Source organism: Euprymna scolopes, chromosome 20 (assembly GCF_053919585.1).
Source record: "Euprymna scolopes isolate OS-2025 chromosome 20, ASM5391958v1, whole genome shotgun sequence".
In the NCBI taxonomy this organism is placed as follows: Eukaryota; Metazoa; Mollusca; class Cephalopoda; order Sepiida; family Sepiolidae; genus Euprymna; species Euprymna scolopes.
Window position 1 is genome coordinate 86004257 of NC_136501.1, and position 113844 is coordinate 86118100.

Below are 113844 nucleotides of genomic sequence, written 5' to 3' on the forward strand. Positions count from 1 at the left end.
AGTCAGGGACCCGAACCTTGGAATAACCACTAAGGAGGCTGTCCTATCAGCAGGTGCAAAGTACTGGGGCTGCTGTATTGCCATTTGGTGAATGGATTCTGGACCATGCAGTAGTCTCTGGTGGGGCCTCTCGATGCCATACTAGTGGGTAATTGTTACGGCTTTACCTTATCATGTGCTACAAAAGAAAAAAAAAAGATTTCCTATCTTTCCTCTCTTACTTTCCCTCTCTGCTCTGCTCTGCTCTGCTCTAACCTATACTGTATACTGACCTGTTCCACAAACCCCAAAATCCTCAACATGAAATATCTCAAAAAAGGAAACCCGAATAAACCTAGAACCCCATCCTCCAACGTAGACCCCTACTACCACGTCTCCTTCTCCAACATCAGGGGTCTACGTTCTAACCTTCTAGAGGTTGAAACCCAATTACAGGAGACGAAACCTGACATATTCTTCTTAAACGAAACTGGAATAGGACCGACCACCTCCCCAGATGAGTTCATAATTAAAGGATACTCTAACCTAACATCTAAATCTGACTCCCAAGATCATCACGGGCATGGAATATGTGACTACATTAAAGATGGCTTCCCATGTGGCAGGGATATCTCCAGAGAAGACCCTAATGTACCTTATATGTGCTTCCGTGTTGCACTTGCTTACACCACCGCATTTATATTTGCCCTCTATCGACCCCACAACAGTGGAGTTACTGTCTTTAAGAGTATATCAGAAAAAATTGACCACATCCTGTCTGCTCATCCCTCAGCTAACATTGACATTTGTGGTGACTTCAATGTCCATAATGTGGAATGGCTGACCCACTCAAATAAGACTGATGATGAGGGGAGGTTCTGTCATGATTTTGCCATTGCCTATGACCTCACTCAGATTGTCCGCGAGCCCACCCGTGTGCCCGATAGTACCGGTCAGTTCGCAAGCCTCCTAGACCTTTTTCTATCCACATCCCCTGAGCTATGCTCGTATTCTGTTCTATCCCCTCTGGGATCCTCCGACCACTGCATCGTATCAGTTAAGATAAAAATGAAATATAATAAATCTACAGACGTACCTCTCCACCGTACTGTATACCGATACTCTATGGCAGACTGGGATAGCTTCCGTACATTCATACCTGATCTCCCTCTCCATTCCATGTTTAAAAAGGATGTGTCCTCTATAGTATCAGACCTGACCGAATGGTTACTTGTAGGCATAGACCAATTCATACCATCCAAAAAATTCCAACAAAAACCTAACAGCTAGCTATGGTTCTCCCCCGAATGTGCTGCTGCCATCGCACACAGAAATCACTTTTTCCATAGCTACCAACGTAATAGATGCACTGAAACTAAAGCTGCTTTCAGGACTGCCAGCAACCACTGTAAAAGAGTAATAAAAAATGCAAGAGAACTATGTGCAATCCGTTAAGTCCAAAGTAGCTGAGCACCGGCTTGGTTCCCACCAGTTCTGGCAAATAGCAAATAGGATCCTGAACAGAAACGTGCGTTCTATCCCAACCATTATCAATGGACTAGAGGTCATCTCGACAGCATCCGACAAGGCCAAACTATTTGCCAAAAACTTTGCAGCAAATTCTACCCTGTGTGACGAATGCCATCAACTCCTCATATTCCCTCCTATAACAGACAACACGCTATGCAACATACAAATATCTGTGCGTGAGGTCGCCAAGCTAATCAAGAACCTTGACTCCAGTAAAGTAATTTGTCCCGACGGTATTCCAATTATAGTGTTAAAAAAATTACAACCAGAACTTGCCCCATACTTTCCAAACTGTTTAAGCGTTGCCTTAAGGAGAAGTGCTTCCCAACACCCTGGAAAACCTCATCAGTGTGCCCTGTATTTAAGAATTCAGGAGATAAGTCATCCCCCTCTCAGTACAGACCAATAAGTCTCCTGTGTGTCATGAGTAAGTTGCTGGAATCCACAATAAATAGAGAAGTAGTCAACCACCTCAGCAGAAATAACCTTCTTAGTGATATGCAATATGGTTTCCACTCTGCTAGATCTACAGCAGATGTACCAACGGTTATATCTCATAGGATTAGTGAATATCTCGACAAAGGCTTCATTTCTATGGCAATTGCTCTCGACATATCACAGGCCTTCAATAAGGTTTGGCATAAAAGATTTCCAGCTACGGTATAACTGGAAATGTTTTCTCTCCTGATCTACATCAATGATCTCCCAAAACACATACTAAAATCTTTCGTTGACATCTATGCTGATGACACGACCATCTATGGCAACATATCAAAGGCTGTAAATGATGTTCTCTCTGATTCACTCTCCTCTGATCTTGAGCGCGTGGTACAGTGGGGAAAGAGGTGGCTGGTTACCTTTTAATGCATCTAAGACCAAGCTCCTATCTCTACATCATAAATGCTCTGATCCCCATCTGGCATCAATTGAAATGGATGGCTCTCGTCTAAGGGAGGCCCCAGGCTTTGATAAGCTCCTGGGTTTGACCTTTACACCTGATCTTAAATGGAACACATACATCAAGCCTGTGGCCAAGGTTGCTGGGAAAATGGTGGGATCCTTCTACCGCTCCAGAAGATATCTCAATACTGATGCAATTCTCTATCTATATAAGAGCCAAGTACGTCCAAAGATGGAGTACTGCTGCCACATCTGGACGGGGGCTGCTAAAAACAGCCTATCCTGCCTTGACAGAGTACGAAATAGACTCCGTGGCTTGATGGGGGATGCCCTTTTCTCTACCCTGCAACCTCTTTCCCACAGAAGAGACGTAGCGAGCCTGTCATTGTTCTATCGTTATTTCCATGGCAGGTGCAAAAAACACCTGACTAGCTAAAACCACCGTCAATAATTTTCCCCACTCCCTATCTGTGCCTAAATCAAAACGTAGATACCATGAACAAAGCTTCTTTCTTAGAACTGCACGCCTGTGGAACTCTGTTCCGCTTGCCTGTTTCCCTCCCAACTTCAACCTGGATGTCTTCAAGTCCAACACAAACAATACACACAATAACCCTTATCCCCGAGTGGCCATTGGGCCTTGATAAGTGGTGAACTCCATGAACAAAAAAAAAAAAAAAAATGCCACGTTTAAAACTGCTCACAACCAATGCAAATGGTTATAGTGCTATGTCCACTCTGTTAAATTTAGAGTTGCTGAACAGAGGCTTGCTTCTTGAGTTTTGGAGTAATATAATAAACGACTAAAACTTCTGTTCCAATTATCAGTAATAAGCCAGAGGTGATTTCTACGGAATCCAACAAACCCAAAATTTTACAAATGATTTTGTTTTCAAAGTTTTTCCTATTTCCGGGATTTCTTCCAAGACTGTAAATGCTCCAAGTTATATATCCATATATCTGTCGAGGATGTTGCCAAACTTATCAAGATCAACTGCTCCTGACAACATCCCAGTCATTGTGCTTAAGAATTTGTTGCTAGAACTACAATCATTGCTTAAAGGAGGCGCTTCCCATCTTTTTGTTCGGTATATAAAAATGTTGAGTTGTTTATCAAAAGGAATTTGTTTGAGTCTATAACAAATTAGAGTTGTCAATCACTTCAGCAACAGCAATTTACTTAGTGACCAGCAATATGGATTCCATCCAAAAAAAATGAACAGCTGATGTGCTGACTGTAACCTCGCTTAAGATCCTTTTTTTTGTAGAATATCAAAGTGTTGTTTCACAAACTTACTAGCTATGAAATATATATTATTTAATTGGAATTCATTATTGAGATGAGTTTTATTTATTTCTTTATTGCGGACTATTATCCTCATCTTTTTTAGTTGTTGTTTCATGACTTTTCGGCCAACTATTCCTCTAGTCTTCGTCAGGTGGTAACTGCGACGGGATAGGAACTCCGAATCTCCTAACTGCATTCTCAGCAATTACTGTCATCCATAGTTGTTGTCTAAACACGTTTTGGCCAAATAAGCCTCTGGCCGGTTTGGATAGGATTGAAACCGCTATCTTCGGATAATTCTCACCTGGAACTGTAGCGATTCAATGTCTCTATTCACTGCGCCACAGGTCCTGAAGGGCGATCGAGGTTGGTTCCAGGTGAGGATTGTCTGAAGATAGCCATTTCAATCCTACCCAAAGCCAGAGGCTTACTTGGCCAAAACGTGGTGAGACAACAACAACTATGGATGGCAGTAATTGCTGAGAATGCAGTTAGGAGATTCAGAGTTTCTATCCCGTCGCGGTTACCACCTGATGAAGGCCAGAGGAATAGTTGGCTGAAACAACTAAGAAAGATGAGGATAATAGTTCGCAATAAATAAATTAATAGCTATGAAATATCTGGCAATGTCTTCAAATTGTCATATTTTTCTTTTTGATAGGTTTATAAAGGTATTATAGTTCATAATATTAATGACTGTATGTCTTGAGGATCTATTCTCAATCAAACCCTCTTTCTGATCTTCATTATAATCTTCCAAATAATATTTTGATATTATTTGTTGACATCACTGCAGACAAAAATAGCTGTCTATGGCAGCACTTTGAAGAGCATTGGTGATCAAGATCTTGCTGATTCTCTCTTTTCTGTTCTGGAGTATGTGATGCTATGGGAGAAAAAGTGTCTTGTTACTTTTAATATCTTTGAAACCAATTTTTTTGCCAATGAATGACCCTCACCTCAAGGAAGCCTTTGTCTTAATAAGCTTCTAAGACTGACTTTCACTTAAGATCAAAAATGAAAGACATAGCCAATCTTTTGTTAATATAACTGGAAAAATGTTTGCTTAATTCTACTACTCCAAAAAGTGCAAGACTCTTAATGCATTGCCATTCTTTACCTATATATCAGATACTTCCTAACATGGAATATTGTTATCGCATCTTGAAATGCGCCACTTAAAGTATTCTTTATTGCTTGACAAAACTGGCCTTGTGAATTCTGTTCACTATGGCACTTTCTCACTGAAGTGACATTGCTATTATTTCTCTACAGAAACAGAATTTCCATGAATAGTTGTTCCTTTATGTGGAACACATTATCGTGGGATTACTTCCCTGCAGACTACAGCATGATTATCTTCAAATTCAATGCCAACAAAGATTTATCGTAATCTGTCTTCATAAATAACCCATTTTTATTCATTCCACTAATCATTTGCAATCCTCTCAAATATTCTTCATTTTTAAAACTGGCAATCCATCTCATTAACCCTTATCCTCGAGTATTTTTTGCCTTGATATGTAGTGATCTATAAGTATGGAGATTCTGCTGAAGATGCAAAATTAAGAAAACTTTTACTCTTTTTATATATAATTTTTAAGTTACAATATAATTAACTGAATGAAATTGTTAGAAAAAATAAAATCATCTGTTGAGATAATGTCGTTTTAATCTATGTTCATAAAATTATTGAGTCTACTTATATCCAATAATTTTATGAATAAAACTGTCATCTTTTAATACATGAGGTTCTACTAAGAATTTTAACGCTAATTAAATTTACTTTAGAGCATGAGTTGTACAGTGGCGCATCTCTGATCTCGCTCGTTGAACATTGTGTCACTTTCAGACATGATAGAAGGCTCCTATTGCTCTTGCAATTTATACACAACTGGCCAACTAGTAGATGGTCTGCAATAAAAAAAGAAAATTGGTTTTCATCAAACAAAAATGGAATCATGTTTTTTTTTTTCTAGGGCGACAATTTTATCATTCCACCCTCGTGGAGTATCCAGCTTCGTGCTGCTATTTGATGTAACATCACAGAGAACGTGTAGCGTTCCTCATAAAAGCCTGTGTGGGTTGGCCATAGCAAGATATTATTTGCGCTGTGAATGCTATGTGATTTGGAATGTTTGGTTATGACTTACTTGTGGGTAAAAGTATCCTCATGCCAGGTTGTCCTGAAAAACATCTGTACAGAGAGATATAAGACACTCAAGGATAGTGTGTAGTAGGCACCACAATGTGGCAAGTGAAGACAAAGGATGAGTTCTATGAGAGACTTGTTGCAGTATCTGATGAAGTGGATGAGAGAAAAGTTTTTGTGTTGGAAGGAGATTTGAATTGTCATGTTAGAAAGCCCCTAGTGATTTTAAGGTTCATGGATAGAATGGATATGATGATAAAAATGTTGAAGGAAGAAGGATTTTGGAATTTGGTCTTGCCATGGATCTGTCGATAGTTAACACTCATTTTATTGATTAAGAAAATACATCGGGTGACAAAGACAAAAGCAAGAAAAGCAATATACGACACTAGCAAGATTGGTAAATTTTTACTTTGATTCCACCTCAACATTCATATTTGAATTGATGACTTTTGCAGATTTTCAGGTATGCTGAAAACGAATACTACATTTAAATTTTGCACAGACAAGTAGTTTTCTGAATAGTAACACTTTTTTACAATGTATTACTTAATAAATGTCAGTGGCATTCACCATTCTTAGCATGGGGAGGAGGGGGTGTCTTATAACATGCATGCACATTAGTACTTTTTAGTTGGGAAAAACATGGCCACTAGTGAAAACCATGGATTACATTGGATAATAATGGTCTTAATATCCAGAAAACTACTTGTCTGCACAAAATTTAAATGTGATATTCGTTTTCAGCATACCTAAAAACCATTTGTTTTGTTGTCATTTTAAAGGTGAGTATTGAGGTGGAAAGAAAGTAAAAAAAAAATAAAAAATAACGCTAGATTTTTTTTATTTTCTATGAATGAAGTATTCTATCCAAAGACAAATATGTTGAAGAGTAGTACATTCAAAATAACAGTATCAAAAACAAATAAACAAGAGGAATACATCAAAATGGCATCATGAAAGATTACTGAACACTGAGTTGTCATGGAGCCAAGAAAAATTAGAAGTTGCAGAAGCAGTATTAGGGTCAGCTATAAGAATAGAAACAAAAATGATATGGAAATCTGTGAAAAAAACTAAAGTGTAAGGTGTTGTAGCAGAAATGTTGATTGCAGAAAAAAATAGGCATTGGAATGATTACAAACTTGACAAATCAAATCATAAAAGAGGTTATTTCAAAAGCAACTTCAAATCAATCGTCAATGTTACAAAAGTAAAGGAGCAGCACTAGATAATCAACGAGACGTAAAATTGATGGATCGAGTTGTGGAAATGAGAAGGTAATTGAGCAGCAAATATAAATTCATACAAGCATAGATTAAATTCAGTTTCCTGATCAAAGTGTCGCTAGTGTTTTATTCATCCTGAGCTTTTAACAGAATACAAAGAAATGTCTTGTCGGCAATGTGTAAACTAGGGGCAAAAAAAATGGTTAGTGAAAGTTGTTTGTATAGAAATACTAAAAGCCGTGTGAGAATCAGTTGCAACTCAGTCAGCACATTTAGTGGAACTGTGATGATAGTGATAGAAATTTTCATATTACTATGGGCTCTTCAGAATTGAATAGCGTAATCTTCGGAAAGAGGAAAATACTCATGGTCAGTTTGTGATGAGGAAGTCGAGTGTAACTCCATTTTCTGTGGTACTTGTAAGCATTGGATACACAAGAATTACAGACAATCAGCTTGTGTACAACAAGTTTAACCGTTCGGCTCCAATGGTATTTTTAAACATATTGCCTACAATGGGTGTGAATTTTTTCACGTCGCATAAAATCAAGTCTAGGGTCTTTGAAAAAGAATTATTTTATCAAAATAAATTAAATAGTAAGTATAGAGTAATTAAGTTAATGAGATGATATATAAAAAAGATAAAGAAATTTTTGAAAAAATAAATATAGCTCACAATACGAAAATATTTATACCTAGCAAACCATAAAGAAGACTTTGACAGTAACCTTAAAATAAGGCCAGTATATCAGATGTAGCAAATATAAGTAAGATTTTGGATGGAATAATCCCAAAGATTAAAAAAAAAAATTTTTTTCACCAAGGACATCATTGAATGGTCTAGAAACATAAATAGGATTGGGGGGGGGGGGCGTAGAGTTGAACAATTTGATATTACTGCATACTACTCATCGATTACCCCATCAGTTTTGGATAAAGCTATACAAATGGCTAGACAACTTACAGACATTACTAACTTGGAAGTAGACATTGTGAAACTTGCTAGGAGGAATTTAATGATTATATGATGGAAACTATGAAGCTGTAAGGACAGTAACAGAAATTTTTTGCTGCAGATTCAGTATAGCATAATTGATTTAATTATGAAAAATCTACATAGTTTATTCAGTGAACTGGAATTAAAAATCACCATAAATAAAAATGAACTTTCTAATCATCACTTTTAACTTAAATGTCAATACATATAAACCTTATCATAAGCCAAATCAGAAACCATTCTATATTGAGAAACAATCTAACCACCTTAAACAAATAAAAAGAATACTTGTTAATAATGTTTCTAATAGAATCTCAAAATGTTCATCTAATAAAGATATATTTAATGAAAACAATTGTAATAATGGGTTTTGAAAATCAGGGAAGGTATGAAATACTAAGTGAACATAACTCTCACTATTATGAAAATAAAATCGATTAATTAATTGTAGGAAAAAAAAACTAGAAGAAAGACACTTTGGTTTAACCCTCCATTCAGTGAGCATGTAAAAACTGATATACTTAAGAAATATTATAAAATTATGAATGAAAATTTTAAAAGAAAATGTGATACTAAGTAAACTACTTAATAAAATTACAAAAAGGTATTTTATTCCATTATGATAAACATTAAGCATATAATAATATCATCAAATAAATCCAAACTTTGGAAACTAAAACTAAATAATTTGAACCAGAAGAATTTAAGACTGAAAATAAAAATTGTAATTGTGGGTGAAAAGAAGAATGTCCACTAAAAAAGTGAATGTCTGACAAAAAGTATTGTATATAAGTGTAACATTACAGTAGATGATAAGTCAACAGCATATATCTGTTCTACAGTGTCCGTTTAAGTCTCGATATAATAACCATATGGCAGCAATAAGGAAAACTCACCTCCTTACAAATTTTTACAACTTTGAACACCAGAAAATTCATCATAACTTTTTTTACTGAACAAAAATTGAAATGTTTTTTACTTTAGCTGAGAAGGTGATCTATAAACTGTAATAATTGTTTGAAATTTGGTTGAAAAATGAGTGAGCAGTAAAGCTTTAAAGCAGTTCTAAATGACTAAAACTGCCATTTAACCATATATTCAAACAATACCGTGTTTGAATGATATATGAAAAAATAGTACAAAAATATATCATAAATGCATTCAATACAAATGATGAGTCGTAAAATAAGAAAATAAAAATTATTGCAGCTTAAAAAAAATGTAATATTTCTCTTTTGATCTAAAGCTGAACAACTATTAAAAAAAAAAGATGAAGTGGATTAGTCTGATGCAAAAATTGCACAAGAGAATAAAAGTACCCAAACAAAAAAGTCTGGAAACTTATTGAAGGCACCTCGTACTGTTAGGTTTCCAAATAAAGAACCTCATAACATTAATGTAGCTCTTTTGAAGAGCAGAAGAATAATTAACCATATTTCAGCAACATCTGTATTTTTCTCAGAAATATCAATAATTAGCCATCAACTACCAAATGAATAATAATATAAAGTACGAGCAAGGAATGTTCCTTCTTTAATCAGATTTTTTTTTATTATTGATACTTATGAGAGGCATTCCGATACAAAACCTATCGAAGAACACCCCAAATGTATATTTGTGTGAAATTAAAAAAAAAAAAAAAACAAAAAGACCATTTTGGAGTCCATAAGGGACAATCTCACAAAGACAAAAAATAATTATTTGCATAAAATAATTCAATATCATAGTTCGTGTAAAAAAAAAGTTCTTTGGGCTTAAACTGAACAACTGTTTTCTGGATGCTGGAGTTATAACTCAAATCAAATTCTTTCAAATAGCTTCTTCCATTTGAGGATTTCAAAACTAACTCTGATTTCTCTGCTCACCGAATGGGAACCTGTATCTTTGATCGGTCAGAGGGGAAAAGGGCCAAGTCCTTAGATGATATGAAACTAGACTGTTGTTTCTCCTAGCCGGCAAATGAACAGAGAAAATACATTTTTATTTGCCAAGCTCTAATTTTATGAAAATCGCTCATCCTCCTTCCTTATCCTTTTCTTCTCTTTCCCTTCTTTCTTTCTCTCTCCTCAAAGAAATCGCCAAGCTGCTATTTGAGAGATCCCAGAGGTCAATTGTGATTTTTCTGCTTTCTAGAAATCTTTAATCAGAAAAAAAAAGTGTAACCCTCTAGGGTTTTTTTTGTACCCATGTGAACAAGAAGAAGAAAAAAAAAATATTTAAAATTCTTTTTCTGGTCTAGATATGACTTGCAATTGTCAATACTATTTATAAGTGATGGCCACTTTTTCCAATATCTCCAACAAGGGAAATAGTTTATCTTCTTCGGGGGCAGTCTGGGATTTTTTTTACAGTGTCAACATCTCATGATCACACCTGACCCACCATGCCTGCCCAGCAGGGCAATCTAGCATCACCCGGCACCAGGAAAATAAATATAGATTTATAAAACAAAAACTGATAACTTTTAAGATCACTTAAATTATTTTATGGATAATGATGAAAGAGTCCCTTAACCCTGCAGTATGACATGACAAAGAATACCTTTGCAGCCCCTATCTCTCTCCAGGCTTCTGAGCACATACAGTACTCTATATTACCAAAAGGTTACCCATTTTAGTAATATAACGAGGCTCAATGTTGTTTAGCTTTAGTGATCTAACAGGATTATCCCATATATTGCTTATTGTAGCATCGTTGAAATTCAGTGATTAACTTTCTTCCTAGTATGGTATGCACCCTGGGTAGTTTGAACTGGCTTCCTTTGAAGGAGGAAGTTTTTGAGGAATAATAAATACACAAACAGTCTACAGTTGCATATACACCCCGTGCCAGAATTATATGCAAATCGATATTTTTGTTCTAACTCCGATAGTTTTCAATGAAAATTTGTGAAATTTAGCACGTTATACGGCAACACTAACTAAAGCGCAGATCTAAAATTTTAAGCTAATCTGCACAGTAATAAACAATTGGCAGCCATTTTGGTGATTTGCATTTTTTTTTCAGCGTGCCAACGTTATATGCAAACCAATGCTTAAATATGGTGAAGTGCTAAAATATCATCGAAACATTGATTATTCTAGGAATTTGTAAATTGAGAACAACAATAATAAAGAACAAACAACTTCAATATGTTTTCACTGTACAATCAATATCTTACATAATTGCCATTTTTATTGACAAGAGCAAAATGCCTTTGATACATTGAAGATGTCAAACTTTCGATTTCATCTGATGAAATGTCTTTGCCAGCAGTCAGAATAGCATTCCAAAGGTCATCCTTGGAGTTGTACTGCCTTCCTCCGGAGTAAATATTTTGTTTCAAGATGCTCCACAGATTTTCGACAGGATTTAAATCTGGAGAACAGGCTGGCCATCGCATTATTTTCCCATGTCTGGCAAAAACTCTCTTCAAATATTCAGTGGCTATCCTTGCAGAATGAGACGGTGCATTATCATGCATGAATATCATCTTTTTCCAGAATGCTAAATTCTTCTTGTGCCAGGGTTCCAAGTGTTCCTTAATGAAGTCAATGTAGAGTTTGGCGGTAATTTTCACTCCATTTGCGACTCTGAATGGTCCATACCAGCTCATTGCCAATGATTGCAGCCCAGAACATCACACCACCACCTCCTTGTTGACGCCTGATCCTTTGGGGATGTAGACCCTCATTATGGTACCATCCTCCCCTCCATCCATCGGGTACATCAAGGGTCGCTCGACACTCATTGGTGAACAAAACAGTTTGAAAATTCACCTTCATGTGATCTCTTGCCCCCTCCATCCTCTTTTTCTCCTTTGATTGAGGGCGGACCTCTGGCTTTCCAAATTTTGTAATCGTCCTCAGAATACGGCAGCGAGTTGATTTGGGCACATCAGGAACGCCAGCTTTTTCAAAAACTAGTTTGCTAGTTTCAAGTGGGTTACAGCAAACTTCTCTCTTAGTCTTGCTCATTGTTCGATGTGACAGATATGATTTCTTATGAATTTTCCCTCTGTCAGAACGTCCGTTGCAAAGTTGAGGCTTAGTACAATATTTTTTCATTGTACGATAATCACGGTGTAATTCTTTGGCAATTTCTAAGGTTATGAAGCCTTTGAACAATTTTAGATTTCTCAGCTTGACTTAAAGCACCTTTACATCCCATCTTGCATATAATGTTGGCACGCTGAAGAAAACTGCAAGTCACCAAAATGGCTGCTGTTTGCTTGTTATCGCGCAGATCAGCTTACAATTTTATATCTGCGCACATGTTAGTGTTGCCGTATAACGTGCAAAGTTTCACAAATTTTCATTGAAAACTATCGGAGTTAGAACAAAAATATCGATTTGCATATAATTCTGGCACAGGGTGTATATCCTGCTCAGGTGAGAGGATTTTAATGACACCTTTGCAAATTGAACCTTGAAGATTTTTTTTTTTTTTTTTTTTTTTTAATACTGCTAGTAGACATTTAATTTTTTTATGGTTTAAATACAAAAAAACAACAAAAACAAAAATCTTTATTTTGCATCTCTAATGGTGGTCACTGACTTGACTATAGTATAAGATGTACTTCGAAGTAGGAGAGGATAAAGTGACCTATAAAAATATATATAGGTGCAAAATACAGCTCATCCAATGTGTGTGTGAAGAACCTCATCCCTCACAGATTTAGCCTGTTAAATGCTTGCGTATAAACAACATGGCAAATCCGTTTATTGTTTACGGATAATTGTAGTTTTTGTGGGGATCCTTAACAACCAGCTGCTTCATCCGAGATAACATCACAGAAGAGCATTCTTTCGCCATGGTTTTCTGTGATGTGCTCCACTCAGCATAAAACTTGTTAAAGTTTACGGGTTTGAGAAGTTCTATATTTATCCAGTCCTGCAAAATATTTTAGTGTAATCTTCTAAAGCACATGACGACGATGATAATAAAAAGAAAACAACTTCAAGCAGAATCTTATTCTCAAGCAGTTTTCTGATGTATAAACATAATACTCGTGCTTATAATTACATATAAAAAAAAAATTTTAAATACAGAAAAACCTTTGATATACACACTAATCACAGAACAAAGATGTCATATTCCAAAAATTATGTAAATTGATCCAGTAATTTTTTTTTTATTTAAAAAAATTAAAATTTATTTTTTTTTAGCGATTTTAATATTAAATATATTTATTACAAGGCTGGTTTTGATCTTGATAATTTGATTTTAATTACCCCCCTCCCCCTCCCCTTATTTATGCTGTATCAAAAAGCATGACTGACCAAAAATCCTATGTATTGCTTTGTCATTTGATTTGATTTTCTTAGTTAAAAATCTTGATCAATTGACATGCTTTTTAGAATATAACATCTTCGTTCGATGACGAGTACGTATACAATAAAGATTTGTCTGTATTTAGTCAAATTTTAAATAAGCACCAAAAATTTAACATTTTAAAACTTTAATCTAAAATGACTTCTCATTCTTACTGATTTTATTTGGTTATTTAAAAATGTTGCCTATGTCCAACCATTTTTATTAGACGAAATCATTTTAATATTGCCCATAAAAATAAATGAAAATTAGATAATCAGAAGAAAAGCTTGATTTGTCAGCTTAAATGCTATTTAAGTCTGACTTTGAAAATCCAACAAGATAAGTTCATATGCTAAATGTGCGATACAAACAAACTGAAAATAAACATTAGAAAATAATGGGGGGGGGGAGAAAAAAAAGAAACGTGTAAGATAAAGATTGACAGGTAATTTTATTTAATGCAGTGAAAGGTGTTTTTTTTTGTGTGTTTTACAGTTATCTGCCCTTGGTATAAGGCTAATCAAAAAAATTTACTGTGAAGAAAAATATTCTTTGGAAATCAAAATGGGCCCATAATCATATTAAGAATTCGTGTGGGTTGATCTGGGATAAATCTTCATTAAAATACCTGCCAATGAAGAGCATATTTAAACATTTGGTTTCATTAAATAGCAGACAGTTTTGTCTGGGTACAATAAGACATATTTCCTCCTTGAAATGAATGGGGAGGAGGGAGAAGAATAAGATTCTACTGGTTTTAGATCATTAGATATGAACAGCTAAAAAATGTGTGGTAAAAAGAAAAATATATATTTTAGATGAAAACTTAATGTAGTTTGCTTGAAGCATTGTTTAGTGTGTATATGAAAGTGAGTTAAATTTATAAAAGGCAAAACAATGCAGAGGTAAGGGATCAACACAAACTGAAGCAAATCTATAACATAAAAGGCAAAATGTGTGTTTGTATGTCACACAATGGATCCTCATGATATCGTTTTGAAGCTAGATGTCTTGGACGACAAACATTGAAAAATTGGCTAAAAACATTCAGTCTTCCACCCTCAACTGGCCAGTTTTCTATAAGGAGAGGTTGCATTTTTTTGTGGACATTTTTGCAAGTCATCATCTCCATTGGATTGACTACCCTTAATTCCAATGCTCGCGGCTTTTTAACCTTTTTCTCCTTCACGCTACTACCACTTTTTTGTTAAAACACCTCCCTCCACTTGGTCTGCCTTCTGTTATTTTAACCCCGCCCCCGGGCTACTACAACATTTTTTTTTTATAACATCTTGCAGGGTTCCTTGGTTCCTTATTACACCACTTCCACACACCCAGGCAATGCCGGGTACCCTCGCTAGTTATGTAATGGTGGAATTCACTTTTATTAACACAATATTCTTTTTTTATTTCCAACGTTGTATTCTGTTCTTACTCGCATCAGTATGATCGGATGGAAATTTCATATGATATTTCATGTTTCCATCAGACCATACTAACACAAGTAAGAACACAGTAGAATGTTAAAAGTATATATAAAAAAAAAAAAAAAGAAAAGAAAAGTGTTAATCAAAGGTGATTCTGCATAGTTTATTCCACTGTTATGTATTCATTTGTATTAGTTTGTGTCGATCCGGTACACCTCTGCATTGTATTGATTTCTATAAATAAGTTGTATAAATTTTAGATGTGGCAAATCACTTTCTCATGAAAATTTGATGCATTAAAATGTCATTAGTTTCCAAACATAGCATTTTAAAAACAAACAAATATTATATGGCAGCCTATTAATTTAAGTAACCTAAAATAAATTAAAATCTTTATTTTTTTGTAAATAAAAATTTTTTTTAAAAAATACTTTATATTAACATTCATTTAATAAATGCTGGAAATTTTAAATTAGGTAATTCTGATTTTTAGTGGATCCTTTTTTTTTTTTTTTTCAATCAGAAATGATTTTTAGTTGAAAGTTAACTTTGCTTTCATAACTCATTCCTAGGTATAAATTATGACAAAGAAGCAGATATTTTTCTGTAAAAAATTGTGCAACAAAGAAAATGTAATTAATGTTATGTGCTTGAAGTAGTTTGAAATGCAGCCATGGATCCTCTGTCCATTTACTTGTTGAAGCTTTGCTGACCCTTGCTTATAATGCATCCTGTTAATAATTTACATTTAGATACTTTTTAATAATAACATTCATATATTGTTTGGTTCTCAAAAAAAAAAACTTTATATTTTCATTTATTAATGAATCTCTTTTGAAGACCAGAAGGATAATAAAAATAATTTCAGCAATATCTGTATTTTTCCCAGAAATATCTATAGGACACAATTTGTTCAGTGGTAAAAAGTGCAACAAAATAATTAAATGAGAACAGAGTTATTCATTTACATATTATTTTCACACACTCACACTCACACACACACACACACACACACACACACACACACACACACACACAAAATAAAAAAAATATTTTTACTTAAGCTGACAAAGTCAGAACACCCAGTGCTAGGAAGATAAGTGCATTAGAAGGAGGTCAGAGTTCACCAATTAGTTTAATTATTTACATAAAGAAACTTTACATTTAGACAACTTTAATTTAATAAGATGTTGAATTATTTCAAAAGAAGTTACATTTTGCAGTCAGGAGGTTATAAAAAGATTCTTTCGGCTGAATTTATAACCCTGGAATCATGGCGGGGTAGAGATTGAACTCAACACGCAGAGACAAACCAACAACATGACAGACATAGACATAGAATGAAGAGTACATATGATTTAATTGGAATTCATTATTGAGATGAGTATTATTTATTAATTGGACTATTATCCTCATCTTTTTGTAGTTGTCGTTTCAGGACATGGTTACCACCTGATGAAGGTCAGAGGAATAGTTGGCCGAAACGTGAAACAACAACTAAGAAAGATGAGGATAACAGTCCGCAATAAATAAATTAATAGAATGAAGAGCGTCTTTCAAATATTACACCTACTGTCTGATGTCTATTGGAAACGTTGATGTCTCAGTTTTCAGTATGAAAATCTAGAGCAGAAGGATACAATCAGTTTAATTCAATCAAAATGTTTTTGAGTTGTAAAAAAAATCTACATTTATAATCTATAAATATAAAAGCAAAAATGTGTGTGTGTGTGTGTATGTATGTATGTGCACTTTTTGTGTATGTCCACAGAAGGCTTTTTTCCGAGAAGCGATCGGTCGGCTCGCTCCTTCTTAAAACGTTTTATATCACGTCTAAATCATAATATCTACGAGTTAACAACGGGGGTCGCCTGTCTATTTAATTTGCCCGACTTTGAAAAGCTAAATATTCCACATTTTTGGATCACCACATGTTGATTTGGCTTTTTCGTATAAAAACTAATTCGAAGCTTAAAACATCGTTCCCGGCACGATCAGCGGGAACGTCCAAAAGCAATCAGCTTTGATCAATGTGGAGTTTCTCCTTATATCAGACAATTGCTTTGGACAATCCCCTTTTTATGGGGAGCTGGTTTCCTCCCTCCAACATCTTGGGGAAACAAAAATAACTGCCCCACAGTAAATAAAAAAACTGCCCCGCAGTGAAAGTTGACCTCATTGAGTCAATTAAGTACAGGCACCTGCTAATTCTTAATACTTAAATAAATTCAACCATCTTTATGTTACTATTTCTTGCTGGCCGAGCGGTTAACGTTGCATGTTTTTTTTTTCACACTTTATTTTCCAACTTCGCCTCAAACGCTTCAGGTTCGATCCTTCCTACTTACCTACCAAAACTTTTTTTACCCCCCCCCACCCGACACAAACACCGGACAAGAAGTCTTCGCTTATTCTTTTGTTTTGATTTACCCAAAAGCACACCCACCCACCTCTAAACACCCGGGCAACGCTGGGTACCCCTGCTAGTAATCTTATGTTTGTTAGTGTGTGTGCATGTTTGTATGTCTCACTAAAACTCGACACACGCAACCAATACTGACAAAATTCGTATCATTTGAAAGCTCAGTCTCTCGGACGACAAATATCCCAAAATTGGCCAAAAACAGTAATTCTTTGACTGTCACCTAGGCCTTTTTTTTTTTTTTTTTAAGAAGAGGTCATTTTTTTTTGTCAACATTTTTGCAAAGTCATTATACGCCTTACAATGACTAAGCTTAATTTGATGTTGTTATGTCGTGGTGGGCGCTACAACTAAACCGTTTGCTTTTTTCCCTTCCTTTTCCTCTTAGCATTACAGGTTTGAGCTTGCCTGCTTACTACGCTTTTGCACTATTTTCATTTTTAGTTTTGAAACTTTTTTTTTTTTCTATAAAACAGTGGTGTGCTGCGAAGAGGTTATAGGTGGAAGTTAAAAGTTGGAAAAAAGTTTTCATATCATTATAACCATAGTTATTTGCCATAAGTACTAACATTGTTACTAACGTGATTTTGATGCTTGAAAGATAAGAGAAGACAAGACGTTATATAAATCGTTTTTTATTTTAAGATATTTTTTTAATTTTCCGATAATAAACATTCATAAGCGTTGATGTGCTTTATATCATTAATCTCGTTTACAATAGTAAATTCTTTTGTAGGTATTTCTTATCTAAATATATACGTGCTGTAAATCAAGGTTTTAATTGGGAAAATAAATAAAAACCTGCCCAAGACTGTGGACCTGGTTTTGGTATAGAATAGTCACTCCAGAGGCCGACTTAAAGAGGGAGTTTATTTTACTTTATTTTTTTTACGATATTGTAATAAAAAATATTTTACATATTTAGTATCAAATAAATTGTGTTTTCGAAAATTCCACTAAATTAAAAAATAAAATAATCTGAATGATGTACGTACCTGTGATAAAACAAAAATGTATTCCAAAAAATTACGTAAATTGATGAAATAGGTTTATTTTAGTAAAAAGAAAAAAAAATTAATGGGAATTCAAAGCTACTAGCGGCAGGTACCTGGCGTGGCCCAGGTGTTTGTAGGTGTGTGTGTTGGGGGGAGGGGATGATCAAAACAACCCTGTTTTAAAAAAAAACGTTAGCCGGGTGTTTAGAGGTGTAAAAGAAAAAAAAAAAGTTTTAGTAGGGAAGTAGGCTTGAACCCCGAACCTTTGACGTGGAGGTGGAAACGAAATGGAAAAAAATCCTGGGACTTAACCATCTCGGCCACGAGAGAAGAGGAATGAAAAGCATCTTAATTTAACGTTTATAAAATGAAATTAACAGGCGCGAGAACCTTAAGTCGCGTGATGTTTGACCTTGAAACATGACACGGCTGCAAGCCAGTTTTCGCTTGTTTTATACTGAAAAGCGAAAGATACACGGGACGCTCTAAAAGTCTGGAAAAAATAGCATGTGAAAGTCGAGCAAATTAAATAGACAGGCGATCCCCATTCGTAACTCAGAGATATTATCATTTAGACGTGATATAAAAAATTTTCAGAAGGAATGAGACGACTGAGAAGTCCAGCGAAAAAAGCCTTTTACAGACATACACAAAAAGCGAACACACATACATACATTTTCACTTTTATATATATAGATTACAACATAAATCTCGCAAGTTTGAATTTTTATCTTCCTTATTTCTTGAAACTATTTTTAAAATGGTGTCACAAAATTAAACCTACTCAACTAATTCATGTAATTTTTGGAATATATTTTCATGACGGGTGCATACATTTATAGTTTTATTTTTATTTACTTGTTTTAATATGTGAGAATTCTAGACAACCACAAATAAAATTTACAAAAGATTTTGGTAAATAAATTAAAAAAAAAAAAATATTTGGGAATTAATTTGGGTACTGAAAATTTTATTAAGGTCAGATAATTCTGATTTTTGGAGTTTTATTTTTGTTTTCCAATACAAAAGTTTTCATTTTGGATAAAAAAAAATTATTTTCAGTTTCACTGTATGTGCAGGTGCAGGAGGTGTGTCGATAATGTTAAATGTAATAATCATCGAATGGAAACAACCATTTCTTTTGTTGTTTTTTTGCTTAGGAAAGGCACGATCTGTAGTTGAAAAATCGGAAGTCATTTCATTCTAATATATTCTATATACATATAATCAATTTGTATTCCTCTTTCTTTAAAATAATTATATAGGGCAAAAGTTTCTTTAAAAATTATTTTCGAATTTAAAAAAATATAAATAAATAAAATAAAGACAAAAATAAAATTCAGCTAATACCATTTGGAAGTTTATAATAAATTCTTTTATTACGATTTTAAAGAGTCCATTCAATGAATATTCACACCCAGTGCATAGAAAAGAAATCCATATTTTCAAAGTATAAAGACATTTTTGAATAAATTCCTTAAATAAAAAATTAAAAATAAATAAAAGTGACTCCATTATTTAACGGAAGAGGTGCAAACATAATTCAAGGGAGATAAGTTATATATCAAGCTGCAAAGATTTATCTCCCTTACATTATTTTATTCTTCATTTAAAATGTTCAACATCATAACAATCTAGTTGCTTTTTCATCCTGAACATCTACAAAAGTAGGCAAATATTGAAATGTAGGTAAAACTAGAGCCCTGCATCCTATGAGAATTCACCTCAAACAAAAAGTACGATTTCTTTTTTTGAAAAACAAAAATCATGTAAAAAAAAATTAAAAAAAAAAAAACACCCCCAAAAACGTAAAAGACATATAGACTTTAGATTTTCAATCACATTCGCATATAAATTTAACCTAAAATGATCACCTTCTTCCAGACCAGATAGTATTTTATTAAGGCATTACTAAATATTATATATCCACCAGTTGAGCCAGAAAATTGACATTATGGATAGAAACAAACAAAAAAGTTATAGCCGTTAGAGCTAGCATAGAAAGGTGTCTGTGTGCAAAGCCCACAAAAGAATAAAGGAGCCAAACCAAGATGATTGGACTGGATTGACAGTAATTTTGATGAAGCGTTGAATATGGAGGGTAGAGGTACAGTCATTATGCATAATATATGGCTAGAAAATTATATTTTATTGTATTTTTTCAGCAGGAAAAACAAGTAGTTACCCCCTCCTAACACACTCCAAATTGTTTCTAAGAAAAAATGGTCACGATTACAAAAAAAAAAAAAAAAAAGAAAAAAAAAAGAAAAAGAAATTGGTTATATGTCCTTAAAAACACTATCTGATAAGTGGGTGATCATTTTATTATAAATTTATATCAAAATTTGATTCCTCACTCTAAAGTTTAAAATACATGTTTTTTTTTTTTTTTTGCTCCAAACAAGACATGAAACCATTTTATATAAGGAGCTAAAATAAAAAAAAATAAAAATACTTCAAGGTCAAAAAATAGCCAATGATAAGTATTAGACAGATTTCAACCCAGAAAACAGCAATTATTTCCATCATGGAATGTGAAGACTAAAGGACAAAATTTCTTTTCACTGCCAAGATTTTCGGATCGTTTCCATATAATTGCTTATAAAAATAAAATTTTAAGTTTTTAAGGGTGGGTAAAAGCAGCATAAGTTGCAGGGCTCGAATACCATTTTTTTTTTATTTTCTCTCTTTGACACAATCAACTGATTCCTTATTCATTACTGACCAGCTGTGGAACTCTTCACGAATCGTTGCCATTGACTCTGGTTCTGCACCATTCTGAGCAACTCAGTCATGCTAATGTCCACAATGTCTTCTTTTATTTTTTTTATTATCAAATTGAAAAAAAAAAAATTCTTTTTATTTAATATTCTCATCCAATGGATTGAATATTGAATCCATGTTTCCATCAAATTACAAAGATGGATTAAAAAAAAAAAACTTAAAAAATAATCCCATTATTTCGGATAGGAAGTACAAGTTAGATAATTTTGCTAAAGTCAATTTATGGCAAATATTATTCAATGTTTTAAAAGAAAAAACGCTATTTTGGCATTTTTTAGACGAAAATTGATAACCTGTATTAATAGTTTGGAGGTTACATTAGACGAAATGCCATGAGACTAACATCAAAAAAAGATAACAAGAAATCAGAATGATTCAAAACAAAACTTGTATTTCCAATGTTTAATGTTTAATCTAGTTCAATATTTTATTTTTGATCACATTTAGCGAAGATGGTGGTGCTATTTGGTGGTGGTGGTGGTGGTGGTGGTGGTGGTGGGAGATTTACTTGCACATTCAAATATCCCCACCCCCATTGTCACCCATTAAAAATACATCTGCTGACCTTCAAAAATCTATTTATTTCACTCCTTAATACATCAATACAGAATTAACAGAATTTGAATTGGAAACTCACAAAAAATTCCAGGCTCTTTTACGGTGACGTTTTTTATAATCTTTGTACAATTCCTCAATTGATGAATGTAAGACAATATTGATTGTGCACAAAAAAGATTTAAAAAAAAAAAAAAAAAAAAAAAAAAATCAGTCAGAACTTTCCAAAGAAACCAGGTGCATGCAGAGATGCAATATAGAATGGTTTAGTTACAGCATGATTTCTATTGTTTTAACAAAATAAATAAATAAATAATAAAAAAATATATTTCATAACAATGGATTGATGACTGTAAAAATCTTTATTTCTGAATTTTTGAGATAAGAATTGATTATTCATGTTATTTGAATTCTGTGGACTACAGTTCTCATTTCAAATATTATTTTCACAAATTTCCTGAGTTTGACAGAAAGATTCTCAGAGATAGGCAAGATACACCTAAAGGTCCGAACTTACATCAATCGAAACGTTGTAAAAATAACATTCAAGATGGGAACAGTAATCCAAAGAATAAAAAAAAAAGTTATAACAATCTTTCTCACTAGAATAATAGACTTGAGATTTGCCTTCTCATCAATCATTGCATGCCGAAAAAGTCTTAAATGTAGAAAAAATTTGTTAGAAACATTCACTCCAGAAAATAAGATTGTAATCATCCTCAAAATAATGAACATTGAATTTTACTGTTAATTTTGAGAAGGAATTAATTTTTTTTTATAACACAATCAACTGATTCCTTATAAACTTGCTTTTAACTGAAAACAATCCATTATACAAAATATTTAATAGAAATATTAAAGCTTAGGTATAGTTGTATTTACAATTATAAAATACGAAACAATAAGGAAAAAAATAGCATTAAGGAATGATTATTCTATTAAATAAAACCAAAATACAATTTTAGTTCTGGATTAAGTTTCAGATAGATCTATTATCTGAAACTATTTTGAACGAAGGAAATCATTTTAGTTTTTAATCTCTTGTTTGAAATTTTTTTTTAACTTAGTCATAAGAGAGACAACTCTCCTTGCTTATTTCGATTTTTCAGCAATTAACAAAAAGAGCTTTAATAATAAGTATGTGGTTAACTAAAGTAATGTTTTAAATAGACCAGAGCGAAGTACATTATATTGCCAATAACATGGCAGAACAATAGTAAGTGAAATTTTGCTAGTTAGAAACAAAATTTCATCTATCAGCTTAAATGTTATGTGGGCCAGACTTTAAAAATCCAACAAGATAATTTCAATCTATATTCATAAAATAAAGTTTGATAATTGTCAAGTTTGTTCAAATTTTTTATTCATGACAAGATGAAAATAATTTACTTGCAATATATTTTGGCTTGCAATCTATCAGAAAGATAATGTTGGACTTTGAAGTTTTATTTTCGGCATATGCTTCTCAGTGAAAAACTTTAGAAATACAAACTTAAAGAAAATGGTGCATTGTGATCTTTTAAACTGACACATTTCAGGTGAAAACATTACATTTATACTAACTTTTTCATGATACATAAGCGTCATGAAAAATAAGTATAAATTAAAAAAAAATTATGAAAAATGATTCAGTAAATGATGTAGTAGAAGTATTTAAGAAAGAAAAAAAAAAAAAAAAAAAAAAATCACCAATAATTCCCAGACCATCCATAGTCCCATGCTTAAAAATGGTGAACCTTTAATTTAAGTCAAAGATTATCTCCCTTTGTCATACTGAATTGGTCACACAACTCTTTCACATTAAAGCTTCCAATAAAACTTGATAATTCGATAAATTCTATTTTTATTTGTAATTATTTTTCTACTGGATCATTTTTGTGTTTTCACCTGAAATGCATTTGTTTAAAAGATCATAAATGTAAACAAACACACAAAAAAAAAAAAAAAAAAATCTTGAGTTTAATAAATAATTGTTTTACAATCAAAATAGTTTATAAATTTTTGTACTCATTAAGTTTTAAATAAATTTGAAAACATGAAAGCAGCCTTCAAAATACAGGATAATCTTCTTCCTAAATGCCACTCACGGAACCATTAATCCTTTACCAGCAAATTGTACTTCCAGGTTGCCTTTCAAACAAAGAATTTCTAACTCTTATGGCTTGTCAGCCCAACTGGCCTTCAAAGTACAGGTCTATGCATGGTTCAACAAGTGAATGAGGGTTTTTTTTTATGTTCGTGCGTCAGTTACATGTTAACTTCCGTCACATGTGGGTTTCATGATTCAAAATGTATTTATTGCAGAAAAAAATTCTGGCGGTAACGGGTTAATAAAATTCGCAATACTTTCTGAAATCCAACCATATTTGGTACAAATAAATTTCAATCTAGGCCTGACTTGCCCACCAAGTTTCAGTTATAAATGTCCAACAGTCCTTGTTTTATTACCGTTCAATATGGGGATAGGCCACTTTGGTGATTACCTAAAGAGGTGTTTACACTCACTGGATCTTAACCCTACCCCCCCCCCACCTTCATTATAAAGATAAAACATCTATCAAAGTCAGGCAAAGACTGGAGTTTATTTGTAGCAAATATTTGTTAGATTCAAGAAAAGACTGAGTGCTTTATTAATGATTCCATTTGTGCCATTTTTGAGTGTTTCTCCTATAGAAAAGAAAATTGCAGATTCAAGAAATGATTTTTTTTTTTTTAAAGTTAATTTTTTCTTCTGAAAAATTTTCTTCAAACTTAAAATCAGATCAATTTAGTGTCGAGTCGAAATTAATACATTTAACTTGTACGTAAAAAGAGTGTCATAGTTTGCTTGAAGTATTGTGCGTAGTGCATAGTTAAGTTTTAGAAGGCCATCACAATGTAAAGGTATAAGTACTGGGTGAATCGACACAATGAGTGAGAAATTAGGTGATGAAACGACACGAAAAAATAATTTTCTTTTTTATTTCTTAGGGTTTCATCTTTGATCGATATTGTTTTAGACACTAGTAATAGTAGTGATATTTATTCAAATTATTTTGGGTATAATTATAGTCTTTAATCTTATTAATATATGTATATGAATTTTATTAAAAAATGTCAAACTTTCAAGTTAGACCACTATAGCATTGCAAATTGATACTTGATCTTACTTAGCCAGTTAATATATGGAAATATTCATTCTGTGATCTAAGATAAAATTTATAAAAAAAAATGTTTTTAAAATAAATAAAAAAAACAAAACATCAATAGATTTTATCTAATCCCTATTTTATCTGGCCAGATACTTCCTTTAAAAGTGAAAATTCACAATAAACACTAATTTTCAGAAAATAATCATAACTGAAATTTGGTGAAAAAGTCAGAGATAACCTTAAGTTTATTTAAACTAAATATGATTGTATTACAAAAAGTATTGTAAATTAGCCAATAACATGACTGCATTTGTTACAAATAAGGAAAAAGCAAATAGCTGCACACATTTCATTGCTAATAAAGCAAAATCCTTTATGCATTATCAAACATTTCAGTTCTGGCTAGATTTAAATACAAAACTTTTTCCTTTGCTAGAATGGCTGATTGTTGCTGTTCAAAAATAAAATGAAAATTATTAGTCTTTATCATCTCGATCCTTGTGCATTCTTTTAGTTCAGCCAATGTTCATACTTTGCACCGTTAATTTGCCTTCTAAAACTGAGCTATATCTGTACATGTTTGCCATCTGATTGTTTTGAACAAAAACAGAAAAAAAAAAACATGGAAAGACGTGGGCTCTTGTGATCGACACAAAACAAATGTAGAAGGAAAATTATGTAAGTTTAAAAAAAAAAAAAAATGTAATAGAAACAACAATGCAACTTTAATGTTAATGAAATTTGGGAATTAATTTTCCCATATCCACAGCATATTATTCAATCTTTAATTTATTGTCGGATAATGTGTAATTCATTAATGATAGCACCAGCTGGTCTTTTAGAAAAGGTGCTAATGATCTGGTGAGATGTTTAAAAAAATAGGGGGGGGGGGAAGAAAAGAAAAAAGAAATAGAAAGAAAAAGAAATTTAAAAAAAAAGAAAAAAATATGGTTCTCATTTAAAATTTGAAAAAAAAAAAAAAAAAAAGAAGAATTCTTTATGATACTCGTCACGGAAATGAGACATTATATTCCGAAAATCACGTAAATTGATCAAGTAGTTATTTTAACTAAGAAAATCAAATCGAGGGAGTTAGGAACAGCCATGTTGCTTTAGAATGTCTTAAAATTCAAAAGCGACATCTCAATTTGAATACTGAGATTTTGTTTACATTCAAAATATCACAACTTTTTGTTTTGCTAAAAAATCGTAAAATTTGGATTTTCTTTGTTAAAAGATGAATAAAAAAATCCTTTATCAACTTTAATGATTTTTGGAATGTGATATCTTTGTTCCATGACCAGTACGTACACCAAAAAGATTTTTCTGTATTTTTTGTTTATTTAAATGAAATTGAATTCTAAATAAGAACAAAAAAAGGTATACAGGGTAATCAAGTGTGTCCTTTGTGGATGACCCTTTCGTGGGTAACAAATCTAGAACGTCTGTTGCTAGACTAAATTATGTTTGGTCACCATCGATAACCAAATTGAAGAAATACACAGGAAGCCAGTTTTCTCCTGCTCACAATTCAGTTTCCTAGAAAAAAAAGTAAATAAAAGTGATTTATTGGTTTTCTTTAACAATTTTTTAGATGAGGATCGACAATTTGGATCCTTGGCGAACAAGTTATGCAGGTTGTGAACAATTTTCAACTGCTCATTTTATCCATCTTAACATTAAAAAAAAAAAATTTCAATCGATTTCATCAAGTTCATACTTTATCTGAACAGATATTTTCAATAAGAAGAGAACCTTTCTAATAAACATTGCAAATTTTATTGTCAATTTTTGTCAATCCACATGAAAATATTTCTTTAGGATAAGTTTGGTTTGGTTTTGGTTAACGGCATATCAGTCCTTTTCAGGTTATTTAATGCCAAACCCAGAATTAAAATAAAAAAAATAAAAAAATTATGTCTTCAAGTATCTATCTATTCTGATTAGTTCAATAGTTTTGTTTGTTTTAATATCTAACGATCTCTTTTTTTTTAGTCTTTTATATCCTCAAATATTCATTCATAAGGTTTAGTTGGGTTGTTTCGGAGAGTAATTTATATTTTTGTAAAGATCCTTGTTACTCTTAAAAAGGATAATATTTCATCCAGACAGTTGTTTTCGAAAAGTTTCTTCATGTTGTGTTTGAGATATTGTTTTCTAGCATTATCTATAGCTCTACATTCCACAAAAAGATGTTTAATGGTGCAAGTTTTCTGGCAGAATGGGCATTGTGGTTGTTGTTCTTGTTTTAGAATGAAGGAGTGTGTGAGTTTTGTATGGCCAATATGGATTCTAGTTATAACGACTTGTTCTTTTCTGGATTTGGGGGGAGTTTGTCTCCATTTTTCCAGTATGTGTTTGATTTGGTATAATTTGTTATTTATGTTGTTATTCCATTGTCGTCATTTTGCATGAATTAATTGATTCATTTTGGGTTTGAAGTCAGTATATGGTACATCTATTGTATCTGGTTTCAAGTTTAGAGCTGATTTGGCTGCTAAGTCGGCTCTTTCATTTACTCTTATCCCGATTTGACTTGGGATCCAACATATAAATATTTCTTTGTGTTCAGATAATGAATCAATTCTATTTGTTAGTTTAGAGGGTTTTCAAGTTTTTTGTCATTCAGAGATGTTAAAACGGAAAGTGAATCTGAAAGAATTAGGAATTTTCTATGTTCATCTTTTTCTAGAATGCTGAGTGCGAGGTCGATGAGAGCTTTAAGAGTTTTTTCATTCGACACGGCAGCACATGCCACTCTATTATGGTCTTTAGAGCCATCGGTGAAAATAGATGGTCTGGATATTTCAGGAGAATATCATAGACCTTTTTCTTGGTAGATATTAGGGTAGGTTTTCGCTTTTGGGAGCTTATTTAAGTTTAAGATTACTTTCGTTTTTTTGTAGTATCCAGGGTGGGGTTTTAGGTAGTATGTGTTCTTGGATATTTTCTGTCATTTCTGATTCCTGCAGTATTGCTTTCATTCTAAGACTAAAGGGCTTTATAGCCTTTCTTTTTGCTTCAAATGCCTGAATTTAGCTTCGTATGCTGGATTATTTTGTTGTGCTTTTAATTTAGTGTAATATTGTGCACCCAGTTTTTGACTCCTTATATTTATAGGTATTTCGTTGGCCTCTGCATGGAGGCTTTCAACTGGGGACGTTCTAAAAGCACCGAGAGCTAATTTCAGTCCTCCATGGCAAATTGGATCTAAAATCTTTAGGTAGGATTTTCTGGTTGATTGGTATATAAAACTACCATAGTCAAGTTTTGATCTAACCAAAGTCCTGTATAATCTCATTAATGTTTCTTGATCGGCTCCCCATTCTGTATGGGCTATTACACGTAGTAGTTGCAGTCTTTTGTTGCAACTATTTCTTAGATTCTTCAGATGGGGGATGAATGACAGTTTTTTGTCAAATATTAGACCCAGGAATTTGTGTTCTTCTACGGTGGGGATTATTGTTCTTCCGAGCTTCAATATAGGGTCATTATGAAGTTTTCTCTTGTGGCAGAAATGAACGCATTGGGAAAGTTTATATCCATTTTCCATTGCCCATTTGTCTAATTTATTTAAGCAGTGTTGGAGTTTGCGTTCAATGGTGCATATATACTTTGATCTGCAAAACACCAGTAGATCATCTACATATAAAGATCCCTCTACACCAGGGTCCAAATATTTTACTATGCTGTTCATTTTAACATTGAACAGTGTCACAGATAAAATGCTACCTTGAGATATTCCTTCCTCTTGATTTGTGGTGTCTGAGTAAGTAGTTCCAATGCGGACTCTAGATTTTCGGTCAGATAAAAATCCTTTTATAAATTGTGGGAGTCTGCCTTTTAGTCCAAATTCATGCAAGTCTCTCATAATTCCATATTTCCACGTAGTATCATAGGCCTTCTCCAGATCAAAAATATTGCTGATAGGTGCTCATTTCTGATAAAGGCTTCCCTTATAGCTGTTTCCAATCTAACCAAGTGATCCGTTGTGCTTCTCTTATTACAGAATCCACATTGTAGGTTGGAGATAAGATTGTTGGCTTCTAGGCACCAAACCAATCTATCATTTATTATTCTCTCCATTATTTTGCACAAGCAGCTAGTCAATGAAATTGGTCTGTAGTTTTGTGGATTCGAATGGTCTTTTCCTGGTTTTGGTATTGCTATGATTGTGGGTTGCCTCCACAAGTCAGGAAATTCGCCTTCTGTCCATAATTTGTTGTAAATTTTTAGTAGCAACTTCAATGATTACAAAGATTGTCGCAGAAATTCGTAATGGATTTCATCAGGTTCTACGGCTGTGTTATGCGATCTTTTAATAGAATCTTCTAATTTGGTTTAGAAGTTTATTATAATCTTCTAGGTTTTTTGATTTAAAGTTTAGTTTGTATTGTTCGATATTTTGTTTAATCGTTATAAATTTTAAGTTTAGGCCAAATTCAAATTAATCTATTAATCTTTTCAGGTGATATAATTATTTTTACACCTTTTTTATATAATTTGGTTTAAAATTACGCACCAGTTTCTGCTATCACATCTTCATTAGAGCCAAATCTCTTTCCCTGAAGCAGTTTTTTTGAGGTTTGCAAACAGCAATTAATTGCAGAGGACCAGATCTGGTGCAGAAGAAATTTAAAATGCAAATTCACGTAGTTTTGCCAGCATTATGAATGACTTGTGAAAGACGGTTTTGGTGAAAGAGAACTTTTTTTTTCTTCATTTATGTCCATTTCTGACAATTTTTCCCTTTAGCGCACAAGTAATTGCTATATAATATTTGCTATTGATGGTTCCTTTCTGAAGGTAATTGATAAACAAAATGGAGGCCAAGGCCAACTGTTGAGGATTGCATCTGATTGCTTTGAATGGCTTTCACCTGCTGCTGTTGACTCCAGAGTGAAGTGGCAACTCCAGGTCTCATTTATGTTTCATCCAGGTTTCACACACATCAGTGTGGAGGTCACGACTGTGGTGATCAGGGTTACCCATTGTAGATAATATTAATGTATGTTCAAAAACTCCAACCTCAAAATTGAGACAACGAATACAGAGTATACAATATATACAAAGAATATTTTATTAAACGAACAAGATAAAAAGAATAAGAGCGTGTAAGTGTGGATGTAAGCATAAGTATGCTTTTTAACATGTAATGTGTTGTGTATCCAGTATATAAGTTTGTTAATGTATACACGAGTCGCCTTACCTTAAGAACAGATGTACCTTCGTTTTATCTTAAAACGAAGGTTACGCCTTCCGAGGTGTATGGAATTGTTCGTCTGTCTACATCGATGATTCAAGCAAATGATAGAGAATGGAAGTGGATAGAGAATGCGAAACAGGAAGTAGAGACACCATCTGTCAGACAAATCGGAAACCACGACAAGGCAAATAACCTGTGCGTATTGAGTAACGTTTGTGTGCATGACATACCTATTCGCATATCAGTCTGAAAAACATTGCATTGAAATTGGTGCAAATAATTCTCAGAGTAAACAGGTGTTTTTTTTTAATCGATTGTGAGCAAATGCAGTCCATATTTTTAACAGTTTTCTCATTGGTAAATTGTTCATGCAAAAATGTTGAATACACTGCCTTCTGATTTTTTTTTTTTTTTTTTTAACAAGGAAGTCACCACTTATCAAGGCCCGGAAGCTACTTGAAAATAAGTGTTAATAAATGTAAGATGGCAGTGTAGTAATCGTTAATGGTGTAGATTAGGTAGAATTTGGATTATTTAAGAGAACGGATCAAGAAGTTGTTTACATTAGACTTGAAGGCTACCATATTGTAATCGGACGGGAAGCAAGCCAGTGGAACAGTTTTTCACAGGTGAGAAGTTTTCGGAAAGAAGCTTTGTTTATGGAATCTGCGTTTAGATTTAGGCACAGATAGAGAGTGGGGGAAATTGTGATGTAAGATATCTCACGTTACTTTTATGATTGATTAAATGAGAGTGGACTTTTCTTATCCAAAACAACTGCTGAATTTGGACAACCCGGGTATTCAGCATCATTTGTGTCTGTATGACTGTATTAAAAGTTAGGATATTACTTATTAACCATTATTACCACAGAGAAGAGTTTGATTAACACTTACTAAGGCATTTTTTGCTTGAATAGTATTTTTCCCCATCAGAAAGCAATACTTTATCAACACACAAGATTTAGATTTTTCCGTTGTCTTGAAAATGTGCAATAGCAGCTTCACTTAAATAAGTGTAATTTATAGACAAATAATCCAAGTGAGCTCAAATTTTGATATGTACCACTTGAAGGAACGACAAGAAGGAAGGATTTCAGGCATCGCCAAATGAACAGGAGGATGATAAAAAAAGGTTGGAGGAATTAAAAATTTGAGGATTCAGCTACGAAGCAACATCAGAGAAAAAAAAAAAACACATGACAGAATATGATGCCGTCAGAACGCCGGAAGGTGACATCATAGCAACTCACTTCTTCCTTATGGACATAAGTCTACACACTAATGACTGCATCTGCATCCTGGCCAACATAGTGAAACTCTGGATCAATCAGGTAGATGCAGATAGCTGTCATACAAACTGTAAGACCCAGGCCTCTTTGTTACAAAACTATTCTTCACCTGAGATCTGGTCTCCTTCATCGACTGATTGCAACACTTGCTCTTTCCGTGTGAAGCACGATGGAGTGAGACAACAAATCTGACTGCAACTAAAAACGACATGCTAAAAAGATTGTCAAAAACCTTGGGGACATAAGTCGGAAGATATTAAAGACTTCTAATGCCTGTTTTGGGATTGTTTCAAAGCTACCATCAATGCTAGATTCAAATTAAATCAACTAAACAACTCGTGCCCATTTGGTACATAAATGAGAAAAAAAATAAAATTAAACTAATGTAATTTTTCTTACAAATAAATATTGTTCACACATATTTAAAAATATTTTTAAAATCCTTTTTATGTCAGTTAAAATATTTTCCCAACCCTTTTTATTTCGAGGATAAAATACGTTTCACTATAGTAAAAACTCAGTGACCACCTTTATAAAGGGAGAACACAGTGAGATACAAAAAAAAAAAAAATTCAAGATAGTATTTTATTGTATTTTATAGTATTTTATTGTATTTTATTGTATTTTATTGTATTTTATAGTATTTTATAGTATTTTATTGTATTTTATAGTATTTTATTGTATTTTATTGTATTTTATTGTATTTTATAGTATTTTATTGTATTTTATAGTATTTTATTGTATTTTATAGTATTTTATTGTATTTTATTGTATTTTATAGTATTTTATTGTATTTTATAGTATTTTATTGTATTTTATTGTATTTTATTGTATTTTATAGTATTTTATTGTATTTTATAGTATTTTATAGTATTAGGTTGGTGCAAAAACAATATCGTTTTCTCACATGTTACTTTTATATATGATTTCTGAATTAATTCATTGATATATATATATATATATATATATATATATATAGCCATGTTATATATCATTTTGAAACATGTTTTTCGCTCTATCGAATCGGGTTATTCGTTACCATCTCAATCTCTTCATTCATTTTTATTTTGCAAGGTTTTTGATAACATGGACAAAATTCAAATCTACACGATTTTCTTGTTCCAGTTCAAACTAAACAGAAAAGCTACTGAGACAGCTTGTGATATCCATGAGATGCGTTTGGCCCAGGAACCACTAACGAACATGTGGCACAACGGTGGTTAAAGAAATTTTGCAATAGTGACAAGAGCCTTGAAGATGAAGACGGTCGCGGACGGCCGACTACGGTTGATAACAAACATTTGAAAGCCTTAATTGAAGCTGATCCTCGCAAAACCACACGAGAAGTTGCTGTTGAACTCGAAGTTGACCACTCAACAGTTGTCTGCCATTGAAAGCAAATAGGGAAGTCAAAAAAGTTCGATAAATGGTGTCGCATAAATTGAATGATAATCAAAAAAAATCCTTCTGCGCAAATAAAACGACCGATTTCTCGAGCGGATTGTGACTTGTGGATCCTCTACGAAACCAAAAATGTTTGGCACAGTGGTTGGATGCCGGAGAAGCTCCACAACATTTCCTGAAGCCGAAATTGCACAAAAAAAAGAGTCATGATTGTTTGGTGGTCTGTGGCCGGTCTCATCCATCATAGCTTCTTGAATCTGGGCAAGAGAAGTACTGCCGACAAATTGATGAAATATACCAGAAGCTCCAACGTATTTGCCCAAGATTGGTCAAGATGAAGGGGCCAATTCTCCTCCATGACAACGCTCGCCCGTATGTTGCTCAACTGACCCTGTGGCAGCTAAACGAATTGAGCTACGAGAGACTGCCTCATCCGCCATATTCACTAGATCTCTTGCCTACAGATAATTTTTTTCAAGCATCTCGACAACTTCCTGCACGAAAAATGCTTTAAAAGCCGAGATGATACTGAATTAGTCTTCAATGACTTTATCGCTTCCGGAACTCTGTATTTCTATACTAATGGGATAAATAAACTGGTTTCTTGTTGGCAAAAATGTGTCGATTCTAATGGTTCTTATTTCAATTAAAAAAAACTTTATTATGAAAGGAGTTATGATCTTTTGAAGTTGAATGCCTAAAAAACATTATTTTTGCACCAACCTAATATTTTCTACTAAGAGTTGAAAAATTGGAAATATAAAAATGTCTTGAGAGCTTAAATATTTAAATTTAAGTGACCTAGAAATTTTTTTTTTTATATATATAATATAAATGTGTGTGTTTTTATATAAAAATACTTTAATATTCTTTCGCTTTATATAAAAAAATATTTTAACATTCATTTATTAATCAACTATTAATCACCCCCACCATCCCTTCCAGAACAGGTAATATTAATTCCTTGAACAAAACAGCTCTGCACCTCTTTTCAGTCCTCTTACCAAACTTATTCTAATTTTGGGGTCATAAGAAATTTAAATTCAGAGAATCTTATATAATTCATGTATAATTACTATGGATCAAATTTAATGCAAATCTGAAATATTTAAATTTTCAAATAGGAGCTTGTGCTTATATTATGCCCCTGAAAAACACCTTGAAAATGCCCAATAGAAACTGAGATTTGAGGAATATTAATTGATGTTTAAAAAAATATTTTTTTAAATTTTCACAAAAATAAGAAATATCTGAATTTTCATGAAGGGTTTCCACCTGTTTTTTTACCTCCTTCACATAAAACTAAATTCAACTAAATATAGCCGACATTATGCCCCTTACATCTAACAACTGTGTCCCAAAATGCATAATGATTGGTTTTATTAGTTTAGGAGTGAATCTTGTGAATACAAATAGATAAACATATGCACATAACTAATCTTATATAGATACGATATCAATAAATCTTATATAGATACGATATCAATAAATCTTATATAGATACGATATCAATAAATCTTATATAGATACGATATCAATAAATCTTATATAGATACGATATCAATAAATCTTATATAGATACGATATCAATAAATCTTATATAGATACGATATCAATAAATCTTATATAGATACGATATCAATAAATCTTATATAGATACGATATCAATAAATCTTATATAGATACGATATCAATAAATCTTATATAGATACGATATCAATAAATCTTATATAGATACGATATCAATAAATCTTATATAGATACGATATCAATAAATCTTATATAGATACGATATCAATAAATCTTATATAGATACGATATCAATAAATTTTATATAGATATGATATAAATAAGATATGAAACCAAAATGAGGAAGAAGACAAAAAAAAAGAATGGTCATATACTAACCTGCTCATTTGTTAAGCACGTTCGCTGTCATCTTGTTCTTGCGGAGGTTGCACATGTGTCCTTTCTCGAATCAATTCTTGTGCTTCGCGTACCGTCTGATCTACAATTTCCTGAGCCAATTGTTCGGTGCTATTCACCTTATTTTTTTTTATCATTTCCCGAATTGTTTCCTGAGCATCAGCTACAGTTCTTTTAACGATTCTGTCGGCAAGGTTTTTCTGTCTTTCAGTCGGACTAATATCTGGACTAAGTGTTTCTACACTCGTCTCGAGAGATTCTTCCTCAATCCGTTCAAGAATGGTCACCCCATTGCCCTCAAGCGAAGCGGATAATGAACGCCTTTCATTGTGACTCATAGAGTGGCCATTGGCATTTAGAGAAGGAGTAACTTCCAATGAAGTTTGGTAATAGACATCTTCCATTTGATTTCTGACTTTGTTGCACAGATCCGTCACGTCAGTTGACTTTAGACCTTTGGTGTAAATCGGTGGCAGGATGGAAATAATCACTTTCCCTTTAGGAAAAAATAGAAATGAAGACTTATTAGATTATACAGATATTTTGTTAGTTTATAAAATTAAAAATTGTAAACTATCAGTTTTCATCTATACAAATGATTTTGCAAACTTCAGATTGTAATCTGTTGGTGCAAAGTCAGGAGAATATTGTGGATGATACATAAAAAGAAAAAATAGTACACATTATGACAAGTAGTCGAAAAAAAAAAAAAATTTGCGTTTCTTGTGCATAATAATTAGAGATCAAACTAATGTATTTTAAGTAAAAACGCTATGACATACTTACATGTCATGTCAAAATTAATAAAAAGTCCAAAATTTATGAAAAATGATCAAGTAGAAGATCAGCTAAAAATTTATTTTTTTTTACAAAAATCATTGCTATTATCAAATATTTTCTCAATCCAACCTTTTCAAATTAGGAATAATCAAAGTTAACTGAAACCAAGGGAGATAAGTCAGTTTGTCACATGGAATTGGACACAATAGAAGAAACCAATAAAATTACATTTGATAAATTTTATTTTTTCTTATAATTATTTTTTTTACTTGATCATTTTACAGAATTTTTAGATATTTTACGAATTTAAAAATCGAGAATATACAATAATAGCAACGTTTTTTTCTTGTAAAATAGTTCCAGCAGATCTACGCAATCATTTTTCATAATTTTTGGATTTCTTTTACATGTAATTATGTAATAGCTATTGTGATTAAAATGCATTTTTATTAGCAAATATGACTAAATAATGCAGATTGCAAAATAAATAAATAGTGGTTATATGTGAAACAATACAAATAAAACAGATCAAAAGCTTCTTTCTTAACAAATGACCTTTGACCTCACCCATAAAAAATGTAATATCTAAAACCCAAATTAATGATTACATTAATAGGTGCTTGTTTACACTGCTGATCTTTTGAATACACACATTTCAGGTGAAAACATTATGTACTTATGTGTCATGGCGAAATTAGTATAACTTCAAAAAATTAAAAAAAAAATCATCCAATAGAAAAATAATTACAAGTAAAAATAGAATTCATCAAATTGAGTTTTGTAGTTTGTTTTAATGTAGAAGAGTTATGAGACCAATTTAGTTATGACAAATAAGGGAGATAACTCATGACTTAAATTAAGGGTCAGCCATCTTTAAACACAGTATCTGGAAACTTTATTGTGGCTGATTTTATTTTTAAATACTTTTAGCAAATCATTTACTGGATCATTTTTGTAATTTATACTAATTTTGCCATCACCCATACGTAAGGTTTTTACCTGAAATGTGTTGCTTTAAAAGATCTGGAATGTAAACAAGCACCCAATAATAATAAATGTAGCTTTTTAAAGTGATTCTTGTGGGAGTTAAACACTCTCAGCCTAACTCGATTGTCACTCTTTAACTCAGAAGAGCGACCTAGCTACGTCACTTCCTGTTTCTCTTAATTCACCCTCTTTTCCGCTGAACGCTCGACCAGTCAAGATGTGATAAACACCGCTCCGGTGGGGGCCATGAGCCACCGCCGTGTCCTGACTAGCCAGTCAACCGCAAGTAACGTTACTACTCTATCATGAACTCTTATTCTTTCTATACTTTCCTGTATATTTATGCAAATAAATTGCATTTGTTTCGTTGATATATAGCGGTATATTTTCGTCTTCATTATGCGACCTTTCGTCTTTTCAATTCCTATACCATCAAATAAATACAGTCACCATCATATACATGGGGACGAGATCGTCTAAAACACGGCAGACCGTCCTGTCCCCAACATTCTTTACTGCTTAAATCCATGGATTTCAAACAGGAAGGCAGATTATAGAAGATGGTCTGATCACAGCTTTTTGCAAAATTCAAAATTGATTTTCAAAATTTCAATAACTTTAGAAAACCTTTGAATTACTGACTATCAATCTTTGGGCCATATAGTATCATATAGTTGTAGAAATTCTAATTTTTTTTTTTTTTTTTTACTTAAAAAAAGGAATTGCAGCTAAAAAATGCTGAAAAGAATATCCAAGATAACATGAAGATTCCCCTTCCACTCCCAAAAGATTTTAGTTAAAATTCATCTTTATTTAAAAATGTTTTTTAAATTCTTCATTTTTAAAAGTATTAAATGTCATTTCCAACAAAACCTTAGCTGGTCTCAGATGAAATTGCAGTTAAGGTCAAATGAATAATTTTGTCCAATATCACCAAACAAAATATTTCAGCCTTAAAATCCCAGAATTTGCCCATTAAAAAGAATTTTTAATAGTAATAGCATTAAATTCAAATTTTAGCAAGCCTTCAACCAATCTCAGGTGAGAGTTTTTGGCTAAGACATTAATTTATTGTTCTTGTCAAAAATTCTCAAAATAAAGAAAAATCTGTATGGTGTATGTACCCATAACAGAAAGAAAATGTCATATTCCAAAAATCATATAAATTGATTACAAAGTTTTATTTTTATAACGAAAATCATTTTTAAGCAAATAATGTTGCTTGTCTCTCACTCCTAGATAGGTCCTGAACTGTCATCTAGGCTTCAGCCTCCGTCCCATCGACGAGATGTTGCATCCCTCTGCCTGTTTTACAAATACTTTAAGGGTGAATGCTCTGAGGAACTGCAAACACTTGTACCTCCTTGACGTAACTACACCCGACAAACTCAACAAGTAACTAAGTCCCACCCCTTTACAGTAGAGATCCCTAGGTGCAAGAAAACCTTTTACTCCAATAGTTTCTTCCCCAGAACTGCAAGTCTTTGGAACTCCCTTCCGGTATTCTGTTTTCACAACTGTACTGATATGCAGAAGTTCAAGTGTAATGTGAACAAACATCTTTCTACTCAACTCCCTTCATAATGCCCCCGCAAATTATGTTCTTGATAGTAGCCCCCTACTTCAAAGTGGCACTGCGCCTTGTTTGGGGTGAAAATTGAATTTAAAAAAATTCATAGGGAATACAACAAATCCTGCAAGTTTGAATTATTGTCGATTTTTGGAATATGATTTTCATTTCATCATGGGTATACACATAAGACAACTTTTTCTTTACTTTTGTATTAATATAGGGGGGGGGGGATTCTGGACAAACACCAAAGTCATAAATTTAAGAATAATAGAAATTGATCAAGAAATTTTACCAATAACCGAAGTGACAGTCTTGCATTTTCCTTTTAAAAACAATTTCAAGAAACAAAGGAATATAACTTCCCTTCAACCAGTTTCCATGAGTAAATTTTTTCATATTAACAGTTTTCTTGGGTCAAATAAGTATTTTTAGAAAAAAAAGCAAAACAAACATAGAAAGTGGTTATAGAATGCTATTAATATAGAGAAAGAAACAAGAAAAAAAAAATGCTCTCAAACAATGTAAAGGAGATAAGTCTTTACAGCTTAAAATGACTTATCTCCCCTTACATTATTTAAAATTGTCACCATTAAAACAATATTCATAACAGGATTTTTTTTTTATGGAATCTCCCAAACATTTTGATATTCTAAAGAATGTTTGGAGGAAAAAATTAAAATAGCTAGGCAGAATCAAATAGGTGCCAGATTCAATGCTATTCAGGTCTAAATTCTAAAATTGTATAAGGTAACTTTATATCTTAGACACATCAAACATCCACAAATTAGAAAAATATAAATACCTGTTTCTAATCTTTTATCACTTTTGTTGTAAAATTGTTGAAATGAAGAGAATATTACAGGAATAATTGGAACCTGAAAAAGCAAGAAAACATATTTTAACTGTAGTTAAATAATAATTACATATATTAACTTTCTGATCTAATATTGCCTGGGTAGTGTATATCCTCGCAATTTCGTTTGAGAAATTAAATTTTTTTTTTAATGTTATATCTTGGTCCCAACAAAACAGAAGTCTGTAATGAAGAAAGAGTAATGTATATTTATTTTTCAAATATTTTCTTTTTATTTAAAACAAGAACTAAATTTAATGAATGTAGGCAGAGACGTATCTTTATTCTTCAAAAATATTTTTCTATTCAAAATATCTGTATTAGACGAATACAGATTTATCTCCCTTAAAAAATATGATAGTTATATGGAAATAAATCTGAATGGAAGAATTAACTAATTACATTTTATCTTAGCATGAACAAATGTTCAAAATAAAATGTTATTCAGAATGAAATACTGCTTTTGTAGAATGGAAATTATTTATGGCAAAGTCAAGAATCAAACTGACTTAATTTTATATAGTAGATGTTAGATAATTGGGTTTTATGATATGCCAATCATCAATGGATCATTTTATTCCAAAACCATTAATTTGTTTTTGTGTATGATTGGTATGTAGATTAATTTGTTTTGTAGGTAGATATTTTGTCAATTATAGTTTCTATTCAGTTGCAAATCTGACTAATTAAATTCTATATATCAGATAAGTAATTATTGGATTTTATATTTTGAAAACAATTTCAAGAAACAAAGGGAGATAACTTCCCTTTAACCCATTTCCGTAAGGAGAGAAAATATTTTCATCTTAACAGTTTTCTTAGGTCAAATAAGTAGTTTTAGAAAAAACAAAAAAAATAACATAGAAAGTGGTTATAAAATGTTTTTAAAGTAGTTGGATCATTTTATGTGAAAACCATACATGTTTTTTATATGATTGGTTTGTAGGTGGATGCTTTGTATACGACAATTTCTATTGAAACTATAGTTCCCAACACATGTACGACCGCATTGAGTCAAAGTTTACTTACGAGTAGTGGTAACTAAGGAGCGATTCTATATCTCCAAAAGTTTAAAGTTGGGGACTGACCTCTGACCTTTGGATGCAAGAGTTTGACGGGGAGTGGGGATAAGGCTTGAACAACATTTAGGGCTGGGAGATACGATAGGCAGAAGTAAAAAGAGGCAAAGAAAGATGAATTTGGGGATGTTGACAACCATATAGGATATCTACTGCCTAAACAATATCCAAAAGACAGTTTAGGACCATCAGATCTAAGCCTATCTGTAGGACACATATTACACATTCATCATATCATTTTTAAAACATTTCTCTTCATGCAACACATATCCTCAACCTTCACAGGTTTTACTTTCATACATGACACACGTGTTTACGTGATAGACTCTACCCTTGGTTGGCAGTGGTAATGCTCTACTAATGAACAGCCGATTGAGATATTTATGTCGATGTATACTACTTCCACCAAAGGAAGTTATAGTGGCTGAAAAAAATAAAAATAAAAAAATAAAATAAACAGATACTACACTTCCTTCTCCCAGAATTGAGCATAGAAAGTACAATATCAATAGAATAGTATAGTTTCAGCTGAAGCCAGACAAATCTGCAGTAGATATAGATATAGATAAATCCTAATACTAAATCTAATAAGCTACCAAAGTCTATCAAATAATAATTGTTCATTTTTTTTTTTAATATGAAATACAGGGTCATCCCCCCTTACAAATACCACCTTATAGAATCTATAAAAGTGAAATTGTCTGTGTGTGTACATTTCCCTACCAAATTACTCCGTCAATTTTCAGTCTACAGACTCGAGATTTGACATAAGGGGTACTGAGATTTGAGAAAATCTTTTTAATCAGTTTTCGGCCAGAAATTTGGCTGTCAAGGAGTCAAAGTTCAATGATTTGACCTTTGAAAACTCTACCAAACTCCTCTGCCAATTTTTGAAATTTTAGATGTAGGTTTCCTTAGACATGGAGAGCAAACTTTTTAACTTGATTTCAGTCCAAAACAAATGTTAAGGAGTCAAAATTGGGGTCAAAGTTAAAAAAAAGAAATGTGACCTCTCAGCTAATTTTTGGTCTAAATATCTGAAATTTTACATAAAGTGTATTTAGACATACGGCAAGCTTTTTAATCGATTTTTGGCTGAAAATTTGGCTACCAAGAGGTCAAAGTTAAGATCTGACCTTTGCAGTCTAATTTTGCATCTAAACATTTGAAAATTTACATAAAGGGTATTCAGACATGCAGCAACCTTTTTAATCAGTTTTGGGGCAAAAATTTGGCTGCCAAGAGGTCAAAGTTGAAAGAGTTGACCTTTGCAGACTACCAAACTCCTTCACTAATCTTGATTCTAAACACTTGAAATTTTAGATGTAGGTTACCTGGACAGGAGTCAAACTTTTTAATATATATATATATATATATATATATATACATATACACATAAAATTATGAACAGTACATAAGGCCCGAGCAAAGCTGGGCTGAACTGCTAGTCATTAATAAAATTCAATCCTTTCTTCAATCAGCTGTATTTAGTACAAATGAAATTCAGTCTTGATCGGACAGGCTCAAATTTCAGTCACTTTGGTGAACGTCTCATAACAGATTCTTTTTATCTAATTGCTTATTTCAGGCTAAAACAAGAAAAAAAAAAAAAAAAAAAAAAAACCCCAGTGGGTGGTTTACAGTTGGATTAGGGTAAGTATTTTTATTTTGTATCTTTTAAACCCGAAATAAGCAATCATCTGAAAAATTTGACCTTTTTCTTAACGAAATTTGTAAAGCGAAAGTAACAAAAATTATGAAATAAAATTTTAAAATAGTTTTACACTTTCTGGAACTAACAGGTCGATAGAATTTTAAATTTTCTAGCATTTGATAACAGTTATTCATTGTTTTTGTTTTGTTCTTTTTTTACTCTTTTTCTCAATCGTCCAATATTGTTAAAAATAACATAAAAAATAAATAATACTTTGCTTGAAAACAAAAACAGTTTAAAAGAAATTATGAAAAAATAAAAATAAGTACAACTAATAATTAAAATGAAATAAAAAATAATAAAAATAAATTTTTATTTTTTTTAAATAAAACAATAAAAATAACAATCAAAATAGTTTATATAAGCAAAAATATTTTGGTTCACCTGTGATTGAACAGCTAAATGAAAAACGCCTTTTTTGAATGGTAACATGTGTCCATCCCGATTTCTGGTGCCTTCCGGAAATGTGTACAAACGAATCTAAAAAAAAAAAAAAAAAAGTAAAAAAAAATCCTTTATGAATAATTCAACGTCATAAGCGAAAAGAAAAAAAAAATTGTAGCAGACAGTCTTTTCTTACTATCATAAGTTTCCCTTCTCGGTGTGACTAACATCAACTGTGGCTTATAATATACAAGTCACCTTTAATTGTTAGACATTCCCAGCAAAAACTCGTCTTATTACCACAATTGAAAAAACCTTCCTTCATATGACTAACATCAAACAGAATTTCCATGAACAGAGTTTCTTTCCAAGAATTTCCTATCTGTTGAACCCTTTACCATGAGATTGTTTCCTTGTCAATAAATACTTGTCAAAAACCATCCTCAATCAAAGATGATATTAAATTTAATAAAGAAATCAATTCAAATTCAGTCTTGCCTAACAATATCCAAAAAGACAGTTTAAGGCCATGGCCTGAACTAATATTTAGTGGATAGATGAGATCCTGACAATTTTGAAAATGAGAATAATTTGTAGAATAGGAACTTCACTCTTATAAAAGGAGTGCAATCATTTTCGCACACATTTATTGGTTTTGGGGGAAAAAAATGCCTTAGTGTGCAAACGAGACCACCGAATGGTTCAAAACTGCAATCGAAGCGCATGTTCCCATGCGGAAATTTTATAGCAAGCCCCACTCTCCCCAATGGTTTACTTCGACTTGCGCTACTGCCATTGCTCAAAGGCAGCATGCATACCACAGATTTAACCAACATAAGTCCAGTTCAAACAGACAGAAGTATATAGAAGCTAGAAATAACGTTAAGAAAGAAATAGTGACAGCTAAGAGAGAATTTACGGAAACCACTAAAAAACGCATTGAAGCACAAAAACTAGGAACTCATGACTTCTGGAAAATCTACAACAGTGTAGTAAATAATGGGCAATCAACAATTCCCCCCCCCCACTAACCAAAAATCACGAGGTTGTTTGCTCAGCAACCGAGAAGGCTAACATGCTTGCCAGTTGGTTTGCCTCAAACTCCACACTGGACCATGCAACCACCCCCTACTTGAATTTCCTATGCGGACAGATGCCATGCTAGACGATCCGAAAATCACCCCTGCTCAGGTGCATGCTATCATAAAAAACCTTGACACTTCAAAAGCATGTGGACCCAATCTCATCCCAGCTGTGCTATTAAAAAAGTGCTCAGCCGAAGTAGCTCCAGTTCTCTCTTGCTTGAATCTTGCTTTCCGGGCTGTTGGAAAACTGCTTCTGTGGTACCAGTATTCAAGAATTCTGGTGAAAGAACTGACCCATTAAATTATCGCCCCATTAGCCTCCTCCCACTTTTTGCCAAAATATTTGAGACCTTAATTAACCATGCTCTAGTTCATCACCTTACAGATGCTAAACTTCTGACTGACCAACTATATGGATTTAGACAAGCCCGTTCCACAGCAGACATCCTAACTAATCTCTGAACGTATATACCATTCACTGGACAAAGCGGGGGAGGGCAGAGTGGTAGCTCTAAATATATCTAAGGCTTTTGACAGGGTATGGCATGAGGGTCTCCTCAGCAAAATTAGATTATACGGTATCACTGGTAGAATACTTAACATAATTAAATCCTTCTTAGATAAGAGAAAAATCCAGGTTGTCCTCGACGGTCGTACATCGAAACAATATGATATAAATGCGGGAGTTCCCCAGGGGTCTATCCTTGGACCTCTACTGTTCCTGATATTCATAAATGACCTCCCCGACAAAATTGCCTCTGAGATGGGTATATATGCTGATGACACCACACTCTATAACAGGCACGACAGGAAAACAAATGAACACATATCTAAAGAAATGGCAGAAACACTAGAGGAAGACCTCCAATCTGTAGTGGAATGGGGACAAAGATGGATGGTCACGTTCAAAGCCGCCAAGACTAAACTAGTTTCATTCAATAATTACAAGAAACCTTCTCTACCACCTATAGCAATGACCAACGACTCTTTATCTGACAGTACATCTTTTAAACTCCTTGGCCTAACGTTCACAGGAAACATGAGTTGGAACAATTACACTGAAGGCATCACCAGGGCCGCTGCAAGGAAGGTGGGCTCTCTCTACCGTGCTAGAAAACTACTAACACCCGAAAGTATCTTGTACCTCTATAAAGCCACCATTCGCCCATATATGGAGTATTGTTGTCATATTTGAGCTGGTGCATCTGCTACTAGTCTTTCGCTCCTTGACAAGGTTCAAAAGAGAGTCGCAAATCTGATAGGCCCTGAACTGTCATCTGAGCTTCAGCCTCTGTCCCATCGACGAAACGTTGCATCCCTCTGCTTGTTCTACAAGTATTTTAATGGTGAATGCTCTGACAAACTGCAAGCACTTGTGCCCCCATGACGTGAACACCCTCGACAAACCCGACAGGCTGCTAAATCCCACCCCCACACTGTAGAGATCCCTAGATGTAAAAGATCTTTCTACTCCAGTAGTTTCTTCCCCAGAACTGCTAGACTTTGGAATTCCATTCCAGGTCGCTGCTTCCCCAACTGTACTGACGTGCAGAAGTTCAAGTGCAACATGAACCAACATCTTGCTGCCCAAATCCCTACATAGTACCCCAGTAGTTGTTGCCCCTGATAGTAGCAATAATGCAGCACTCAACATAAAATGGCTATCTTATTGGAAAATGTGTAAAAACAAAGAATTATGAAAGAAAAGTACAATGAACCTTTAAATGTTTTTATTTTTTTTAAATAATTTTTAGTAAAAATTTGGAGGAATGCTTTGGAAAGTAAATGTTTGAGAGTGAATGTTATGAAGACCAAAATGGTGATCAGTATTTGTAGTGTTTGAAAGCTAACAGACAAGAAAGTTGAGAACAATTCCATTTTTTGTGATACTTGGAATTACTGGGTTCAAAAGTACACTGGAATAACAGAACGTTTGAAATGATAAGTTGTCTGCAAGAAATGAAAAGAAAGCAATGGAAACAGTAATATTGTATCAGGCCTTCATTTAAAGCAATTAATAAATCTGTAATGTTAATAAAAAAATTGTCAAAAACTTTTTGCAATTTAAAATGTAGATTCAAAGATAATGCTCACATTTTTTTCTTTAATAGTGTTGGCAGTATCCACCATCGTCTTGAGGGCTTTTTCATGATTGAGTCTATCAATGAAGACAGTGCCGCAGAGCCAAGCTGCAACCCCAAACACTCCGGCATAACGAAGTTCTTTCTTTGCTAAACTGGTACACCGGTCGGGCCAAATTTCCATCATACCTGATGATGTCACAAAAAAAAAAAGAAAAAACTTATGAAAAAGGTTTAGATTCAGTTAAAAAAAAAAAAAAAAAATTAAAAAAAAACATGTACATATGTATGTAAATATGAAAAAAATCATAGCAACTCAATTTTCTGTGGTATGTGTAGCATTGGGTACACGAGAAGTGCAGTGGAATTATACGTAGGTTGAAAGCAGACAATGAATTTGTATGAAAAAAAGCGTAAGACAGTGTAACCCCCTCGTCAGATCGCCGACTCCCAACGTTGTGTACCGTGGATTTTTCGTTTGTGGCCGGATCGTCATTTTCTCACTGGCGACTGTCGGTGGGGACACACGTGTGGTTTCACAAAAGTACAAATATGAACAAAGAAAGGAAAAACACAAACGCCAATGTTCACATATAAAGTGTGTGTGTGTGCGTGCGTGTTCTCCCCGTTCTCTTGATGTTACATTCGTCTATCTCTGTTTCACAGTCAACTCTAAAACTGTTCAACTGTAGTCGTTATCAACGTCCAGCGCATCTAGATGTCAACTGACTGTCCAACTTCCATCCGCCCTCACTGTTTTATCAGTAGGTTTCTATTGTTATTGTTTGCTATTTCCTATCTACTGTTGATTGTAGGATATTTCCGATTTCTTTGTTTATTCTAAGCTATTTCCTCTTCCTTTGTCAGCACTTAGTGGCTCAAATCCACCCCAGGCCACTTTATAGTATCACAGCAGAGACAAACTCAGATATGGAAAAGATGTGTGTAAATGGCAAAGTCATTGAGATTATTCAGAAGTTTTGTTACCGTGGTGATATTATTGCTGCATAGGGTGAAGCAGGTAATTGCAAAAGTTAAGAGTGGAGGGAGTTCAGGGCATTTTTACTATTACTGACCAACAGTGTTACCACCAAGGGAAGAGTTTACTAGGCATGTGTATGCAGTGTGATACATGGAAGTGAAACTTGGCCAGTGAGGGTTGAAGACATACAGTGCATGGAGAGGATGATATGTTGAATGTGTAATGCGAGTTTTGAAGACAAGCTCAGATCTGATGAACTCCTGAGGAAAATTAAATTTGGACAGTATAGGGAGATGCATGCAGAACAGGAGGCCCTGATTATATGGTCACATTAAAAGAATGGATGAGAATTCCTGGGTTAGTAAATGTAGAACAACTGAGGTAGTAGGATCAGCTCACAGAACATCAGAGGAAAATGTGGGAGGAAGTGATAATGATAGACTTGAAAGGATAAATAAAGACCTGGCCAGAGATAGGTTAGCTTGAAAGTCAATTTCTAAAAGCGATCAAACACACAAAAATGGACGTTACACTGAATATGATCAAATGATAACAGCAAAAATTATTACAGGTTAAATTAATTCAAATCCAACTGAGCAATATTGGATTTTAAATCTGTGCATACTCCAGAGCTCTTCATCACATACTGGAGAACAAAATACCTCAAGTCAAGAGTGAGAAATATTTAACCAAGGCAAGAGAAACCACACAAGAAATTGGAAATATGTCTGATTTGGAGTTTTAACCACCCAGAATTTTATTTAAAAAGGCAGTACATGAAGAAACTATCCAGCAATATACAGGACCTCCTGGGCAGTAGTTTTTTTTTTATGTCAATAAATAAAATTAAAGCTGAAAGCAACTTGATTATTTTTTCCACTGTTATTGACTTGAATACAATTTAGTCACCTTAAGTTTCTTTCTGATGATAATTAGTCCAGCCAGGAAGTTTATTAGTCTGGAGACATTTGTTGTATAAGACCTAAAGAAAACTATCCATTTACAACATTGATAAAATTTATTTTCTACATTTCGTTGTGTCCAACTTTAGATAAACAATATTATAGGAGAAGGAAAGATATTAGTCTATTCATCTGTTAAATTTAATTGTAGCTAAAATACCTTTTCTTCTAACGTAAACATGCACTAGATGGATGCAGGTTTAGTAGGTTGAATATGTATGCGAGTGAACAATATTTGACTAAGAGAAGAGGCCACACAAGAAATTGGAAATATCTCAGATTTTAAAGTACACCACTCAAAATTCGATTTGTCCATTTGAAAAAGTTAGTACCTCTTTATAAACAGCTGGGAGATGGACCCCCCCCCAAATAAAATGTTTCTGCAAATATTAGGTTCCCTGTTGCTGTTATGACTGGCACATAGTTTGCCAAGTTTGATGACTGTCCAGTTATAGAGACCCCTCCCATATATATATATATATATATATATAGACAAATATTATTGAATAGCACGGAATTATTCGGTTTCACAATTTTCCTTTTTATCTTCTCCAATCTCCGAATAGTTCTTTTTGTGTTCTTCTCAAAATTGTATATGTTGGATCCATAATCGCGAGCGCTTTTGACAGAAGTACTTCTATCATCCTCAGGCATATTGTAGAAATAAATGTAGATATTGTTTTTTAATTTACTTATATATACATTTTTTCCTAGTCACGTAGTAGCTTGTTACAAGTTAGGTGGGTGGACTTTTTTTTTTCTTTTTTTTTTTTACATATTAAACACATGTATAAAAAATGTATATATAAGTAAATTAAAAAACAATTTCTATATTTATTTCTACAATATGCCTGAGGATGATAGAAGTACTTCTGTCAAAAGCGCTCGCGATTATGGATCCAACATATACAATTTTGAGAACACAAAAAGGACTATTCGGAGATTGGAGAAGATAAAAAGGAAAATTGTAAAACAGAATAATTCCGTGCTATTGAGAAAATACTGCCTATATATATATATATATATATACATATATATATATATATATATATATATATATATATATAAATGACAAAAACTTTATATTTCAAAATACACAATGTTGACAATTTTGTATTTTATTCCTTTACATCAATTGATTTGTACAGTTCTTGACATTATCTGTTTCGTAGCGCAAAATCAAATAAAAAAACAAATAATATAAAAAAAAATATATAATAGAAAATAGAATAATCTAATAAATAAATGTTATTAATCAGAATATTAAAAATGTATTTAAAAGAGCTAGGCGCCAAGTATTGATCTAAAAATGTAATTGATGCAACAAGTTGATTAAAAATTGATTGATAAGTGTTTCTAAATATATAAGCCAAATACTTAATAGTTAGTATGTATGTTTAAAATAACATTATAGTTATAATAACATATCTATGTTAAATCCAATATGTCTAACCACACATTCTTTAATATATATACTAATTATGTTAACGTTCATAACTTCATTTCCAAAATATTAATTAAATTTTAATTAAAATATTAAATAAATAAATTAAATTAATTATAAATCGAAGCAGAACACTCGGCATCACCTGAGATCTAAAATAATTGGTTGATATATGTACTAGCCAAATACTCGGCGTTGCCCAGGCTTGTATTACATAGGTTGATATATGTACTAGCCGAATGCCCGGCGTTGTCTGGGATTTGATAAAATAGGTGTATATGTACTAGCAAAATATCCAGCGTCTCCTGGGATTGTATGACATGGCACTAGCATGAAATATGTACTAGCAGATTACGCGGCATGGCCCGGGATTTGATACAATTCCTGGAATATTTCCTAGCAGAACACTCGGCGTCGCCTGGGATCAGAAAAAATTGGTTTATATATCTACTAGCCAAATACCCGACGTCGCCCGGGATTGGATGACATAGGTTGATAAACAGGGTGATCAAAAAAAAACAAAAGCTAAATGGAGGGCATCTAGTGTTTTGATGTGATGCTTTGAATATAATAAACTAGTTATGACCAAAGTTTCATTTCATTCGGACAAAACACTAAGAAATGGGGCCTAACTAGAGTTGGGGCTCGTTATTTTTGTGTCAACCTGTATGTACTAACAAGATAACTGGTGTCCCCGGGATCGGATGACATAGGTCGATATTTGTACTATCATCATATCCGGCCTTGCTCACTATTGGAAGAAATTGGTGAATATTATATATATATATATATATATATATATATATATATAATATAAAATATATTTTAGTCATCGACATACAGACCTGTTTCGTTGTTTCACAACTCATCAGTGCCGCTAGACTAATACCCATCCCAAGCCGAGGATCGAACCTAGAACCGTCGTGATGACAGTCGGCAGTCCTACCCCCTGACTTCGGAATTGGTGGCCGAAATTAATCTGTCCGAATGTCTATTTAAATAAACATCCGTCCGCCACTCGTAGAGGGCTCAAACGTTTGTTTGTAAATAAACCGCGAGCTTCGCATTTTTTCAGCTAAATTAAGTAGCGAGTAAGATAATTTACGATAGTGCTCTACCCAAGAGGGGGGCTTTATAATAATATATATATATATACTAGCAGAATGCCCCGCGTCGGCCGGGATTGGATGACATAGGTGGGTATATGTATTAGCAGAATACCTTACTATGTCCAGGATTTGATAACATATGTGGATATATGTACTAGGAGAATCCTCGGTGGAGCCTGGGATTGGATGGAATAGGTGTATATATACTAGCAAAATACCTTGCGTCACCCGGGATTGGATGACCAAGGTTGATATACGTACTAGCAGATTACCCGGCAGGGCCTGTTATTGGATGAAATAGGTGGAAAATACCCGGCGTTGCCCAGGATTGGATGATAGGTGGAATGTTCTCTAGCAAAATACCTCGCGCTGCCCAGGATATAATGAGACAGCTATTAATACATACTAGCAGAATACCGAGACTCGCCCTTAAATGGATTAAATAGGTGGAAATATATAATAGAAGAGTACGCAGCATGGCCTTGGATTTAATATCCTTGCTGGAAACACATACTAGCTTTGTACCCACCATTGCCTGGCATGTAAAACGTTGCTGGAAATATATACTAGCAGAATGTATCAAAGTTCAAAATAGACTTTGTGGCCTGGTGGGAGATGTCCTTTTCTCTTCGCTGCAACCTCTGTCTCACAGAAGAGATGTTGCAAGTTTGTCTCTGCTTTATCGTTATTTTCATGGAAAGTGTTCAACTGAGCTTCAATCTATGGTCCCCCCCTCACCAAACTTTCACAAGAAACACTAGACTAGCTGAAAACATTATCAATAATTTTCCCCACTCTTTATCTGTACCTAAACCTAAGCATAGATTCCATGATCAAAGCTTCTTCCTTAGAACTGCACGACTGTGGAATTGTCTTCCGTTTTCCTGCTTTCCAGCTTTCTATAATATGGTTGTCTTCAAGTCCAACGTGAACAAATTTCTGATGAGCCGTTCCACTTAAGTTAACAAATTTACCGAACTTCCATTACTATCGATTACTATATTGTCCTTTTGACTACTCTACACTCTTTAACCCTTATCCTTGAGTGGCCTATCCGCCTTGATAAGTGGTGACATTTATGTAAAAAAAAAAAAAAAAAAAGTTAATTTTTCAATAAAGTGGGTCGATAATGTGGGTTAAATCATTGAAAATGATTGTCGAAATTAGTAACATATCCAAGTCTTTTAAAAACTGATGAAATGAGAGTTATTTTATTGGTGTGTTTGTAATGAAATAACCAGTCTAGACAATGTATTAAAGTTATTATTTTAGTAAGAGGGGGTGGGCGATAATGTGGGTTGAATCGTGAAAAATAATTGTCAAAATTACTAACATATCCAACAATTATGAACAATGATTAAATGTGAGTTATTTTAGTGTTGTGTTTTTAATGAAAAAAAAAAAAAACAAACAGCCCAAACAATATTTTAAATTATTATTTTAGTAATGGGGGGAGGGGGCGATCATGTTTGTTAAATCATGAAAAATGATTGTCGAAATTAGTAACATATCCAAGAATTATGAAAAATTATTAAATGTGAGTTATTTGATTAGTGTGTTTGCAATGAAATAAACAGCCAAGACAATGTATCAAAGTTATTATTTTAGTAAGGGGGGGGGCGATAATGTGGGTTAAATGATTTTCGAAATTAATAACATATCCAAGAATTATGGGATTCAATGAGATATGTAAAAATATATATTATATAGATTAGTCGGAGTCACTCGAGATTGAATGAGATACATGCAAATATATGCAAGCAGAATACACGGGCGCATGGGATCCAATGAGATAGATGCAAATATATACTAGCAGAATACCTGGCATTGCCTTGGATTGGAGGAGATTGATTGAAATATATACTAACAGAATACCTAGTGTCGCCCAGAATGTACTGGGATGTATTGAGATATATACTAGCCGAATACCCGGCATTTCCTGGGATTGAATGAAGTAGGTGAGAATATATACTAATAAAATTCCCAACGTCGCTTGGAATTGAATGAGAAGAGTGGAAATATATATTAGCAGAATACCCTTCATCACCCCGGATTGACTGATATAGGTGGAAATATATAGAAGCAGAATACCAGGCATTGCCCTGGATTCAATAATGCAGGTGCAAATAAATATTAACAGAATACCTGACGTCGCCTAGAGATGAATGAGATAGGTACAAATACAGAATAGACGAATAATTGGTGTCGCTGGGGATTGTATTAGATAACTGCACATATACACTAGCAGAATACCCAGCGTTGCTCAAGATTGAATGAGATAGGTGAGGAAATTTACTAGCAATATCCTCGGCTTCGCCCGGAATTGAAGGAAATTGACGAGAATATATATTAGCAAAATTCCTGGCGTTGCTCAGGATTGAATGAGACAGGGGCAAATATATACTAGCAAAATAATGAGCATCGCTCTGGATTAAATGAGGGTGGCAGTCTGTACCATAAATGGCTTAAACAGTTTACGATCTCAAAATTAGATTAATACATATATATTGTTGGTTTTCTATGAAAGTTTACTAGGACAGTTTCTTTAGAGAGTAATCTATATTTAAAAAAATTTTTTTATGTTATTGTCCGGGAATGATGTGATGGCTGTAGTGGTGGAAGACCCATGATTATGTTAATTTTAAACGTGCTCTTGCATTTTCTTTTGGGGTGGGGTTGGAGAGAGTAATGTCCGTTTTGAGGTAAAAACGCTTCTGAAATTGTTTCGTATATGTATTTAAATTACCCGTCTTAGTGTAGGTAAAATTATTTTAAGTATATGTTGTATATTACCCGTCCTTGCAAAGGTAAAATTATTTCATATACATGCTGTAAATTATTTACCCTAGATAAGATACAATTATTTCATACGTGTAATACCCGTCCTAGGTAGGTGAATATTCTTTTGCTCGAAATAGTAAATGATACATAGACATTAAAAATTCCTCTCTCCAAAAAATAACACGTATATTCAAAATCAAATTCAATTTTCTCATTGTTTATACGGTCCCGAGCAACGCCAGATAGCCCCACTAGTTTTTAATAAAGCGGTTTTTTTTTTCGCAGTTTAAATTAGTTTCATATATATATTAAAAGATAGGATAGTTTATAATGGGGTTAATATTATTTTCAAAATTATGTATACACAACTTAGAATTATTGAATTTACTAATTATTAAATATAACTTTTTGTAATGATGAGACCACAAATTAATTTGGTAATACAAAAAGTTGGCTTTCCTTTTTCCTTTTTTGTAGCTAAGTTTAGGTTTCGTACATATATTTAGTAGTTTATAATTTAGTTGACATAGTTTTGTTGATATTATTTCCATAAGTATGTATGCATAACTTAGAAATAATAAATGTAATAATTATTAATTGAAATTGTAGATTCATACATTGAGATTGTGAGTACGTATAGTTGGGTTTTCCTTTTTTTGTAAATTAGTTTTAGTTTTGTATATCAGGACATGTATATTGATCTGTAATTAATGACGTATATTTTGGTGAAATTATTCTTGTAAGTAGGTAGACATAAATGAGAATTAATAAAATTAATAAATTTAGTAATTATTAAATAGTATGTTTTGTCAGATGATTCATAAATTAATTAAATGGTTAGTACGAGGAGGGGGATTCAATGACTTTGTTTCATTAAAATCCAAGATGGCATAATTGAAAAATATAAAGGTAACTTCAGCTTCTTTTCCAAATTTCATATTCTCACCATGTTGTATCACATTTTAATTCCTTTTGGTGGATTGGTAGTTGCGATTTCTTCTGATGAGTTAAGGGTATAATAGATTCACTAATTAATATAATAATTAAGTGATTGATTTGCACTACGAAACAGATACTGTCAAGAACTGTAAAGGAATAAAATACAAAATTGTAAACATCATGTATTTGGAATATAAATTTTTGTCATTTATTCTATATATTGCTCTGTATTCACATTGAGCTTCTTATATAAGCATTGATATATACTAAGAAAAATATATTTCTATAGAAATAGGTATATATTAATATATATATATATTTTTTTTCCAACAGATGGACATGGAGTGGGGGTGTTGGCCTTCTGAACATCTGGCAGTTAGCTCTTATCTTTCTGTGTATCATAGGCAGTTGAGTTTGTTTGTCTCTCAGAGAGAGAGAGAGAGAGAGAGCTTGGAGTCAAAGCACTCATCTATCAAACTCATTTTGATTTGATCAAGCTCAGAATTCATTTGCAAGTCTATTGTTCAATAGAAGAAAAATGAGTATCACTGAAACTCCCAAAGAAAAAGAAAACTTTGTAATTTGTTTTAAACATTAGTTCTTGATTTTGTTTGAAGGAAAAATTTCCTGCAGCAGTAATGACCAAAATCATTAACACTGTGACCAGTATCAAAGAAGAACTACAGCTTAAGACCAACATGCGCCGACAATCATGATCTATGCAGTGAACACACCCATGTTCATACTAAGATTCTATCTGCATTTCTTCATCTCTTGTAGAGTTACTCTAAGTTCCTAAACACTTAATTTAAAAAATTAAGTTTCCTCTCATTGCCTTCCAGTATAATCCGTTTTCAATTGCATATACAACAATAGAAACAATCAATAGATTGTAAAGTTTTAACTTGAGAGGAGTTGATATATTCTTCGTGTTCCACATCTTTTCTTTCAGATACCCAAATGCAAACATTTTAATTCCTTTTCTTCTGTTAATGTCAGATGAGGATCTTAAAACGAAATCTTTATTTTTCAATTGTTTGTCTATTGAGAGATTATCACCAAATAATTTTACTTTTGCCTCCAATTTCTTGCAAAAGGATTCAAGTTCAGAAGTGCTTCTACTTGCATCAATGTAACAAGTATTAGTAAGTATTAGTAGAGAGTTCAATATTGTGACGCACGCATGTTGATTGCAGATTTTTCAATTATTTCATATAACTTCAGCATCATTTGTCTTTATGACAATGTTTGAAGTCAGCATTAATTTTTCTTTCTGAAGGAGCAGAGTCTAAATAACACTAACCAAACCGTTGCGATCAGAAAGCAACGTTTTATTAACACAGAATTTAGATTTTTCATGGTTTTAAAACAATTTGCAAAAACCGCTTCACTTAAATATGTCATTTGTAAATACTGTATATTTTGGCATACAAGACGAAACCAATATTTAATAAGATATTAAACAAAACACGCGTCTAGTTGAATCCACTGAAAAATTTCCCCCACTCTTTATCTGTGCCTAAATGAAAACGTAGATTTCATGAACAAAGCTTCTTTCTTAGAACTGCACGCCTGTGGAACTGTTCCGTCTGCCTGCTTCCCATCTGACTACAACTTGGATGTCTTCAAGTCCAACTTTAACAAATTCCTAATGAACCGCCCTTTTAAATAAATACTTCATCAAATCTCCACACTAACGTACTGTACTTGCAATAACCCTTATCCCTGAGTGGCTTCCGGGCCTTGATAAGTGGTGACCACCGTGTAAAAAAAAAATTAAAAAAAAAAAAAAAGATACCGGGTGTTGCAATCTCTAGCTTAGGCCAAACAAACACAGTTTTGTCTTATACAACCGATACATAAATTTATTAAAATTTGCTCTAATTTTGTACCTCGTCTTATCTGACAGTCGCTTTATACACCGAAATATGGCAATTAATCTGATTGGCAACATATTTTGACACATTACACTTGAAGGTTAGTATTTTATAAAAATCATCTGGCCTTTTTATTAGTGGCACTATCTATGCGACACCCGAAATGTGATGTGCTGCTAAAATTATAAATAACCTTAATGCCAGCAAGACAACTGATCCTGGCATTGTCATTATCTTTAAAAATCTGCTGCTGAAACTCTTGTGCTGCTTTTTATCTCCTTGATATGCCCAGTGTTCTTCATCTCAGTGCAGCCAATCAGTCTCCTGTGTATCATAAATTGGAAGCAACTCTTTTTTTTGTGGTACTTGTAAGCTTGACTATACTAGTGCAGTAGTAGGTTGAAAGATCATGAATATTGTGTCCAAGAATTGTAGGACAATTTATTATTTTATTTATTTAATACAAGAAATGTATGACAATGGAGATGGGTGAAAATTTTTTTTACGGCATATCAACCCTTTTCGGGTTATTTAATGCCGAATCCAAATATTTTGAAGAAAAATTTTTTTAATAGAATATATTTGTTGTTTTCACGTCGGTTTCTATTCAACCCATAGTTGGGACCCTAACAGGTACTACCACTCCGGGTCAGAGTGGACCTGGGAGCAATGGTAATTAAAGGGTGGCTCCACACTCCCCAAAGCCCACAAGCTGGGGCCTCACCACTGGATATAGTTTAAGGTCATATCCAGGACCCCCATTGAGGGACTTTTACCCTCTGCAGGGGGGCAGTCGGCGTATTCTAATGCCCCACCGACAGGGCCAGAGTAAAGATGGATAAATAAAGACCTAGTCAGATGTATGTTAGTTTGGGAGTTATTTTTATAAAAGCCATCGAACATATACCAACATGTAAAATAAACGTTAACAACTGATGATGACAATGATGATGCTGCTGCATCATTAATATTTATAGTTCTTTAAATGCGAACAAGGCATCATTTCAAAATTTACATATTTTTTGTGTCAATTTAAAAGAAGAGAAAACGTAAATTCGTCAAAGATGTTTTTAATAAATGAACTGGAAGTTCCAAACTTACCCATAAAATCCAAGGAACTCTGATGGTTGCAAGTAATGATGTATGGACCGTCTATAATATCCAAATGCTTTTTTCCTCTCACCTCCATTTCAATTCCCAAAATATATTTCACGCACCAGAAGGAATGTTTTAAGATCCTGTACAAAAAAAAAATTTTTTTAATTAAATAATTTAAGAATTTTTTTATTTTCAAATGTAAAAAATTCAGAATGGCAAAGAATTTTTTTTTTACCATTTAAATTATTTTGATGACTATTCAATTACAAAAACACAATTAAAATGTGTCCCAGAATACATTTATCCTTAGTGTTTGAAGAGTTATTTCCCTTTGCTTACTTCTTCTGCTATTGTTGGTTACAAATAAAATGAACAAACAATTCTTTGCAAATTGTATACAAAACATGTTTTATTTTACATTAGCAGGGTTACCCAGCATTGCCCCAGGCAAAAATGTAACACATTCTATTGAAACTTCTATCTTTCCTACTTCTGATTTTCTCCTTCCTCTCCTCCTTTTTTTCCAGTCAGCCCATTTCTCTCCCTGGACATACACAAGTAAAACTCATTTTTATAGATTGTTTGAGCAATGAGTTGGCATAAGGGAATTAATTCTTTGATGAAAAAAATCAGTTACTTCCTTTTAGTAAATACATAAGTTGCCAGAAAAATCAATTCCTACTCACCCTCCCCATAAAATTTGTGCCAGTTCAAAGTTAAAGACTGAATAATTTTTTTAAAATCTTAGATATTATTCAGCCAAAGCAACACCGATCAAGAAAATATCAACTTTGTGGGTGTTTTTTTTATAATTTTTACTTTTAACTGGATATACAAACATACACAGACAACTGCCCTTTATATTATAGATTTGATCAAATCCCAAATGTACAAATCCCAAGAGCAATAGGATTCTTCTATCATGTCTGAAAGTAACACAATATTCAACAAGTGAGATCGGAGATGCGCCGCTGTACAACTCTTGCTCTCTATCAGCACCCTCAAAATGCATCGCTGGATTGCCATGAATCCAGGGACGTGCCCAGGGTGATGAAAACAAAGTTTCCGGCCACAATTATGGTCTTTGGTATGGTTTCAAGTAGTGGTGGGACGATTAATCGGAATCGTTAAAATTAGTATATTTGGGGGGGGGGTCGGATCGGAATCGCATCATTAAAAAATACCGTAGATTTACGATTCTTTCATTACGATTCTAATATTTTTAAGTTGAACTGTTTGTTTGGAGTGAAATTAATGCTCTCAAAAATTTGATAAAAACGTCATAGAACTTTTCATAACATTTAATATGATGTACAAGAATTTTATTAACTACTTTAAGGTAATCTTTATTTATCTTAATGAGTTTTGAAATTTCTTTGAATTTTTTTCTTTCTTTAATTTTTTGAATTAAAAAAACTTCTTTTTTTTTTGCTTTTAGCTTAACTTGCTTTTATATTTCCCCCATTTCGTTTTTTTAGTAATAAATGCTTCTCTACATTAAAAACCGACCTTGTTTCTAACTCTGCCCTTGTGGGGGCGGCTGAAAAATGTTTTTCGACCACCATAAAAGCATTGCAATACATTTAAACCCTGAAGAATTTCCGTCATGCGCACTAAGTTAACTAGCCACTACTTGTGTTTAAAACTTAAAAAAAGAAAAAAAAAAGCGCTTTAAGATAGTAAAAACACTAAACCTTTTTTCGTTTTGGAAGGGGGGTTTAAGGCGCCCCTATTATCCCAAAGAACCAGCTATGTAACACTTTGCAATATTTTTCAATAATTATTGAAAAAAAAAAAAAAAAAATTCTTTACAATCAATTTTTGAAACTCTTGACTCCCAATTTCTCGTCTGCTAAAATTTTAATCACGTGATTACGGTGTAGCGTCAATAAAATAAACCATTTAGTCAAGTGCCGTTTGTTATGGATTTTAGCTGAATACGATATTAAAAATCACTTTATTGGTACTTATGCATTTATGTTACCAAGCTGGCGTATTTTGTAACTATTCTCTACTTTCACCTAACAAATTCATAAACAAAAAAGATATTGTAAAACTTGAATTATATATATATATATATCATTTTATTATATATTTTTTTGGAGAGGGGGGGGTGACTTAGCGAAATAAAGGACCGTTTGAATTAAAAAAAAAAAATTAATTATTTTCAGTTGCATGCACTTATGTTACCGAACTAGCGGGTGCATTGTAACTATTCTGTACTTTCGCCTATCAATTTAATAAACAATAAGATATTGTAAAACTTGAAAATACTATTTAAAAATAGCACGGTAACATAAGTGCATAAGCACCACTTTATTTTATATATTTCTCTTCCAAAGGACCGTTTGAATAAATTAATTTAAATTTAAAGTGTTGTGTAATTATTTCTAAAAAAATAAGTAAGAAATAATGAGCCATGTAGGTAGAAAAGAAACTTATTATAGTCATAATAACATTTATTGTTTTTTTGGGGGGGACACTTTTGTTCGTTTGTTTACTTCTTTGCAATATATCAATTCAATTCAAATAAGACAAACCAAAAAGAACAAGTGAGTTAAATTTTTTCAACAGAAAACATTTTAAATTCGAATGCACTCAATTCAAAGAAAGAACCCGCATTAAAATTATTTTCCAACGAACAATTTATCAACAGAAACAACAAAAAGGAACACGTATTTAGTTAATTTACATGATAAAATTCTGCAATTTGCAATGAAATGTTGAAGGTGTCGATCTATGTGCGACCGTACTGTTGTCGCCACATGCACTTATGTTACCGTGCGTTTTTTTTAACAATAGTATTTTCAAGTTAAATTCAAGTTTTACAATACCTTTTTTGTTTATCAAATTGTTAGGTGAAAGTACAGAATAGTTACAATACACCCGCTAGTTCGGTAACATAAGTGCACGCAACGAAAAATAAAATAAATATCCATAAAAAAGATAAAATCATAACAAAAATCATGCGCAAATTTCAAGCTAAAATAAATTAAAAAAAACTAGTTCATACACGCAAAAAAAATTTTCCTTGTAAAAATAATAATTTCTCCCTCAGTTGAACAATGTACAACATCGGAGCCAATGCGTATTTCACTACAGGTGTAACATTCGTGTACCTCCACCCTTTTTCTTTATATTTTTTAATATATAAAATAACTCCTGAAATTGATTGTTATTAATTTCATGGTGCATGTTTAATTCATGGTTAAAATATTTGTTTTGACTTTTATCTTCAATAAAAGAAATTTTAGGCAAAAAAAAATACAATCGTTTTCGAAATTCTCTTAATTGTATTTCCACCTTTTCTACTGTACCAAATTTTTTCGCTACACAAAAGTTTTCGATTATATAATGGTATATTTCAAAACAATAATTCCACAGGAATCGGAATCGTACTTGGTATCGGAATCGTTAATCAACATTTTCCTGAAATCGGAATTGGGAAAAATTTAGGAATCGTCCCAACACTAGTTTCAAGTGAGGGCCACATCATGCCACCTCACATCTTCAAAGTCGGCTTGAAAGTCAACAACAAAGTGTACCTGAATGTGTTGAAGAGGATAGTGACCCCCTGGTACAATCAAGTGGCCACTGACAGACCCTGGGTATGGCAGCAGGACTTGGCACCAGGCTTGGTTTCAGAAGGAGTACCCTTCTCACTGCCCCCCTCCTCCTTCGCCCATAATCTACTGAACTACTTCGTTTGATCATACATTGTGAACATCACCAACAGGACCTCCCACAACACCAAAGCCAGCCTGATTGCTGCCATCCGCCAAGTGTTTGCCAAGCTCCTGCCAGCGCTTGTGGGAATGGCATGCTCCCAGTTGCAGACCCGTATCAAGACGGTGATTGAAGCTGAAGGCAGCTACATCGAATAGATGTCAGCTCTATTACATAATCAAGTTACATGAATTGAGTTTTTCAATAAAGTTTTAAAACAAAGCTGTAGTGTGGTTTTCTTTAGGGCAACAATCTTATTGTTCAACCGTGTACAATTAATACGGCATAAGATTTCAGTAAAGACAAAGAGACATTCATTTATCAGTTGTCCAGTTGATCTTCCTGTACAACTGCAAGGCATGGTTACTGAGGGTAGTTGACTGATGGAAGTTGTAAGTCTTTGATAATGACTACCTGCACTATGTCTTGCATTGCCCGTGAGCTCATTGCATACATTGTTTATCTGTGTGTAATTCCTTCTCCAGAATTTCTGTCTGTTTCTGTGGTTTGCTCTGTTTTGTTTTATTTCCCCACTGTTTATCTAACAATCAATTGCATCAACCTTCTAATCTTTGATATGACTGCCACTGACACATCTTGTATAGCTGGTAAGCTGACTGCGTCCCGACTGTTGCTCTTTGCCAACACTTCAATCTTCAGCCTTTACGATCTGACTTATTGCAATGATACCTTTGCTTGGATATGCGGTTTGTCATCCACAAGGGAGAGCTAATTCACAATTTAATCATTCCTCCTTTGTCTGAGTGGCACAAATGCGTCAATGGACAGCTGCGGACCGGGACCACAACCATCAAAGTGGTTGTGACTGAATTCTCAAGCTTCACAGGTGATCAGCCTTTAAGGGTTACATTGTGATTGGTTAACCATCCCATGTGACCTTGCTCGTGATCGTTGTGCTTGGATCACCATGATTTGAGATGTAGTGATGGCCAGGGAGGAAGCCAACTTAACCAAACCAGAGTGATTGGTGTTGCAACAACAATAGGGAGGTGGTTAAGTGGTTCCCAACATGGACTGACAATCAATGTACTAAATTTGAATACAGTTCTTTCCAAAGAAACTGTGTCAGATAGGGATGTTGGCGACCTTCACCTGGTTCTTCTTGCAAGTACCCGATGTTTTTCTAGAAAGAATTCTAACTAGAAAGATATCGAGAAAATGAATGCGAGCAAAAATCACATGATTCATTCAAAATGAATGTATGATGCTTAATGACAATGACAATTATTTGTTTATTCATATTTATTGTTATTCATTGTTCGACTATTGATATCAGACCGAAGGAATGTAGTTGCCATTGTTTCTCAATTACATTTCAAATAATCTTTTATTATTTTCCAGTATATGGCTTTGAGTTGAAGTGCCTTTGTCCAAAGTTGCCAGTCATCTTATTACATTTATTGCTTTCATATTAAAACTACTATATACTGACTTAGTATAGTTCTGAACTCATTAATGTCATTTAAGTTTTAATTTTTTTAATTTAATATAAAAATGTAACTCAAATAGAAAAAAAAAGCTCAAAATGTGAGGGAAATAATCTGTTTTAACTAATTCTTAATTTTAAGTTAAAATAGAAAATATCTCCCTTACATTGAGATTTTAGGTCATTATTTAAAATTATTCTTGTTGAAATAATCTTCCTTGTTGAAATAATCTTCCTCGTTGAAATAATCTTCCTCGTTGAAATAATTTTTGGAAAAAGAAAAGATCATGTTTTATCCATAATAAGAATTTAGAACAAGTTTTCTTAACTTTCAAGCAAGAGGACACACTCTCCTGCTTGGAAGCAGAATAGGTTTAAGGGAGATAAATTAGATAATTTTCGCCCCAACAACATTATCTTAGAAAAGTTTTGTATTATTATAGTATAGGATTACCTACCTCGCCTGCAGACCATAAAATAATGGGTGCATCTCTTATAAGTGCATCAGTATGTGTATATATATAATTCATATTCAGATAAATTGATACCAGTTGAAGATATCTCTTCAATGAACAGTATGACAGAGGACAAGCCACTGTACCATATTCTGACCGTGCTATCATGCTGCAGCATTTATTTGAAGTAGTCCTAGGATGTCCACCCTTCCAGATTTTACCTTCTCTCTTTGAGAAGATGTTAGTTCATGGCTAACTCGAACCTGCAGTATCTTTATCAGGAAATGATGAGTGTTGATAACTAGAAAGTTTTGTGGATTCATTTAAGCACGGTCAGTTTAAAGAAAATTAACAAAGAACTAAGTTTACAATCATTTCTCAAGATCCATAGAATAACCCTCAAATACACAATTGGGTTTATCGCCATCTGAATTCATGTTTGGTAGGAGAGGAATATCGATTTATGACGAATTGTTGCCAGATGTAAAAATAAATATTTGGAAAAATATATTTTCCCCAAAACCTTGATGGAGGGGAGACTAAAAATTGCTATGGTTTCAAATGATCTTAAATAACAACAAGGGGAGACTTGATTCCAAATATTTCATCTGTTATATCTCCCCTCTTTTGGAAATAGGGTACGATTATGATATCTCCAGTATCAAATAATTATCATACACTGTGAAATTTACTTTATGTATGAAAACCAAAAAGGGGAGGAATCAAGTCGCCTCTTGCTGTTATTTCAGATCATTTGAAACCATAGCAGTAAGTTTTAGTCTCCCCTCCATCAAGGCTAGGTGTTTTGGGGAAATATCAGATATTTTGTAATTCATATGCAAAACTAGGAAAATAAATGATTATGATTGAAACATTTTATGGCTGTAAATAAGTGCCAAACAAAGGCTTTTAACGTGCGACCTTAACGGTAAATACTTTGGGATGAATTTTACTTAGAATTTTATTTTGCTTGGTTGTCTCCAATTTGCCGGGCCAAATATATATACAAATGTCAAACATATTTCAAACCTGGAGATAAAAACTTTCAGGTTGTATTTTTCTACTAAAGAAATACGGAAAAGTGTGTTGCTATAAGCAGGTTGAGAAAAACTACTTAGATGATATAGGGTCAAAATTGGGGACATACAAGGCATGTCAACCAACTGAAACACAAATTTATCAAAAGAAAAAAAAATGTACAAACACAATTACTAATGAAAATTCTGTTACACGTTTCATTTGCCAACACCTAAAATTATCCAACCTCGAATGACAAAGAAAATGAACCCAAAAGAAATTTTGGATGCTCCAAAAACATACCTTTTTCAAGAAAGACATTTATCTTACAGAGTAGGTTGTATAGGTTTGAAGGGTTAGTAAAAAGAAAATGAACCCAAAAGAAATTTTGGAGGATTCGAAAAGAGGATCCTTTTTCAAAACAGACATAGGATTACCTTGCTCCCATGTGGCCTAGTGCTACCAGATCAGGTTGTTTGAAGATATCTGCTTCCAAACGTAAAATGCACAAAACCTTGATGTTATTGTTTTAGCCTTTGCAAAACTCAATCATGTTCTACAAAGTCAGAAACGAAAACCATTAATTTTCCTCTACCAAACAATCAAACTAAAAACCATGAATAAATATTTGAAGATACATAAAAAACTTGATCAATAAAGATTTTTGCTAAAATGATTTAACTCAAAAAGGGTTGATATGCCGTAAAACAAAATGGCCAAATTAAATATGGTTAAATATTTGAAGATACAAATAACTTGAAGCGCAAAACCTTTTCTTCCAAAATTATTGGATTCTGCATTCAATAACCCGAAAAAGGTCGATATGCCATAAAGCAAAACAACCAAACCTGCCTTGTATACCATATAAGAATGTTTATGTCTTTATATTTGTGAATTTTTGAGATGACGATTGATTATTCATATTAATTGGATTCTTTGAACTATCGTTCTCTTTATGAGTATTATCACACTATTTCAATCAGTGCAACCTTTGACCTTCTTTTAGGTGTATCTTGTTGAACTTTGGAATCTTTCTGTCAAACTCTGGAACCAACATGGAATTTCGAATGAAACTTTAATCCGTGCAGGTAGCATGCTCTTGTTAACCATGACTGGATAAAAGTCATGAGTAATTCACAATTGCATTTTTGAGTGTTGCACGTGCTGAGGATTCAACCTTCAACCTCCAGAAGAGTATAACTTGCAACTGAATTTTACCAAATACTTTACACCATGGGTTATGTCTTTCTTATAAATTTGTTGTCAGACAACTGCATACAACTTCCTTGATCAAATAAATGGACTATCAAAGTATTTAACATCCTCTTATTTGCTATTACATATTTCCCATTCTTTTTATGTGGGTACTTGGCCACATTATGGTGACAAAATTGATGCTAATAAACTAAGAAGCAAACCTATATTATTTATCTGGTCAACTGATGAACATCAAGAGTTGTATGTCAAATAACAATAGAAATACAAAGTTTATCTCGGCATATAATGTCTGTTTGACCGATATAGAAAATAAAACAAAAAAACTTGTCACTGATAAATGATAGAATCGCTTTTATTTACTTGAAATCAATTCATTTTTTTTCTGCTGTTATAGTAAAAAAAAAAAAAAAAAAAAAATTATTGAAATTATTTAAATAGTCATCCCAAACTAAAATGAGATTTTCATTTTATCTAAAAACATTTAATGTGGGTATGTAGATCTTTTTAACACAAACCATGATATCAACTTTATTTTTGTGGTTCAATTAGCTACTGAATTATGACTGTTCAAAGTTTGTTGAAATTACAAAATTTGCCATCTTGAATGTTATTGGCCCAGAAGCCAATTTTCACAGTGTATAAACAAAAAAGACTTTGAATGAGTAAAAAAATCTTTACAAATATATCATCTTGTGATAAATGGAAATTCATTTTAATGGATGCACTAATTATTAGATCAAACTAACAAAATACTATTTATGTCTTGGAAAAAAAAATGCAAAAATGATATTAAGTACACCGATGACTGTTCATAAGATTCATTTCAACAGATGGAAGCAATTTGACAATCGGATAAAATTTTCTTTAATATTTCATTTGTGTACCTACAACAACTGTCAAAAATTTCCCTCACTTTCCATGTCTAAAACTATATGAAAATTCTATGATCAAAGTTTTTTTTTCTTAGAACTACTCGTCTGTGAAACAATACCATGAAGCTGCTTCTTGATGGGTTATAATTTGGTTGTTTTTAAGTCAAATGTAAACAGGTTTTTGTTGAACCATCATCTTAATCAAATTCTGCCCAATTTTTGTCATAACCAATCACTTGACGCTCACTAATAGTTAACTTCAAGTGGCTTTTGGGCCTTGTTAAGTAGCGACACCTAGTGAAAAAAAAAAAAAAAAAGATAAAATCACTAAAGTTTTCAACTTAGATTTATTTGGTGATGCCCAACATATCTTCTCTCTTCTGCCTTCCAAGTGATATGTGCTTTATTTCTGTGGTTTCAAGCTGTTTAAAAGAATTGGATACTGTGGAGTTTGTTCTCTAATCATCATGATCTAACCAGATTTAGAAGCGCATTCTCACATGCGTTACCTCAAATTTGTGTGCTGAATACTCATGTGACATGTTCACCATAGCAAAAATAGAAATTAAAAGAAACAGTTTTCTGAACTTGACAGCCAGTTTTTCTTTTTTATCCCTATAACTCAGTATCAGCTAGCAAAAGTCAATCAGATAAAGGTTACCCGGTATCGATTACATCAAGGAGAGTAAAAAAAGCGGATTTACTTTCAATCTCATAACTCTTCTTTCCTTATTTTCTCCTTAATCCCTTACATTCCATGAGCAATGTTTCTGATAAAGAGAGGGAGGAGAATTGCCGTTTTATGGGTTGGAATTTATCCATCTGACACTTCTCATTGGGTAGTTTTTGATTTTGAAGTAATGAAGGTAGTTCCATGTTTTGTCTGGAGCAATTTCTATCAAGAAAAAAAAATTATCTAGCCTTGCTATCCTGACACCCAATCTTTTCAACAACAAACCTACCTTTTAGAGATCAACTGCAGCAATAATTTGCAACTGGTCTTCCTGACTATTAACCTGTCCTTTTCTAAGACAACATAACTACCACTGTAAATTGTGAAAAATTTGCCCCATCCTTGGCAGCCATTTCTTCATCACCTAACTTTATTGATAATATTCCAGTCACACCTGGTATCATACAAACAAGTAGTCTAAGGCCATCTACGACATCACACCAACAATGCTGAGGGTTCGGTTATCCTCACGAATCCACACCACAAATTAAGTCCCGCAGTTCCTTATATTTTGTAGTCATTCATAATTAATGCACATTGTTTAAATCTAAATTTCTATGTACCATATGATTTCTTGTTACCATTTGCCTCTTATAACAAATTTTCTAACTTAAAGCATAAGCACAATGTATTGTCTTGCGGTCCATTTTTAAGATAAGACTATCTTTAAATGCACAGAAATGCAAATATCATACAGACTTTATTACAAGAAGAACCAAGCTCCTATCTTTACATCATCAACGCTCTAATCCCCATCTGGCATCAATTGAAATGGATGGCTCTCGTCTAGGGGAAGCTCTGTTTTGATAAGCTTCTAGGCTTGACCTTTACTCCTGACCTGAAATGGAACACGTACAAGTCTATTGCCAAGGTCGTTGGAAAAATGGTAGGATCCTTCTACCGCTCCAGAAGATATCTCACTGCTGATGCAATTCTCTATCTATATAGAAGCCAAGTACGTCCAAGGATGGTGTACTGCTGCCACATCTGGGAAGGAGCTGCTAAAAACAGCCTATCCTGCCTTGACAGAGTACAAAATAGGCTTCGTAGCTTAGTGGGGGATGCCCTATTCTCTTCCCTGCAACCTCTTTCCCACAGGAGAGACATTGCGATCCTGTCTTTGTTTTATCGTTACTTCCGTGGCAAGTGCTCGTCTGAGCTCCAATCCCTGGTCACCCCTTGCCGATCTTTCACGAAAAACACCTGTCTAGCTGAAACCACTGTCAAAAATTTTCACCACTCTTTATCTGTGCCTAAACCAAAACGTAGATTCCATGAACAAAGCTTCTTTCTTAGAAGTGCACGCCTGTGGAACTCTGTTCCATTTGCCTGTTTCCCACCTGACTACAACCTGGATGTCTTCAAGTCCAACATAAACAAATTTCTGATGAACCGCCCCCTTAAGTAAGACATTTTATCAAATCTCAACACTAACATACTATACATACTATACATGCAATAATTCTATCCCTGAGTGGCTTCTGGGCCTTAATAAGTGGTGACCACCTCGTAAAAAAAAAAAAAAAAAAGTAAAGAAACAGAATTGTACATTTATAAAGAGAGAATTTTAAATTTGTTTACATCCAAATTTTATCAAAATGACCTTAAAAATAAATAATGAATGAAATATCGCAAGTTGAAATGAAAGTGAATTTCACGATATTTACCCATTTTTGCAAGACTTGTTTGTGATACTTATCTCTATGTTTACCAGCAGAAAAGCGACTTTCACACAAGATAAGCTTGGAAATAAGGTTAGAGATTCTCATCAATTTTTTTTTTAATGAAACTCACTTCAGACAAGGCATAAAGCCATCTTGAATGTTAAGGAGATAAAAAATATTTTAAGGTAATAAACAAGCCAATAAATATTCCCATTCATTTTCCTCCCAACGAGGGTAAAGTTAAACACTAGGTCGGTTTTTAATGTGGGGAAAACCCAGCTCCCAAAAATGGGCACTTTGGATTGGAACAAATATCAAAATTGCCACAATCTAAAAAGATTTCTTCACTGAAAACAGAATGAAGCATCAGAACAGATACTACATTTACTTAGAGAGAGAGAGAGTGAGAGAGAGAGAGAGACAGAGAGAGAGAGACAGACAGACAGACAGAGAGAGAGAGAGAGACAGACAGAGAGAGAGAGAGACAGACAGAGAGAGACAGACAGACAGATTCCAACCTAGAAAACAGTATAGAACATATAACCTCTAATAACTCCATAACGCGTTTGGATATCCTGACCATTAGAGAGTGTGGTGGGCCGATAACGATGTTTTTCAATTGCATAACAAGTGATATAATTGTATGCAACTCATGTCAAACTTTTGAACTGGATTGCGTTGAGAAGTGCGAGACATTGCCTTGTGTTGTCCGCCCCAGGGTCCAGGATACTTGTAGCATCCTAAATACCAAAAGCGAATGAAGATGTTAACTAAAGTAACTAAAGAAAATTAAAAACTTTCTAGAAATTTCTTTTTATTTGTGGATTAATCACAGATTACAATTTCTTTAATGGAAAACTCCACAAATTGTTCATTAAGCGAAAAGAGAACGTTTCGATAAAAAAAAATCCTAGACAAACGCAATTATTGCTAGGTCGAAAAAGGATAACCAGCTTGTGTGCAAATGAAGATGGATGAGAACTCGGATGTAAAGAAAGTATATTTGGTTGTTGAGGCTATTGAGGTTGTTAAGATGTTTTGTTACCTTGGTGATATCATTAGAGGTGGTGGGATTGCAAGAGTTAGGAGTAGATGGAGGGAGTTCAGAGAATTTCTGTCATAACCAAGCAGTGGAGTATTCCCGTCAACCAATGAAAAAATATATTAAGCTTGCATGTGTTGTGTGATAATGTATAAAAGTGAAACTTGCCCAGTGAGAGTTGAGGATATGTGTTGCATGACGATCAATGATATGAGATTGATATAATGAATGTAAAATGGGTTTTAAGAAACAGGCTTAAATCTGTCAGAGGAAATTTGAATAGTATAGAGAGAGATTATGCAGAACAGGAGACTTTGTTGGTTTAGTCACATTGAAAGAATGAATCAGTGTCCTTGGCTTAGTAGATGCTGAGGGAAGAGAGTCAGTTGGTAAATGAAAGCTAATGGAAAACACGAGTGATAAGGATGGATTTGAGAGAAAGAGGAATAAATAAAGACCTGGTCAAAGATAGATTAGTTTGAAAGTCAATTCTGAAAATCGTCCAGTAGCTTTTTTTTTTTTTTTTTTTTTTTTTTTTACAGAGCCATCACTACTCCATCAGCAAATTATACTTTAATATTTTAAAGAGACATTTGAGAATGGTGGGGATACAGTTAAAAAAAAAAAAAAAAAAAAAAAAAAAAAAAAAAAAAAAAACAGTGCACTTGAAGGAAGCTTCACATGCATTCCCGCACTGAATTAGTCCACAATACATTGTAGTCTACATTGCACTGTAGAGAACCTATTGTTGATTTTATAAAATTATTTTTTATATATAATGGCTAGCATTAAAGTTTAAAATGAAAAAAATAAAGTATCATGCTTCAATTGTGTTCTAAACAAAAACATTCATTTCAAAGGCACCCGTCATATCAAAAAACCTACTGTTGACTTTATATATTGAACCTTTCAGCTTGTGTGGTAATAAAACTTCTCAAATGCACTTGCGATGTTAGGCTGTGTAAGGTGTCAAAATCGCCTGTTCCCTCTTTCGGGTTATTTCAAGTATAGATACTTATCGAAGACATTCCGACAGAAAACCTATCTAAAAACACTGCCAGGCACATGTGTGAAATTTCATAAAAATCAGCCCAGCTGTTTTACAACTCCATAGGGAACGAACTCGCACACAAAAAGTTCCTTTTATATAATAGGATAGGTATAGAATTTTTCTTCCTTTATTGGCACAACTGTGTACTGCAGTTCATCAACAGATTTTTTTCTTAATACATTGGTAGTAGGCTCAATCAGTTGTGATGTCTCTCCAAATCCTGCATCTACCAGGCTGCAAGTCTTCAATCAGTGGAGTCTTCAGTATATTCTCAAGATTCATATCTCCAACCACATCCCAAATGCCACAATCCACACACAATGTAAACTTCCTACACTTGAAATACTTATCAGAAGTCTCCAATAGTTTAGGTACACCTTTCATCATCCACCAATTAACCTGATAATAGCACCAAAACTGCTAATGGGATGGTGCAAGAGTGGTAGTCAACTGAGGGTGTGGCTTGTAACAGTTACAGCTGACTTAAAAGCTATGACTAGCTTTCGCATCTTTGGTGGGTGATGATCGGATCGTGAATGACCAAAGTATGCTGAGAAATCGGCAGCGAACAAACTTTGGACTGCCTTGATTCATGAAGCAGAAAATTCACTTGAAGTCATCTCCATCCATCCTGTCACAAGTAAAAGATATCTCTTTATAATAATAATAGTAATGAAGATGATGATGGCCATTACTATGATGTTGATCTTTTGCTGCATCATCTTGTTAAGTTTAGCATCAATCAGCATCTTTTTAATAACTTAGTAGTTGTAAAAAAATTAATAACAGCATAAAATCGTTTGGGGTCTAAAAATTTTGTTTCTTTTACAGAGTTTCAGTAATATAAATTTAAACAGTTCAAAGATTTGTATGCTCGCCGGGGCAAATTGAAATGGTTATTAACTGCCCAATTGAAGGACGACTTGTCAGGACTTATTTTGGTTGATTATAGTGTGAAAGGAATCCATTCTTGCATATCAGCAAGAAACATTTCAAGTCAGATTAGGTGAAATCAAGTTGGATCAAAATGTTAGATTAGCCAAGATCTGGTGGGGTGAGTAGTTAATCTAGGTCAATGTAATTGATTTCTAACGTTTCTATTTCTTCTAAATACACAAAACAAACCTTGTTTATCAATTTAAACATTTAAGGAATTTCTTTGCCACCTGGATATCATGTTACAAGACTAACAGATGATAAAAAAAATAAGTGAAGAATGAATTCCTGAAGAACAAATCATTTTAATTTTACAATCTTCTCTTAATAGATATCGTCCCAGTAGGCTAAAATAACTAAAAAAAAAAAAAAAAAAAAAAAAAAAAAAAAAAAAAAAAAATTATATATATATATATATATATATATATATATAGTGATGGGACGATTCCAATATTTTTCCTGCTTCCAATACAATTACCAATTCCATACCATATTCCCAATTCCAATACAATTACAGATTCAGATTTTTTATAAATCTCTAAATATTTAACCATAACGTTATTTCTTCCCAATTACCGTAAAAATACATGCTAAATATACATATATTGTCTCAAACCTAAAAACAGACTTGTGGGGAGAGGTCTATAGATTTTAGTTTTACTGGTAGTTTAAAAATCAATAAATATTTTATTATTACTAGCAGTGGAAGATTTTGTTTTAAACAACATCAAATAAAAACATAATTAAAGGAATCGTTTTTGGTATCAAAAAAAAAAAAAAATAAGCATAAATTTTTCTGATTCTGATACCGATTCCATTGCCCCAAAAGTTCTGATTTTACCGATTCCTGATTAATCATCCCAACATTTTATTTATATATATATATATATATATATATATATATATATATATATATATATAATCCTTTATTGTAAATAATTACATGATACGATGATCATTAATGTTCTGTATTCACTTGTTATTCTTAGACATTGTGTAACCTGCAACTATTTTATAGCCTATTATATTTTAGTAATCATCTGTTCACATATTTTTCTCATACAGACGGGTGTGCCATTTCATTGTGGGTTACATTCATGAAGATTGAAAGAAATTCATCGAGACAAGTTTTCTACTAAGGAAACCTGTTCATACACACATCTAACAAAGTTAGATTAACTCACAACTTAAACTAATAGAAAATATCTCTTCACTCAATTTTACTTCAGGTTTGTTTCACATTTTCCATAAAAAAAATGCAATAAATGTTAAAAAAGACAAGTTACCTTTGTAATTACTTGGATAAGTGTTTGTGTTTTAAACTATTTCAAAACATTTTAGTTCAAATTCAATCAAAAAGTATGATCAAATCTGTTAGGTTTAAACAAAAATAAATGTCTGGCAGAAGACGACATGTGCAGCTTCGATAATTGCTAAAAAATTAAACAAAAGTACAGATAATTGCCAGCAACCAGACAAAAATTTAATGTTCAGCCAAATTGCATATTTTTATTACTTATAACTTGTTTAATTTTCGATTTTTAAGTGATTATCAAGACTTCACAGAACTTTTGTCAACTATTTTTTTTTTGTTCTAACCTAATAGATTTAAACCATACTTTTTCATTAAACTAAGAAAAAAAAAAAAAAAAGGAGGGGAGGGGGCTTTAAAATATTAAAAAATAAAAATACTTATGCAGGTAGGTAGAAAAGTAATATATCTTGCCTTTGGTAACAGTTATTTGTTGCTTAGTTCCCCCCCCCTTTTTGTTCTGTTAGAAATTTTTAAACGGATGCTTAACTTCAAATGGAAAATTTTGTTGTTTATTCAACACATCCTAACATTAACACTTGCCAAAAGCTTTTTGCCACTTCATGCGAATTAAAGATGTCTCCTCAAGAATCAGACTCGCGAGGTGGGTTGCTACAGCAAGAGCTGCCCTGCTCCATTAGGCGGAGATTTTTTTTTTTTTTTTACATAGGCACCACCACTTATCAAGGCCAAGAGGCCATTCGAGGATAAGAGTTAAAGAGTGTACAGTAGAAATTGGACAATATAGAAATCGTTAGTAATGAAAACTTGGTAAATTTGTTAACTTATATGGAACGGCTCATCAAAAACTTGTTTACGTTAGACTTGAAGACAACCATATTGTAGTCAGCTGGAAAGCAGGAAAACGGAAGACAATTCCATAGGCGTGCAGTTCTAAGAAAGAAGCTTTGCTTATGTTTCTACGTTTAGGTTTAGGCACAGATAAAGAGTGGGGGTGAATTATTGATAGAGTTTTCAACTAGACGAGTGTTTCTTGTGAAAGTTTTTTTTTGTGCAGTTATAGAAAGTAGACTTTCCTAGGCTTTACCTTCTTGCTTTGGCAAAGGTTATTTTATTTTTTTTACTTAAGATTTTTAATAAAGTTTTTTTTACCACTTATCAAGGTCCGGAGGCCACTTGAGGATAAATATTAATGAACCTATCACGTGGACAGCGAAACAAACATCTTGGTGATTGTTGAAAATGATGGTTGAGACTGGATAGAATTTGATTATTTATGAGGATGGCTCAACAGGGATTTGTTAACATTGAACTTGAAAATGACAATGTTGTAGTCTGCTGGGAACCAGCTTAGTGATATTGTGTTTCAGGTGAGTAGTTCTTAGAAAGAAACTGTTCATGGAAATTCCATTTAGATTTAGGTACACAAGAGGCAAAATGGAACATTATTTACAGTGATCATAGCTAGATAAGGTTTTACTGTGAATGTTTTATAGGAGTCAACTTGTTTACTGCTAGTTGCCTGAGGAAACTACTAGGGAATGCTGATGTGGCAGCTCGGGTATTTTTGTGGAGGGTCCAAAGTACCAGACAACTTAAAAGACTGTTGTGAATAGACATTTCATTTATTTATAGCTAGCAACAAACTATAAAAACATTAAAACAAAACAAATAAAACATAAAATTATATACAGAATACATTTATTTATTTAATTCTATTCTACAATTTATATTCATTGGTTTTCAAATTCTAGTTAGTTCTATAGTAGGTTTACTTATGAGGCTGTCGTCGGCCAACATATGTGCTACTTCTTTTAAACATTTTACTCTACACCGTTCTTACCCGTTCATAATTTTTACTTTGTTTCACAAGAGATAATCGTTTCCTTACTTTTCCCTTCATATGTCGTCAGCCATAACCGATTCTTCAATATCTCCATATATTACTGCTCTCTTTCTGATGGTTTTCTAGACTTACATTTATTTAGCAGCAGGTCTCACCTTTGTATATCTTTACACATTTGTACAGTTCTCCAAGATTTCAAAATAAGGTCAAAGGTTATATTGGTTGAAACATTAAAAAAAATATATATATGTATAAAAAAAAAAACCACCTGAATCCAAATAATACAATAAAGCAAAAGAAAGATTAATGTAAAAAAAAAAAAAAAAGAAAAAAGAAAAAGAAAGAAATCGCTGTCGTCTGCTACTTTATGAAGCACCTTCCTCTCAAAAGAGGAATTAATAGTGAGGGATTACAGATTACAAAGACAGTCATTCAGCATTATATTAAATGAGACAATCAACTTTGTTCCCCTAGTGATTTTTTCATATATTCTTTAATCACACAAAATTCATGATAAATGTACCTTAGTTTTGGGATTGGTTAATGTTTGAGAAAAAAGAAAAAAATTGTTCTAATTAACTGTTAACTATGATAGTAACTCTGGTCTTGAAAAGAAATAAGGCTAAACAAAAAAGTCAGAATCTACCAGGTCCCCGTTCGCACTGGTCTCCTTTATGGCTGCGAAACTTGGCCTACGTGAGCAAGCAACCTATGCAAACTGGAGGTATTTGACCATTACTACCTATGCTGCATGTCCATTGGCAACAGTTTATCCCCAAACATACAATTTACACTAACTGCAATATCCACTCTCTATAAAGATCCACTCTCTCGAAAAATCTCTTTGCCAGATATCTTCATTGGTTCGACTATACCCGTCAACAACACAGGTGACTTGATCTGTGAAGTTATCAACCCAACACCACCACCAGGTTGGAAAAAAATGTTGTGATGGCCAACTTGAATTCTGACTTAGGACAGTGAAGCAAGATGCTGAATTCATTCTGGATCCTTACCTTTATAGAGTATGTCGCTGGAACCACGAAAGGCTTGCTCTCATAAAGGACACAGCCTTGGATCGCTGTACCTAATCAGCCAGTGTTGGAAATAGTCGGTCCAACTGACCAAGGGTGAATGTCATAACTATGACCATTTATAATTAACTGAACACATCTATATTTCTCACCCTCTCACAATTTAACCACTAATATTTCTTAATATTTCTGTGAGCATTCGGAGAAAGAGCGACTCATTTTGTCATTTAATTCACATAAGTGTCTGTACACACCACAAACATGGCAAAAGGATAATATAAGACAATTTTACTTCTGATGTCATGGTTATAAATAGTGAATACAATTAATCTTGGATTTATTCCAAATTATTAATCACCCTTGCTGATTTTTATTGAGAAGTGATTGCTTAAAAATGTTTCATATTACCAGTCATCTGGGGCGGATTAAGTTAGATTTTTTTTTTTTATTATAGCAAAGTAACTTGCCAATGACATGACACAGCAATAACAAACAAAAATAATACAAAGCAGAATTTTATTTGTCAGCTTAAATGCTATTTAGATTCAACTTTTAAAATCCTGCCAACTTTTCTTTATATATTAGATGAATGATTACATAACTCCTCGCAAAATGTCAGCAGTGAAATCGATTCGCTGTGCCTCAAACACCGTAGAGTTGAACGACATTTTAACGGGTTACAACAAAACAGATCTCTTCAGAGCTGAGAAATGGTGAATAGCAGACAAAAAGAATAGAAGACATGGCATTCAGTAGCCATGACAACGGATGAATAACAGATTATTGTTGACCATTTTACTTCAAGCTATTGCAAGAACAACTACAGCAACTTTATTGTTACACGTCGTAGAAGATGGTGAGAAGGACTTTTTTCTAAAGTTAGATATAAGTTTATACATTTATATATTTGTATGTACAGGATTCATTCCTAAACTATTTCATTGATCATTCGGCAACAGCTGCAAGGTCTAAATGTGATCTATATTTAGTTTAATTTAGTTTTATGCAAAGGAAGTGGAAGCCTGATTTTTGTGGAATTTTAATAGGTATTAATCAATAAATATTTCTCCAATTTCAGTTTCTTTAAAGTATTTTAAGAGGCTTTTAAGGGGCATAATATGAGTACAACCTCTCATTTGGAAATTTTTAATATTTCAGATTTGAATTGAATTTGATCCATAGTTATTAAGACATTTTCTAGAATCAAAATCATAATAGATTTTGAACAAAATTTGAATAAAGATTCTAAACAGGATGTTTAATAGTTATTATACCGTGACTTGAATCTATGTAAGGGGGTATTGAAGTGGTGTAAATGTGCAAGGAAATTAATTCTTATGTCATATATAAAAAATAGTGCTAGTCTTTCCCCTATTTTTTTGAGGTTATATATAACTGACCATGTCTGTCTATGAGGAACGATCTTTACTAAACTCCTGTCAATTTTTGGTTTACAGACTTGAAACTTGATATATAAGTGATTCGGATCTGGAAAAAATCTGATTTGGTTTTTAGGGGTAAAAATTGAAAAAAATTGGAACTTGGCAGGCATAAGTCAACTGAAATTTCTCTATGCATTTATAGGTTAAACATTTGAACTTTTTATATGCATATGGACGTGGCTCAAAGGGTAACAAATAAGGCTGGAGAACTATATGTTTAGGTTTCAATTCAAGATGAAGACACCCAAGTCTGTTGTTTTTTTTTTTAAATCACTACTATATACTGGGTACAATATAATAATTGATAGAAAATTGATTTTATAATACTAATCTGTATAAATTAAAATATATTTAAGTAAATTTTACGACCAGGTCAATCTAAAATTCCTCCTCTATCCAACAATTATGAGGTTGTTTGCATGGCAACAGAGAAGGCTAACCTGCTATTTGCAGGCGGAAGGCACAGTTGATTTGAAAATCACTGCTTATGTTCGTGACATAAAATATCTGGGCATCTCAAAGGCATATTGGCCCAATTTCATCCCTGCTATACTATCAAAAAAAAAAAAAAAAAAAAAATGCTCCGCTTTACCTCTGCGATGTTCATTTTTTAAGCAAGGTTTATATATTTAAGTTGTGTATTTTTCATGTCCAGATGCTTAAAATAACTCGAAATGATTCCTCACAACATAAAAAAAGATTTTTTTTCTCCCAATCAACTCAATACTAAATTTAGTGACATTATCATAAAATCTATTCAAGCATAAAGATATTTTACATGGAACTATGGTGACTTTTCTTTAGCTCAATCTGATGAAGAGACACCGCTCTAAAATCACTACTTACAATCTTGGCAAGTATCGCATTACGCCAACCATGCAAAAATGAGTATTAAAAAGAAAAAAGAAAAAGAAAAAAATTCCCTTCACTTTCCATATTCGTCATGCCTCAATTTTGGGATCATTTTGATAAAATCTATACATGAACAAAGTGAACTTTTCTTTATAAGAAGATACAATTCTTTCTCTTGTGACAATTTTTTGGTGATTGGCAAAGTTTTATTATTTTTACATGAAAAAAAAAATGTTAGTGTTTAATAAATTTAATGTGCAGGCTATTGTCGATTAGTATGAATATAAAGATCGTCCCATCTCTAAGAAAAAAAAACCTCATCAATATGGTAGACTTAAGTTGTTTTTCACAAAAAATGTAATTTGAAAACTTTACTGATTGAAATATGAAAGTAATTTCTGCCCTTTTATCAAATTGTGTTTCTATCTGATTTTACAAATCAAAGTATTTTTTTTATTGATTTATTATTAAAAGAAAAATGTACTTTGATCTTTAATATTAAGATACAACGTGTTAAAATGAATCTTATATTAACAAAGTTCTGTTTCTGTATAGTTTTTGTATATTTATCATAAAAATAGTGAAGGTAATAAGATTTTGCCAAATATTTAGGTTGATTTAATTATTGCTTTTCATTATAATTAATTTTCATTTATGACAAAATGACATTACACTTTTAACGCTGGACAGTTGCAATCTGGAGGTAGATACCTAAATAATGAACTAATATGTACAAGGCATGTTTGAATCAATTCCCACTTTATGCCGTTATGTTCATTTATTTATGACTGAACGAATTAGTTCAACCAGGTCATCAAGGGTTAAGGGTTTTTCCATTTGTTTGAAGCCTATTGTAAAAATTGAGTTATGGGTGAATAGCACAAAAGATGACAAATTTTCTAATATATATATATATATATATATATATATTTATATATATATATATATATATATATATATATATATATAAAAGACAAAATGTGTGTGATCATTTCGTGTATTTCTCGCAAAGGCTTTTTTCGCCGACGCTCTCAGGGGGGGGGGGTTACTATTGCTTAGAACTGTTTATATACCCCTAGATCTATGATTTGGGAAAGCGCGTAGTGTCTAGATTTACTTAGAGAGACTTTTACAAAATTATTGCTATTTCAGCCCGTCTTGTGTTCATTCAGCTTTTTCGTATAAAAAGCGAAACTAATTCCAAGCTAAGGCACCGTTCCCAGCAATCGCACCGGGAAATGTCTAGAAGCAATTAGCTTTGATCAAGGTGGAGACAAACTCCATATATCAGACAATTGCTATTCAATCTAGAAAATGGGGAGCTGGTTTCCCCCTCCCCAACATCTTGGGAGAAAAAAGTTGGATAACAAACCCAAAAGCTGCCCCAGCAAAAGTTAAGTCTGCAATGAGGTCAAACAGAAGCAGAGCAAAAGTTAAGTCCGCTACTTCTATGACCTCATTAAGGAGGTCAAATAGAAGCAGTCGAGTTACTTTTATTGCGGCCATGTGTTAATTCTGTTTTTATTACTTAAATTCAAACGTGTTTCGTGTTTCTGTTAGTATGTCGCAGTGGCCCAGTGGTTAACGTCGCACAATTTTTTTTCACATTTTAATTTCCAACTTTGCCTCAACGGTTCGAGTTCGATCCTCATACTCACCTACAAAAACTTTTTCTTTTTATTTTAACCTCCCACCCCACCCGAAGTTTTGATTTACCCAAAACCACACACACCTCCAAACACCCGGGCAACGCCGGGTACCCCCCGCTAGTCTATATATATAAAAGGCAAAATGTATGTGACCATTTCATGTATGTCTCGCAAAGGCTTTTTTCGCCGACGGTCCCGGGGTCGTTACTATCGCTTAGAACTGTTTATATACCCCCTAGATAATAATATCTAGAATTTGGGAATGCATGTAGCGTCTACATAGATTTACTTTTACAAAATAATTGCTATTTTGGCTTCTCACATGTTGATTCGGCTTTTTCGTATAAAAAGCGAAACTAATTCAAAGCTAACAAGCTGTTCTCGGCATCGCGCCGGGAACGTCTACAAGCAATCAGCTTTTGATCAATGTGGGGCTAAACTCCTTATATCAAACAATTGCTAATCCCCTTTCATTTGGGGAGCCGGTTTCCCCCCCGACCATCATCTTGGGGAAGCGAAAACTGACCCGCATTGAAACAAAGTAAACAAACCCCAAAAAGCTGTCCCCGCATTAAATAAAATACTGCTACGTCATCTCGTAACGCTCCCGCGATGACCTTATTTAGCAACTATCTGTCAATCAAACCTCTTTCACTCGCTTTATAAGCCTTATTTTAACACTAATCAATTCCTCTTACTCCTGGCCTAGACGGTTAGTGGTTGGCATTTGTTTCACCTCCGTGTCAAAGCTTCCATGTTCAATCCCGCCTCCCAACCAAAACTATTTTTTTTTCTTTTACATCTTTAAACACCTGGGCAACGTTTTTTTTTTTTTTTTTTACTTCACTTATTCTTTAGTTTGCCCCCCCCCCCTACACACAGCGTTTTTTTTGGGAGGGGGTTCTGATTCTTTTTAACATCGTTTCAGGGCTATTACTTACCTCCCCCCCATACACACACCTACAAACACCCGGGCAACGCCGGGTACCCCCCCCCCCGCTAGTTTCCAATAAATCTTAAATGGTTATAATTTGCTGGACAACTGTGCTACCAAAATTTTCATTTGGGATACCTAAAATAGAACCAGTTTCTCTCCATTTTTTTATTCTTTCCTTTAGCTTTGCTAACACTATTTTTATAATAAAAAATAATTACCTGTTCTGTCTTACATTATGCATCATATAGAGAACTGAGAGAACAGTATTAAGTGTATATAGTAGGTAAACCACCAAACTAAGGTTAAAAAGAATATATTTCACAAATGTTTTCCAGGTAGCATCCTCTGTTTGGCTCAACTCAAATATTTATCTGATTAAAATGAAATATGCAAAGAATGTTACTGAATTTTTTTAGATAAGGATTGATTATTCATATTATTTAGATTAGTCACACTACTGTTCTCCTCTTGAGTTTATTTGCACAACATTTTGCTTAATGTAACTTCTGACCTTCAGGTGTATCATATAGAATTTGGGAATCTGTAGAGTTTCAAATGAAATCCTTTATTTAATCCAGATTCGAGTTCGACGAAGGTTGGAGGTTATGACTGAAATAGTGTGCGAATAGCACTTAAGATGAAAACAATAGTTCAAATAATCTATATAATAAAGTAAGATAAAGAATCGATTAACAAACTATTCGTCTGTTTACAACATTTAGAGTAAATGGCAAAATGATTCATTTTACGAATTGAATAATAAGGAGTCATTCTCTATCAAGAAAAATATTTTCACAGCTAATTTTTGTTGCCTAGCAACCAGAAAATCTACTCAGAAAATTTGTCAATCAAAAAAAATGTTAATTTCCTATTATTTTAGCCAGAGGATCTTGACTTGCAATAAATATATTAGTAGAGGACGAGTTTGCATGCAAGAATTTTAAGACAATGGAAATGGATGAAAACTCAGATGTGGACCAAAAGTATATCTGGATGATGAAGCTACTGAGGTTGTTTAAGTTTTGTTACCATGGTGACACGACTGGAGCAGAAGGTGATGCAAGTGCTAATGTGGTTGCAAGAGTAAGAAATCGATCAAATAAGTTTACAGAACTTTGGTGATTACTAACCAACAAATCGTTATCACTTGACTAAAGGAAGAGTCTATCAGGCACATGTAAGCAGTATGATGTTGTATTGAAGTGAAATCTGGCATGTAAAGAATGGAGATATGCATTGCATGGGGAGGAATAATAAAATATGATTGTAGTGTAGCAAATATCTCAGAGGAAGATTAAATCTGGATAATATGGGGAGATGCATGCAGAACAGGAGACTTTGATAGTATGGTCACGAAAGAATGAAGTTCTTAGGCTAGTAAATGTTGAACAGTAAAGGTGGCATGTTCAGTTCACAGGGGAAAGCCAAAGAAAACATAGGAGGAAGTGATGAAAATGGATTTGAGAGAAAACAAGAGGAATAAAAACCTGGTTGGAGATAGGTTGGTTTGAAAGTTAATTTATTAAAGCTGTCTAACGCAGGTCAGAATGTAAATGAACATTAAACCAATATCCCACCGAACATTGGCTTTTTGGCATAAAAAAGGGGGGGTAGTTGATTTAACCATTGCTGATTAAAATAAGAGATAGGGACAAATGTAAAATGCTACTGAATTAAATAGACATTCTTTTGTTGCTTGGCTAATCTTTTCTCTTCACCTCGCAAAAACTTAAGAGTTTCTTATATACTTGCCAAATTTATTTTTGACAATGAAAATGATCCCTGCTTGGTTTTGGGAGTTTGGGAGGTGAAAAAAAAAAAACATACTGAAAAACGTTTTGTGTACACACACACACACACACCGGTTGTAGGCACAAATAACTAATATATACACACTCACAGACGAGACAAACACATACATACAATGCCATACTGCCTTACTCACACATACATTCACACCAACAATTATACAGACATACACATCTCCAATCCTTATGTTTACTTATTCATTAGAAATTTCTCTTCCAAAACAATAGAAACTTTTCTAAACAGAACAATTATTAATTAAAAAAAATAATTATTTTAAGTTTAGATTTACAAATGTTTTTTTTTTTGCAACTTTTCATTTAAAAATATGCCATATTGGTGTATTTAGTTTGCACTTGCGAACGAGTGACCCTTGCATGCTTCAATTATTTTTCCAGACATCGTCTATCATTGCACTATCATTAGTTTTATGGCAGGTGCTTTAATAAGATTCAAGCAATGATCTCCCACCCCCTGTAAAAATATTCCCAGCAAACACTCGCCTAACTATAACCACTGTCAACTATTTCACTTACTCTCTATCTGTATTTGAAACTAAATGAAAATTCCAGGAGTAAAGATTCTTTCCTAGAGTTGTTCAATACTGCAGGGCTGCTTACCAGCTGATTATAATAATGTTTTCAAGTCCAACATAAACTTGTTGTTGAGCTATCCTCTTAAATAATGAATTTCTACTATTACTGATCATCAATGTTCACTCATTAACTCTTATCCTTGACTGGCTTTTGGGCTTTGATAAATGGTAATTCCCTTGGAAAAAAAAAAATTGATATGCATGCTTTTATTCATTTTCTTCCTTTATCATTCATAATCATTTTATCCCAACTATATTGTCAGTTTGGTTCTTGATACATTTCCCAAGACATTAGTCGTCTATAATCCTATTGTATCAGGAGCCAGGCTACAAGAGAAAGAGAGAATTTAAATCTCTTAAGACAATTGTGACAATCCAGTCATTTTGTTTGAACAATTAAAACAAAAAACACTGCAATGACTAATGGCTTCAAGACTTTTACATTTAAATTTCTGATTTTTTGAGTATCATTTTCTACTGACGACAGATGAAGAAGAAAAAAAAAATTCACACCTTCAGAGTGTTATTTCTTTATAAAAGTGGTCACTGATTTTTGGTTTGGTATAAAACCTATTTCATCCTCAAAATAAAAGAGCATATTAAAGTGACTTAAAATAAATTACTTCATAAGTATACAGGTATTTAATAAGGCTGCTTGAAATGTGAAAAAAAATAAACATAACAGTGAAAGAGGAGATGAACAAAAGACAATGTCCGCAATATTTTTCTTCAAAAGCTTTTCAGTTAATCTTTAATGTTAATAGAGTCTGGGGTAGTGGAAAACATTGATATTTCAGGAGACATTCTCCCCTTTTCAAAAAACAAATGTTCTGTTTGTTTACAAACATGAAACACCCTAATATGGCCGATATATCTGGATGCAATTATTAATTAATAAATGAAAATTTCATTAAGATTGGATAATTTTTACTTTTAGTTGATTTTCTCAAAATTTATTATTTAATTAGTATCATTAGTATACTATTTTATAATCAGTGGTATTCATTTTTTGATTAAAAAACATTTTTAGTTTCATCCTCTGTCCCTAAAACTTTTTTTATGCAATTATTAACACTGAAAATTTCATAATGATTGGATAATTTTGATTTTAGTTTTTTTTTAATTTATTATTATTTGTTTAGTATCATTTAGTATTATTATTATTTTGAATATCGCTGATTAAAAAATCAGCGATATTAATTTTTTGGTTGGTTTCAGTTTCATTGTTCATCTCTATCTTAAACTTTTTCTGGAAAAATGTGATAAGTACACCCTAGGTTAGAATCACAAACTGACAATTCAAACATTCTATTTGTTTGACTAGCTTAACAGTACACTTCACTGGCTTATTTACGTAATTACTTGACCTTGGCTAATCTTAGTAGATAAAAAAAAAAAAAAATGATAACATCAGAAAAATATTTCCACCCCATGAATTTTACTCATTTTGCATAGTAAAACAGAGTTAACATTTGTTGCCCTAGGCCCTTTTTCTTTTTTCTATATATTTTAATTACACAATAAACTGGCAAAACATTAGTTTTGTGATTAGCTTAGGTTTGAAGAAGACGCATTCTAATTAGCCGTAATTTGCCATTTACTCCCACCAGAGAGTATGCTGAATCTCTACAAAGTCATAATTTGCACATGCATGGAGTATTGTTGATACTAGAAAACCTTCTACTCTAATAGTTTCTTAACTTGGACTGCAAGCTTTTGGAATTCCCATCCTGTTTCCTGCTTCATCGCAGAAGTTTAAATATGATATTTCGTTGCTGAACTAGGTGTGTCAGAAACTTTGTGAAAAATATTGAATAATTGACCCCCTGTCTTTCCAAGCTTATAACTACTCGAAAAATGTAATTCAAACCCTAATTTTTTTTCAATTAAAGGAGCAAGAACCAAGGTTTCATTAAAAAAAAAAAAAAACGTGATTTAAAAAAAAAAAAAGGTTTTAAACTTCAGACTTTACAGGTAAATTTCTAAAAAACACTTTTGTTTTTATATTTGAATATATTATTTATTGATCTTTTATCTTCAATTTGTGATATAGAAAACTTTGGTGAGTAAATTAATTATTTACTTTTTAATAGACATTTCAAAATGGGGGTCTGAATTTTAAAAAAAACAAAAAAACGTTTGTCTAAAATATTATATTCGGTTTATTAGAAAGAGCATAAAATTTCACATTGACCCTGAAAATATCGTTAAAAAAAACAAAACAAAAACCAAAAAAAAAACCCCCACTTTTTTTGTTTTAAATTTGAATATATTATTTATTGATCTTTTATCTTCCAATTGTGATATATAAAACTTTGGTGAATAGAAAATTTGTGATATATAAAACTTTGGTTAATAGAAAAATTTTGATAGATTTTTAAAGTTTAAAAATTGAAAAATACTGAACTCATAAAATTCAATTGATTTCATTACTATTTTTTAAAAAATAAAAAAAAAAATATTTCTATTACTTTTTATACAACTTTAATAGTTTATTTTGGAAGTATAATCCATAAAGAAAATAAACAAACCCACTTTTAAAAGAGAAATTATGAGTTTTTTTATATTTTATTCGCAGTTTTGTGTTAGGGGTGTGGAAAATTCCTACAAAAATTCTGATACACCTATTGCTGAACACCCCACAGTTTCCTGTCAGACACGATCTCAAATAGTAGCCCCTTACATTTCAAGTGGCAATATGCCTTGTTTGAGGTAACAAAATAGAGTAAATAAAAAAAAAAAATGTTACCATTGTTAAGTTTCTTCTTTAACTTTCATCCTCTTTCACTGTATGTTATTAAATCTCGACCTTTCTCTTAATTTATATGGTTTCTATCAATCATGCTTAAACGTTCAGTCTCTGTTATCACAATATTTACCATGTAGGCAAAGGAGAGGGGGGCGGAAAGAGGTATGTATATATATATATATGAGAGGTAGAAAGAAAGAAAAAGACGTAGAAAGAGAAAGAGACAGACAGACACAAACAGAGGGGGGAAAGAGGTATATATAACATTATATATATATATATATATATATATATATATATAAAGAGAGAGAGAGATAGAGAGAGGTAGAAAGAGACAGAGAGAGAGACACACAGAGAGACAGAAAGAGATAGAGAGACAGAAAGAGATAGAGAGACAGAAAGAGATAGAGAGACAAAGAGAGACAGAATGGAATTTTGTGTCTAATGTTGGGCAACACAAACTTGAGTTAGTATATTTTGGAAAATTAATTTGATTTTCGGGTCAGATGTAAGCAATTGATATCTACAAAAATAACAAATCAAAATTAAATAGAATTAAAACAAAAAATGTCCCATACAAACAATATTTTTAAATAAGAACAGAAATTTTAAGTGAAAGTCGAAACATAACAGAAAAGAAAGACGGATAAATTTTACATAACTCGGGTAGCGAGTCATTCATATGTATGTTAACCAAGTGTAATACTTGTGCATAAGGAATCACTTATTGCATTTATTTGCTTCCCCATGAAAGCAAATTAGACACAAGGTCGTTTTTAATGTGGGGTTAAACCAGCTCCCCTAAAACAAGGGTAAAAAAGGGGAACTCTGGCAGTATCCAAAAAAATAGTAATTGTCTCAGTATGAAGGGTTTCCCCTCCATTGACCAAGGACTAATTAACTTATGTGCAGCATCTGTAGAACAGATACTACACTTTGATCCCAGCCCGAATATTGACACGTTATCTGGTATTATTTGGATTACCGTATCACCTATACTGAGGATTGAACCTGCAATCTCCAGAAGACTTATTAAGAACTGACTATTACTTTGCACTTTTCTGTCATGATACCAAGATAATTATGAATTACTTAAAACTTCTACCCAGTCATGGGTGGAGGGATGAGAACAAGCTACCCTCCATCTAAAATTCTGTACAGATTCCCCGAGTTTGACAAGACGCACCGGAAGGTTACATCAACAAAAACGTTGTGAGAATAACATCCAAGATGAAAACAGAAGTCAGAAACAAATTATTTTGTGTTGAATGGAAAACAAAGAAAATGTTTTTCATGTCACAACTAAAAGCAAGGTTGTAGGTTTTTTCTTTTGAATACTGGTACACGTTATTAATAGCAAACAAAATAATTCAACCAAATATTACGATGCGACAACAAAATGACATAACAGTGCTACAGGCAGCCTTACAGATTTTAATTTTATTATCTCCCCTTTATCCTATTACAAACCTTTATCATTTCACAAGTAGAGAATTTACCGAAAATTATCTATGCCTAAACTGCGTTGGGAGTGAAAAACTGACTTGTTTAGAAAGAGATAGCAAGTAATTTTGGTGATTTTAATTTTGTAATCAAAATATTCTTTCAAATGTAAATTTTTTAACAGTCATTTTAGTAATTGACACTAATCGCTTAATAATAAAGGACAAATGTTGTGTAATCATTGTAGAAGTGAGAATCACACACATGCTTGAAATTGTATAAGCTATATATTTATAAAAGTGAGAATGTGTGTGTGTGCGTGAAAGGACACTTCTCAACCTATATACTCAATGGATTTTTGATCTACAAAGTGTATATAGGATATTCAGACATATGGAAAATTTTCAATCGGTTTTCATTTGGAAAAAAACGGGCCGTAAAGAGGTCAAAATGGAAAAATTGATATGTGGGAGGTCAGATTTTTATCTGTTTGCTAGTTGTTCCACGAATGCGCGAATTGTTCACATGACAGATTCATTAAGTAGGTTCGAAAACACTTTAAAAACCGTGTGAAGCTGGCCTAATGGTTATAGTTGACTCACTGTCTTTAGGTTTTGGTTTCGATCTCAACCCAAGTATTTTCTTTTTTTTTTAATACTTATAAGAAGTAAACTATTTAGAAAAAACATCATACTCACATAAATGTCTCCATCTCCGTTTCTTTTTTTTTTTTTTTACTTCATTTTTTAAAAAGAATTTAGCTAAGTATGTATTAATACACACAGTTTATAATAAATAAGAATTCTGCATTAATTAAAATTAATTAAAATATAATATTTATGTGTATTTCAAGACCGGGCAACGCCGGGGTGGCCTGCTAGTTTAATATATATTTATTGCTGAAAAACTCAAGGGAGAGAATTTAGCATAATTGCACATGATAAGTTCCCTTTAATGAATCTGTGAATAAAGGAAAATGTCTCCACTGACAGTTTTCTTTATCGGAATAAGTATCGATACAAAATAACATTAAATATTGACAAAAAAAAAAGAAAAAAAAAGCTGATTCAATTCAATTAAGCATCAATATGTCGGATGGATTTCTATTTGGGTCTGACTGAAAATCTGATGATATAACTTGATTTTTGGATTTTTTTTTGTTACAATTGGGTTACTACTTATCGAGGCTAAAAGTTGTTTGGTTGGTTTTATGGCATATCAACCCTTTTCAGGTTATTTAATGTTGAATCCAGTTATTTTGAAGAAAAATTTTTTAATAAAATATATTTGTTTTTTCCAAGTCGGTTTCTATTTAACCCATATTTGGGACCCTAACAGGTACTACTACTCTGGGTCAGAGTGGACCTGGGAGCAAGGGCAATTAAAGGGTGACTCCACACTCCCCAAGGCTGGGACCTCACCATCGGATATAGTTTAAGGTCATATCCAGGACCTCAAGGCTAAGAGCCATTCAAGGATAAGTGTTAATCAGATGGAATGATTATCAGACGAAACTATGGAAGCACTAATATCTATCAATGGTATGAACCGCATTTGATCACTTATAGTGTAGGTTTCTGACATTAGATTTGAAGACGACAAAGTTGTGATCAGCAAGGAAGCAGTCCTGTGGCAAAGTTTTCCCACACAAAACAAAGCTCAGTCCATAAAAATTCCACCTGACACTGTCAAATTAATATAGAGAAAATCTCTGATACAAAATTGACACCATTATATTCTTGATAACATTTTACTAAAGAAAAAAATGTTTGATCTTGGCATAGTGCTTTGCTTTCAATTGTGTCCTTAAGCGATAGATTTTGTGTTCATATGCGTAGCTTTTTTTTTTTTTTGTCTGTTCTTCTTTTATGTCTGTCCAGTCCAATTAACTGTTAGTTAATTAAAGTTTTAGGAACGGACATTCATGTCGAGAATTAATCTAATTTTAGCAAAGTTTTGACACTTGTGACTTATTACAAAAAGATTTAAAACAAAAAAAAAAAAGTTGCTCACATGAAGAGGAACATTAAATTCTCTTGAATCATTTATTAAGATTTATTTGTTTGCACATTTTTAAACTAAAAGGTAAACAATTTTTATTATGTTATTCAATTTAAAAGGAGTTTTCCTCTTAAAAGATGGGAGGGATCTGATTATGACCTGATCCGAACAGACAACGCAATTGAAATGACAATGGAAAGTTATTCACAAATTGTCAATCATCAGCAAGAAACACAAAGACAAAAAAATTAAAATAATAAAATAAAGTCACTTCACTTTTATAAAAATAAAGTCACTTTCTCTCTATGAAAAAAAAAAAAAAAAAAAAATCAATATTTGATTCTGGTTAGTCAGTTCTTTGTGTGGACGGTTGCAGCATATTATTAAAAACAATAAAATTCAATGTTATTTTTTTGAGGGGCATGCAATAAGTAATACCCCTGACCCACTTCCAGTTGTCTGATCTAGCTGAAATTTTGCATGTGCAATGATTTATATCTCTACGGGTTATGTGGCAAATTACAGCTCTGAACTAATTGTGATTTCTGTTTTACAGATGTTTGAACCGAGTCAGGTGTGAAATGGAGCCTGTTGAATGTCGAGCAGTGATCCGGTTTTTGTATTTGAAAGGACGCACACCACAGGAGACTTTTGATGAAATGAAAGAAACTTATGGTGATAATGCCCCATCATATGACCTTGTAAAACGCTGGTATTGTGAATTCAAACATGGCCAGAAGTCTGTGGAAACAGCTTCCAGACCTGGTCGCCCCCCGCTTCTGCCATTGATGAGGCATCTGTCCGTCAAGTTGAGGCTGCCATTTTGGAAGATCGGCGCATTACTATTCATCAAATAGCTCAAGATGTTAAGATTAGTACAGGGTCTGTGGAAACTATCATTCATGACCATTTGCATATGCATAAGGTGTCTGCCAAATGGATTCCCAGGTTGCTCACATCATTCCAGAAGCGAGAAAACATTGAGTGGTCGAGTATGAATTTGGAGATGTGTCAAGAAGATGAGTCAAAGTTTTTCAAAAGACTGATTACACAGGATGAAACCTGAGTTCATCACTATGATCCAGAGACCAAAGCACAGTCAATGCAGTGGAAGCACTTGGAATGACCACTTCCAAAGAAGGCAAGGGTGCAGCCCTCCGCTGGCAAGGTCATGCTCACAGTCTTTTAGGACCAGGACGGAGTAGTGATGACAGATTTCCTGGCAAAGGGTATCACAATTACAGGAGCCAATATGCTTCACCTTTGAGGAAATTAAGGGAAGCTATCAAAATCAAAAGGTGGGGCAAGATCAGCAAAGGTACCCTCCTCCTGCAGGACAACGCTCTGGTCCACAACTCGCATGTCGCCAGATCAGAAGCACGGGCGTGTGGTTATGAAATCCTCCCCCACCTCCCTACTCTCCTGACCTTGCACGCTCTGACTTACACCGCTTCCCAGCCATGAAGTTGTTTTTGAAAGGAAAGCGTTTCCCAGATGATGCAGCCTTGATTTCTGAAGTCACATCGTGGTTGGAGGACCAACCTGGGATGTTTTTTTTTTGTTTTTTTTTACATAGGCGTCACCACTTATCAAGGCCGATAGGCCACTCAAGGATAAGGGTTAAAGAGTGTAGAGTAGTCAAAAGGACAATATAGTAATCGATAGTAATGGAAGTTCGGTAAATTTGTTAACTTAAGTGGAACGGCTCATCAGAAACTTGTTCACGTTGGACTTGAAGACAACCATATTATAGACAGCTGGAAAGCAGGAAAACGGAAGACAATTCCACAGGCGTGCAGTTCTAAGAAAGAAGCTTTGATCATGGAATCTATGTTTAGGTTTAGGCACAGATAAAGAGTGTGGAAAATTATTGATAGTGTTTTCAGCTAGTCTAGTGTTTCTTGTGAAAGTTTGGCGAGGGGGGGACCATAGATTGAAGCTCAGTCGAACACTTTCCATGAAAATAACGATAAAGCAGAGACAAACTCGCAACATCTCTTCTGTGAGATAGAGGTTGCAGCGAAGAGAAAAGGACATCTCCCACCAGGCCACGGAGTCTATTTTGAACCCTATCAAGGCAGGACAAGTCTTTTGTAGCAGCTCCTGCCCATATGTGGCAACAGTACTCCATCCTTGGACGTATCTGGCTCTTATATAGATAGAGAATTGCATCAGCAGTGAGATTCTACAAAAACGGTCTCCAGAGCTGCATCAAACGATGGGAGAAATGCATAACTCTGGATGGTTCCTATGTAGAGAAAGACTAATAACTGTGCCTATTTTCATTGCTCTACTGCTATGGGAAGTGGGTCAGGGGCATTACTTATTGCATGCCCCTCATACTTTTACAAAATCGAAATTGTTTTGATACGAATGCTATCTTTAAAAAAGAAAAAAAAAAAGAAAAAAGCAGAATGCAAGTGTACATTTGTCACTACAAATTTACTTCCTCTTTTGTGAAACAAATTATTTTTGAAGCAAAAAAAAAAAAAAAAAAAAAAAAACTCAGTAATTAGGAAGAGGTAATGTCATTAACTACATAAATCAACAACAGAAACATTTTCTTCCAAAGTTGGATTCTTAAAAATTGGACCTAAATAACAGTTAAGTTGACAAAAGCAGTTTCTAATTAGCAAATTTACATTTGTTATTGTACCATGTTATTGGAAACACACACACACACACACACACACACACACACACACACACATATATATCTCCTTCACTACAATTTCTTTAAAAAATGACTGGTAATACAAAACATTTTTTTAAATAATCACATAAATTAAGAATCAACTTCTGTCAATAAAAAAAATTTGATAAATTTCAGATTTGTCTCCACACTTAAAAGGTAAAGATTTTTTAGAAAATATTTACCTCCCTTTTGTTAGAATTAGAACTCTGGGTTTTTTGTTGGTTTTTTTTTTTTTTTTTTGCAAAACTCAATTTTTGCTAATCATCTTCACAAACTATTTTCATTAATTAATTTTCTACCTTATTGTTTTTCGTATTTTTGGATATGTTAATTACTGTGACATGCCAATTCAGTAGATATTATTGGTTTCACTTGAAATTCAATATTTCCATTTTCGAATTTCGCTACAATAACAACGAACCAATTAATTAATCTCCTTTATATCACGTAAAATAGTTGTCATCATAACAATTTTCCTAACTGGAATTATTTTATTTCCAAACTATTTCCAAACTAACTAAAGCCAAAGATATTAATATTCTAAAAATATTCTGAAAGAGAAAAAAAAAAAAAAATGGTTAGACAAAGTTAATTATCGTTGTGTCAGGTGCAATGCTATTTGGGTCTAAATACTAAAATCTGATTATTTTTGGCACACTCCAAAAAATATGTGAGTGCTTTTAACATAAGGAATTACATTGCTTAATATCTGGAAAACTACTTGTTTTCGGAAAATTTTAATGTGATATTCATTTTCATCATACCTATAAGGTCGTCATTTTAAAGAAAAATGTTAAAGTGAAAACCAAGAAAAAATTTACCAAAAAGTAAATTTTTTCATCTCTTGTTAATAAAAATTACGTTTGTTGATTTTTATTTTTTTCAATTATTATTGATTTCGTTAGCGCATGTGTAATTGGAAAACGAGATTAAAAAAGGACAAAATTAAAATTTCCATTCCATTTTTTTAAACCCCAAAAAGAGCACTTTCAAAAACTTTACCAAAAAAATAAATGAATAAAAGTTAAGTTATAAATTATATTCTTCAAGTCAAAAGATTTTTTTTGACTAGCAGGGAGACCAGACGTTTTCCTGGATTGAATAAGGATTAACAAATGTTCCACCCTCCCATACTTTTATTGTCATCAAAATCTGTGAAATCACCCATTTTTTAATCAACTCGATCGATTGGCTGCTCTAGTTAGGATCCCCCCCCCCCCTCCACATTAACAGTCCACAATACATTGTAATCTACTGTGGAGAATCTGTTGATTTTATTAAATTTTTACATAATAACTTGAATTAAATGTACAAAAGTCAAATATCATGATTCAACCCTCATTTCGAACACATCTGAGTCTTATGAAAGAATCTACAGTTACTTTTATAGGCTGGGCCTTTCTGCTTGTGTGGTGATAAAATTTCTTAAACGCACTCGGATAAAAGTGTTAATTTTGATGAAAATCGAACTTCCTTCTTTAATTGGATTTTTTTTGCCTATCAATTTTTTATACTTATCAGATGCATTCCGATACAAAACCTACATAAGAACACTATAAGACATCAAGTATCTTCATGTGAAATTAAAAATAAAAATAAAAAAATAAAAAAAATGTCCCAGCGGTTTCAGAGTCCATAGGAACAAACTTACACACATACAAAGTTTCTTTTATATAGTAGTAGAAATGATTATTTAAAAATTTTTCACATTACCAATCTGGGCCAGACTAAATAATTTTAAAAATAAATTGTTGCTAACTACACAGTACAACAATAGCAGATAAAAATTGGCTTGTCAGAAGCAAAGTTTACTTGTCAGCTTAAATGCTATTAGGATGTGACTTTGAAAATACGACAAGATAACAGCATTAGATTAGTTATTAAAGGATTTATTACTGGATTTAATTGTTCGCAATTTTTGAAGTTCCATTAAATATTCGGAGGGACATGCAGTAAATCTTTAGGAAGTAATTATTTTTTCTTTCAGCAAGAAATCAGATGGCTTCTTCGAACAATTTATGATCCATTAAAAATGTTTGTTCTTTCAGAGAAGATCCTAATTTACCTTATATGTGCTTCCGGGTTGCACTTGCTTACACCACTGCATTTATATTTGCCCTCTATTGGCCCCACAACAGCGGAGTTACTATCTTTAAGAGCATATCTGAGAAAATAGACCACATCCTGCCTGCACACCCCACGACTAACATCCACATATGTGGTGACTTCAACGTCCATAACGTGGAATGGCTGACCCACTCAAATAAGACGGATGATGAGGGGAGGTTCTGTCATGATTTTGCCATTGCTTATGACCTCACTCAGATTGTTCGCGAGCCCACCCGTGTGCCCGATACTACAGGTCAATATGCAAGCAAGCCTCCTAGACCTTTTTCTCTCAACTTCCCCTGAGCTATGTTCATGTTCCGTTCTTTCTCCTCTAGGATCATCCGACCACTCCGTCGTATCAGTTAAGATAAAAATGAAATGTAATAAGTCCCCAGACGTACCCCTCCACCGTACTGTATACCGATACTCTATGGCCGACTGGGATAGCTTCCGTACCTTTATATCTGATCTACCTCTCCATTCCATATTTAAAAATGATGTGTCATCTATAGTATCAGACCTGACCGAATGGTTAATTGTAGGCATAGACCGATTCATACCAACTAAAAAATTCCAACAAAAACCTAACAGCCAGCCATGGTTCTCCCCCAGAATGTGCTGCTGCCATCGCACACAGAAATTGCTTTTTCCATAACTACCAACGTAATAGATGCACTGAGACTAAAGCTGCTTTCAGGAATGCCAGCAATCACTGTAAAAGAGTAATAAAAACTGCAAGAGAGCTATATGCCCAGTCTGTTAAATCCAAAATAGCTGATATGCGGCTTGGTTCCCACCAGTTTTGGCAAATAACAAATAGGATCCTGAACAGAAGTGTGCGTTCTATCCCAACCATTATCAACGGACCAGAGGTCATCTCCTCAGCTTCAGACAAGGCCAAACTATTTGCAAAGAACTTTGCAGCTAATTCTACCCTATGCGACGAAGGCCATCAACTCCCCATATTTCCTCCTATAACACAGAACAGGCTAGGTAACATACAAATATCTGTGCATGAGGTCGGCAAGCTAATCAAAAACCTTGATTCCAGTAAAGCTACTGACCCTGACGACATCCCAATTATATTGTTAAAAAAGCTTCAACCAGAACTTGCTCCCATACTTACGAAACTGTTTAAACGTTGCCTTTAAACGTACCTTGGAAAACCTCATCAGTATGCTCTGTATTTAAGAACTTAGGTGATAAGTCATCTCCCTCTAAGTGCAGACCAATAAGTCTCCTGTGTGTCATGAGTAAGTTGCTGGAATCCATAGTAAATAGAGAAATAGTCAACCACCTCAGCAGAAATAACCTTCTTAGTGACACGCAATATGGTTTCCGTTCTGCAAGATCTACCGCAGATGTGCTAACAGTTATATCTCACAGGATTAGTGAATCTCTTGATAAAGGCTTCCTTTCTAGGGCAATTGCTCTTGACATATTAAAGGCCTTCGACAAGTTATGGCATAAAGGCCTACTTCACAAGATCTCCAGCTACGGTATAGCTGGAAATATTCTCTCTATCATTAAATCATTTCTCTCTGATAGACTCATAAGAGTAGTAGTTGATGGACAAAACTCAGAGGCCTGCAGTATTAATGCTGGTGTCCCTCAAGGGTCCATCCTGGGCCCAACTCTCTTCCTGATCTACATCAATGATCTCCCTAAACACATACTTAAATCATTCGTTGACATCTATGCTGATGACACGACCATCTACAGCAACACATCAAAGGCTGTAAATGACAAAGCTCTCTCTGGTTCTCTCTCCTCTGAGTGGTTCAGTGGGGGAAGACGTGGCTGGTTACCTTTAATGCATCTAAAACCAAACTCCTATCTTTACATCATCAACGCTCTGATCCCCATCTGGCATCAATTGAAATGGATGGCTCTCCTCTAGGAGAAGCCCCATGTTTTGACAAGCTTCTGGGCTTGACCTTCACTCCTGATCTGAAATGGAACACGTACATCAAGTCTGTTGCCAAGGTCGCTGGAAAGATGGTGGGATCCTTCTACCGCTCCAGAAGATATCTCACTACTGATGCAATTCTCTATCTATATAAAAGCCAAGTACGTCCAAGGATGGAATACTGGTGCCATATCTGGGCAGAAGCTGCTAAAAACAGTCTATCCTGCCTTGACAGAGTACAAAATAGACTTCGTGGCTTAGTGGGGGATACCCTTTTCTCTTCCCTGCAACCTCTCTCCCACAGAAGAGACGTTGCAAGCCTATCTTTGTTTTATCGTTATTTCCATGGCAGGTGCTCGTCTGAACTCCAATCTCTGGTCCCCCCCTCGCCAATCTTTTACAAAAAACACCCGTCTAGCTGAATCCACTGTCAAAAACTTTCCCCACTCTTTATCTATGCCTAAATCAAAACGTAGATTCCATGAACAAAGCTTCTTCCTTAGAACTGCACGCCTGTGGAACTGTTTCGTCTGCCTGCTTCCCTTCTGACTACAACTTGGATGTCTTCAAGTCCAACGTAAACAAATTCCTGATGAACCAGCCCCTTAAGTAGACACCTTAAATATCCACACTAACGTACTGTACTTACAATAACCCTTATCGCTGAGTGGCTTCCGGGCCTTGATAAGTGGTGACTACCTTGTAAAAAAAAAAAAAAAAAAAAAATATTGATAACAAACCACCCAATAAATGTTAAGCTAACATTTAATGGGCAGGTTTATACCAGTACTTTGTTTAATTTTTTAAATTTTTAACGATTATTGAGGCTCCTCATATGTGAGTGTCACTTGTCCGGCATTATTTCTTGTTCTCATGTAATATGCAACACTTTGTTTTCGAACCAAATAAACGATTTAAAAGGTTTGGTCTTACAGGTCTTACAGGATGTGGCATCAACATCTACATTAATTCTCTCTTTTAGAGAATCACTAGTTTCTTCATCAGAAGAAAGAACCTGATAAGAATGTGTAATGGAAAGTTCTAAAGGATACAGATGTCTCAAAGAATGCTCCTGAGACACACCATCACTTTTCTTGATCATAGCATACCTAATTAAATCATCAGTACGGTAGTGAAATTAATCACTTTTCCTAGACTAATACGGACGTGGCTTTACCAGATTTTTTATTAAAACCACATCACCGATCTTGATTCTATTATCAAATTCGGCCAGATACAAATCATATGACAATTCTTTTAATCCCAAGAGATAACTTTCATACCATATCTACTTAAACTTTTAAAGCAAAAATTCATTGCACCACTGCAAACTTCTCACAAGTTCTTCCCTGCTAGGAGGACGATTCATATCATCTTTTCAATTCAAAAATACAGAATTTTAGTAGAAAGGATGGACAAATGCGTTAGGAGTAATTACCTCCAAGCTTGAATCGTTAGAACAATAAGTTTTCATTAATAGACCCTTGCAAGTCAGACAAGACCGTTAGAAGTTGAAAACAATCCTTCGTCTAACACCTTAAAAAGACAGTTCTTAACCACCTTAATTAATCTTTCCCACACCGCTCCATACCAAAATTATAACACTTCACACATCAAACCATACCAAGGTATAGTATGATGTTTGATGTGTTAAGTGTCATAATTTTTCTTAAACTTATCTGACAAATAAACTTGTTCTATCAAGCCACAACCAGCTACAAAAGATGAGCATTGTCAGAATAACATATTAAAAAATCTCAAAAAGACCAATACCACCGAGCGAACAAACATGTCAGGCACAACATACGTTTTCTTTGTTTTGTCACCTTCCTAAATCCACAAGTGTCAATAAAGTCAACACCAGTATGCAAGATAAGTCTAACCAAGTTAACCTTGATGCTTGACCAACTTATCTTGGAGTACTTAAAGGACAGCGACTTGTACCTTTTACAGACAGTACAACCAGAGATTACTGTTTGGATAGCCTATCTGGCCCAAGGTAACCAAAATCCTGAGAGGCGCAACTTTGGAAAGAGTTGCAGCTATTCCCAAAAGTTTGCAGCTAACATGGCAATCCATGACAATCAAATGAGTCACATGACATGACCTAGGCAACAAGATAAGATATCTTTGGGAAAAAAAGGTAGAGTTATCAATTCATCGCCGAGAATGCATCAACCCTTTTTCATCCAAATAGAACTTGAATTTAGATACCAATAAAAGGATCTCAATACAGGAGGATTTATCCAAATAATTCTTTTTCCTGACCAAAAATTGACTGAGTAAACAAGATTTGGCCTTAAGACTAAAATCAAAATCGATACCTTTTATTTTAAATATAAATTGAAAAACTAAAGTCAATATTTTTATCAACTTATTTAAAGAGAAAAATCTTTTTAAATCAATTACGGAAAGATCATTCAACTCATCCTCACACCTAGTGTGTGCATTAGTGAGTATTTTATTGGTCGAGCTAAGGCACCCCAAACCAAAGGTAGGACAATCCAAGTTATCTCCCTTCAACCAGACAGGACCTCTCACCAAAATTCCATCTCCCTTCTAAATTTATTTAGAGCGATGCCTCCCATAATGAAGTCTGCAGGATTATCTTCTGTAGTGATATATTTTCATTTAACCTTGTATCTCCTGTTATGTAAATCAACAATCATTGTTTTAATATCCTTTAAATGATTTCTCGTAAATTGACACTTTGAGTTAATAGTATCAGACAGAAGCCAGGACAACATGACTTGAGCATCCGCGCCTATAATGATTTTACTCAACATTTTGAAAGAGAACATTAACCAGAAACAAGAAACGTGTTTAATTTAACAGAAACATATTTGACACACACATAAACAGCCCATAATTCCAATTTGGGTAAGGTTCTCTTAACAGAAGGAGCTACCTTTGCCTTGGAAAAAATTAAATTCGCTTCACCATATTGATATAAATATTCAGCAATAGCACAAACCCGATTTGAAGCGTCGCAAGATTTCCATTACCAATTAGCTTTTGATAAAGACTTGTACGTAAAATCAGAAACAAACAATAGGAAGGGAACGGGTGGGACCGGCACCGCCTACTTCTGGAAAAGAGAGAAAGACCCCTCAGCTCCAAGACAGGTTGCTCAAAACAATTTAGTTTCAACACATTCAATGCTGAACAGTTCAATGGAATCACTTTATGTTAGACTAGCGGAGGTACCCGGCATTGCCCGGGTGTTTGTAGGTGTGTGTGGTGTTAAATAAAAAAGAACCCGGTAGGGATCAAACCCGAAGCCTTGAGGCGAAGTTTGAAAATAAAATCGGCCAGCCAGAATGAGTTAGTGAAAGATGTTTGAATTTATTTAAGTAAGAACCAAATTGACAGGTGCGCGCCCGGAATTGTCGAGCGTTACGACGACAACGATGTCAATGACCAGGTTTGTTTGTTATAAGCGAAGTAAAAAAAGAAAACGTTAACACATGAGGGGGAAATAACACAAAAAAAAATCAACGTAAGGCAAACAAACGATGAAAACAGAAAAACGAACACATGAAAAATGGCTTAAATAAGCCTGTTTCAATATTAAAATTTTAAAAATTGGTAGGTACCCGGGTGTTTTTAGGTGTGTGGTCGGAGGTGGATAAGCGAAGTAAAAAAAGAAAAAAACAGAAAAACGAACATTACGTAAAAAATGACTTAAATAACACTGGTTCAATATTTAAATTTAAAAAATCAAGAAAAAAAAGAAAAAAAAAGACATCTCACACCACGATTCGAACCCAAAACATTTAGGTAATGAACCAACACGCTAATCAACTGACCTAACATGATGTACATGAAATTTGTTCAGTTTTTCAACTATTTAAAGTAAATCATGCGTAGAACCGGTCGAGAGGGCCGTTTTTGTTGACCCCCTCCACTGTCAAAAATTGCCGATTTCGGGGTGAAAAAAAAAAAATGAACGTTTTTGGCCAATTTTTCAATATTTTTGGAGCGAAGGATGGAGCTTCAATATGATACAGAGTTTGTGAATTTTTATTGTGTCTGTCGAAAGTTTTTAGCAGACACACAAACATACACACATACATACATACATACATACATACATTTTCGCTTTTATATATATATAGATATAAAAAGTCTCAGTCCTTGGTAAGAATGACAGTTTCCGGTGAAGACAAGAACACCTCAAAGTCTGGGGTTCCGTAAAGAAAAACGCAGAAGGAAAACCTACTCTTCACAAATTCGTTAGTTCGTTACAGAAACAATCGCCTCAAAGCTCCACTCATCTTCACATTCAATAACAACATCACCTCGTAGTTCACTACATACCATCTGCGAAGTGATCTCCCACTGTCACCTTTATGCCAGCAAATACGGCCAAGTTCACCTTTTGCCAATCCTCGCAGCTACAAGATCATGTTTCTCATAAGACTGACTCACTGTAATGGTGGTGTTTCTTCCTTCGGATCGATTACTGCCTTACACACCAGACACAAACGAACCCTCTTACGTCGAGAGCTAAGGTTAGTCTTGCTTTTATGTCCACAAGACTCTACTACTTTTAAGTTTCCAAGAAACCAAAATGTCATGTGGAACATTCTGGTCCCAGGAAATCCCCAATTTCCAGAACTTGCTCAGAATTATTCAACCTTTAATAATGATAATGCCAATCTTATCGGATCAAAGACTAAGGTATTCACGGGCAAGACGTCACATTTAGTAGAGACATTCCTTCTATGCAAGAACTTGATTTCATCTTGTCGTAAAGATGACCCAAAACATTTGCATACATATTTCCATGAGAGGAGCAATTATTGTCAAGTTTCATATGCTGTGCAACCAGTTTGCTATTACTGCAGCAATTTTTCAAAGAAAAACCTCCTTCCTGCATAATCACTTCAACGTCTAAATACAACAGTAGAAGATGGGTGGGAAACTGGCGAGTCGTCATTAAGTTCTCAATGTAAAAATTTTCAAGTAATAAATCCTTACCAGGACTGGGTTGATATTTCTCCACAAGATACTTCACAATGTAATTTAGAATTGATGGGCTAAATACAAACCCAAATTATGAGTCGTGTACCTAAAACATTGTAGCCTATTTTCAAACTTAAAATAAAAAAGTTTTTATCAAATTCATATTTTAGCTTAATCATCAGAAAGGTTTTTCTGATGTCTGCCAAAAGGACAAATCGATTAGTCCTGAATTTGAGTATTAATTCGAGCATATTCAAGTACAAATTCGCTACGGCATAAGTGCAGTCATTAAAAGAAGGTTTTCCGCCTGTTCTCAAAGAACAACTGAAAGGACGGATCTGCCGTACACTGTAAGTGTTCTTTAAACATTGGATGATGCGGAATCCAAGTGTACTTACTAAAAGTAGAAGGATCAACATTTATTCTCTCGATTATACCTTCTTGTTCCAAAAAACACCTGACAATATTCAAGGTACAAATCCCTTTCAGATTTGTTACGAGAAACATGATCTAACACTGACAGAGCTACCTAGTAGTTAGAGGGTACAGTACTTAGTTTATCCTCGCCCCAGGGTGGACTTATATGATAACAGTTGTTGACAGTTAATGGAAGAGCTTGAATTTTCTTGTTATCGTAGTCACTGAACTCATTGTCTACGATACCATATCTTATCCCATGATAGTCGAAAGTAAACAGACCTTGATTCTTAAACTCATCTTTGTTTTTTTAACCACTTTTTCATTCTGTTGTCTATTGTAAAACATGCCTACTACTTTTAATGCTTAAACAGATTTTTTTTTTTTGCACTCTTCTATGACCGCAATCTTTATAAATTGCCAAGATTTTGTACTAATCATTAATCAGAAGGGACCATGTCTGAGTTGACACCGGCGTCGTGTATGCACAGAAACCGAAACTAAAAAAGGAATGCTGACTGTAACCGGAAAAAAAAAAAAGAAAAGTTCTCCTGTAATAGACCTCTTCCTGAATTATTTTCACTTTTTCCAAAATCATAGCAGCAAGTCGATATCTGTGGACTTTATTTTTTCGACCAAAACAACCTCACAGATGTAGACAGAATTTTTTGTGAAATATAAAACGGTATTCTTTTCGGTAAATGTCGGCACGTTACTTACGGAAAAATGATTTATTAAACTGCATAAGCACCTGTTAAAACTACACACGTTCTAGAATTGAATACCCCCCCCCTCCAAAAAAAAAAAGAACGGAAAACATATGTTTTTGTAAACTAGTGAAATTTTTTTTTAGATCAATTATAAACATTAAAAACTGCGTAACACAGAAAAAAAAAAAGAAATGAGCATTTTTTTTTTTTTTAACTTTGTTGTTTCAAATGTTCGCTAAAGATTCCTCTGCGGTGTGATAAGTCACTTCACCACTCGCATGCGCACGCATCATGTAAGAAAACACTACTGAAGGCAGTGAAATGGCATAAAATAGTCCCAGGGTCCAGGGGTTCATCCCATGCGAATGGTAAATTTGCGATGGGTTTGATTATCAGATTCATTGTCAGCGATTTCAAATACCCCTTAAAAACCAAATCAGAGTGGTCGGTGGTCTGTTGTAATGTAGTATAAAGTAACATTTACCGTAAACAAGAAAAATTATTTTTGCTTTAATTTAATTTTTGTTATTGCGCAATAACTTATATTAGCTTGAAATAAAAAAACAAACAATAAAAAAAAACAACAAAAAACAAAACATTGTTAATAATCGTTTGGGTAGAAAAAAGGGTACTTGTAATGTACACTTATTGATCCATACTGAAATAATAACGATATAATTTAAAAAGCCATTCTTAACATGGGGAGGGAAGGGGAGGGGGTTTTGTACATATTTTGTTCTTTAACTTTACAATCTAATAAAAACAGATATCATAAAATTTTAATTAAACTTGAAAATACTATTTAAAAAATAGCGCGGACTGATAAGTGCACTAGCACCGAAAAAAGTCCATTGATATCGGGCCCCCTGCTATGAATTCGCAATAGGGGCATATGAGCAAGAAAAAGTGTGAGTAGTTCAGGGAGACGTCTCCTACAAGAGAACCCGTTAAGTAGACAAGAACATGCCGTCTTTGGAGTATCAATAATAGCTCAAAAGTCCAAAAGTAAACAAAATATTGATAGAAATCCACTCAATAAGTGTATTCTATTAACACACATCTAAAATCATGATTAGCTGCCAAAATTCACACCAGAATTATCCACATGGACCCATTGCGTAACGGTAAGTAGTGTTGATTAATCAGTTCTAAATGGCAATGTTCTGATGGTGAAGGTCTAGTTCACGTCACTTTTAGTGTCGCGAACTAGGACGTTACGTTCACCTCAATCCAAGTTTTAGTTCAATAAAAGTTGGTTTGGTTCAGTTCAAATTCTATAGAAATAACTATTTTTGTATTCCAGCTGGATTTAGGGTCCATGGTAAAGTTAAAGAAAGGTGCGTTTTTTATGACTTAAGACTGACATTTTTATACTAAAGTTTGATCGCCTTTTCTGTCCTCGAACAGTGGAGAGAGACAATTTTTATTTTTGTTCCTATCCAAAGTGCCACTTTTTTTAAGGAGCTGGATTTTCCCCACATTAAAAACCGACATTGTGTCTAACTGCAAGTCAATATAAACATTAAGTATATAAAGTATTTGAGTCCGTTAAAACAAATTTCGTCATTTAAAATTTTTTTTTTATTATTAAATTTTCACCCCAAACAAGGCACATTGCCACTTTGGTGTAGGAGGCTACTATCAGGGCAGGGACATAGGTATCAGGGGTACTGTGTAAGGAGTTGGACAGCAAGATGTCGGTTCACATTGCACTTGAACTTCTGCATTTCAGTACAGTTGGGGAAGCAATCATCCTGAAGAAGTCTTAAAAAATTATTTCGGAAATAAAGACGAAACGTTGATGAAAATAATTTACAGTTTTCCTTTTTCAGTCACTCTGCAGAATACACACACCATAGTATTTTTTTATTTTTTTTTTTATATGGGATTTTCAAGTTAAATTCAATATTTGCGATAAACTTGTTTATTAAATTGTTACGTAGAAGTACAGAATAAAAGCTCATTTTCCATGTTAAGAATGAGTTTTCGAACGGTCCGTATTCAGCATATGTACCCATTTTAATTAGAAACAGAGAGAGAGAGAGAGAGAGAGAGACAGACAATGAGAGAGAAAGACAGACAACGAGAGAGAGAGACAGACAGACAATGAGAGAGAGAGAGAGACAGACAGACAATGGAGAGAGAGAGAGACAGACAGACAATGGAGAGAGAGAGAGACAGACAGACAGACAATGAGAGAGAGAGAGACAGACAGACAGAAATGAGAGAGAGACAGACAGACAGACAATGAGAGAGAGACAGACAGACAGACAATGAGAGAGAGACAGACAATGAGAGAGAGACAGACAATGAGAGAGAGACAGACAATGAGAGAGAGACAGACAATGAGAGAGAGACAGACAATGAGAGAGAGACAGACAATGAGAGAGAGAGAGACAATGAGAGAGAGAGAGAGACAATGAGAGGCCGAATTATTAAGAAAGAAAGACAGGGGGACAGAATTAGAGAGAGAGAATAAGAGAGAGAGAGACGGACAGAATGAGAGTGAGAGACAGAATAAGAGAGAGAGGGGGGAAGACAGAGGGAGAATGAGAGAGAGAGAGATAGACGAGAATAAGAGAGAGAGAGAGAATACGAAAGAGAAAAACAGAAAAGAAAGACAGGAGAGAAAGAGAGAGAGAGAAAAACACACACATACAGAATAAGAGAGACAGAATAAGAGAAAAAAGATTGGATAATCATAGATTTTGAAGGAAACAGATTTAGTCACGTGACAAGTTTTTATAGTAAAAATAAAACTATAAAAAAAAACATTTTATTCGTGTCAATTAAAAACAATATTTTAAATAAAAAGAATTTAAATATTTTCGTATCTTTCAAAAAGCAAAACATTTCAGTTACATTTAAAAATAAATAAAAAAAAAATCTTTAAAAAGAACAGATTATTTTCTACGTTTTCATCTCGCATGCATGACAGTTTTTTTGACCGATCTCATATTGTTTCTATTCGTTGAACTGGAAAATTTTAAAGTCTTTTTTTTTTTTTTTTTAATTATATTTAGAAATGAATGAAAAAAAAAAAAACTAATTTAGAATATGAATGAAAATGAAAAAAAAAAAAAAAAGGAGAACTTACTTGTAATTGTCGACATGGAATGGCTTGTACCATCCAGCGATACAAATGAAAGTGGCCAAAGAAAGGACGATCGCATAGTAGATGCCGATCTTGACATAATATCGAAATGCTCCACTGAAGGAATAAATGACAGGCACCACAAGAAAAATCAAAATAAACACCCAGAAAATAATATCCCAGGTAACCATTTTTCTTTAAAATAAAAAGCCACAGAGTGGCACACAAAAAATACAAACAAAACCCCTTTTCCCCTTGTTAATAAGCGTGTCTTGTCAAAAAAAACAAGTACGGTGAAATAATTCTTCGTTCTTGTCAATGGCTAATTATTGCTCGTACTGTTTTAAATTAATAATAATGGTGATATTAATACTCCAGTGCTTTCGGTCATCAGGAAATTGGACGATACATCACAGAGATCTTTATATTGGCTCGAGTGATATACAAATAGGTAGAGAGAATGGGGGAAGGTAGAGGAGGTAATCTTATAATAGTGAAGGAAAGAAGAGAAGAAAAAGAAACAAGAAAGAAGAGTCGTCACTTTTCGTCCACTCCGGAAACACTCGGTCATTTCCGTAAATTCACCGAATTTAATTTCATTTTACTTCTTTATTATGCTTATTTAAAAGGAAAAAACTAACTTGCAGAAAAACCTTTATGACGTACCTATCCATGTCATATTCCAAAATCCAAATTAATAGTAGTTTCTTTTTTAAAATAAGTTTTAAAGTATTTTTTTATTAAAATTTACGATTTTAGAGATTAATGTGAAATCGTAAGTACTACAAGGCTTATCTCGCAAGTTTGAATTATTGTGAACTTATCTGCCCCTGTTTTTAAGATGGTGACGTGAAACAGTTTCTTTTTGCTTACTTATAAAATTTAATTTTCTTAGTTAAAAACAAAATGACTGGATCAATTTACGTAATTTTTGGAATATGACATCGCCGTAATTTCCGATGGCCACGGACGAGTTCGTACATCATAATATTTTTTTAGTACTTAATGACGAGTGTGTGCCCTGTGCAAACATTGGTTTGGTAGCTATGAAAAACTTTTTCAGGCCAAAATAATTTTTAAAAAGCCAAAGAAAATGCCAAATTGATTTTAAACTCCAAATTAATCGAGCGTGTTTTCTGTTTTGACTTATTTTTTCTTTGAGTAAATTTCATTCATACTTTTATTTTGTGCTTGTTTTTATTTTATTTTATTTTATTTTAAATTTATTTTAATTCATTTTACATTTATTCTTATTTTATTTCATTTTAAATTGATTTTTATATTAATTAATTTTAAATTTGTTATTTTATTTTAATTCATTTTTATTTTAATTCATTTTTATTTTTATTTTATCCAAATATTTTTTTGTACATTTATAATTAAAAAAATGCTTGCGCAACTATTTGAGTGGACAAAGGATTTCGATTCTTCCTATAATTTAAATTATTTCTTGGTACTCCTTGGGCGTTGAGTTACATGGCGACCAGCAGAAAAAAAATAATAGTCGCTCCCTTAGTCCCCGCCCCCTGACGCATGCGCACGTAACATTTTTTATTTACTGATGTTGGCGGTGTAACTAAACGATTATTTCTCACTTTTACAAACATTTATTTATTTATTTTGAAAAAAGTTTTACTCTTTATGAATATTAAAAGAAAAAAAGTTGCTAAACATTTATTTATAAAATTATTAAATTTCTCATTTTTACAAACATTTGTTTTTAAGTTTCTTTTTAAATGACGACTTTTATCGACTTTTTTTTAAATAGTAATTGCGGATGGGTATGCTGACAACAAATATCAGTTAAATCTTGCAAACCTGAAGTAAGTTTATTGCAAAAACGTTTTGTTTTCGCACTATTCAACAATTTGTTCATCCGCGCATGTAAATTAAAAATATTTGTAAAAGCGAGAAATTATTAGTAAATGATTTAGTTATCTTATTTATTTATGTATTTTTACATTAGGGCCACCTCCACAAATGTTAAGAACGGCTTTCAGAATAAACACCCTCAACCTCTCCATGTTAACAACGGATTTCGGAATAAACACCAATTGGGGAGTGGGGATATTTACAAAATTTAACTGATATTTGTTGTCAACATACCCATCCGCAAATACTATTTTTTAAAAAGGTCGATAAAAGTCGTCATTTAAAAAGAAATTTAAAATCAAATGTTTGTAAAAGTGAGAAATTATTGATAAATGTTTAGTAACATTTTTCTTTTAATATTCGTAAAGAGTAAAACTTTTTTTCAAAACAAATAAATGTTTGTAAATGTGATAAATAATCGTTTAGTTACGGCAACGTCAGTAAATAAAATATGTTACGCGCGGGGTGGGGTGGGGGACTAAGGGAGCGACTATTATTTTTTTCTGCTGGTCAACGCCCAAGGAGTACCTAATTCTTTAAATTATAAGAAGAATCAAAGTCCTTTGTCCACTCAAATAGTTTCGTAAGCATTTTTTTTTTATTATTATGTTAATTAATGTACAAAAAAATATTTGGATAAAATAAAAATGAATTTAAAATGAATTAAAATAAAAATAAATTTAAAATTAATTAAAATAAAAATAAATTTAAAACGAATTAAAATAAATTTTAAATGAAATAAAATAAAATAAAAACAAGCACAAAATAAAAGTATGAATGAAATTTACTCAAAGAAAAAAAATTCAAAACAGAAAACACGCTTGATTAATTTGGAGTTTAAAATCAATTTGGCATTTTCTTTGGCTTTTTTTTAAAAATTATTTTGGCCTGAAAAAGTTTTTCATGGCTAAATAGACAAATGTTTGCATAGGGTCCACACTCGTCATTAAGTACTTTTTTTTTTTTTAAGATGTGAACTTGAAAATCTTTATGTCAAACTTGGAATTTCAAGCTGAAATAGTTAATTTACCGCGATAGATTGTTCTCGTCCTGTCATCCATGACTGGGTACTGTAAGAATTTCTCTTACTCGTTTTTGCCTTTGGCAGAATGGAAGAGACACTCAGAAAAGCAACAAAGGCTCACCTTAAATTCCAAAAATATTTTATTTACAAGAAAGGTAAAATGAGTCCATATTTGCAAAAGAGTGCACCTCTTTAGCTTCGGCCAAACTTTATGTCAAACTTGGAATTTCAAGCTGAAATAGTTAATTTACCGCGATAGATTGTTCTCGTCCTGTCATCCATGACTGGGTACTGTAAGAATTTCTCTTACTCGTTTTTGCCTTTGGCAGAATGGAAGAGACACTCAGAAAAGCAACAAAGGCTCACCTTAAATTCCAAAAATATTTTATTTACAAGAAAGGTAAAATGAGTCCATATTTGCAAAAGAGTGCACCTCTTTAGCTTCGGCCAAACTTTATGTCAAACTTGGAATTTCAAGCTGAAATAGTTAATTTACCGCGATAGATTGTTCTCGTCCTGTCATCCATGACTGGGTACTGTAAGAATTTCTCTTACTCGTTTTTGCCTTTGGCAGAATGGAAGAGACACTCAGAAAAGCAACAAAGGCTCACCTTAAATTCCAAAAATATTTTATTTACAAGAAAGGTAAAATGAGTCCATATTTGCAAAAGAGTGCACCTCTTTAGCTTCGGCCAAACTTTATGTCAAACTTGGAATTTCAAGCTGAAATAGTTAATTTACCGCGATAGATTGTTCTCGTCCTGTCATCCATGACTGGGTACTGTAAGAATTTCTCTTACTCGTTTTTGCCTTTGGCAGAATGGAAGAGACACTCAGAAAAGCAACAAAGGCTCACCTTAAATTCCAAAAATATTTTATTTACAAGAAAGGTAAAATGAGTCCATATTTGCAAAAGAGTGCACCTCTTTAGCTTCGGCCAAACTTTATGTCAAACTTGGAATTTCAAGCTGAAATAGTTAATTTACCGCGATAGATTGTTCTCGTCCTGTCATCCATGACTGGGTACTGTAAGAATTTCTCTTACTCGTTTTTGCCTTTGGCAGAATGGAAGAGACACTCAGAAAAGCAACAAAGGCTCACCTTAAATTCCAAAAATATTTTATTTACAAGAAAGGTAAAATGAGTCCATATTTGCAAAAGAGTGCACCTCTTTAGCTTCGGCCAAACTTTATGTCAAACTTGGAATTTCAAGCTGAAATAGTTAATTTACCGCGATAGATTGTTCTCGTCCTGTCATCCATGACTGGGTACTGTAAGAATTTCTCTTACTCGTTTTTGCCTTTGGCAGAATGGAAGAGACACTCAGAAAAGCAACAAAGGCTCACCTTAAATTCCAAAAATATTTTATTTACAAGAAAGGTAAAATGAGTCCATATTTGCAAAAGAGTGCACCTCTTTAGCTTCGGCCAAACTTTATGTCAAACTTGGAATTTCAAGCTGAAATAGTTAATTTACCGCGATAGATTGTTCTCGTCCTGTCATCCATGACTGGGTACTGTAAGAATTTCTCTTACTCGTTTTTGCCTTTGGCAGAATGGAAGAGACACTCAGAAAAGCAACAAAGGCTCACCTTAAATTCCAAAAATATTTTATTTACAAGAAAGGTAAAATGAGTCCATATTTGCAAAAGAGTGCACCTCTTTAGCTTCGGCCAAACTTTATGTCAAACTTGGAATTTCAAGCTGAAATAGTTAATTTACCGCGATAGATTGTTCTCGTCCCGTCAGCCATGACTGGGTACAAGTATCAATTAAGGATAAACAAATAACGATTCTTTTATTAGACGAAATTACCTTTTTTTTCTTTTTTTTTTTTTTAACGAATCACGTAACATACATCTTTTCTGCCTTCTTTTAAAATTATTTTAACTTTATTTAGTGTTCGTGGTACGGTTAAGGAAGGGCATATTTGAAACCTTTAACATCGAAATTTTTTATAGTAAGTTTGACCAGGAACAGGAGATTCCCAAGTTAAACATGAAAAATTCTCAAGTTGGAAAAGATAAACCTGAAGGTCGGTCACATCGGCCGAAATGTTGTGAATATAATAATCAAGATGAAAATAGTAGTTTGAATAATCCAAAATAATGTCGATCATCATCTAAATAATCGCAGAACATTTTTTTTTAAATCAAACTTTTGTTTATATTGCCCCCCCCCCCAAAAAAAAAGAGTTAGGAAGTTAAAAAAAAAAAAAAAAGAAAAAAGTTTATCAGCAAAGTAAAGGTTATAGGAAGTGCGTTTGGTGGAAGGACAATGGTGAGGAAGTTGTCCATCAAGGACCACAAAAGTAAATGAAATAGCATTGTTAATCAAGGTGTGGTAGACAAAGAATCATCAGAGATAATAAATCTTAAAATCAGTTTCTATACTGTAAAACAATACAGATCAGTAGAAAACTAACTGTTATGGGTTTAGCAAAAGTTGTTTGTTGTATATTTTGTTTGCTTTCGATTTCTGGTCTGTTAACAATGCTGCACGATTGCCTTTACTTTTTTTTTGGCCAGCTAATTCTTTGGGGCACATGGCGCAGTGGATAGAGGCATTGAATCTCTATGGTTTGCGGACCAGGATATAATAATACCCTAACTCGCTACAAAAGAAAAATAATGAAACAAATGGAATGAAGGAAACAAAGACTCAATTGCTGGAATAGATAAACGTGTTGTTTATTTACTGTTAAAAGAATGAATGTTTTAGATATAACGCGTGTTCATGTCCACGCGGGTGTAACCATCGTTTGTTGCGGGACTGGTGTTGTAGAAAGAAAAGGAAATGTGTGTTCATCTCACTATCGTTTGTTCGCGCGTGGGAAGAGAAGTGAGTAGTAGAAATGAGAATGATAGTCCAGCGTGTAGACAAAGACAAAGGATAGAGAGTTGACATCAGTTAAACTGTGCGCTATGTTAGCCGTCAGCTACGCGGTGGTGTTCTCTGGCACAAGTAGTAGATAGAGAGAGAAAGAGTGTACGTACTGTCCCACATAGTAGTAAATGGCATGAGGTGCGCGCACATGCCGAAAAGGCATGCTGTCGGTCCGTAGACCGACCAGCTAGGAGACTGGTCTGAAAACGGCTGGAAACAGCTTGTCTCTTCCTTTTATAGGTGTTTCCGGTGTGTCTTTTGCGCATGTGTGGATTTCCTTTGAAAGAGGAAGTGACGTTGTCCATGCGTGTGTGCATGTGAGTACATGTGTGTATGTTAGCGTGTGTGCACATACACGTGAATGTGAGTGTATGTATGCGAACATGAATATATGTACGTGTGTGGACGTGGGCGCGTATGTTTGTGTGTGCGTATGTATATGACAAGTAATATAGCTTGAAATGTGAACACGTGTGTTTGTGTGAGACTAGAAAAGGCTCGCGCAAGTTGCAGGTGAGTATTGTCTGAAGATAGCAGTTTCAATCCTACCTAAAGCCGACCAGAGGATTAGTTGGCCAAAACATGGTGAGACGACAACAACTATGGAAGGCAGTAATTACTGTAGGTATAGTTAAGAGACTCATCATTCCTATCCCATCATGACGAAGGGCAGAGGGATAGTTGGAAACAACAACTATGAAGATGAGGATAACAGTCCACAAATAAATAAATAAAAAATCCTGTTCTCATTCTAAGAATCAGATATATCTTCAAATGAAGCTTGGAAAACTTTATTTTCAGCAATGTCGGTTTTGTGGAAAAAGTTAACGTTTCTGCAACTGACTTTGTCTGGGTTTGCTGCTGTCTTCCATCACCGTCATTATCATTGGGTTTTATCACCACCACCGAGAGAGTAGGCCCCAATGAACATGACAGCGTAACGTCACTTCCTGATTAACTTGTAGGTATAGAAAGTTTCCGGTATTCAACCACCTAGTCACGCTAACAGGCATAAAAAATATGGCTACCAATATGTGTTACCAATTGTCCATGTATGTTTCAAAGAGAAAGAACAATTCTCCATTTGGATAATAATTATTATAATTGCACATTGGGATAATTTTAATCTCACAAAATATAGTAAGTGAACTCGTTTTTGACCTTTGTTTTCTATCGGAGAAAGTTGAATATTTCATTTTATTTATTTTTTTTACTGCAAAACAAACAATTTTTATATAATATTTTTCAGTCCGTTCTTTTAATAATAAATAAAACTTTTCATTGAGTATTTCCAAATATTTTAAAGTTAGCATTTTTCATGGCAGTTTTTCTTTTTTTTTACGATTGGTGAATTTTAAATATTTTAGCACCGGGCGTAATTTCTTTGAAATATATTTAAAATTTCAAGTTTTTGTTTTTTTTTATAACATTTTAACTGCAAATAATTTACACAACCGGTTTGTTTTATTATACACATAGATTCGAACAAGTTGTCAAAAACAAATATATAACAAATAAATGCTATCAAAGACAAGATAAGTTACTTTTCTACCAAACTGGATAAATTTTTAGTGTTTTTATTTAATGTAAAGTATTTATTCGGCTCGAAAAACATACAGTGTTTACCGATGTATTTGAAAAATGCAAATGGCAGTATGCTTGCTGTTGCACACGGTAAGTTTGGGAAAACGAGTTTAAACAAAAAAATTATACAAAATACTGTTATAGAAACTCGCTCAATATATGTTACCGTGACATCAGCGGACATATATTCGGTGGGGGGGTTCTAACAGTATTTTGTATAATTTGTTTATTTGAACTCATTTTCCCAAACTTACGGAGTTCAATAGCGAGCATGCCAACATTTTTCTTTTTAAAATATATTGATAAATATTGTATGATTTTCGAAGCCATTACATGTTTTAAAGTGAGTAAAACCACTAAAAAACCTTTCCAGATAGGTAGAAGAGTAACTTATCTTGCCTTTGATAACATTTATTTGTTATATATTTGTTTTTTGACAACTTTTTCGAATCTATGTGTACAGTAATACAAACCGAAAATTTAATTTAACTTGAAAATAATATTTAAAATACATGTGCATACACTGCACATGCATCCTTATTATTATCATAATAATAATAATAATAATAATGATGATAATAATAATAATAATAATAATAATAATAATAATAATAAAACTGGTGTAGATGACATCGACTGACGCCACACCAACTATTTGTGAAGGGTCAGGGAGGATGGAAAGACGGAGGTGGGAGAGTACTAATCAAATCTCCACTGGAAGTGTGCAGTTCAAATCTGGTACCTTGGAGAGGCATTTTGCCACCCAAACCCCAGGAAACATCAATGGGCGATGCCAATGAGAAATTAGTGATAACGGCTGTTGCGATAATATGCAATCATCTACACAAGTGGTCAAGAGGTGGAGAACACTGGAAATCTGGGGAGACTTGTTGTCACTTGGTCTCCAGGGAACACCACAGATTACTGCCAGTGAGCGATCACTGATGATGGCCTGTGAGACAACTAATACACTACACATTGTGATGAAAAACATGGGAAAAAATGGACATAGAAGAACAGAAATCCAAAACTTTAAATACAGTATTTAAAGTAATAGTTATTTAAATATTTCAGCATATAATCTTGTGGGCAAAATCCAGCCTCCCAATAAGGGGCACTCTGGATAGGAACAAAAATAATCTCAGTCATGAAAGATTTCTCCTCCACCGACCAAGGACAGAAAAGGTAAAGTGTAGTATCAAAACAGATACTATACTGTGATCTTGTTCCGAAGGTCAAAATATATTTGTGTTTAATGTTTCTTTATTTGTTCCTTAAATTCATAATTCAGTTTTATCAGTATTAAATTGTATATTGCTTTAAAATTACTTAATTTTACATAGATAATATTTATATTTTATATTGAATAAAGTTCAGTTTCAGTATTAATCGAATACATTTCAAATGGCCCTCATATAGTACTAACAGTCTGACAAATCTTACCTACATTGCCTGCAGACATTTTTCAGTTAACAGGCCTTCTTCTTACTCTCGGTGGCCGTGATTTTATGCACTGGAAGAAGGGGCTCGACAGTGATTTATTAGTCCTGAGAGAAGCTGGGGACTGTCATGATCTTGTGGTAGAGTAAATATTGATGTGTGAAGACCAAACTGATATAAGCTTTTCCTTCTTTCTTCTTTTCTTTCACTTCTTTCTTGGCTGGAAGTGTTTGATTTCTACATTGAAATGCAATTATAAACGAATGCTAAAACGCAAATGGATTTTGTTGCTACCCATTTTCTTTCTTTACTTTGTTGAGATTAGCTCTCTTCATGAAGTCGGTTTTTGCAAAAATGTGTAGAATCAAAATATTTTCCAACAAATAAAAATCGTCTCAAACCTAAAAAGTAAGAATCCTGTGTGAAATTAGCCAAACCTATAAGACAGTGGATTCGTGAACTGAATCAGAATTCTTCTGGAAAACAATTGACTACAAGTATATCAATTGAACTTTGGCGGGGGGGGGGGGGGTCACTATCACTTAGACAAGCGATGTGAATTTATCTCGCTTTTTGAGAAAAGTGTCTAGAAATGCTTTAAAAAAGCCTTTAAGAAAAACTAGCCTGAGTGCCCAGCGTTGCCCGGGTGTTTGGAGGTGTGTGTTAAGCAAAAAAAAAAAAAAATGATAGAAGGCGGGTAGGCTCGAACCCGTACCGTGAGGAAGGAAAAGAACGTGTAAAAACAAAACAAAAAACAATGACGTCTTTGCTGTTGCGCCCATCACCAAACCTGAAGTGATGTATGTTTAAATTAAGGCTAGTCAATCAAAAAAAACAGGGGATGACTTTCGAAAATATCGGCGAAAAAAGCAACCCCTCCCTTTACCCAGTTGAGGGTAAAGGAATGTTTTTAGCAAATTTTTTTATATTTGTCATCCGAAGGGTTGAGCTTCAAAACGATACAGATCTCGTGAAAATCTGTTGTCTCTGTCAAAAGTTTTTGCAAGACATACAAACATACATACATTTAAACAGACAGGTGAGATTTATATTATAGATGGATAATACAAAACAAAACAAAAAAAAGCTAAGTGTTTTTTTTTTAAATTT

General features: G+C 33.5%; 1 protein-coding gene across 1 annotated transcript; it reads right to left on the reverse strand.

Annotated features, from left to right (window-relative positions):
• Positions 1-25954: 25954 nt before the first annotated feature.
• On the reverse strand, positions 25955-104395 carry LOC145241524 (1-acyl-sn-glycerol-3-phosphate acyltransferase alpha-like). The gene is made up of 7 exons (XM_080104567.1): positions 103933-104395; positions 56243-56379; positions 45061-45236; positions 41882-41977; positions 38654-38726; positions 34494-35007; positions 25955-26223 (listed from the first exon to the last, which is right to left on the reverse strand). Exons 1-6 carry the CDS (start codon positions 104118-104120, stop codon positions 34505-34507), a joined length of 1173 nt encoding a protein of 390 aa, XP_079960693.1. The 5' UTR covers positions 104121-104395; the 3' UTR covers positions 25955-26223; positions 34494-34504.
• Positions 104396-113844: the final 9449 nt, after the last annotated feature.

What these genes read in the sequence shown, in the direction of transcription:
- LOC145241524 (XM_080104567.1), bottom strand. Translation starts at nt 104,120, where the DNA reads ATGGTTACCTGGGATATTATTTTCTGGGTGTTTATTTTGATTTTTCTT. An exon ending in ACACTATTAAAGAAAAAAAT is followed by an intron (nt 41,978 to 45,060) that starts GTGAGCATTATC and finishes TTTTTTTTTTAG; the next exon opens with ATTCGTTTGTACACATTTCC. An exon ending in TGATAAAAGATTAGAAACAG is followed by an intron (nt 35,008 to 38,653) that starts GTATTTATATTT and finishes TTTTTCCTAAAG; the next exon opens with GGAAAGTGATTATTTCCATC.